The 127920-nt window shown below is 33.4% G+C and overlaps 5 protein-coding genes across 10 annotated transcripts; 2 read left to right on the forward strand and 3 right to left on the reverse strand.

The window, feature by feature from the left end:
• Positions 1 to 13565: 13565 nt before the first annotated feature.
• Positions 13566 to 41678, forward strand: LOC149415391 (UDP-glucosyltransferase 2-like). The gene is made up of 4 exons (XM_089642323.1): positions 13566 to 14555; positions 22937 to 23159; positions 32443 to 32659; positions 40297 to 41678. Exons 1-4 carry the CDS (start codon positions 13722 to 13724, stop codon positions 40571 to 40573), a joined length of 1551 nt encoding a protein of 516 aa, XP_089498449.1. The 5' UTR covers positions 13566 to 13721; the 3' UTR covers positions 40574 to 41678.
• A 1355-nt stretch (positions 41679 to 43033) lies between these two features.
• Positions 43034 to 54046, reverse strand: LOC149415392 (UDP-glycosyltransferase UGT5-like). Of its 3 annotated transcripts, none has more exons than XR_016303754.1 (12): positions 53357 to 54046; positions 52586 to 52808; positions 51625 to 51841; positions 49914 to 50000; positions 49695 to 49775; positions 49092 to 49172; positions 48440 to 48520; positions 47938 to 48017; positions 46847 to 46927; positions 45555 to 45680; positions 43788 to 43877; positions 43034 to 43594 (listed from the first exon to the last, which is right to left on the reverse strand). XR_016303754.1 is itself a non-coding variant. In XM_089642324.1 (4 exons), exons 1-4 carry the CDS (start codon positions 53579 to 53581, stop codon positions 49991 to 49993), a joined length of 699 nt encoding a protein of 232 aa, XP_089498450.1. In that variant the 5' UTR covers positions 53582 to 54046; the 3' UTR covers positions 49851 to 49990. The 3 variants fall into 3 exon arrangements, 1 of the variants encoding a protein (XP_089498450.1); XR_016303753.1 differs by having other exon boundaries at positions 52586 to 52832; XM_089642324.1 differs by lacking the exons at positions 43034 to 43594; positions 43788 to 43877; positions 45555 to 45680; ... (3 more) ...; positions 49092 to 49172; positions 49695 to 49775 and having other exon boundaries at positions 49851 to 50000; positions 52586 to 52832.
• A 2481-nt stretch (positions 54047 to 56527) lies between these two features.
• LOC149415393 (UDP-glycosyltransferase UGT5-like) lies at positions 56528 to 62129 on the forward strand. Its single transcript, XM_089642325.1, has 4 exons — positions 56528 to 57889; positions 59195 to 59417; positions 60112 to 60328; positions 61312 to 62129. Exons 1-4 carry the CDS (start codon positions 57047 to 57049, stop codon positions 61598 to 61600), a joined length of 1572 nt encoding a protein of 523 aa, XP_089498451.1. The 5' UTR covers positions 56528 to 57046; the 3' UTR covers positions 61601 to 62129.
• Positions 62130 to 62578: 449 nt separating this feature from the next.
• LOC149415394 (UDP-glucosyltransferase 2-like) lies at positions 62579 to 94732 on the reverse strand. The gene is made up of 5 exons (XM_089642209.1): positions 93742 to 94732; positions 71845 to 72711; positions 70186 to 70408; positions 69537 to 69753; positions 62579 to 63975 (listed from the first exon to the last, which is right to left on the reverse strand). Exons 1-5 carry the CDS (start codon positions 94579 to 94581, stop codon positions 63693 to 63695), a joined length of 2430 nt encoding a protein of 809 aa, XP_089498335.1. The 5' UTR covers positions 94582 to 94732; the 3' UTR covers positions 62579 to 63692.
• Positions 94733 to 111127: 16395 nt separating this feature from the next.
• Positions 111128 to 120274, reverse strand: LOC149415395 (UDP-glycosyltransferase UGT5-like). 4 transcript variants are annotated; one of them, XM_089642330.1, is made up of 5 exons: positions 119885 to 120274; positions 118722 to 119601; positions 114074 to 114296; positions 112428 to 112644; positions 111128 to 112055 (listed from the first exon to the last, which is right to left on the reverse strand). In XM_089642330.1, the coding sequence occupies exons 2-5, from the start codon at positions 119577 to 119579 to the stop codon at positions 111797 to 111799; spliced, it is 1557 nt and encodes a 518-aa protein (XP_089498456.1). In that variant the 5' UTR covers positions 119580 to 119601; positions 119885 to 120274; the 3' UTR covers positions 111128 to 111796. The 4 variants fall into 4 exon arrangements, with proteins under 4 accessions (XP_089498456.1, XP_089498455.1, XP_089498453.1 ...); XM_089642329.1 differs by having other exon boundaries at positions 118722 to 119661; XM_089642327.1 differs by having other exon boundaries at positions 118722 to 119721.
• Positions 120275 to 127920: the final 7646 nt, after the last annotated feature.

The raw sequence follows: 127920 nt of genomic DNA on the forward strand, positions 1-127920 counted from the left end.
TCTCATCACCAATTTCAGAATTGCCCCAATCTCAAACACCTCCAGGATAACCTACTTTACTGAGTGTAGAAGGGGAAAGCCATGACATCCCTTGTCACGAATTTAGTCGCGAAAGTGTGACACGTAAGGTCCTAAGTTACGAGCCACCTCTAGAAAACATTGTAACTCCCACGTCGTCGGGGATTTACATCCCTTTCTAGGTCAATACATATATAACACACGACGATCTTGTCGACATTTTGCCCGCTTATTAACGATAGGTTGTGTGCCTACCCATTCAGCCAATTATCATGTGAGATATATGTAAGGTCTACTCGATATGCCAAATTTGGGATGAGGACTGTCTGTATTTTAATATTTGGTTCCAGTATTTATTTTATGAGGTTACTAGCATCCTCGTGTATTAGGTATGGGTAACTCCTACTGAATACCTATCCTCTCAGGTAAGGTATAAACGGATAATTGGTTTGATTTTTGCATTTAATTTAAAGAGGCTGCCTACCTCTCGAAAGGTACCTGTTGAGAAAAGTTGTTCGGTTGGTAGTTTTATTTCGGAGATTACCATCTCCCTCTTCCGACTTTAGATTTGTTTTTGTGCATCCCAATTCGTAACTTAGAAAGTCAAACAATAGATGAAAAGTATTAAATTAGAAAAGTCAAATAACAGAAGAAAAGTTTTCATTTTGTTCCGTCTGGTTGCATCCGAACGCTTTCAATTTGGGACGGCATACGCTAGCAAAACTTCCCCTTTGACTGACTGTACTCCGCGCCTCTCGGCCTATATATGAAAAGTCATTGGCCTGTCTCTCACTCACAGCTGATTGACAATCCGTCTAGGGTATTCCTTTTAATGATAACATTATTTGGGCGGCAGGTGTCGTAAACTTAGTTGTATCCATCTTTTAAAGGGGGTCCTCTGGAATTTAATAAATAATATAAAAAACTCACCCAGTTAGGCACCTCTCATTCTCAGCGTGAAGCTTACCTGGTTACACTATATAGCTAAATCACTTTAATTTTCGACCTCCTCCCTACGCTTATAAAAGGGTAATTAAATATTCCTGTAAATAAAATTGTACCTCCCTAATCTGTTAGGATTCGAACCCACAGTTAATAATCTATTTGATTCTCTGGTTTTCGGTCTCCGTGGATAGAATGCCATCTCGCCAAATCAATAACTTAGCCCGATTAAACACTTCCTGCCTTTAAGTACATTCACTCTATTTTAAAACGCAATCAATATTTTTATTATTTTCATGTTTTTAAGACAAGCAATCTAGTTCGAACTGTATACGAAATCACGTTTAAATCAACACAACTTTATAACACAATCGCGATTGCACAACACCTGGCGCCCCTGAGGTGGGTTTTTACAAAACGGCGCTCTACAAATTATCCAATTATCATTATTGTCATTATTATTAATTGTTTTCTCACTGAGTCCAACCACTTTCACTTCGCACAAAACCGGTTCAATAATATTTCACTTTAGTTCAAAATTCCACAATACTATTAACACCATCTGAATCCACTAATTCACTGCAATTTCACACAACACTTCTCATTTGTATAGATTTCATGGAGCTGTCAACGCACTCAAGTTCCAAACCCGACTGTCGCTCCGGTCTCTCCTTTCCCGTGGGAATCTGTTTACTCAAGGCCTGTCTGTCAATAAATCTTCCGTCGTTGTTTAAACAAAAAATTTTTAGAGCACGTTATTTTATTATTTATCGTTTATTTTTGTGGATGTCCAAAACATCACAGCCTCCCTTTAGTTCTAAGCCCAACGGGTAATCTCGCTTCCTCGTGTTAGTCGATGGGATTAGAAATAACTATAGGTAATTTACGTTTCTCGAATACCTCTGTATTTATTTTTTATTTTTATTTTAAATTTTATTTTAATTCTTCCAAAATGTTGAGCGCCCCTGTTCTTCGTTTCTAACCTAGCATCTGTTTATTTTTTGGTTCCCGTGATTATCGGCTTGTTCTGCTGGTGAGTTTTTTCCCGCCCTCAGCTTTTTCAAGTGTTTCGTGTCGCTATGGGTAGAAATTCAATATGTCATGTCACACTTGTTTATTTTAGAATTTTAAACTCCGAGTTTTGTTTATTACATAACAGTACTTGACTTAACTTTGTGTTTTTTTCATCTCAATGCGTTATTTGTATTATGTTCGAGTGTTATTTATTTTCATGTTGATTTATTTTGTGTCCTCGGCTGTGATCCGATGGTTTTTTGTCCGTCTGTGTTATTTATGACTTAAACATTCTCTGCCTTTTAGATCTGGAATAAACAATAATTGTTTACAGTTATTCTAATATCAATGGTATAAAATATGCCATATACTTCACGATATCCGATGCAATGTTTATTTTAGATTTGTCCCAGCTATCTTATTCTTGTGTTATAATTAATCCGATTTCGATGTTTGTTTATCCTTTGGCTTCGTTGTTTATGAACATTTTAGATGTTTTTTGTCGTCACAATGAATTCAATGTTTTCCGGGTCTGTCTGTTTATTCTATTTTGCCTTTGAAGTACGATGTCTCTGTTATCATTTTTGACGATAGGTACCATTTCTTTTGCTGTTAATGTGAATTAATAAGGTTTATGAAATCCATTTTTTTTTCTCAACAACAGTAATGAACTCAAGCCAGCTTTTATATCTATCTCTCCTGGTTTGCGGCATCAGATGTGCCTACCTCTCGAAAGATACCTGTTGAGAAAAGTTGTTCGGTTGGTAGTTTTATTTCGGAGATTACCATCTCCCTCTTTCGACTTTAGATTTGTTTTCGTGCATCCCAATTCGTAACTTAGAAAGTCAAACAATAGATGAAAAGTATTAAATTAGAAAAGTCAAATAACAGAAGAAAAGTTTTCATTTTGTTCCGTCTGGTTGCATCCGAACGCTTTCAATTTGGGACGGCATACGCTAGCAAAACTTCCCCTTTGACTGACTGTACTCCGCGCCTCTCGGCCTATATATGAAAAGTCATTGGCCTGTCTCTCACTCACAGCTGATTGACAATCCGTCTAGGGTATTCCTTTTAATGATAACATTATTTGGGCGGCAGGTGTCGTAAACTTAGTTGTATCCATCTTTTAAAGGGGGTCCTCTGGAATTTAATAAATAATATAAAAAACTCACCCAGTTAGGCACCTCTCATTCTCAGCGTGAAGCTTACCTGGTTACACTATATAGCTAAATCACTTTAATTTTCGACCTCCTCCCTACGCTTATAAAAGGGTAATTAAATATTCCTGTAAATAAAATTGTACCTCCCTAATCTGTTAGGATTCGAACCCACAGTTAATAATCTATTTGATTCTCTGGTTTTCGGTCTCCGTGGATAGAATGCCATCTCGCCAAATCAATAACTTAGCCCGATTAAACACTTCCTGCCTTTAAGTACATTCACTCTATTTTAAAACGCAATCAATATTTTTATTATTTTCATGTTTTTAAGACAAGCAATCTAGTTCGAACTGTATACGAAATCACGTTTAAATCAACACAACTTTATAACACAATCGCGATTGCACAACACCTGGCGCCCCTGAGGTGGGTTTTTACAAAACGGCGCTCTACAAATTATCCAATTATCATTATTGTCATTATTATTAATTGTTTTCTCACTGAGTCCAACCACTTTCACTTCGCACAAAACCGGTTCAATAATATTTCACTTTAGTTCAAAATTCCACAATACTATTAACACCATCTGAATCCACTAATTCACTGCAATTTCACACAACACTTCTCATTTGTATAGATTTCATGGAGCTGTCAACGCACTCAAGTTCCAAACCCGACTGTCGCTCCGGTCTCTCCTTTCCCGTGGGAATCTGTTTACTCAAGGCCTGTCTGTCAATAAATCTTCCGTCGTTGTTTAAACAAAAAATTTTTAGAGCACGTTATTTTATTATTTATCGTTTATTTTTGTGGATGTCCAAAACATCACATGGTCGAAGGGTAAGGCTCCCGACTATCCTGGCTGAAGAATAGAGGTGGCTCCTATGAGTACCTTTCGTTACCGGGTACAATGAGTACAGGTACAAAGAAATACCTGGTAAAAATACCGGTGACAAAATACTCGAAAGTATTTTATACCGACCTGAGGATTGATTCAGAATAAGTAATTTCTAAACTGCACTCACATAAAGTCTACCCACATATTCCCCAAAAAATTTCTACGTTATCTTGATTCCCCCATTAAAATCTAAATCCATTGTGGGGGTTGTTTGGGTCCCATCAACAATAAAAAGTACCCGTCAAAAATACCCATGAAAAATAATAGCAAAAATACCCATGAATACCCATCGACAATACCCATCAAAAATACCCATAAAAATACCCATCAAAAATACCCATCAAAAATACCTAGTAAAAGTACCTATTAAAAAATTTTAGTCCCAGTATAAAATACTTACAGTATTTTGGAACCAGGTGTTTTCGAGATTTGTCACAAGTACAAAGTATCGCATGAAAATACCCGGTACCACAGACATAGGAATTAATAGACGAGAAGATAATGGCGAGGGGTAAAATCAACTGTTGAAGAACGAAGGGAGTGAAGCTGACTGTGATTCGTCAGTAAATCAATCTGACAGTAAATAGGCATCTCGCATTATAATATCACCATTTACTTCTTAAAAGTAAAATCTGCTTTTGAATGAATAGACATTTTTACATGGGAGCGCAAATTACTCGCCACGTTATGAACAAATTTGCGAAGTCCAAATTCGTCGAATATTTCGTTTAAGTATTTAGTTAAGACACTTTTATAAATGTTCATAATTTACTTCCCAGCAACCAACCAGCTTTGTGTTTCGCGTCCAGACGTTTCTCGATGTGATAGTAACAACTGATTCATATTATACGATGTGAATATGCTTAAAATAATGCTTATATATGGAATGTAATACGACAATTGGGTTTATTCTCTTTTTCACATCTATTTTTACAAGTTTTCATAGTACACGTCAACATTTTGCCGTGTTATTTCGTAAAATGAACCGATGATGCCTCGACCATAGTTCGCACAAGAATGATGACGTCACGTTTTCAAATTTCACTTGAGGCCATACGCGAGCACAGCCGGCTCCAATGGAACCGGTATGGGGAGTGGGGATAATACGCTTTTAATCACTTAGGGCAGGTCTACTAATATTCATATGTCTATGCCCGGTACTTTTACTGGTACGATAAATACGCCTCACCTCTAGTGCGCATGTGAATTTTATTTGATTAATTTCTGTCATTTCACAGTTTATTAATTTGAAAAATATACAGTATACTTGCGGCACGTTCCAGAGTGGAAGATACTCTCAGCATTGCCCTGTTAAGACCACCATTCAGAATTGGAACGTTGCTTAAAATGACTTTAGACGTGCTTGGTGACCGGATCTGAATATCCAGGTACCCCTCCACCTACCTCTTCCCCATCTCCTTCACCTCCCCACAACCTTTAGCCTCACAATATAACCCAATTGGCGTTGCCATAGTCTCAATGGCTCCAGACGGTTTGGAGCAGTTGGGACTCTTGTGCGGTAAAGAGTTACGCTTTATGATATTATTGAAAAAATTGAAATAAAAAAACACAAAATAAACTGTTGCGACCTGCTGTTTTCATTGTACCTAAGTTTATGTTTATTTTGCCGAATATAGATATTTTTTCCATAATTTTTAAAAAATTAATCAAAAAAAATTTAAACGTCGAAATTCTTTCTTGCACAGAAATAACTTTCATTGACATATCTGAAACCTAGGAGTAGAAAGGTTTTATTTTTTGGCGATATCGGTTTTCTTCAAATACAGATCACACTTCTAGGAATCATCTGTTCGGTGTTTTGTGCCCATCTACGAACTATGGAGAAAATAATTTAAAATTGGTCTTTGTTTGGCTAATCCAATCCAGTACAGTCCTGGCAGTGGGTAAAGGTATTCTTCGTGATTAGTGATTAATGATTATGAGAAAATCGTGATTCTTACGGAATATTAAAGCATTGTTCCAAGAGGCAAATAGCAGTCGCTTACCAATGATTTGCTATTTATTTAAGTATACCTAATGATTGTAAATCAGTTTATTATTTTGCGAACGATGCCGTGATAGCGATGGTAAATGGAATGGAATGAACATTTCAAACAATTATTAAATAGGTACGTAAACATAAATCTAACCCATTATTGATCTATTATTAACTAATATTGTCTTCAATAATTAAATATTACAATTTGAGGTATTACTCAATAAAGTTATTCCAAAAATTAAATATTCATCCAAGACTTGCCAATAGATGTCGCACATAAAAAATAAAAAATAAGATAGGTTTATCTAAAAAGACGCTGTCTAGATCGCATTTAGTTATGAATCTTGCGATCATACATAAAGATAGTTGCCAATAAAAAAATGTGCGGTGAAAAAATGAAGACAATGTTGGAAGTTCTTATTCGAAGTATGATACAGTTAAATGTGACCGAAGGGGATAGGGTCCCATTAGCTCAGTTGGTAGAGCGGTGCCCCGGCAAGGCAAGGGTCCTGGGTTCGAGTCCTAGATGTGACCGTATCCTTTTCTGATTTTTCTGTTTCAGATTTTCGTTTAAAAAATCGCTAATATTGTCTTTAATAATTAAATATTACAATTTGAGGTATTACTCAATAAAGTTATTACAAAAATTAAATATTATAAAGTACACTGAGAAAAATGAGTATTCCTAATTTCTTAAGAATCCTTTCAAATTATTCTTACTCCGACTAAAAACGGGATTGTAGCCCTTAAGGCGAAGCTTAATGGTAAATTACTATTTTGATTAATCTTTATAACAAATTGGTTAACATTATGAATACCAAAAAATATGCTTTAGATAAATTGAAAGTTTTCCCATCGCTTCGCTTGAGTAGAATACAAATAAAATAAAAAAGTTACTCAATAAAAAATACAAACGTAAAATTAAAAAAAAATATTCTTTCACTAGAAATGTATGTACGCGTAAAGGAAACAACTTTTAAAAAATACAGTAAGTATTATAGCTAAGTTTATCTGTGACAGTTTCACTTGATTAACTTTTTTGTTTTCTTATAAAATTATTTACATAATAAACAAAAATCAGTTTTGTTCCTCAGATCGAACGTTTCTAGTATCCGTTTGTCAAGCGATTTTAATGCCTATTACCTTCAATATTAGGTATACTAAGAATATTCACATGTTTGGCTTGTAGCTTCCTCTTAACGAATGAATTTATATGTTTCCTGATCAACTTTTAGTAAAATACGAATATATTGAACACATGTCCATAAAAATCCTAATATTTTTGCATTCCGTCATTATATATTATCAAGTCATGAACACGTATTAAATTAAATATTCATTATTATTATATTTATTGTGTAGCACAAAATATAACCGATTTTTGGAAGCCACAAAAAGATCATATAATCTTTGCGGGAGTCCCACAAGACTATGCTTTCCTGATGTAATTTCATCCTCAGCATGGGGTTAGTTCTAAAACGGCCGCTACACTACTCGCTTCGGCGCTTCGACGAAGTCCTCGACGAAGTTAGCCGAAGTCCGAAGTGCGTGCCCACACACTCGTGCAACTTCGCGAGTAGCTCAGTCTCTCGGAGTCCGTGCACTAGGCAACATGGACGTTCAAGTGGCAAATAAAGGATGAAAGTAGATTAAATGCTGTTGAAATGAGATCCCTGAGGCGTATAATAATAATAATTGGATAATTTGTAAAGCGCCGTTTTTGTGAAAAATCACCTCAAGGGCGTATGTGTGGTAAAACCATGTTTGATCGTGTGAGGAATGTGGAGATCCGCAAAGAGTGCAAGGCTGATGTAAGCGTAATGAGTAAGATTAAGTAAGGGACGCTTAGATGGTTTGGGCATGTAGAGCGAATGAGCGAAGATAGGAGTGTGACGGCCGGCATAGTCCAGTGGTAACGCATTGGACTGCCATTCCGAAGGTCGCGGGTTCGAACCCGGCGTGCGCAAATAAATTTTATTTGATTAATTTGTGTTATTTCACAATTAATTAATTTTTTTTTTATTTTTTTTTTTTTTTATTTAGTTACTATATATTACATTTTTTTAAACATTTTTATAAGAATTATATATATTTATATGATTAATTGATATAGATTTTTATAGTCCTCCTCACTAGGAGATCCTGTGCTGAGGGGGACTAGGTTTTGAATAATTTTTCAGCGACTTCTATGGTTCGACTTCATGTTTTGGGTAAGGGTTTCCAGAAACTTCTACGACGATGTTTTAAATATGCTAGTAAGTTCTTTTTCCGGTAATTCCTTAAGCCAAGATTTAATGTTCTTAATGCAGTTGTTTTTTGTTTTGATTTGTTTGATACTAAGTGGGAGTTTGTTATATACCTTTACTGCTAAAAATTCAGAGCTTCTTTGTCCAAAGGTAGAGTTACACTTTGGTATAGTTAGTATCTCTGTTTGTTTGGCTCTGGTATTATGAGTATGTGAGGTGTTTTCCTGAGAATTATTTTTGAGGTGTTGTACCAAAATGTTTTTGGCATAGATTTTCTGTATGCTTGGAACGTCAAATTGTTTAAAAATTTCTGTTGTTGATGTCCTTATGGGAACCTTTAGTATGGTCTTTATGATGCAATTCTGAGTTACCTTCAGCTGTTTTATATGTTTTGATACTGCTGAGCCCCATCCTATTATTCCATATTCCAATTTGGAGTGGCATAAAGCATAGTAAACTCTCTTTAAATCCCTAGCTGACAAAATGTTCCGTAATTTTTTGAAGAAGTAGATGAGTTTAGTTAACTTTTTTGAAGTACGATCAATGTGTGAATCCCAGTGTAGTTTATCGTCAATTTCAATACCAAGATATTTTATGCTTTTGGTTTGAGTTATAATCGAGCAGGAACATTGAGGAAATTTTTTTTGACATTCATGTAGTTTGAGTATATGCTCATTCATTGGTTGTCCTCTTTTGTTTTTGGAGAAAATTAAATATTTGGTTTTATTCACATTTAATGTAAGGGAGTTTGCTTTAAGCCAGTTTTGAAGAACAGTTAGGCCATGTTCAGCCTCCTTATATGTGCTTGTCCAATCTTGTTCATGGAATAAAATTACAGTGTCATCTGCAAAGCTCATTATGTTTCCTTTGATGGGAAGATTCATAAGGTCATTTATGTAAATTAGAAATAGTATAGGTCCTAATACGCTTCCCTGGGGGACACCGTACTTAATTGGTAGAGTTTTGCTCCTTCTTTTACCAATTTGTACAAATTGTTCTCTTCCCGTTAAGTAACTTCTAAGTAGGTTTAGGGTTGTTTCGGTTATTCCATTTTTTTTTAGTTTTAAATACAGTATTTCGTGGTCAATGGTATCGAAAGCTTTTTGAAGATCAATGAAAACTGCTAGGCATTTTTTGCCTTCATCCAATTTTCTAATAATTGTATTTGTTACATTAGCTATAGCGTCACCAGTACTCAGGTTTTCCCTAAAACCATACTGCGTAGATGATAATATTTTATTAGAATCCAAAAATGTAAGCATTTGTTTTTTTATAACTTTTTCTAATATTTTTGATAGTGTAGTTAAAATACTAATTGGTCGATAGTTTGATACATCATTTTTGGGACCGTTTTTATATATTGGAATGATCGTAGCAATTTTAAGACAAGCAGGAAAAATACCATTTGATATTGACAGATTTATAAGATACGTCAGTGGGTGGATTAACTCATTTTGTAGATATTTAATTGATTTGCTTGATATCAGTTCATTTCCCGATGAAGTATTTATATTTAGGGAGGCTATAATATTTCTTATTTCATCACTTGTTATCTTGACAATATTGAGGCTGTTTTCTTGATTTACATCGTCAATCCTCACTGTATTTTCGATAGTACTAATTGAATTTTGTTTAATTTTATTTGCTAAGTTTGAGCCTATATTGCAAAAATAGTTGTTTATAAAGTCAAGAAGTTTGTCCGGGTGTTCTGTGAAAGATGTGGGAATCTCATCAATGTTTAATTCCTTAATGCTATTGTCATTATGTGAGGCTTTAGCATTAGTTATTTCATTTATGATCTGCCAGAGTTTACGTGAATCATTATTACATTCATCAATCTTGTTTTTATAGAATGTTTCTTTAGCATAACGTATTACATTTTTACATGTATTACGATATCTTTTGTAGAATCGAAGTGTTAGGATATCATAAGGGTTGTTTTTGACTTTTTTGTGCAGTTCATCTCTTTTTCTGATTGAGTTTATAATATTCTGACTAATCCAAGGTTTAATGTGTAAATTTTTATGAGATAACTTTTTTTCTATGGTTTTGGTGTTTGATAGGATAATGTTCTGTAAAACTTCTATAAAATAACTCCAAGCAGTATCAGTATCATCTTTTTCCAGAAGGCTTGTCCAGTCATTCACTGTTAACTCGCATTTGACGTTTTCCCAATTTGTTTCAGATTTCGTTAGGAGTGATTTCTTTTTTTGGTTTACATATGTATTTTTTTTTGTAATTGATAGAATTATTGTATAATGGTCTGTCAGTGTGGTAGTACAAATAATGGCTTGAGTTTTTCTATTAGTTTTACAAAAGATATGATCAATGCAAGTTTTGCTTTCATTATATACACGTGTTGGTTCATCAATTAGGCTTTTATATCCATGGTATGCTAGTGTTTGCATATAATCAAATTTTTTTGGATGGCCATTTTCAAGAATATCAATATTTATATCACCGATGATAAATACATCTTTAGTTCTTTTTAGTAGACTTAGTTGATTAGATAAGGAGTTGAGGAATGGTTCTAGATTTTGTGTAGAAGGAGATCTATAAATTGCGAGTATTGTTGTGTCATTACCGATTGATATACTTAGACAGTTTGCATTATTGATACAGATCTCTCTGACATCAGCTTCTATATCTTCTTTAATATATACGATGACACCATCATTTTTTGTGTTGTTCATTATTGTAGAGTAAGGGACATAATTCCCAATTTGTAGGGGGTAGTATTTATCAGTTAGCCAACATTCAGTAAGAATAATAATATCCCATTTTAAATTTAAGCTTTTCATCAATATTTGTAGTTCATCAAAGTTTTTATTGATACTTCTAATATTCTGGTGCATTATGTTAAAATTATTGTTTATGGATGATATGTTTGGTATGTTTGTTGTTAGTGCGTTATTCATTTTCTCAATTTAAATTATTAAGTGGATTAAGTAATGTTGTTCATATTATTCACTAAATTATTTTCACCATATCATCAAGGTGCTTAATGTAGATAATTTTATCATCTTGTTTTTTGCGTATCATAACTTTACCCTGTTTGTACCATACATATTGGTAATTTTTTTCTTTTGATAATTGTTTTGTTTTCCATAGGATTTCTTTATGATACGGGCTTAATTCTTCCCCGATGAAGATTCGAGATGTCGCCAGATCCTTGATTTCATTATAATTTATTTCCTTTTTCTTATCAAGGAGGGAATCTCTTTTTCTTTTATCGGAAAAGGTCACAAGAAGTTTAGGAGGGGCTTCATTTCGTCTGTCTGAGACTCTCGTGACGTCAGTTATATCAGTGTGTAAGAGGTGGATTCCTGCTGCGGCAGCAACTTTTTTAACAATTTCCACAGGTTGTTCGCGGTTTTGTTGTGGAATTCCTGCTATTTCCAAACTATTAGATTTTGATAACGTTTCCAAATCAGAAAGTCGGATTTCAAGTTTTTTAATAATCATATTTTTTTCCATTTGGTCTTTTTTTATATTTTCAAAATCTGTTTGAATCGCTCGATTTAATTTATTTGAGACCTCAATTTTTTTTAACATCTCATCGTATTGAGCACTGATAAAATCAATACTTTTTGTAGTTTCTGTAGTTTGTAAATCAATTTTTGTAAATATATCTTTTTTCAGGGTTTCAAATTTTTTATCAATGTATTCAATAATCTTATCCATGTTCAATTTATCTTCCGAAATTATTGGGGTTTTGCTACGTGTGCTAGACATCACTATTTTAGTAAGTTCACAAATGCCCCTCTTTAATTATGCTTGATGAAAAATTGATGGTGGCAATCACTATTTAATATTTGTTTTATTGCATAGACAAAGTCACTCAACTTGACATTTAATATTTTTTTACTTTAATTAGTTTTTGCGCAAAAATCACTCACACTTTGAAATCTTAACTAAAACTTTTGATCCCACAAAACGTAGAAGGTTTAAACTTTAATTTAAATCTATTTATTGTGGCTTTAAACAACTCCTATTAATTTTTCGGCTAGTTTATAAGGGACGCGGAAATTTCAGATCTTAGCACTACAGTTAACCATAGACGACATTAATTAAAATAATATATAGTATATTTGCGGCACGTTCCAGAGTGGAAGATACTACCAGTATCGCCCTGGTGTAAGACCACCATTCAGAATTGAAACGTTGCCCCAAATGGCTTTAGCCGTGTTTAGTGACTAGATCTGAATAGCCAGGTACTTCCCCACCTTCCTCTTTCCCTTCCCCACTTACCTTCAGCCTCACAACATCCCCCAATTGGGGATGCCATAGTCTCACTGGCTCCAGACGGGAGCAGTTGGGACTCTTGTGAGGTATTCACTATAAAAAAAATATAAAAAAGGAGGATATATGATGCAAATGTGAATGGTAGCAGAAGTCGGGGACGCCCGAGGAAGACATGGCACGATCAAGTGAATCAGATACTCGAGTCGGGCCATGTCAAGAGTCAGAATAATAGAAGAGTATGTATGAGACGATGTATGAATGTGAATGAGGCAAGGAGTGTGTGCCAAGACCGAGTTGTTTGGCGGTCCGTCCTCTCTGCCTACCCCTGCGGGGAAACGGCGTGATGGTTAGTTAGTTATCTTTATAGTCCCTTTCAATTGGGTCCCAAATAACCGCCTCGGATTGGAGTGTTTCTAGAAACAAAAAAATTAGGTCCTGTGACCACAGTGTAGAAGCCATATTTTATTACGTATAGTCACTATGACTCTGCGCACGCACAACCACCAAACACGACGTCTCGAAGCGAACTGAAGTGAACCGAGTAGTGTGGGCAGACACTTCGTGTTCGAACTTCGAGTCCTTTGACTCGGGCGCATTTACCGACAACAATCGGAAGTCGGGCCAAGCGAAGCGAAGATGCCCGAAGCGAAGCGAAGTTCGTGCCCACACTATCGTATTAGGTCAACTTCGATCAACTTCGCGAGTAGTGTAGCTGGGCTTTAAACGTGTTCACATTACGTAACTTTTAATTAATATTATGTATTTCATGGTGCAAAAGAGTTCTCAACTTTCCGAAATCATTGGCCCAATATTTTAATTCGAAACAGTATTGATTCCTTAAGTGCCCATTATAACATTGATTGCATAACCACCAACCCGCAAAAACAATAATTTAATGACTCCGCTTTACAATACGTCCCAGCAATAATACTTCTGTTGGTAGGTACCTAATTGAGACTGACTGCGCCGAATGGTTGGTCGCTTATTCGTTACACAACCGCAAACTTGCGACCTCCAAACAGTCAGTCTTCCACTGATATCGAAGCGGTTTGCGTCTTCGCTAAAACCCCAACGGTAGTCGGTTGTTATATTTTTAGACCTAGGCGTGATAAGAATTGATTACTGATCATAAACAAACATCTCAAATTTATTCAGTGTGTTGATAACGCTCGGTGTGTGACAGTGTTCGCTACGCCGCGAAAATGATTACTAGAACGGCTATTTTTCTGGTCCTCTTTTGCGCGTGTGTCAATTCGTTGAAAATTCTAGCGTTGTTTCCCTACACAGGGAAAAGCCATCACTATGTTATCGATCCCTTGGTAAACGCGTTGGCCGAAAAGGGTCACGATGTCACAGTAGTCAGCCACTTTCCGCCAAAAACTCAAAACGGAACGCGGAAAGACATCATCCTCACTTCGGAAGCCGGACATTCCGAAGATGTAATAGATTTAAGAGATTTTGAAGCAATTCCTAAACTCTTGGCCATGGTGCAAGTCGCAGTTGAAAGTGAGTTCCTGTATCAGTTCGGAAAGGAAATCTGTGAAGTTTTATTAACCAACGAAGAAGTTATAAAGCTTGTTAAAAGTGGACAGAAGTTTGATGTTGCCCTGATCGAGCAGTTCAATTCTGATTGCTTGTTGGGTATTGTATATAAACTGGGTATTCCATCAATTGGCATTACTTCTGATATTCTGATGCCCTGGCATCATGACAGACTAGGAGCCAGCTCTAACCCAGCGTTTGTTCCTTGCCACAATTTGGGTTATGGAACTAAACCAGATTTCTTTGAAGTGATTACTTCATGGGCTATCTGCTCCTGTATGAAGCTGGGGTACTATTTCAGATCCACACTTCCAACTCAAAAGATAATAGCTAAATATCTTGGAGATGATGTTCCATCGCTGGATACCCTCACCAAAAGCGTCAGCATGATTATGACAAATGCTTACTTCCCTCTTCATGGGGCGTTTGCTCAAGCACCAAACATCAAGGAAGTTGGCGGGCTTTATTTAAAGAACAATAAAACACTTCCTGACGTAAGTGATACACCAAATATACACATCTACATTTTTGTTATTTTCCTAAATTAGCTAATCTTATCTTAATTGACTATTGAGGCCATGAAGGACAGACTCTCAGTCACCTAGATTTTAACTATAACTTTCACTTTTAGGCAGTCAGTCCGTCGGCGTACCTATTCATTCTTAATAACAATACCTACATTTTGTTACAACTAGCTAAGTTTGTCTTTGTAGCTTGTACGCCGATTGCCGGCTCTTAAAAATATATGCTCATATTTGTGAATCGTAAATCATAGCACTGTTTTTTTGTAAGGTTATGGTTTCAAACGCTAATCTTACGTTTCACATTCACATTTTAAGTTCACATGAAGGAACATAAAGAGCAATGGTAACAACCTCATGTGAATATAAAAACATTTATCATTAACGCGGTTTTCCATTTTTCAACAAACGTGAGATTGAAACTTGAAGCTGTCATTACTTACTTCAAACACTTTCCCATTTAGTAGAAATCATGTTTATTGAATTCAAAAGCATACACTGACAAAAAATGAGATTTTGCGTCGTGATAATTTCACTGATTTTTCATACTACAATATCAGGATAAACCTTATTGTATTAAGCTTGCACTGTGTTTTTCATCAAGAGCTACAGTGCTTCGAAACAAAGATACTGCCGAAAAATGTCGACGAAAAGCCTTTTTTAGTTTTTTCAATGATCTCTAGCGAAACCGAATTATTGAACTAATGAAATATAAAACTAACAGACTCTTGAATATAAATAATCTACCATCTAGATTTCTAGATAGTTATTAGATCACAGATGTAAAGCATTTTTTTAAATGACATTAAAATGTTTATATTCTCTCTATTTTATAGTGTATAACGTATCTCGAACTACATAATAATTATAATTACCACACTTGCCTGTAATTAAAATATTATAATCACTGCCGGCGATTCATTCGTGTTTTTTGGAACGCGGCCATTATAAATAATAACGGTAAACGCACCATGGAGAGCAAACACTAATAGTTAAAATGTAAAGCGGCCGCTACACTACTCGCTTCGGCGCTTCGACGAAGTCCTCGACGAAGTTAGCCGAAGTTCGAAGTGCGTGCCCACACACTCGTGCAACTTCGCGAGTAACTCAGTCCAACCAGTCAGTGATTGGTTTATTTATGCCGTGACGCTTCGAGTCCTTTGACTCGGGCGCATTTACCGACAACAATCGGAAGTCGGGCGAAGCGAAGCGAAGTTGCCCGAAGCGAAGCGAAGTTCGTGCCCACACTATCGTATTCGGTCAACTTCGATCAACTTCGCGAGTAGTGTAGCTGGGCTATTATTTTTGTGCTTCACTTAACAACACGTATTACGTGCAGATGGTATATCAGCTATTGAGCCACTTGGATGGTGATAGATTTTTTTTAAATGTGAAACCGCACAAGAGTCCCAACTTCTCCCAACCGTCTGGAGCCAGTGAGACTATAGCATCCCCAGTCGGATTATATTGGGAAGCTGAAGGTAGTGGGGTGGGGAAGAAGATGGGGAAGAGGAAAGAGGAGAAATACCTAGCTATTCAGATCTGGTCACCGAACACGGCTAAAGCCGTTTTAAGCAACGTTCCAATTCTGAATGGTGGTCTTACACTAGGGCGACACTGAGAGTATCTTCCACTATGGAATGTGCTGTAACTGGCCTATATATTATTTTGTAATGAGTTGATTGTAAAATAACACTTACAACTGCGAATTAATTTTAATTTGGATTCGCGACCTCCAGCTTGCTAGTCGAGAGGCTTACCCCTCGACGACGTAGGTCGTCATTTTTTAATAGATTTTTTAAAAAAAATTTGCCGTATTTTAAAAACCACAGCATTTGTTTGAGAATTTACAAGTACATGGTAATATTATATCTTCAAAAATGTTGTTAAAAAAAGTTTTAACACTATATTTTTTTTAAATAAAAATAAAGCCCGCTTGACCTATATTGTAGACAAGGTGGATTATTTTTAGCTACATCATCTTTATAGATTAATATTCAATATAATATGAATTTAACTAAAAAAAAAATTAACACACTTATCCCTAGATTCCCACCCAACCCTTATACCCTTTACCATCCCAAAACTTTCTCTCTTTCCTTTCCTTAAAAAAATACCCTCCACACAGCACCCCCAAAGATGACATAGGCCCTGAGCAAAATTGATTTCCTCGGGACCTCCTGTTTGGGGTTAAGGCGATGCCATACGTAGTAATGCAAAATCATGTGTTTTTGGTTTGAAAATTTGGTCGCCTAGAAATGTTTCAGATGCTTTAATTAAATACTGCGAGTAGAATACATCTTGGCCTTTGAAATAATCGAGTATTTTTTAGATGAGTCTTTTTATAAGCCCAGAAAAAAATAATGTAAAGGCCTATGAAAACTGCTTTAAAGTTTAAAAAAAATCTCCTATTTACGAACCCATTTTCATTTATGATTTTATTGTATAATGTGGCAAATTAAGTTATTTATAAAATGGTCGAAAAAAAAAAATATTTATGCCTGAACATGCACAAAATAAAATAAAAGGCACTTTTTGGCAATGTTTTTTTCTTTCATAAATCAAAACAGCAGATGGTGTTAAGCGGGAATTTAAACCTTATCGCCATCTACGTAAGGGTTGTTATTGATAGCGGCTCAATTAAAAATATTACACGACGTTGTGCATCGCCTTAATATGAAAAAAGATTACTGATTGCGAATAGTAAGAAGGTACTGCCTATTAAAGTTAATCACGATAAAATATGTAATTTCTCCCCTGCTACACTTTTCCATCTGTTCCCAAAGTAGATCCGGCCATCATAACATTAAATCCTAATTGCTTTTTTGAAGTATCAAGGATGGTGATTGGAATGACGAGTCATATTTTTGCACCATTATTTCCTGATTCGCAGTCTTAGGCCAAGCCTCCTAGTGAACCTTGTGGTTAAATAAACATAAAAACTCTACCAAATCCATTCTAATTCACTTACGAAAAGCACTTCAGATCATTCAATGATGATTGTGTTTGGAACCATGGGATAAACTCTTAACTGGTTATTTGACTACAGCGATTGAAAATCTAAAAGCCAGAAAGAAGTAATTAAAACAATGAAAAACATTTTTTTAATCAGCATGTAGTTGCGCTTCCGTTTCTCGGTCAAGGTGGTCGAAGCTGGATTCTGACACAATGAAGTTGGCCTTGAATTGTTTTGGCACAATAAGTTAGTGGTTTTTCTATCTAGGTTTTACAATATATGATAATCTACGGATCTTAAGAAGCGGCCGATCATAAATTGCTTGTTAAATAATGATGAATTATTTTCAAATATAATTATTGTATAACTAGTTATTTTGAGACAAAGGTGTTTAACGTTTTTTTAGCGAAAATACTGCATCATACGAAAATGTGCAGTATTTAGTATATAAAAGGTGGGATTTTATAATGCAAAAATTATGTTTTAAAAAACCTCCGCATAAAAAAAAACATGAACACAGATTAAATCTGATTAAACTGGACTACAGACCATTTCCAATTTTATTGGAAGACGTATTCATGTCCTGATATTATAATATGATGACGAAATGCGAAATATTAGAATTTTCATTAACTAGTTCAGACGTCGTTTTTTGACGTCGCGATAACACATTCGTGTTTTCCTGAAAGTTTATCAGCAAACCTGTAAATTCATTCGTTAAAGACCTGCAATCCTGTTTTTAACCGTACTACAAATAATTCTAAGAGATTCTTAATAAATTAACAATATTTTATAAGTATATATTATTAATTTTCTCGGGTTGGGCTAGAAACCAAAGGGTATTAATTCAGAGGTGATATTGGTTTCCATTAAAATCAATATGGAAGGCATTTCTGGTGTTTATCTCTTCAGTGACTACATACGCACATTATTACTAAAAATAAAAGCCATAACTTTGAAAAACAATTTACAACAGTCCGTTATTTCAATCAATGAAACAAGAACGACAAGACACTATCGTAAATAATAATATTTTAGTTTTGATAGCCTTTTCTGATTGATCGTTCTTTTCGATTGCAATTTTTTGCACAGGTTAAAAAACTGATAAAAGTGTAGTAATTCGCCGCTCAGGCCATATTATCCGCACTATCATTCTGTAATATTGACGGATGGGCTGTACGATGCCTACACAATACTATACACGTATTTTTTCCAAGAAGTTTTTTTGGATGTAAACAGGTATTTTTTCTGTTGTCTTTCAACTGTTTGTACATTGAAAGCACTTACTTATTTGCAAGATAGCGTAGTTAGTTATCTTGATCGTAACAAGTGTGTTTATTGCTAGTAATAGCTTGTATTTTTTTAATATTTGAATGGAAAGAATCTACATATAGCTTTGATCATAACTATAATAAAATTTCATTTGTATAGCACAGTTTTTTTTATTATCTAACATCAAGATCACTTGAACATAAATATTTTTTTAAAGAAAAGATTTGTAAAATAGCTAATTAGATTTTAAATTTAGAACTACACAAATATTTTTTTCCAATCGATAATTATTTTATATTTATTTCATTTACACTAACCCCAAATACCCTGAAGAAAATAATTTCGCTAAAGGTAAAGGGTATGACGGTTGGGTGGGAATCTAGGGATTAGTGTGTTCAGTAGTGAATATATCCCTCCCAATGCGGCGCAATGCGATGGGTCCTCTCCCTCTCTCGATCTGGCACGCCGCATCCCGAAAAAACCTCAACCCGATGAACCCGGGCAGCCCTGCTGAATCACCAAACGTTGCGAACCACTTGGGGTAACCTATGGCAGAACTGTTAGTCACCCAATAAATGGTTTCCATCAATCTTTTGTAATTGTTAACTATAAATTAAAGATTGCCCACTGATTCGGCAAAATTATTTCGCTACATAAGTATTCCGTGCAGTGAGAAATACATATGGTAGTTAGTCCCAGAACTTCTGCACTGAAATAAATCTTGACTTCTAGTATATATGGAGAGCATTATAAAAAGTAACCCATTAATTAAAAGGTTATTTTTAAGGCCATTTTTTCTATCCGCAGCATTAATCTACAATATTTCTGAGCCATAAAAAATTCCAGAAAAAAAACTCTCGTGCAAGCAATCCATCGTATGAACATAATTTAAAAATACGCACCATCAAAACGTCTATATTTAGTCCGAAGGTTTCTCTGTATTTTGTCACGTAATTCCAATCAGTATTGAAGCGAAACTTTACCGGAAAACCTATCCTCAATTTTCTCAGAATTCTTTTCCGCCAAAACTAAAGCCATGCCTGTAAGACCATTTAACCTTTGCACTGTGGGCCATCTTATTTTGTGGTTATTTGTTTTATTATATAAAGCTCATAAAGAAAATGTTAAAGGATATTCCAACGACCCAGGGGCGTGTATACTGTACTGTACATGGCGCCACCAATAGGTTAGCCGCAGTTTAGTCGTGCGCTACAAATCTTTATGGTTTTTGTTATTTTTAGTGGGTACTGATCAATTTAATAACAGTTCAACTGGGGTATTTTAATTCCGAGACATATATAATTAATGATTCTGAATTTTTATTATGGGATATTAATATTTAATAAAACAATTTTTTGGTGAATGTTTTAAAGTTTGGTTTATTAGTTATAACAGTCAGTCGCCCGGATAGCGAAAGATATCTTATTCTAGTCCCGGTGGTGCCACCTGTACTTTTTCCGGGTGTTTTTTTTCATACTTTTTAGTCCTAAAATTTTAGAAAATTGACGAAAATATCACAGAACGCCACTGCCACAAACGAATTTCGTTGGAATTATATGAAAGGATCTTCAAACGCACGGGTTTTCTTGAATCGTCATAATTTTTTTGGTATTCAAAACCACATTCGCACAATACCCTTTTTTTCAACTCAAGTTCTCTGAATATCTATAGAAATGATTAACACTACTCATAATAAAGACATTACGAGATAAAAGTTTTAATTTTACAATAATTTGGTAATAATTCTCCAACGTTTGACCTTTGCTGAACCCAAAATGATAGCACATCGATTAATTCAAAGTTTTTTCCTTACCAAGTTCTTCCCAGGAACAAATTTAATTAAAACACTGCATGTCGCTGATTTTTTTTTTCAATATAGCTTTAAACTAGTAGTTGGTTACTTTCCTCAAGTAAAAACGATACAGACTTGATTTAAATATTGTAAAACATTTTTGTTTGAAAGAATTTAGGTAAATGTAGAGAAATTTATTGTCTTACACTGGGAATTATCCATTTTTCTTTTCAATGGAAGACTAATATTCCCAGATTACGATTTCTGTCACTCGGCTGCCAATGTAATACAAATAGACAAAGTATTATCCACTTATGACTAATAGATAGCAACCACCGGTTCGTTGATCGCTAGTACAAAACTATATGAGCAATGCAATGCGTTAGAATGTACATCTACATATGAATTTAGACAACAAATGATAACCAATGTAATACAAAGCACGTTTGTATTGCAGGGTATTACAAAAGTTGCTCATAATTCTAAAAATATCCAATTTCATTCCAATATTTTTGCCCATTTTTCTGTCTGAATATTGAACGTCAATGTGAATATTTTTATCTCAAAAAGTAATTATTTCCAAAATGGAACCTTCAAATATTATCTTTCAATAAAAAATGAGGTAAGACACATGTTGGTTCGTTTAATTTTCCACAACAATGTGGAAACGAATAAACTTTTTGAAATTGTTGTATAAAATGCGCGAAGAAATACCTATAAAATTTAATGTTCAATTCGTTCCAAGAAGAAAATTGAATTTAATCGTAGGCAAAAAGAAAAAAAATCCGGCACGATTCCAGCACAACACAAAACTTAATTACGTTGACCTTGTGCGCAATCAAAGTGACAACACTGACCTCTATTCTTCAGATTATATAAATTAAGGTTTCAGGCAATTTGCTCATTCAAAGTAAGAGATCTAGGGGTCAGTAGAGGTACAAGATTGACGAACTTACCAATCCATCCCTCCGGTGCAAATCTGTGGGTCCAGAGAGTCTTGCTAGAGAGTTCAAAGGATCTCCCTCAACTAGTCTCTTCTGATCTGGCCCGCCACGCAGTAGGTGGGCCAAGACAAAAAAAACCTCACCCCATTAACCCGGGTACCCCTTCTAGACTTAGCAGGGGTAGCATGTGACTTCTAAACGTATCAAACTACTTGGATCAACCAACGGCAGAGATGGTGGTTATCCAATAAATGGTTTCCGGGGAGGCGGTACCCACACCCGATTCAATGATTAAATAAATTAATCGACAACAATAAAAACCCGTAAAATTTGGAGTACGTTTTTAATAATTATATCTATCCAATTTACAGCTGGTTTTCCGTTTTCGCACATTAAATTTATGTTTGCCTTTTGAATAAAACTGTATTATTTATGTATTCTAATTAAATTAACTATTATCAAAATACATACGGAGAACGATTGAACATATAATTTGTATGCATCACAAAACAATTAACTCGGTGAAGCCACTTTTTATATCTTTTGCAATACAAATCAAATCGTTTTACTGGATAACAATCTTTCATATAGTTCCATAACAAAACAGAAGAGTGACACAATATTAAAATGAAAAAAGTGATCAAATAAGGAAGAAAAAAAACCTAACCTAACCTAAATAGACCTATTATATTTTCATGTTACATTTTGTCACTGTTCTGTTTTATCCGGTAACCTTTTTTTACTAGGTGTACATTATTACACATATTTATACCAACCACAACTTTTGTTCTGTTTTGACGATGTAGAAGTGTTGTAAATAAAATGAAATGATGTAAATAAAAATAAATTTAATTCTTTTCACTTACCATCTCGGAGTGGTAGATATTCTTAATACCGCCCTGGTGACAGGTCACCATTCAGGATCTAAACGTTAGATGAAATGGATTTAGTCATGTTTGGTGACTAGATTAGAATATCCAGGTTCTTCCTCACCTTCCTCGTCCCCACTTCCTCTTTCCTGGACCACTCTATTCATCTTCAACACGTACTACAATTGGACATGCCATAGTTCTACAGGGTCCGGCAAGTAGTCTGGGAAGCAAGCGCGATATTCGCATACATATATTCTTACAAACATATGGGTATCTACATAAATCAATATGAATACATTATATTATCTTTCAGAGGCTTTGGCACGGTTTTACGATGCCTTCAGAAGGCGAAACACCCGTCATTATAATGATATCTGAAAAAGCAAACATGAATGATTTTTCCTTTACGCTTCTTATAAATATTCTGGTTTGTCATGGAACCTATAAAACATAACAAATTAAATAAAACATGTTTTAGCGTATATGCAACACAGATATATTTTGTACTTTTTTTCTAGGATCTTCAACAATACATTGAAGACTCGCCACACGGAGTCATCTACTTCAGCTTTGGCTCCATGATAAAAGCCAGCTCCCTTTCTGACCAGAAGCTAAAAGCCTTCCAGGATGCCTTTGCCTCGCTTCCCCAGAGAGTCCTGTGGAAGTGGGAAAATGATAGCATGCCAGGGAAACCAGACAATGTGGAAATCCGGAAGTGGCTTCCTCAGTTTGATGTACTAAGTAAGATTTTTTTTATGTGAAAAGATATCGCACAGTTACCCCAATAAGGAGATAGGGAATAGGAAGGTGGAAAATTACCTGGATATCAGATCTTGTCACTAAACACGGCGAAAGACATTTAAGTCACCAGGATGACATTGAGAATATCTTCCACCCTTGAACATGCAGCAAATTTACTGCATTATATTAAATTAGTTGTGAAATAACAAAAATAATAATTGAATAGGGAGTATAAGAACACGCTGGGACTTGAACCCGCTACTTTAGGATTCATACTCGAAGACGAAACTCTTGACCACGAAGGCCGATTAATTTTCAGGTCACCTTTTTTTAATATTTTTATAATTTAAGAAAAGAACGAAGCAACCGCAAATGGCGCGAAACGCCGCTTTCGGTTGCTTGGTTCCTTTCTCATAATTTGTGGTTTGGCTCGCAGTTTTTTCTCCGGTTCATTCGTGGCATTACATAACTGTTATATCTCTGCTTTACTTGTAGATTTTTGTGTTGGGAACTCTTTGATAAAGTAAAAGGTTCTTTTAATATAATTATGTTTATTTACATAATAATTAATAAGTCTGGATTTAGCTACACTGTTCATTACCCGAGGATTGGTAATTCTCTCTTTCTAGAAGCTTGTTGTCTGTCAATAATATCCCACAGCAATTGCTATACTCTAGCAACATCTGTCGGACTCTGGAGTAAGCTTTATGACTAGTGCCATCTATCGCTTGAATACCAAACTTATAACTGAGATCAGTTGCAAGGGTATATTTTAAATCGGCTTACTGCGTAGTAATATTTAATATTTGGCTAATTTATATAGCGCCGTTTTCGTGAGAAATCGCTTCAAGGGCGCCTACAATGAATGCACTTTAAAAAATTGTGTAAAATATTTTAAAACAAACAACATTTATTGAATAAAAGTTGTACAGTGAATCATAGATAGTAGATAGTACGTTCGTTTTAACATTGCAAAGCAACAAACGTATTTTATGAAAATAAATTAACTAACGCCATCTATTATACCTATATTCGCAAAAAAAATCGTACATTGAACGAAAAGCAGTCATTATTGTATTATCATATTGTTTCTGCTGATTTTGTGGGATAGCATACGATAAGATAAATATATAAGATTATATAATTATTCAGATGGGGGACACATAACAATACAACAAATCATGAATAATCAGATAAATATGCTCTAAATGTATGTACAGTTTGAAGAGAAAGGTTTAATCCCACATATTTCAATATCATTTGATATCTAAATTCATACGTAGATGTACATTCTAACGCATTGCATTGCTCATATAGTTTTGTATTAGCGAACAACCAACCGGTGGATGCTATATTTTAGCAATAAGTGGATAATAGTTTGTCTTAAGATAGATAATTGTAGAAATTAGTGGTATATTTGTACTGCGCCATTGAAGTGATTTTTCACAAAAACAGCGCTATAAAAATCATGAAAATATTATTATTATTGATGTCTCGTTAGTAATGAAGGCAACCTGGCAAGCATAATGGCAACTAGAATTCACACGTAACCCGTAAACTATATACCAACTTCTAAAATAGATAAGTTCGTTGTACCATATTCAAGTGGATAATGTTATTTTATTTTTAAATTAAATAAGTATATACATAAAATACATATTTATGGATGTGACGTGTTCTATTACACGTAAATTAACCGTAAATCAAATTCACAATAAAATCCAAAACTGTTTCCATACTAAAAAATAGAAAATAATATGATATTCTATATATCAATCTACTTAGCTATCAGACGAGTGTGGATGTGATTTTTTTAAATATAAATCTAGAGTTTTATTCCGATATTGATGAAGTTTTGCAAACCTCACCTTCAAAACAAGAGAAACGTAACTGTCTACCTAATATTTCGAAACGCACTACTCTTGTATAAGAATCAATCTGAATAATAATACAATGTGAATTTGACGATGGACATAAATATTAAGTCATTTATGATATATATATGAGATATACTTATATAAGAATCAATCTGAATAATAATACGATATGAATTTGACGATGGACATGAATATTAGGTTACTTACGATATATTGAGATAAACTTGAATAAGAATCAATCTGAATAATAATACAATATTTATTTGACGATGAACATAAATATTAGTTTCCTTATGATATACATGAAATACAAGTTTAAAAATACGACAAAATACGCCGGCTTGCTTTCTACAACATAGGTATCTTAAAGGTCCAGGTTCACTCATACCTTTCCCCAAAAAAACTCTCCTTAAGGCATCCTTAAAGATGACACAGGACCTGGGGAAAATGTTTTATCTCAAGGCCGCCGTTTTCAGGCTGGCGATCGGAGGTTAACAGTGTAGACCAGATAATAATGGCATATCGCGAGATAAGTTTTCACAGATTACTCGAATCACAGAGTAGTGGAGCCAGTATTAAAAAGCAAACTAATGTTTTAACTTAACCGTTTATTTCCTCTGTCTGTAAATTTGTTTGTACGTTCCGCTTCCGGTTCAAGATAGTGGCCGTGTTAACGGTTCTGAAAAGATCATTTCATCAAATATGAAATCGTCGTGCTTTTTTTTACCTTCTCATTTGCAGTTTTTTCAATATTATGATACCTACTTGGCTGAAGAAAATTTGAAAAAATACATAAAATGAAACATGGTTCTTAATTAAGTAGTAAGGTATTTAGGTTCGTAAGTACTACTTCAACGCCCTTTATTGATTGTTTTTCAAGTGATTTTTCTTTTTTTTTTAAATCAACCAAATATTTTACAAGAAATTTTGGAATCAAATAAGAGGAAATCAAGAACATACTTTTTTAAAGTATATTTTCTTTAGCTATAAAATTTTCCAATTATAATTTTATAATTATATCTATTCCAAAACAACTATTATAATATTCTTCACTTAATGTCTACTCTTCACAGAACTACTAATTTAGAAGCTGATGTTCCTGTATATATACGCTTCACAAATACCTAAGCGATGCAATCGATGGCCTAGCCCGCACAAGTGTTAAGTGCAGTTGGGAAAAACAATTACGTGTTTAGTGAAGTAACCCTTTATCGAGGTTACTTACTCCGTAAATAGATGTTTCGTGTGAAATTTACATTATCTACTTATTTAAACTAGAATGCATAAAAAGCGGATATTCACATTAATTATATTGCTTTACATCTTTATTTATTTATTCATTTTCCTGAAATCGACAGTTTACATTTAATCAGTTTCTACATATATAGTAAAATAAAACCAATTGTGGATTTCCTCCTTGTGACTTAAACTGAGACAGCATGATATGGAATAAGTTATTTAAATTTGTAAGAAAGGGTTATGAATTAAAAAATTTATACAAAACAAAAGATTATATAAAACGAAAAATTAACAAAACCAATACATTTATAGCCATGGAGAGAGGTTGTAGATATAAATCAAATGGTAATAGAGATATAAACAATAGAGACATAAACATTATTCACAAACCATCAGAGAAATATTATTTTATGGACCTCTTGTTCTAGTTCGCAACTGAAAATATCAACCTTGGAAAATACGCTATCGTAATTATTGCATAGTCTGTTCAGGCAAGAATTCTGCTTAGAATTCGTTTATAATTACACTCGTGTATCCTTATGCATTAATTTTTAAAGTGCACTTATCACATGTGTGCGCTAGGCCATCGAAATGGTATTTACGTTTTTGCCTTTGCCTTTTCAAATGAATCAATTTCTTTGGCAATTCTGAGCGAAGGCCACCCAAGCGCCTTCCGCTCCTTTCAGTCACATGCTTTGCTTTGGCACATGTTTTCACCAAGTTGTTTATCTCGTCAATAGGTAGCCTTGAACTCATCTGTTCCTGTTGGACGCTACCAACGGCATACCGTGTTCATCCTTTAAGCGACGTCCCGCAGATGGCAATATTTTATTTATCAAGCCAATTTATTTTTGCCGGTAACTTTTTATTAATAATGTTTAAAAATGTATATCTACATATTTGCGAGTGAGTTTTTCGAACAGTTTTATAGAACATTAAGCCATTATTATAATCTGAGATCCGTTCTAGAAAAATGGAACCTTTAACACGAGAATCTGATTGGGTATTTTCCATGTTATTTACATCGAAAAAAAGCATTTTATTTTATGCTAACGAATTTTAATTTTCTTTTACTATTTCAAAATGTTTGTTTTGTTTATACCAAAGATATTAGAAGAACGAGATGTGCTATGCGCAGTTCGTACTGAGTGGAATTGTTTTGCCTAGTGTCGCCGGTTTTGTTCACCAATACTACTGCACACCTTCGCTTGCGCTAAGGTATCCGCACTAATACATAGAACAGATTTCTGTGCGTACACGTCCCGATACCGTTCAAAGTACCCTAATTAGGTAGTACTCCGGCTACGGTCCGGCGGCCAACATAGCATATCTCGTTCTTCTAATATCTTTGGTTTATACGGATGGCGTTTGTGACATGACGCCGGCCAATCTTTGAATAACCATTCTTGGTGAGTAATTTGGTTAAGGAATGTGCGGTTTTAGATAATTTTATCTACGAATAAAATATTAAAAAATTCAATACGATAAATCAGAGAATCAGGCCTCCGTGGTTGAGGGGTAAGGCTCTCGATTAGCAAGCCGAAGGTCACGGGTTACAATCCAGGCTGCACAAGTAAATTTTATTTTATGAATTTCACAGTTTATTCATTTGAAAATAAATATATTGCGTCACGTTTCAGGGTGGAAGATACTCTCAGTGTCGCCCTGGTGTAAGAACACTATTCAGAATTGAAACGTTGCTTGAAATGGCTTTAGACATGTTGAGTGATCAGGTCTGAATAGCCAGGTACTTTCCCACCTTCCTATTTCCCGTCTCCTTTCCCTCCTCACTACCTTCAGCTTCAAAACATACCCCAATTGGGGATGCCATAGTGTCACTGGCTCAAGACGGTAGGGAGCTTGTTGCAGTTGGGACTTTACTTGTACAGGGTTTTCCAATAAGAGGTGTTATTTGGAATAGACCGCTATTTTGGTTGATGTTACTTTTGAAGCTGTCATTTTTTAACATTTGACAAATAAAAACTACGCTATTAATAAAAATGGAACGATACACGCTTCAACAACGCATTTAAATTATTAAAATTCACTTGAGTGAATCAAATGCAAATCATCTTGAGTGATGAGGCCCATTTCACCTCGGTGGCTTCGTCAACAAGCAAAATTGTCGCACCTGGGGCTCGGAAAACCCAAAAGTTATTGTTGAAAAGCCTCTTTACTCAACGTGTGATTTTTTGGTGCGGTTTATGGTCCGGCGGAGTCATTGGACCTTACTTTTTCGAAACTGAGGTTGGAGCAACAGTTACGGTGAATGGATTGCGTTATGATGCGAGATGATTAATGATTTTTTGTGGCCGAAATTGAATGGTATTGATTTAGACAACGTTTATTTTCAACAAGACGGCGCTACGTCTTGTTGAAAATGCAACACAAGCAACGAAACCATTAATCTTTTACGATTGAATATCAAAATAACACCTCTTATTGGAAAACCCTGTATATACGGTATCCTTACTTTGTGAAAATACCCTTTCGATGGTGAAACCATCGTAAAAATATAACATGTGTTCCAAAAAACTGTGATAGGCTGGCCACTTCTTCTTCTGGCCACAAATCCGGATGCCAGGATACCGACAATCATGACCAAATAGGTCCCCCCGTAGAAGCAAGCAAGAGACATTCCGATGAAGAAGTTGCCTGACTGTGGAAGATGATTGGAGCAGGATGAAAAGGCTCGATAAGGACAAGGGCGGAATGGCTAGAAACTACACATCGTGTTATAGAACATTTGCGCACGAGGCGAAAATCTATCTTAATTTACCATATATATCTATAAAAAAAATTAACACCCAATCCTTCATGACTCTCCATAACCAACATTGTTTTGATGTATACGCCGTTAGTTAAATCATACTAACAGATCACTAAGCAACTCTTCAAAACTTGCGCTTTTTATGTATTTGCTTGACTATAAACGATGATCAATCAAAATAATTGGGGTTAACCATAAAATTTATGATTCCGCTTCATGAAATTATCATGGCATTCAATAATGTTTAAGCACTGAAAATTTTTAAGTTAATAAAAAAAAACTTTTTATGTCGTTTTGGGTAACAATGAAAACTCGACAAAGTTTCAACATTACCTACGGCAAAAACAGTACAACTTACAGAATATATATTGCTATCGTATTCCTCACTCAATAATAAAATGATTTCATAACATAAAATTTATATAACACTTAACAGTATCTACGTACAATTCTGCAAACATTCCTTCTAGTAATTTTAAAACAACGCATCCAATTTTTATGATTATTTTTGTATAAAACCCTATTAAAAATCAACAGCCTTTTTTATGTCGGTATTCCACGCAATTTAAAAAAAAATAAATTTAATGATAAATTGCTTTATTTTCCCATTTTAAAACTGTAGATAAATGTAATTCCCGCTTGTAAATTTATTTAATATGCGCGCAGACCCATGAAAAATCACGGAATATTGTAGTTGTAATATTTGTGAAGCATAACTGTGATTTTATATAAATATAAAAAAAAATATAAATTATTATCACTTTTAAAAACATTTTTATAAGGGTACAAATGTTTGGCACAATTTTCCTTTCAAAAGAACAAAAAAATCTCATTAAATGTTTGTAAACTATAAAATAACAAAATATTTCCAATGACATTATAAAAATACAAGCCACGTTATACCCTAATCGAATAAAAAATGTAGCACCGCTTATGGTAACGATAACTATTCATTGAATATGTACATGAACGGCCCACAAAGTATGTCCACTGGACCCAATTCAGTGAACAACGCGCATGTTTTCAGTATCGTATATCTTCACTCTACTAATTCATACTAGCAGTTAAAACACCCGCTCCGCGGGTTTTTTTCTGCTAGGCCCTGCGGGCGGCACTTCCCTGGAATTCGCCCATTTTAAGTGATATTAACAACAGTTACATAATAGATAGATATCAGGTCATTCACAGAGAGAGGGTCAGTATATATGGTTAAAACACGGAACAGGAAGGAGTTAATGTATAATAACATACTAAATTTACGCATAATAAGAATGACAGTTGTTTAAATAAATGAAATTTTACGTATTTGTGATGGATTATTTCAAATGAAACACTATTATTGTCTACAACTGATATTAACTGTTACCGTACCTAATATAATTAGCTCATAGGAGACTTGCAGTGCTTAAATATGTGTTACAACCGTCAATGTCTATAAGTTGAATCAATATCGTATAGTTTGTCACAATTAAATATAGTTATAACAAAGTTGACTTAAATAATAGATTATTACATATTGGTTAATTGTACCCGTGTTTATGAATAAAAGGAAGGTAATTGTGCGATGAGTTTAGCAGTCGGTTTAATTAAAAGGTGTGAATTTTACTCCAACTGGTGGTAATTCTTTACCTAAAACTGTGACTGTATCTAATAAAGTTTAAAGTTAGATTATATATAGACCTTCATCAGGAGAGTAAAAATCTATATAAAAAGGTAGATTATTACAATATAGCGCCCCTGGGGTGATATCTCACAAAAGCGGCGCTATGCAAATTGTCCAATTAATAAATAAATATAATGTTTACATTTTATTATGTACGTATGCATTGATATACAACGGAAATAGATAAAATAATGTTATCCGATTAAACTTTATTTTATTAAAAAATAAATAACTTTTTTAAAATCACTTTATTATATACAACCAATACATGTTTCATGAACGAAGTATACACCGAAGTCAAAAATTAAATATAGATTACAATTGGAAAAAAGAAGTGGAAGGAGGGGGGGAGGGGTAAGAGTAGGCTGGGTTTATAAGAATTAGGAATTACAATATGAAAGACCAGTTAAGTGGGAAAATATTTAAAAGATAGTTAATTAAAATTCTTGTTAATTATATCTGCTTTTATAAACATGTTCTCTTATTTCTAAAATTTCTAAATTATTTATTTGCGTAAAAAAAAAATATCCTGTGTAAAGTATTTTAAGACCTGAAAAAAAAATAGCATGTAACCATAAAACAATATATTCATAAGACAAATAACATTTGATAACGGTTATTCTAATAAATTGATAGTTGAAATACTAAATAAAAAAATTAAACATATTCTCTTCAAATGGTATTTTTACCCTATTTCTTAAGATATAAATAAACAATCAGGATTAAAGCATCGCAAATAAATAATTTTGAAATTTTAGAAATTAGAAAACATGTCAATATAAAATCAGATATAATTAATAAGCAAAAAAAAATTATAAACAAAAATATAAAATGCCATTGCAAAGTTTAAATAAACTTCCAGAAGAAATCTTCTGATGAAACGCAATGGTCAAGTAATTTTGCATATTTAAATATTCGCGCCAGTTTTTTGGTTCGTTTTTACACCGCCAGAGGTGCGCTCTGTCGGGAGCTATTGCCGCGGTGCGTATCGGCCATTTTGAATGAACGCGTGCTTTTTTCGTCAAACGTCAAACGTAATCACGTAATTGTGGATAATTTTCACTGTAATGTAATTAATCCAATGGATTATGAACTTTCTAAAACATATTTTCTTCGATATTATCCAAAAATTGTATGAGCAGAAACGATATTTTTGAAGAAATATCGTATTACATGTGGCGATTCTTTTTCAGTATGAAATCGTGTCTTAATTTTTAATGTCTTATTTTTTTTTGTATCCAGTCGCCTGCAAACCGAAATGAACCTTACGGTTGCTTAAAATTGAGGGGCAGATTGGTATTTTTTGCCTGCAGACCCCCTATGCAGAATTTATCAGAATTACAGAATTTTAATTTGACCAATCAGAGGGCCTACATCGTCCAGACGCTGGGACAATAATACTATCAGATAAGCATCTGTCAAACATAAAAAAAATAAATTATTATGGTATGGGCCAGAGGAATTGATGTAGAGAATATATTTAGATGAGACATGAAGCAAAAAATTAGGTTTCACTTTTTTACCTCCAATTGCAAAACGTATATCGCGTCCTAATAATGGAACGTGTTATGATGAGATAGTATTAGAACGCATTAGCGCCTTTAATTGTGTAGCTCTATCAATAGAGGTAGACCTGGAGGAATGACCGCCACGCAATTCTATCTTGGCACATAGTCGTTGAATAGTTTACAATCATAAATATCTCATAATGCTCTTCTGTTGCTATTTTTTCAGATCACAAAAACGTGAAGGTGTTTATCACACACGCCGGAATGCTGAGCACGACAGAAGCAGTACATTGTGGCGTCCCTATTCTCTGCATTCCACTTTACGGAGATCAGTTTGCCAATGCCGCGGCAGCTGAAGAGAGCGGCCTTGGAACGGTATTGAACTTCAGGGAAATCACTAAGGAAAGCGTTCTGACTGCCTTGCACCGACTCTTAGATGCCAAGTGAGTAGAATATTATGATCTATTAAAATTACTCGTGTCACATAGTGCTTTATCTATCACTAAGTGACATGTCCTCATAAAACTAGTTCTATTTCCTTTTCTACTGTGGTCAGACATATATAGTAAAAACAAATTTAGAAAGAGAGAACACCTAGCTTTCTTTCTCTTTTCATTTAAAACTTTACTATAGATACTCCCGTGTAATCAAATCTAATATATATTATAAACCCGTGTTTCCCGACCCTCCCAATTCGTCAAACTGCACAACCAGCCACTGCCACCCTCCGGTGGTTATGGTGGTAGATATTCCTCAGTGTCACATCGAAAGTAAGAGAGTTTGGTGCGGATGGTTGAGCGTGGGTGGGAGTGGGTGACGAAAATGTGCTTTGTTATGGTAAGGCCGCAAATGCTTCGGATTATTTCAGAATGGGCCCGCCGACTATGTTGGTGAGTCTGGAAGGTTCCAGAAAGTTCGTGAAGGTTTGCGAATGCTCTAGAAGGTTCTGGAAGGAGAAAGTTCAAGAAGGTTTTATAAGGTTCCAAACTGAGTGGCGGAGTGTTTTGGTGAGTCTAGAAGGTTCCGGCGAGAATGCTCTTGATAGTTCTGGAAGGAGCCAAAACAACGCATGGCGGGTACAGCTAGTAGTTCTATAAAATAGTGGTCCGCAACCGGTGTGCCGTGGCACACTGGTGTGCCGTAATCCAGATACAGATGTGCCGCGGTCAAATTCAATGTATTTGACATTTTACAATATTTCATTATGTATTTAATACACAATGAAAAAATATTTTTCATAATATTGTCTCTTTTTCAAAATGTAGTATAGAATCTTTGGAATATTCTGTACTGAAATGGGAGCCGAATATGAATCCCTATTGGTTTATACTGAAAATCGTTGGCTATCCCGAGGCAAAGTTTTGGCTAGATTGTTTGAGCTTCGTCACGAGTTGCGTGAGTTTCTTTTAAATCAAAATATGCACAAACTTATATCAGCGCCTAGATGATGATTACTGATTTATTAAACTTGCATATATGGCTGATATATTCGAGCATTTGAATGAACTCAATAAAAAATGCAATGTCCAAATGAGAATATATTGACGAGCTCCGACAAATTACGAGGGCTGAAAAAAAAACTCGAACTTTCCCAGAAAGAGTTGCAAAAAGGATGTTTGGAAATGTACCGAAAGATCAACCAAAGTACAATTGAAAACAAACAATTAATTGTGGATCTGGCCCAACAACATTTAAGTATGCTTCAGCACAAATTTGATATTTATTTTTGTTCCATTAATACGGAACAATAAGATTGGATTCCAAATCCTTTTGAAACCAATGCAATAAATTTTACGGAAGCACTGCCTCTATATATAATTCGAGAGGAATTTACAGATTTATATAATGACACGATTTTAAAACTTCACTTCTCCGAAGTTCCATTAGATGTTTTCTGGATTTAAATTATTCTATACGAATATCCTCGCATTTTCGACACAGCAATCTTAGCACGACTTCCATTTTCAACGACATATTTAAGTGAGCAAAGTTTTTCAATATTTGTATTAATTAAAAATGATAAGCGGTCATGCTTAAAAGACGTGCTGTCAAAAATCGAGCCGAATATAAAACTTTTGTGTTCATTGAAACACGCGCAGGTATCACATTAATTTATTTTTATTTTATAATAATTATTAAATAATTAATGTTATAGTTATATGTATGTATTCTTTTCAAATAAAAAAACATGAAAATTGTGTACCAATTTAATACCTATATATTTTAGCTTTTGGTGTGCCGCGGAATTCCAGGAAGAATTTTAGTGTGTCTTAGGTGAGAAAAGGTTGCGGAGCACTGCTATAAAACGCAAAAATCGGTAAAGTGGTTATTAAAATTAAGTTAAAACAAGACATTGATCTCCGATTTTAAAAACTTTAGGTATATTTGCGTAGAAAAAAATTATTGCGTATTATAACCGTGCATAATACTAAAATGTGAAATAGACTTTCTTTAGCTTTCAACAGTATTAATTTTTGGCATACGTTAAATAACAGCGTATCTATTTGAAGTTGAATGTCAAGCGGAAATACTTTTTTGGATATTCTTATTATTACTGGCTTCTTTCGCCCAGCTGTTTTCAATAAATCCGGACAAACATACTATGCATCGTTTTGCCTTAAGGCGATGCACTACGTCGTGTAATATTTTAAATTAAGCCGCTTTCAATAAGAACCCTTACGTAGATGGCGATAAGGTTTAAATTCGCGCTTAACACCATCCGCCTGTTTTGATTTATGCAAGAAAAAAACATTGCCAAAAAGTGCCTTTTATTTTATTTTGTGGATGTTCATGCATAAATATTTAATTTTTTTTCTATCATTTTATAAATAACTTAAATTGACACATTATACAATAAAATCATAACCGAAAATGGGTTCTTAAGTAGGAGATTTTGAACTTTAAAGCAGTTTTCATAGGCCTTTACATTATTTTTTTCTGGGCTTATAAAAAACTTATCTAAAAAATACTCGATTATTTCAAAGGCCAAGATTTATTCTTCTCGCAGTATTTTATTAAAGCATCTGAAACATTTCTAGGCGACCAAATTTTCAAACTAAAAACACATGATTTTGCATTACTACGTATGGCATCGCCTTAAACCCGAGTAATAACCTAGTCTTAAGAAAACAACGAATGATAGGCATCCAATCAATAGTGTGGGTACTGTGTAGTACCTATTAATCATTTATTCGCAATGTGAATGATCCTTGCATAGATGGCATTATTAGTTAAATAGTGATGTATGCTGTAACATAATGGCTTTATTGTGTTTTTTTCCTGAACACTCTTTTAGTAAGTGTTTTGCCATCCCTGTAAAATAGATTTAAAACATTAATAAAACGCACGATATAAACCCACCACATAAATAAACGATTACGCAACATCGGGTTTTCTCATCCTAGTTTTTTTATAGTAAACATACCGGATGGGGCCGAAATCAACTATTAAAAAACAAACAAAGAGAATCAATAATTCCCAGTTTAACCAATATTACTAATTAATGTAATAATTTCATGCTATAAATATTACACAATCCATCATATTATATTAATTTGTTCTTCTGCATTTTCATAGAAGTTTTATGCCTGCCTGATAAGTTTTATCTTTAAGAAGTTTACTTAATCAAAAATCTTTGACCTTGCTGTACTATTTTTCCACTGTTGTAGATAACATTAATTGCTATGATAAGTATGTAATAGCCGTATTATTAAACCATGTACTTTTATAATAAGCTGGTGTCTGGATTTGGGTCGTATAAAGTACCAAAACTTCTTTTTTTTCTCTGCCATATTCGATTCGCATCTAGAAGACCGTGACGTCCTCTACTAGCTTCTTTCACCAAGCTGTTGCCATAATAAACCTAGACAAACAATTCATCGAGTTCGACAATTACTCCTATACTAAGCAATGTGTTTTAAATTTTACAAAAGTTATATACAACAAATTGCCGACAATTCATGGTTGTTTAAGGCTGATTTTAGTGTCACGCTCACCGTCAGCGCTCATAGATCAGCGCGTAGTTCGTCAGCGCTGAGGCTCAGCGTGGCTCGTTTCAGTATCGTACTGACCGCCTCAATGTACAGTCGAAGACCAAAATGCGGAGTGTATTAGTTATTGCTGCTTTGTACTACCTATCCCAAAAAATAAAACCGGCGACGACGAAGACTCAATGTTCATCCATTGATTGAGCAGAGAGCCGTTGCTGGAGACTTTGTCTTGTTATATGGCACTTTGAGGGCTGACGAAAGCTAATTCTTTAATTACTTTTGAATGTCAATAACTTCGCGATTCGCCATAACTGTACACGCGATGACATCTGTTCCGCTCGACACTAGAACGCTCGCTGAAAGCAGAGGCGCTCGTGCGATCGTCAGCGCCGACAGCTACGCGGCGCCGACGCGCGACGCGTACGGCCGCGTAGCCATCAGCGCTGACCACCTTGCGCGCTGATAGCTACGCGTCATTCAAAAACGCTTCCTAGAAGTTCATATATCTCGACCATCAGCGCCGACGGTGCGCGTGCGGTCGGCGTGACACTAAAATCAGCCTAAGAGTCGTGTAAAATTTAAAACATGTTTAATTAGTAAGGTCCTTAATAATTCTTTTCGTGTTGTATTTTGTCATGTTTTTTTCGCTCTCCTTTCCTATCCCATGTTTTTTATAATCGAGCATTATCATTTTTTACCAATGTATTAGTGGGTTTATCTTACCTTAATTACCTACTTGTAAATTTCAACCTTGGGTTTGTGCTTATGTGTATATCCCTGTCTGTTTTCTTTTTGTTTTTTTACTTAAGCTCGCTTTTTCTATATTTGTACTGTTCTGTTTATGAAACATATAATTTTGATTATCTTTCTATTTTTTCGTATATGAAACTTATAATTTTGATATCAAAATACCAATCTTAAATTTTACCCATTAACTCCCACGTAATTTTTGTAAGTTCGACCCGTCCTATAATGAGTTTTGCAACTCACCGGGATTGCTCTAGAAAGAAATAAAAATAAAAATTACACAACTCAATCGACTAAGTTTTTAATTTTCTAGAGAAAATGAAACACGAATTTAGAACAAGAAAATCGATAGAAAAATAATAGTTTTTTGACAGGATACAACAATATATTTAAAATTGAATATTTTCTCGCTTCGATCACAGAATTCGCAATCTTTTTACGAGAATTTGATGGTATTTTTGGATGTCTGTTTAATCCTTTATACCTTACAGCATTCAAATTATTTATTTGTTAATTATTTAAATATAATGGACAATTTACAAAATCACTAACACGAAATTAAATGGAAATGTAAATCATAATAGTAAGAGATGGTACAAAAGGCAGAGACAGACATAAGAAAGTGACTGACAAGTTAAGTCAAGACCTCCTTTTAAGTAAAAACATTTATAATGTATCTTCACTTATTCAGTGAACTACAAAAATCATTTAGAATCATACCAAAAAAATTAAGGTCTTGAGTTCACTTGTCTACACATTTTGGAAAATGGTGAATAATATTCATAATTAGTTGAGTGTTGATTGTCGAAGAGCATTTATTTTTTTCCGATTCTACTTTCTACGAAAAGGATGAGTTGTAGTAAAATACGTGAACCAATAATGAAATTAATCATTTTGAAGAAACATTGAGATTTTTTTTTCGTACGGTCTTCTAAAGGAGAATGATTAGATTAGATAAGATTTTAATTAGCCTGTATTTATAACCTTTTCAGTTCTACTCTAAAATTTAAAAGAATTTGCCTTAAATGGTTAAATTGTGAGATTTAGGGACTTGAAAAGCAAATATTAGGATCACAAAAACTGGAAGCGCACCGATTCAGTAAGAGATGGGGAAATGCTTTATTCAGGAACATTGCCTTGCCCCGGCAAGGCAAGGGTCCTGGGAGTCCTAGATGTGACCGTATCTTTTATTTGATTTTTCTGTTTCAGAGTTTCGTTTAGGAATCGCTAATATTGTCCTCAATACTTAAATATTACAATTTGAGGTTTTACTGGTTAAGTTTTCCAAAAAAAATAACAAATAAAAAAATGGTTTATGTTCTGGGATTTAAAATCAAACGATGCATAAATATAGTAGCTTATAATTATTATTTAAAGAATATCTAAAATAACGTCAAGAGTGATTGAAAATCGTTCTGGAAATTTGTATCCGAAAAGAGGAAAGATGGTGTCTAAAGCAATCCTCATGGAATGGACGTACTCACATTGGTGCCGGTATTCCGGAAGCATTTGTGTATTACTTTAAGTCAGCCTTCGGCGAACAAAGTGCTGGATTTGACTCATATGCTCCTGATGGTTACTCATCATTCACTCAAAATGTTGACATTTTAAGTGTAAATAAAAATGATTTCCTAGCCCCAATTAAAAAACTTTAACTAAATAAATCTGTTGGTCCAGATTTTATAAATAAAATTATTATGAAAGAATGTGCCGAGCCATTAATGTTACCTCTCTTAGATATTTAATATTTCTCTTAATTCTGGAAAATTCCCTGACCGATGGAATATCTCAAAGGTCATGCTCTTATACAAAAGCGGCGATAAATTGTATGCATCCAACTACATTTGAACTTATCATATAAAAACATATTTATTGTAAGGTTGATCCTTTTCTCATCAAAAAAGCAGCATGGATTTAGAGAGCGCAGATCTACAAGAAATAACTTAATGGTATTGACGGATTACGTCTCAAATATTTTTGAGAACAACGAACAAGTTGACGTTTCATATAATGACAAAGTAGATTACTTAATTTTACTAAAAAAACATATTTGATTTATCACACCGACTGCTTTTGCTCTTCCATAATTATTTGTCTAATAGAAAAGAATACGTAGTTTACTGCTTTATTGCTTCTAAACCTTACATCACATATTCTAGGGTCCCTCAAGGGTCTAATTTAGGACCGCTATTATTGTCTATACTTATTAGTGACATTTTTTTTTAAATTGCCGGCAACCCGGGTGTTTATTGAAATAACATGATCAAAATTACAAACATGAAAGTAACTCGCCTCACTAGAAGATTTCTGTTTTGAGGCGGAAACATCACGCTTTTCATAAAATTATTTAATTTTTTATTATTTGCTGACGATATTAAACTGTATATGAATAAATATGAGAGAGGATTCGTATATAATTCGATGTCAATGGCATAGTCGAGTGGAGTAATCGAAATAAACTTTACTTTGACAGCGGAAAGTGTACAATTATGTGATTTGCAAGGTCAAACATACGCTGTTCTTTAATTTTAAAATGTCTGGCGCCTCGTTAAAACATAATTCTTTAACGAAGGATTTAGGAATAACTTTTGACACACGCCTGACTTTTTTTTCATACCGATTCGGTGTGCAACACTGCCATGCGAATCCTAGGTTTTGTAATCTGCAACCCAAAATCTTTTTCTAATACGACAGTCATAAAAATGCTTTCTTTTACTCTGGTTCGTAGCATTCTCGAGATTGGATCGGTAATTTGAGGATCAGAATTGGCCATACCCTCAAACTACATAGAAAAGGTGCAAAAAAAAGTTTATGCAATACCTTAACGTGCGAAAGTTTGGTTACTACTCCTTGTTATATCCTTCTGACTTTCTCACTGGAATGCTAGGACTAGATAGTCTAGAACTTAGGAGAAAAATTGCAATAGTGGTAGTAGCACATAAGCTGCTCGATGGACACATTTGCAATCCTTGTGTTCTGGAGCGTATTAGGTTTCATGTCCCCGATAACTTAATCAGACAGGTTTTTTTCCAAGATGAAGAACCAACCTACCAATGCTCATGCTTCTGGGAAGAATGACTGTGTTTTTAAATATCCTTCAGACACGTTTCAGTCAAATGAATTCAAGATTATAATAAGTATTTTTTTGAACACGATGATGCATCGCAACTGATTTAATAAATGTATATACCTAATAGAATAATGTATTCGTAGATATACCTATGATTAATAGTAATTTTAAATTTTGTGAAATGTTATTGTTATCACTGTTTTTCACAAATAAACAATAAATAAAATCAGGGTCTTAAAAATGTATTGACTGCTTTTTTCCAACCTGTTCCCAGAACCCAGAAAGCAGCAAAGAAGTTATCCTCAGTGTGGAGAGACAGGCCCCTCCCTCCTCTGGACACAGCTGTGTATTGGGTGGAACACGTCGCCCGCCACGGGGGCGATCACCTGAGGCCAGCTTCGGCTGATCTCCCACTCTATCGATACCTTCTTCTGGATGTCATTTCTTTCCTCTTCATCATCTTCTCCATTTTGGCCTTCTTATATTATAAGATCTTGGTGTGTTTATATAGCATGGTTTGTGGGTCGAAGAAAAAATCTAAGAAAGATTAGATGATTAATGACCCCTGCACACGAGCAACTTTAGTTGCAGCGACAGTTGGCAATTATTTCAAAATCCACTCAAATTTTAATTTTCAGTATCATTTGTGTCGTGTCGTCTCGTGAGCGCGCCTACGTACACCGTAATTGATCTTGATGCACGCTACTATTGTGACGCAACTATTGACTCCAACTAAATGTGCACGTGTGCGCCTAGACTAACTGCTTTAATTGTTTAAATGGGTGGAATTACAGCTCTTGAAGAGTTGCATTAACTTTAAACTAGAAAAAACTCTGCAAATACGAGATGATATTTTTTTAGCCAAAAAGTCGTGAAGCAATTTTTCCTCGTTCTGCCAATGTTAAGCAGCCTTGTAGTGTTCATCATTACCAACAATTCATCCCCAAATATGACACAGGCCCTGAGGTGATTATTACCCTCAGGACGTCGTGTGTGGGGTAAAAAAAATGGCGGATGATATCTGTTGTTGTTATTTACTTACTCATTTTAATCATTTTTCTATGGTAATCTAAAATCATGTCCTTAATAAATGTAAACCCACTATTTCCCAATATCCAGACGTCAAAATTTCTTCACGTTCGTAAATATAATCATGCAGCGATATTACCATTTTTTTAACTCCGCTCCTCAAAGACAAAAAATTCACATAATTACTATTTTAAAATATTCGAGGAAATTGAGCGAGGCCTAAGTCCAAAGTAACACGCCAGAAAACTTCATATAAATAAATAAATCGCATTTTCTACATCTACTATACCACAAGGTATTGTTGGCCTTATTATAGCAGATGGTTTCACTACCAACCAATTAATAGAATAAGAAAAACTATAAGTGAAATAAACCGTAGTTTTTAAAATATGCATTATTCTTACTAGTTAACACGTTGAACGCCATGTAGTTCACCGGTGACCTCATAACGAAAATCTTCATTTTTCTCCCATAGCGCCACAACGGTCACCGGTGACCGCAGTTAATTTTCTTGATTTTCATGGAAAATTTTGGTAAAAAAAAAGGAATACGTTTTGATGGTCGCCGAAGCCATCTGAGTATTTTTTTTTTCAAATTAAAAGTGTTAATTTTTCTTCATTTCCACAATGGTGTGATTTAATAGGTACCTGCATTTATTTAAAACGATGTTTTCTAGTAATTTGTTTTTCTTCGTTTTGTTTAATCATTTATTTAAAAAATCACGAAAGCTTTTTAAAACAAACATGTTCTTCATTAAAAGAATCTCTGAAATCTAATACAAGTGTATTTTAATAATTGTACATCTGTGATAATGAACATTGTTTTTGGAAAACATAAAATAATGTTCGATGAAGTTGTTTCCTACAAATATCTATGCATTAGCGTTGAATATAAATATTGTTTTTTATAATTTGTCGTTTTTATTTGTACCTACTAATTACCATTCTTCGTACTAATCTTCTAGGCTCATTATACTGTCGTTATTCAGTTTTAATTAATATGTACTTACGGTGAAATTTACGAGAGATGAACGTTCATTGCTTATAAAACCGGATTTAAAGTTAGACTAAGTTTATTATTTGGTCGAGTTTACAGAATGGGAACATTGACTAAATTCACACTTTTTTTAGTGGGTTCCAAAACATAATGTTTGCGAGTAGGTACTTATCATTTAATTTAAAAATAATTAAAGATTAATTTACTGGTATTTTCGGTAATTTTAATCGTGCCTGCTACCATCATAATTACCTGATTTTTTAAATTGCGCCTGTGCTTAAAAATATTACGATCAAAACAAATCCAGAAGCGCCATCATATTGACATAGGGCTTTATCGATTGTCCGTGCTCGACCTCCTTGCATATAAATGTAAACAACAAATGATACTATAACGATGACGTCACGTACAATATTTCGTTGGGACTAGTATATTGTATTGATACATATTATGCAAAATATAATTTGCGGCAATCTTTAGACTGTCTTCAATATTTTGAATCAACCGCCCACAATTAAAAACTTTTAAAAATGTTTTTATAATAATATTAAAATTAAAATTCAGGATGACATAAACGGAGGTGTGTTTCATCGTGAGAGGAGAAAAAAGTTCAGGTCCTACGTTACCGACATAAAATTTAAAGATGTTCATTATAATAAGTCCTGTAGATATTTGGAAAATATGCATCTAATTACAATTATAAAAAAATAAATTAATCTATAGGTAGTACTTTTGGTCAACGGAGTTTTGGGTTATTTTCTACAAGAATTTTCAACATTCTTCCACAAAATATTCAACAAAGTGAATCCCTAAATTTTTAAACAATACTTAAAAATTTTGATAAATTTAATGATAAGCTGTTTTACTGGTGCACTCACCCAAACCCAACGTAACTGATACATAAGATTATTACATAAAATAACAAAACAAATTATAATTATACTATTTTTATTAATAATTTTACAAAAGTGGAAAAGAATGTGACCTTACTTGGTACCCCGTTCTAAGGTAACATTGTACATGGTTTTGTGAGTGTTATTGAAGTATGAATTAGTTCCTTTTTTTGTAAATATGTAAATCCTTTTTAGCGAGTTTTCTAACAATGTTAAAATATTCTAGAAGATTCTAGAAGAAAAACTTAACGTAAGCATTAATATTTGTCATTAAGGTCGCAATATTACATCTTTAACCGTCCTTCCGTGAAGATTGGGCGTTTCTAGCCCATTCCGGATCACAGAATTCAGCTGTTGGGAAATCCATGACAATGGATACGTTTTGAGCTTGTTGGCGTGTTCCAGCTAAGTTGAGCCATATTCTGGTTTTTGATTGGACACTGTAACGTTGTCCGAAACGTTGGCTAAAGAAGCAGTTAGCGCAACACGGCATAACACCCCAAAAATAAATAAAAAAAATACTTTTGGCCGTGAATTTTTTTTTTAATTATATTGGATATTTGATGGAATGATATTTTAAAGGCTTCATCTTCTGAAATACGAGTACCTTACTCGTAAACTTGCCAGTAGTCCTTTTGCAATCTGAAGTTTATCCTAGAAAAATATTTTGAAAAACATTATTTATTTATATTCTATTGTTTTCAGATAATTTCTATTTCTGATTTCTCTTTGAAAGAAGTTAAATTATATTATTTTCACTTCTTATTTAATATAAATTTATCTTGTCCCGGCTAAGTGGTAAGATTTAAAAACTTAAAATAATAATAATAATTTCCTGAAGACATACCAAAGGCACGTGATGAAAATCAGTCCCAGTAATAGATAGAAAGCAATTAGGTCCAATATTTGTTTTGCCTTGTTCAGTCCGCGCTTTATCCTAGAAATAAAACAAGGAAACTCATTATTTGGTCAGTTAGTGCCTGAGTTCGCAGATGCATCTAGTTCCTACACAGGCGTGCGTGGCGCATTGTGGGTTAAATACTTATTTTACTTTATTTAACTCCCTTGGGGCTTTTACATAAAATAAGTTATAACAATTTACCCCTATAATTTAATAAGAATTGTAAATTATAAAATATGGTTCGTTTTATTTCTTATTTAAATGAAGTTGTAACATTGAGAACAATAGGCTTTTTTAATAAAAATATTATTATTTTTTTCATTTTTTTATTGATGCATTAGAATAACTTTGATAGGGTAATATTGTGAGCCTCACTGGGTGCTCAACTCGTGCTTAGGACCCCAGATCATTATTTATATTATGTAGTTGTAAATTTTGTACAACCATTATTAGTAGATAATAAAGCTTTGAAATTGCTTCACGACATATGTTTTATACCTGATTAAATAAATTTATTTTTAACTGTCTTCTAAAAATTTTAATGCCAGTTACAGGTTTGTGCTAATGTGTCTCAAACAATGCAACATCAATACGTAGGGGGTTAAGTAGTCTGTTCGAAGGCCAGACTTGGTCGACCTTAGCGGAACGATTATCCCTCACACAGATATCAGCTTAGTATCGTTGCCAGTCAGTTCAGTGCTTTATTCTGTATTTTTAAGCTGAACTCTTTCTGTAACTCAAAAACAGTGTAGCAAATCATGTAGAAAGGTAGCACATATCCTGAACATCCCTTGGACACTATATATTAAGTTTTCAAATGTTAAATCTGAAGTGACCTACCAGGTAAGTATGGTACTATATATTATCTCCATGTTTAGTTAGTAGATCATTGTAAAAGTGTATTATATATTTGTACGGCGCCCTTGAGGTGATTTCGCACAAAAACGGCGCTATATAAATCATCCACATATTATTATTATGTTATTAGGCAGACCATCCCACAAAATTGCACTGGGTAATGTTGCGAAGACTTACAGAAGCTTTACAGAATATCGTTGGCATTTTTTGGATTTTTTTTACAGTATAAAACCATCCCTCGATTTACCGCAGGGGTAGGCAGAGAGGACTCGGTTTTAGCACACACTCATTGCCTCATTCACTCATTCACATTAATACATCCACAGTCCATAATAAAATTGGCCCGACTTAAGAATCTGGTTCACTTAATCGAAAATGTCAATCACATGAAGAAAGTTTATTAAATTATCGAAAAATATACATTTTTACAGTTGATAATAGTTTATGATACATTGGTCGACAAAAGGAACAAACTTGTGCCTCTTCCAATGTTTTTAACAGTTTTTTCATATTTTCAATCTCATGAAAGCAACGATATAAAAACGAATTTTGACAATATTATACATAGAAAAGATATCTAAACTTCTTCTCACAAAACATTCGACTTCTGAAATTTTAATCGTGGATTTTCTTTGCGTTATATGCCAAAATAGTCGAGTCGTTATCACCAGTAATAGGTTCTGTGTAGTACATACGTAGCCTATCAGATCGCAACTTTGACGTTTATTTATAATAATATTTGAACACGATGTCAACTCAGCCGCCGACCGTAAAATAAATTTCTCTTGTCTCAAAATTAGCTTTATAACTCACTGGGATTGATGGGTATGTAGCAAGATATAAAAAAGGACATACCAATAGCACAGAAAGAAAATCAGACCCAGCATTGCAAAGAAGGCACCGAGGCCAAGTGGGATGTATGGGAGTGGGAGACATCCATTATCTTCCGTATCATTATAATTACTATAATATCTGTGTAACCTAAAAAGAAAGAAAAATTAAACGAAAATTATCAACATTATTGTAGCGTATACTGTTTTGGATGAATAATTCTGCTCTTACTCTAAAATGGAACAAAGTTAGCATCATATCGCGGATTAATTACTACAACTAGGTAGCTCCGAAAATCTGCTTTTTCGAATTGCACACAAAAACCATATCTTTGTTCCCTCTCCTATGTACGCCACAAATAGTATTAAAGACACTAATTTCTGCTGTCGATGCATCGGTGAATCGGTGCACCCGCGTAATGCGTAAAATTATTCAATCAACTTTCCCACAATCAGTTCCAAATTTAAAATTGGAACTGACTGAAAGGTAAATTTCTAACGTTTTAAAAAAATTATTTATAATTTTTTTTTAAATGCAAGTATGTTCAGCTTCAAAAATCCTACAACTATAATATTCGGTGATGGTAACTATGCGGCATCGCTGGCCACTCTTAATACGATTTTTTCTAAATAAAACCTTTTGATTTACCTTAATTACTAAAAATGTAAACTGTCTGCATTTGGGAAATTTTTAATTTTAGCTTTTTAATTATTAATTGCGTTAAATGAACATTTGCTTTCGTTGTATGAGATGACCGCTAAAATAATTTCTGCTGACGACATTTTCTAATTCCTGATAACATTCAAGTGGCTAGGAGAGATATTATCAACATCTGATCTATGCAAATTAGGTAGGTACTATTTTGAAACTTTTTATAAGTAAAACTTTTTTTTTAAATGTTTAGGTAAGGTCAGTATAGATAGGTCAGGTTGACTGACTATAGGACCGCGCGATCACAGCTCAGCCTGGTCCAGAGGTGATTAGAATGACTGAGAGAGAGAGGGGGGAAAGGTTTATCGAGAACAAACACGCCTCTTGGACTGCGTATAAAATGGAAAAAATTTGCGCGAGCCGAACCAATTAACTAATTCGTGGTTCGCACAAACAAAAGTCAGTGACGAAACGCAAGGTAGAAATAAGGTTAAGGTACATTATTGTTAAGACCATAAATTTGGTTTTATTGTGATGAGAGCATCGTTTTAAGCTAAATCGGTAAATATGAAGGGTTTTAATTATGACATTGTTCCAAAACGAGTTTTATAACTCATCAGATTTGTTTGTAGCATGACATAATTATTTAAATTCTGTAGACGTACCAAAGAGAAGCGAGGAAAATCAGTAAGTGGGATAAAAACGATGCAATTATGTCCAATATTCGTTTTATGTTCAGCGCTATCCTAGAAATAAATATAACACACGGAAATCATTATTCATCTGTGGGTACTGTATACTAGAAGTCCATAATATAATACACGGAAATCATCATTCATCTGTGGGTACTGTATACTAGAAATACATAAAATACACGGAAATCATCATTCATCTGTGGGTACTGTATACCAGAAATACATAAAATACACGGAAATCATCATTCATCTGTGGGTACTGTATACTAGAAATACATAAAATACGCGGAAATCATCATTCATCTGTGGGTACTGTATACTAGAAATACATAATATAATGCACGGAAATCATCATTCATCTGTGGGTTCTGTATACTATAAATCCATATAATACGCGGAAATCATCATTCATCTGTGGCTACTGTATAAATATATCTGATATTGTATTAACCCCTCAGTCTAATTTGCTTACTTTTTGGGAACTGCTCATAAAATGGTCTCATAGAAAGCGTTATGTCTCCCTTAACGTGATGAGAAAAATGATCTAAACGATTTTAGGACGAGATTTTTTTTACATTAAAATCAAGAAGTTATCCACAGATCAAATTAAAATAAACACCTCTATGAAAATGAAAAGTTTGCGACCCCACTTTGAGAAAAAATGGCGATTTATACATTTGTCTAATAAATCCATTATTTTTTTATTATCAGCGATTTTAGTTCAGTGTTTAACATAAATTGAGCCATTTTAGAAACATTTTTTTAGTTTGCATAAAAAAAATTTATTTAAAAATAACATTTTAGTTCTAATCGTGAAATTTGAAAGCTTATTTCATAACTTTTCAAAAACAGTTTATATGTTTTGGATACAATCAGTAAAATTCTATTTCTTTGGTTTGTTTTTGCAAAGTGGAAATACTCTGAGTAGGCCTGAGAGGTTCATTATTATTGTTCGGGGTAGTTTAATCTTGTCAAAATGTTTGACTTATTTTATTTACTCATCAGTTAGAAAGATACAATTTTTTACAAAAAAAAATCAACATCAAAACCTGAAGACATACCATTCGCACGTGAAGAAAATCAGTATTAGTAATGCAATGAAACGATTATGTCCAGTAGTCGTTTAGCATTTCGCTGTATCCTGGAAAAAAAATTTATTTGTTAATTTTTAACCTGTAGATTATAATAGAATTTTTCGAACAAAATTTGATTTGTAAAAATTTGTGAATTTCTCTTGTCTCATAATGATATTTCAAACTCATCGGGATTGGGAATGCTTTACAGCAAGATATTTGCAAAAAAATTAACAATTTACAGAAAACATACGAAGGTACTATTTACATACCAATCGATAAACAATACAGAAAACATTCAATTGGTATGTACATTTTACATACCAATCGAATGTGATAAACAATACAGAAAACATACGTAGGTACTATGTACATAACAATCGAATGTGATAAACAATACAGAAAAAAATACGTAGGTACTATGTACATACCAATCGAATGTGATAAACAATACAGAAAACATACGTGGATACTATGTACTCGTACATACCAATCGAATGTGATGAAAAACAGTAACACGATTGTAATAATTATAATGACGTTCATTAGTCGTTTGGCATTATTCTCTATGCTGGAAAGAAATAAATAAATATATGAAATTATTTTATTTTTTTGTAGGTATAACTCGATGAGTAAAACCTTCAATGTAATATTTAATCATTGAAGATAATATAAGCGACTTTCAAACGAAAATTTGGAACCGAGAAGTCGCATAAATTCCGTTACGTATGACCGAAGGGGATAGGGTCGAAGTACATCAGTGGTAAAGCAATTACCTGGCAAGGCTGCGGTCCTGGGTACAATTCCTAGATAAATGAGAATCGCTTAAATTGCCTTCAGTGATTATAGATTATTTACATTATTCCACCTTACCAATAAAAGAGTTTTAAATTTTACGCAACTGATAAATAAAAATTTAGATACCATACATAAGTTTTTATTAAATTTAAAAGGCCTTTATTAGTAAGGATCATTATGTTTAATTTCTTATTGTATATTTGAAATGAAAAACTCAATTGATTATTACTTATAATGAAAATATATTTTGTTCCATTACTAATTTGATTAGATTTGGGACATCCGAATTGCTAGACAGCAACATATAAAAAAATATAAAAAACAACAATTTCTTGAAGACATACCATACGGCTGCGATTGTAATCAATCCCAGGAATATAAAGAAGGAAAAAAACTCCAGCACTAGTTTTCCATTCTGCACCATCCTTCATAAAAAATAAAAAATAAATATCTTTATACATTTGCACTGAATTATACATGAAATACATACTTCTGATTTCTATTTAAAATATGTAAAACTGTATATGTTTATCGTCACTTGTGTAATGTAAATTTCATTTTTTTACTTCAGCTCCACACAGGAGACCCAGAGGAAAAAAAATCCCGGTATATATTATCTTGAGGATACTGTGTTGAAAGTCTTGTTAGGGAAAGGAGGGATGAGAAGATGAAGATGGATAAGCAGGAGGTGGACAAACGCATCCGCCGCCAAAACCTAGACAAACCTCACCCTGTGAAACCGGGCACCCCTGCTAAGTCACAAAACGTAGCGAACCACTTGGGGTGACATATGGCAGGGATGTTGGTTAACCAATAACTGGTAACCATAATTATCTCTCAAATTTTGATTCCAATGTCCCGAAACTAGATTTACAACTCATATATAATAAGTAGCAGGATATGAAATATATAATATAATAAAACAAAACGAACAAAACCCGAAGTACCAATTGAAGGTGATGATAATAAGTCCTAGGAGTATGAAGGTCCCAATTATTTGCGGAAGCCGTCCTGTTTCCTCCTGAATACTAGAAAAAAAATTTAAAACGATAATCATTATTCATTTCAGGGAATTATATTTGAATTGTGCCAAGAGAAAAAAATATATATAGGTGTATTTATATGATTTCTGATTGCATTCTAATAACAATTTCCTGAAGACATACCAAATGCATACGATGATAATCAATGCCAGTAGAATAAAGTAGTAAATAATGTTCAGTAGGAGTGATAGTATTGCATTCTACTGTGTCCTAGAAAGAAATCGGTAAATGTCTACAAATATGGCATTTTTAACAACCTTTTCTGTGATTCGATTAAAAGTAATATAACTGGATTAATTTGTTTGGCCCACTAAACCTCAATAATTATTATTTTTGAAGAATGAAGGTCATCATTATAATATTATTTTATATACCGTATTCCACGCACACAACGCGAAACTTTGAGGGTGATTATTCATGACAAACAGATTTCATTAGTACCCAAATAAAAAAGTTATGGTAAATTTCTGTGTGGTTTACAAAGCGTTCGTATAAATACACCTTCATAATAATTATTTCTTCCCACTCGGTCAGCTGATCTATTTAAGGCGAGGCTTTACATGAAATCAATCGATCGTGTTGAGAGTGATGAAAGGAAGCCTTTACCTGGTGATGATGTTGGTTTCTTCTGGAGTCTTGTTGGTACCTTATACAATCACCATTAATGTTATATTTTCACAACATGACTCTGTTTATATTCACCACACAAAAATATAGAACTTGGGGATGAAATTTGCATCAGCAAAATAACATCCCCTTTCAAATACGAAGAAATATTGAACCATAAAACAAATGAGATATAACATATATGTGTCAATAACAAATGAATAACTTTCAAGGTCATTCAAGACTTTCAATACTTTTAAGAAGTGAAAGGAACAAAAGGAAACGAAAAATTGAATAGGACATTAGGATGAGGAATAATCACAAAATTGTTTCAATATGAAACAGTGAGGGTGGCCATTTTGCTATCCGAACACATGCACGACTCGCAATAGTAAAGCTACGATTAGACTGGACAATTTTTATTACAATTTTTTTTTCGTTTATTGGAATTGCTGTGATTAAGGAAACGTTGTTAGTTTATTTTTTATATTTTTTAGATTTTTTTTTTTTTTTACAGTGAATACCTCACAAGAGTCCCAACTGCTCCCGTCTGGAGCCAGTGAGACTATGGCATCCCCAATTGGGGGATGTTGTGAGGCTGAAGGTAAGTGGGGAAGGGAAAGAGGAAGGTGGGGAAGTACCTGGCTATTCAGATCTAGTCACTAAACACGGCTAAAGCCATTTGGAGCAACGTTTCAATTCTGAATGGTGGTCTTACACCAGGGCGATACTGGTAGTATCTTCCACTCTGGAACGTGCCGCAAATATACTATATATTATTTTAATTAATTAATTGTGAAATAACACAAATTAATCAAATAAAATTTATTTGCGCACGCCGGGTTCGAACCCGCGACCTTCGGAATGGCAGTCCAATGCGTTACCACTGGACTATGCCGGCCGTCATAAGATTATTATGAATGAACCCTTAAAACTTTGCGATATGAGCGTGGATCATATAGTAAATTATAGTTAATAATAATTGTATGTACAGCAAAAATTAATGTAAGAGAAGCAAGTTTTACTTAGCCGCTGGAACTACAATGGCATTTTGATATGGAAAATAAAAATCTTTAGTTAGTAAATAACTAACTATGACGCCGTTTCCCCGCAGGGGTAGGCAGAGAGGACGGACCGCCAAACAACTCGGTCTTGTCACACACTTCTTGCCTCATTCACTTTCATACATCGTCTCATATTTAGTAAGTATATTTTTAATGAGACTCACTTGGGTTCCAGAATATTTCTAAGACCCGTCAATAATTTTTCGGTTGTGATGTCATTATATTCCAGAACATCTACAATCGTGTGACTGGCGGTCCCTGCGCGATGTACCTGGTCTCCATAATATACACGTATGGTCAAGACTGGTACTTCGCAGTGAACTGCTTCTAATAGTTCTGGGTCACCAGCACGCGTTATGAGAGCCACGATGTTGGGGTGATCTATAGCAAACACCAAAAATTTAATTTAAGTTAAATTTGTTAAAGTTTTTGACTTGATTTAATAATTACATGCTTATTTTAACAACTTAACTTATATTTTTAAATAACATTGTTCAGCAATTATATGCTATATTTTTGATTAAAAAATAATATTCAGTTTGTTTTGTATTTTGACCACAATTTTCAAATTAAATTTGAATGAAAAGGGCCGCGCAGCCGTTTCTCTTAATGTTTCCATGATAACTCAACACATGACACTTTAAAAAACGATATAAAGTCATTATATCGTTTTTCAGCGATACAAAAAAGTAAATAAAACTAACTTACATTACCTAGTTTTGTTCTAAAACTTTATATCAGGTCACCTCCCTTAATGTACGGCGGACGCATAGTGTCAAAAATTTCATTTATGTTCTGGTCAAGTAAGGAATTTTCATGACGACAGAGCTTACCGTTGTAGGGAATGTACTGATTCAGAAACGGTGAAAAATTAGTTTGGCTAATCCATTTCCTAGTAAAATATTAGTCCATTCAGAATATATCAGAACTAATAAATAACCAGATGAGCTTTTCCTGATAAATATATGGATTAAATTCAATAATATAAGATTTTTTATGAACACGGATTCCGACATCCTAATAAGTTTGTTAGGAAACCTTTAGATTTTCTGTTTTACAATTAATATTGCTGTAATAGCGGTTGTTTATCTAAGATTTCCGGCAGTAAATACCATGGATGCTTACTAAGGAGATCATGTTGCGGAAGCCACTTGACGATTTTAACGTTTGCTGGTTTTCCGGGCATAGAGTCGTCTTCCCACTTCCACAGGATACTTTGAGGCAGACTTGAGAAGGCTTCTTGGAACGCTTTCAGTTTTGCACGAGGCCAAGACGTTGCTTTCAACTTCGATCCCATGCTGAACACAATGACTCCGTGTTCGGATGTATCCAAGTAATTCTGCAGATTCTGCAAATACTTAAACTTTGTAACCTGAAATATTAATCATCGATCACTCAAAAAAAATTGATTCTTTCGAGATGTTCCTGATTTTCCCATGACAGAAAGTACAGACAGTTTAAAGTCATAGGGTAGTTCCGGAAATTTGTGATGGCGAATTTCTGTGCAATGCATTACGTACCTTGTAGTTTTCTTTGCACATTCAAAACCTGATGCTCTAGAAAGAATGATAAATAAAATACAAATAAAAAAGCTTTCCCTTTCAAAAATTTTGAGTCTCCACTAAGCGAAGACACTATAACATAAAAAAAGCATCCACTGATCAAAAGCCGATAATAAAATATATTTTTTAAACATTGACAAAAAGGGCGGTCTTATCACATAGGAAAGTGATAATACATAATAGTACATTTGCTCGGATCTTTAGGTACAACTTAATTACATTTCGATAATGTATTATGGTGTGATTGGCTTAGTAAAAGTGTTGTTTAAAATATTTGGTCTCTTAGTCATCGATATTTTTAGCAAATTTGTATTGAATATTTTAAATTTCATACCTCATTGAGATTGACAGTGTCAAAATTGTTAAACTCCGCAAATACATTGTTCTCCAGGAGTCTTCCATTGTCCAGGCCTCCTGGGGATATCGCCGAGAGATAGCAGGATGCTATCACGAGCAGACCTCCAGCCAATAGAATCACAGGGCCTAGTTCTTTGCTTCCATTAACATAATACCATTTGGTCCGGCTCGAGGGTACAACGGATCCGGCGTACGTGCTCATCCTATTTTAAAATGAATAAAGGACTCCGATTGCAGAAGTTATAATGAACTGGTCAATAGAAGTAAATTTTGTTAAGTTAGGTTGTCCTCAAGTCAATAATACTGTTATCAAGTCAAACGTTCAATTTTCTTCATTTAATACTAAATTATAGGATTAAACAAAGCAAATTCTATTGATAAGTTCACTAAGCAAATCGATAATAACTCAAATTTTATGTCAAAAGTAACTCCTAGCCTCAAAAATTTGGGAAACATTGTCCTAAGGGACAAAATAATTATATACTACGCCCTGCTTGCATCAGATGAATAAAAATAGCATGTGAATCATCTTGGATTTTTTCATATCCGGCTTAATTTGTTGAACGACCTTGCGTGTTGATGGAAAATCAATATCCGAATTACCCATTTTACATAAATTAATAGGTATGTAATTAAATGAAATTAATAAACTTTGTTAAGACCACTATTTTAATAAAAATTATCAATACGTTTTAGAACCAGATGATCCTTCATAAGGATACAAAGTATACTGGTGAAATTTGACATAAACAGTGATGCCATATCCCAAAAACGAAAAATAAAAAACATGTTTCAGGGGTAAAAAAATATGTTTTAAGGATTTAAAAAAAAAACAAAGTTTTTCATAATTCTGTTATTAAGCATTTAAATAAGAAGAAAACGGTATCTAATTAAATTATTTAAAATGCTTTACAAAAAACAATCAATTTATAATTTTCCTATTCCTTTAGGGAAAGGCTTCCCAACTTGTTTTGAGGCTAGGAGATTGCGATCGACATCAAATAACATTCGAGTTTTTGTAGATTTTCTTAGAGAACTTATCCATAGTATTTGTTGTGCTTATTCTTATCAATAAGTTTTAATTCAATAAAATAGTATGCCTGACTTGATAACAGTATTATTGATTTGTTGATAACATGAATACATTATACTTAACATTTCATATTGACAATAATTATAGATGAAGATTATAATTAGATAAAGAAACATGGTGAACCCGTGCGGAAGTTCAAGAACTACATTCCTAAATTAGGGATTTCCCGCACACTAAAAATCTTGTCTCACACAAAGTACATATTTTTGGAGACCGGCAAAAAATCATGGAGGTATCAATGACCAAAAAACTATGATAAAAACCTTGCGTCTGGCAACACTGTATTATAAGCATAGACAAATAATAAGAATAGATGAATAAAATTCGTAGGCAAAAAATAAGCATAGACAAAGCAGCATAGAGAAAATTAATAATAAGCAATAAGCAATTGGAGAATGGAATTTTATATTTTTTTATTGCAAAAATAAACATGTAAAAAACCGAACGTATTTATAAACCTGACATAAACGTTTATAAATTTAAACAAAAATACCAAGGAGTAACCTAGATGCCTCAATAACAAAATATATTATGAATGTATTAGTATAAAATTAAATCAAAAAGATGGCTACAATTTTTTTCTTAATTTTCGTCAAATACTATTTAGTTGACCATCATACTTTTCACTAATGCAAAATATAATTTATATATTGAGTAAAATAACAGTTTTTTTTCGGTAACATTATTGTAAGTTTTGAATATAATATGCTGGTTGATTTATATTAAGGACAATAATTTATTTTTCTTTCAAATTTCATTATAAACAAACGTTTTTTTCACAATAATATATGTACTGAGGCAGGCCTGTTGCCAGGAGGCCAACCCATCAAGCCAAACAATAGTGTGTAGAAAGAAGAAGAGGATTCAAAGATTGTATCATTATTTGAGCCGTGTTCGGAATAAATTTTAAAGTAAATATGTAGGTAAGTTGACATTGATGAACATTTCAAAAGTGAATAGTACATTCACACGCATTGTAAATTCGGTAGATTCTGCACACAAATCACAGAGTCACAATGCAACAAACTGAATGATATGACCAAAAAGTGTGCACATACAGATAATCAAGTTTTCAATGTAGGAAAGATCCTTTGAATTTGATAATATTAACGAATATAATGATTGTAATTAACGGACTGAAGATCGAAACTTTTGTGGACTAAAAATACACGGTAGACTTTGGCGACATAAGATTCTAATAACGGGGTCTGCTCGGCGCTCACATTTTAATTATTTCTGATAAACACATTACTAAGAGTTAGAGAGATCCCTACGGATGAAAGTTATTTGTATTTAAGATTAATGAAAACAGGTTCTTGCTTTTAAAATATTTTATGTAAAACGGTTTGAAAAATTTATAAAATGTTTTTTAATTATAAAATTGGCAATAAGCACGATATTTTATTTTTTCAGACGATGACTTAGTAACTTCCCGAGAGATCCCTCTAGAAACATTTGAGAGAATCAGAAATAATTCAAATAAACCCCACGGAAAGATCAATTTTCTAGATCTGCTAGAGCAAAGTCGACCGTAGGTCCGTCTTTTACCCCGGGCCGCGCCGGAAATTGTTTTTCCACGAGATCATCACTTATGTCGTTTAGATTCTAACTTTATTTTATAGATTTTATTCGGCAATTTCAACCCCAGGTCTGTCCAATACACCAGGACTGTGCGTTATGCACGGCTGCTTCACTTACGTCGGTAAGATTCTGACTTTATTTCAGGGTATTGTCTCGTCTTTAACTAAAATGTCGACCATAGGGGTATAAGATCTCGAATATGATATTTGGACAACCGTACATTTATAAATCCGGGTGGTATGTTGCTCACAACCGACCGTACCAAGATATGTAATACGCATCGTTAATGATATATTGAATATTTTTGTTTACAGTGTTTATTGACAAATTCACATTTTTTAAAATCCGATAGCGCCATCTATCTCAGAACCATTGAAACTAATTTGGTGAACACACTGTACCTGCCAATGTTATACGAAATAACTGAAATGTTACTATCGCGTCCTTAGGTTCTAAAGTAGGTACCTTCGTAGGTATGCAAACTGCATTTTATCGGTGTGATTATATAAGGAAAGAAATTCGAACGTTCAGTTATTTCATGATACCCACATTCGTATTTTCTCACAAAAACTCTTGTGATAAGTAAACACGATAAGTTTTCGAGGTCGTTAAAATTTGTAAGATTCTGCAAATGAATTTAGTAAATAATGATCGCGGAGTGACCTACTAATTGAATATGCTTGGCTTAATCTTATCACTAAACTCAGTCGCACGTACCTCTTAACATGATAACAGTGTTGTTGAGCTGAGGACATACATAAGCATTCACACAAAATTGTTCCAATTTACCAGTCTTCTCTAATTTCCGTGATGCACAGCACTTTTTTCTGTAATAATGCGCGAGTGTTGATATTTTCAAATACAATTTTCGCAGTGAAGTTAAATTAAATATAGTGATATACACGACAGTTCAATGTCTAATTAAACAATTACTACGATATTCACGGTATGGAAGAAATTGTTTGTGAATTATAAGCAAATTGTGATATCAAAATGCGTGCAAACGTTTGTGTTTTAGTTGCGTTGGTTTTAGCCTTTTGCAATGTGGAGAGTTATAGGATTCTTGGAATTTTTCCCCATACGGCTAAAAGCCACGACTATGTCTTCAATGCACTCATGAAAGGACTGGCAGAAAAGGGACATGATGTCACAGTGATTTCTCATTTCCCAAATAAGAATCTGCAAGATAATTACACACACATTAGTCTGCGAGGATCATTGCCAATCTTGGAGGATATCTTCACTTTTGAAATGATGAGACAACCGCCCATGATATTCGGATTAGATCAAATAGAAATGCATTATGAAACTATCATGGTTCTCTCGGAGCTAGGTAAAGATACCTGTCATGCTCTGTTGCAGAATGAAGAAGTGAAGAAATTGAAGGAAGGACAATTCGACCTGGCCATCGTTGAGACTTTCAATAGTGATTGCAGTCTCGGATTAGTTGATCACTTGAAGGTTCCTTTTATTGGATTTTCATCCCATGCTTTCATGCCTTGGACAGCGAGAAGATTGGGTCTTAGTGAAAATCCATCGTTTAAACCTTTTCACTTCTTAGGATATGGCAGAAAACCTAACTTTATAGAAAGAATTAAATCATTCATAGCAAATCAGATATATACATTCATCTACTACAATACGTTGCAAAAGAATGACATCGCTTACTTGGAGAACTATTATAGCAAAGATTTTTCTAACATTGAAGAGCTAGCTAAAAGCATGAGTCTAGTTCTAGTGAGTACATATTTCCCACTTCACGGAGCATTCGAAGCACCACCAAGTGTTATTGAGGTTGGAGGAATTCACATACAACAAAACAAAACTTTACCGAAGGTAAGGGCTCTAATATACCTCTAAATAACACAGGTTTACGCAAGCAATTGCGCTATTCAAAGATTAAGAGTTTTATTTATCATTACGTACTTTAATATTTTAAAACACTTACATTGATAACAAAATCTTATCAAAAACATATTTATTGGAAGCCAACTAGTTTGTCAATGAATACACATTGCATATAACAATAATATGTTACATTCAATACTTAACTTGCACAAGTATAGTTTTTTGTTTCAAATCACTAGACACTTAAAAAACGTATTTTTCGTTGCATTCGTAATTTTGATAACATTTTTACCGTGCATTTATTATTTATTTACTATATACTTAAAAATACAATTATAGAATAATTAATCTTTGACTGTACAACTGGGAAGGTTTCCCGTTTCAGGACAATGAAATTGATAGGTTTACTTCATATGAAGTAGGTAATGTAACCCTATATAACAATAAATTCATATCATTTGTGAAATTATTTTTTACATTACATTTAATTCTTATCATTGTGGAAATAACTTTCATGTTTACAATATAATAGATAAGTTAGGTAAGCAACTTTTTTTTTTCATTTTCTCTATGATTTGTAATGAAATATGTGTAGGAATTATTATTTAACTGATTTAAGATTTGTTTGTGGTACATTTTATTTGAGTCTGGTGGCAATTTTAGGTCTAGAGGCCAAACATATTAAATAATTATATGAATATACTAAACATTCGTTATTTATCTGTAAGTTAGCATATGTTCGCTCTCAACTCTCCTAGAAGCCAATTTCATTGATTTTATTATAAAATATTCTGACTTAAGCACGAAATATATTTTAATTGGAATCTGTATAAAAAAAAGTTGCTCACAATAACAACAACAACAAAAAAATAACATCAATTATCGTATTCTACAACAATTTTTTTTTTAAATTTATCATAAAATTGTCTTCAATCGGAGAATTGAATCTTTTATTATGTAGTATTTAAAATTTTTGGGCTAATATTTATAGAAGTAATCTGATTTATATAAACTACGTCTACAATACCATAAATTGATTTTTGTTGTTGTCTGTTTTGATCCCAGCCCATCCCAATTGCTACTCATTGCATTTCACAGTAAGTCGTACCGAAATTTTCTCCAACTACACCAAAGATAATATACACTAAAAATAATTGAAGTATGACTTCTAAATAGCCAAATGTTCTTTCTGTCACCGAAAGAAGAACTCAAGAATACTTAGAATACCTGGGACCATAGAATTTTTTCTATATCATTGTAACATGAAACGAAATGAAATATTTGTTATTTCAGGATCTGCAAAAGTACATGAATGAAGCTAAGCATGGAGTTATCGTGTTCAGCATGGGATCGATGCTGAGAGCGACTTCTTGGCCTCCTGCAAGACTGAAAGCCTTTCAAGAAGCCTTTTCAAGCTTGCCGCAAAACATTCTGTGGAAGTGGGAAGATGACACCATGCCTGGAAAACCTGCAAACGTTAAGATCGTCAAATGGCTTCCACAATTTGATCTCCTCAGTAAGTATTATCTTTCTTGACAGCAACCTAAATACTATCACGTATGAAATTGTATGTTTAAGAAACAGCAGATTCTTGAACGTTGAACTCTTCCTTTGAAATACCTTTCTTGAACAGACATATTTCAAGTAAATTATGGCGTTTCTTAGAAATATTTCAAGAAAACCTGGTTGATCACTATTTGGACCTTTGGTTTGACGACATTAAGGTATGATGAACTATTTTAAGTGTTGTCAATAGAATCTCTAGAAAACTAATGCGTCTGACATCATGAAATTAGAACAAAATTATTTCGTACAGTATTTGAGATCGCAATATCATACCGATGATGATAAAAAGATGGGAATACGAAACTGGGTCAACCCATAAAATTCAACCGTTATATTTTAACTACACACACACATACATATCTGATACTATAATGCCAATGAAGAAGGTAGCGCAACACGGCATAATACCCCAAAAATAAATCACTAAAATACTTTTGGCCGTGAAAATCTCAAATAATATCTACATACTTATTGTGCATATTACGAAAATCCGTTTTGTGTGCGGATGTTTGCCGAAAACTGTTAGTTTATGTACACAAAGATATTAAGAAATGGTTTTTAAAAATTTTAGTTCAAATATGTACAAAATATCAAGAAAAACCTTTGAAGCCTACGTAACATTGACAAATGATACTTTGTTACAGATCATCCCAACATCAAGGCTCTCATAACGCATGCTGGCGGCCTAGGATTATCAGAAGCTGTTCACTCTGGAGTTCCAGTATTGGCCATACCTATTTATGGAGACCAGGCACATAACGCAGGGGCAGCTAGAGACAGTATGATTGGGGATGTTCTGGAATATGATGACATCACAACTGAGAACGTATTGAAGGGACTTAGGAATATTTTGGAACCCAGGTTAGTTTCTTTATCGATTAATTTATCAGATACATCAAAATCACGTTAAAATTTTAAATAATTTGTTCCGATTGTCCGTCAAATCTTTGCGTTGTTTTAAATAGTTTTCTTTCATAAAATTACTACGGAGGTGATCAAAAATATTATTATTTTTTTAAATTTTTTTATATTAACTCCACACAGGAGACCCTGAAGAAAATAATTTCCCTCAGGGCCTATGTCATCTTTGGGGATGCTGTGTGGAGGGTCTTTTTGTGGAGAGGAAGGAGTGAACATGGGTCTTGAAGAGTCCCATGTTGTGGGAGGGAGGAAACACAGAGGCCGACAGTTCGTTCCACAGCCGAGCTGTTGAACTTAAGAACGAATCGTAGAAGCGACCCGTTCTCATGTGACAAATGTCGACCGTGTACAAATGTTGGGCGCGCGTTTGGAGTGTATCCCGACTACGCACCGGTGCCGAAGGGATCAATGACGCTAGTTCCTCAGAGCATCTTCCATTGTAATACCGATAGAACAAGGACAGCATACCTACCCGACGCCTGTGCTCTAAAGATTGCAGTCCGTTTGTTAAGATTTGGGAATCTATCAGACGGACCGCCCATTTTTGCACAGAGTCAAGGGTTTTTTTCAGGTATTTTAATTAATTACAGACAGTCGCTAAATTTTCATCTCCCTCTTAGAAGGCCAATTCTAAACAGAATTCTTTTATTTACAGATCCACAAATTAATTTAACTTTAATTATTACCACGTTTACATTTTGAAATTTATTCACCTTCACCGGTCAAAAAACGAAAATTCACCATACAACACGACTCAAACTAGAATCTACTCGTAAAAAACTAGAATCTAAACTAGATCACTCAATCTACCTATCCCCATCTACTCCCATCCTTCGAACCTTTATCCAAATCCAATGTCGTCTACTATCCAAAGAAAAATAAGACTGCGATATATTATAATATTTTTATTTATTTATTTTTAGACTACAGCAGAATGCGAAACGATTATCTGCCATCTGGAAAGACAGACAAATCTCTCCTTTGGAAACAGGAATATATTGGGTGGAACACGTCATCAAGCATGGGGGAACGCATCTCCGACCAGCATCGGCAGATCTTCCTCTGTATCGTTACCTTTTACTAGACATTTTTGCCTTTTTCATATTTTTAGGACTACTTTTCGTCTTGTTTATTAGGTTTGTCTTCAGAAAATTGTTTACAAATGCAAAGAACGATAAAAGTGTTGGAAGTAAGTCAAAAAAGGTGGACTAAACTAAAATAAGATTTTTTTAAATTATATTTAAATACTACGCAGATATGAGTAGTATGTTGTTATAGTAGATTTGTTATTAAAAAATTTCAAAACTAAGAACTATGAACATATTTTTATTGACACCACCTAAAAAAATATTTTTTGTTAGAAATACTAAGAACCACACATGAAAATACAGGCAAAAAAAAATCAAAATATTTCGTTATAATTTCTTGATAGCTTCAATTATTGCATGGATCTGTGGTCGAGAGTTCTTCTCTGTTTTATCCCCAGCTGTGAGTGTTCGCAAGTTTATCGAGATTTGATGAAGAAGTTAATAATTTAACAGTTGTATATGTATATATTTTGTATGTGTAATTGTTTTTAAAAAGGTACACATTTCATAAGGCAATTTACAAGCTACGAATTCGTTTTTAACAATATTACCCGTCGCAGTGCAGAGCAGGCAACCTAATAGAAATCAAAGATAAATTAATGCCATCGATGAAGATATATTTCTAAAACTGATATTAATGTGTCATTAAAAGAACTGTCGTTTTTTTTTTATAGTGAATACCTCACAAGAGTCCCAACTGCTACCGTCTGGAGCCAGTGAGACTATGGCATCCCCAATTGGGGGATGTTGTGAGGCTGAAGGTAAGTGGGGAAGGGAAAGAGGAAGGTGGGGAAGTACCTGGCTATTCAGATCTAGTCACTAAACACGGCTAAAGCCATTTGGAGCAACGTTTCAATTCTGAATGGTGGTCTTACACCAGGGCGATAATGGTAGTATCTTCCACTCTGGAACGTGCCGCAAATATACTATATATTATTTTAATAAATTAATTGTGAAATAACACAAATTAATCAAATAAAATTTATTTGCGCACGCCGGGTTCGAACCCGCGACTTTCGGAATGGCAGTCCAATGCGTTACCACTGGACTATGCAAGCCGTCAAAATATTATATTTCCGGTACCTACCTACTTACCGAAGTTCTAAAATTTATTACAATGCGGTATATATGGATTGAAATTTATGCAAATGAAAATGAGTATCGAGCGAGGGGAGACCGTGTTTGTTAAAAATGTGTTTTGTACAATATTATGAATTATACTGGTGTTCGTAATGCCATTTTATTTGATTCTTTGGGATGATTTGGGAGAATAATTGGTAATAAAAGAGCACAGAAAGTTTGATTGCACAAAACAAATCAAATTATAAAATACATTGTGTCCGAGGGTAAAGTGCGCTAACTTCGCGAGATGATTCTACGTGATTTTAGAAGTCAAAAAGAAAATGAACTTTTTTCGAAAATCTAATGTTTCAATGTAGTTTTTAGGTAAAAAATATGAATTTTTTGCATGGGAAAATAAATATTCTTTGATGAAAAAATATGTTTCTATTTGAAAATAAATTATCTTTTTTACTTCTACGATCATGTAGAATCACCTCCCGAAATTAGCGCACTTTACCCCGGATACCCTGTATATTTGTTTTGTGTGATGTATGGTAAAAAGTTGGGTATTCAAGCGATAGATGGCACCAGTCAGAAAGCTTACTCCAGAGTCCGACAGATGTCGCTAGAGTGTAGCGATTGCCTGTGGGGTATCCTTGTCAGACTTGAAGCTTCTAGAAACAGAGAATTACCAACCCTCGGGTAATGAACAGTATAGTAAAATCCAGACTTATATTTACTGTAACGTAAATACACGAAATTATTGTAAAAGAACCTTTTACTCAATCAAGAGTTCCCAACACACTAAATCTGCAAGTAAAGGCAGAGACATAACAATAACAAACATTAAGTTTAAAAAATCCAAAATTTTATTAACTATGTAAGCAGTCATCTATAACATAACATGAACTTAGATTTTCTACGTATTTTTTGTGTTTTCGAACAAGATTTAGATCCTTTATAAACCGAAACAACTTACAGTATATGTATGCCAGCAGCTCAAAGAACGCCATGACATCTAGAAGTTACTTTATATTTGTCGTTTTCTATGTCCTTATCATAGTAAATATGCTATTTATAAACTGAAACAATAAGTAGTTGTTGTAGGCCAGAGTTGATGCCAGGAGCTTAAGGAACGCCATGGAATCTAGAACTTAGTTATTCTTTGTCTTTTTCTGTGTCTTCGGCTTAGAAAACAGGCTTTTAAAAAAATTAAATAATTTATAGTTGATGTATGCCAGGATTGATGCCAGGAGCGCAAGGAACGCCAGGACGTCTAGCAGGAGGTATCTATAGAGGGGGAGGTCAGCTGCAGCCGGCCTGAGGTGGCTACCACCGTGTCGGGCCACGTGCTCTGTCCAGTAGATGGCCGACTCTAGAGGGCTCTGTGGACGATCTTGCCATATCGCAGAGAGCTTCTTGGCTTTTTCTTGTACACTGAAAAGAAGAAAAAAACATGATTTAACAACTGGTGTTTTTAATGCGGCACATATAGTTTGTGATGAATCTTTCTAAACTAGGTTAGACCAATGGATAATAGAAACAATCAAACATCAAGAATTTACCAGATGGATGATAGGGCTTTTAATTTTTGTGTTTTGTGGTTTTGTGTTTGACCAGCTTTGTAGTTAAGTAGTTAGCTTAAGTATGGTAACTATACCATATTAAGGTGGGCGTTGGGTACGCCGGATTTATTCAAATTTAATTTGATGTTTGATTACTTATACAGCAATAATTATTATTAAAGGACGCTTTATTTTTATTTGATGTGTTAAATTAAAACAAAGATTTACAGTTTTTAACTTATTTTAAACCATCGATCGATGTTTGTATTCTAAATATTTGAGAGATAAATGAAATAAACACTGTTTTGTCCGATGACAGCAACTGACCTATCGCACGTGTTTTGATAATTATATGATAATATCAAAGAGTTCATAGAAAATAATTTTGCAACCGTTGTTTTATAACTAAATCAATAATATTTACAGTAGGTTTATTTTCCGGAATTCCTTTCGCAATTTATGAATCATCCTCAACGCAATATCATTTCCTATTATTGACAAGCAAAAAACAATGTTAATTTTATTCACTGAAGAATTGAACTGAAGGATGCGCGTTGTGGCGTATCCGGTTCATGTACCCGGAGGTAAGACCGAATTTTCTTTAATACTTTTTAATTAATCAAACGTTTTTATTTTATTTATTTATTTATTTATACGCCCATTGGGCTTTTACATACATAGTTAATAAAAAAATAATATTTTGAAGATTGCAAGTTCACAAAAGTAATAGTAAAAATACATATAACCATATCCATTTGACATATTATAACAGCAAGTAAATAGTACAAAAATAAGAATATTCCGACTCCTAAGTTATACAGACTTAAATTAGTTAATAAGAAATGTAAAGTTTATATGTAAATGCTAGGTAGTGGCAGCAGTAACATGATACAATACGACACATAGTGTATGAGGCCTTTGAGTAAGAAAGCTAACGAAATAATTATTATTGGCAGTATTGTTAGCAAATATAATGTGTTTGACTGGTTGTAGTGGCCTGCTAAATCGAAGGCAATTGGTCAGCCATTTTACATAGTTTATTGTGCAGATTATAAATATAGAATAGTAAAACAATAATATGACATTCACCATTAGACATATAAAGACAAGCAAAAAGCAAATATAGACATGATAGTTTGTAGGTATAAGCCTGTTTTGTCGATCTTGAGGAAAAAACGATTTGTTTTTAAATTGTTTATGCAAAAAATAAATAATTTCACTCGTCAGTCTGGGGCAAAGAAGACATACTGGTCTTGATCTACCCGTGGGCCCGAAGAAAGCTCTTTTTTCCATACTTCTTGTGAAATTTGGAGGTTTTGGATCACAGGGGCTCAACTACAAAAAACTGGTGTTTTGAGTGAATCTTGGTTTCGGCAATGCCCTTATCATATATATTAGTGACACGAAGCTCTATCTCGTATACACAGCCATTTAAGATATACCTACAGTTGGGCAGTTTCTTGTGTTTGTATGACTTGTTGCATAGCTTTTATCTAATGTAATTTTATTCTTATTTTTTATGTTTCAAAGTATCTGTCAAATTAAAATTATATTAACAACAATGTAAAAGCCCTCTGGGCGTTAAATAAATAAATAATAATAAATATCAGTCGGGCATACAGTTGGATGTATGAGCAATGAGCATGCCAATCTTTATTTGCGTTTATCTCAAAACTATGTTTTGTAGATAGACCCCTGTGATCCTTAACCCCCGAATTTATCAAATATTTTCAACCAACAAAATTTTTCTTGAACGGGTAATCAAAATCACTGTAACGTCTGCGATTATTATTAGAAAGGTCTTGTGTATATTGGCGACGTCAATTTTTTTCGAATTGGTTATAGATCATTCTTCTAGAGAGAATCTGTTCAGTGTTCGTAATCAATTAACACACTTTCTCAAGTTTTAGTCAAACTTGATAACTGATTGTCGATTCATCGGTAATATTGATTAATTACTATGATAATATATAATTCTTTTTAATATTCAATGTACCTACAATACACAAAATATATAAAAAATATTCAATACAACAATTTTTTAAAGAAAAGCAATTAATTTAAAGCGATCGGTCAATGGCTGAGTTGATATCGTGTTTGGGTCCAAGCCATTCGTAGTGTGTTCAATTCCTTGGCTGACTTAGTTCTCATTACAACACATGCAACATTTTCCGCTTACTGTGGTAGTAGTAAGATATTTTCAAATATTTTCAGGTTATTCGTAACCCGAGAATGTTTATCTTTCTTTATAAAAATTAATAATAATATAAATAAATAACATACAATTCAATGTATCAGCAAGATATTAGAACAATATTAAAATCCCAAAATGTAATACTAAACACATTCAAAATACCTATTTCTATCTAGGTATATCTTACTTTAACAACCTTCCTTTGAATCTAAAAATTATCGAAAATATTCATGAATTGTAGCTGCACTGAAAAATTTTCTTAGACTACTTAATCCACATATCTATTATTATTTTTTTTTAAATCTTAAAATCCATTATTAATCAACTTTTTTATTATTTACAATATTTCATTAATTACTTTATACATAATTGAGCTAGAATTCCCACCCCAAACACCGCCTTATCTTTTTATGGTGAGGAAAGGCTATTTTTTGTTTTACATTATAATACTTTATGACACATGAACAATGCATATTTATTATAAAAAATATTTTTTAAAAATGTAGTCGAGTAGTAGAGAATAAAAACTGACAAATATCAAATAATTATAAGCAATAATTAGTCGCCGGAAATATTAATACAAATTGAAAATATCTCCCGAGTAAAAATAAATACCGCCAACGGGAATTGAACCCGTGCCTTCTGATGTCCGGTCAGTTGCTCTGTAATCACTGAGCAATGTTGGCTTATTTCAATATTTTTTTTTTTTTGTTCAGAGGTTAGTAATTTTTTTTTTATTATATAAGTACATTTTTGTTTATTTGTTACAATATATGATCAAATATTTCAAGACCCCTCTTCCATAGAAGCATTAGCTTGTGGCTGGAAATGGAGTGTACATTGTTTTATTACAGTATGTAGGTAATTAAAAATAAAATGATTTTACTTATTTGAAGAATGGAATGTTACTTAAGGAAACTAATTGAGATGAGTTATTCTTAAGATTAATTCAATTGGAAACATTTTTATTTTTTGTAAGTTTGTCTTTAAAATATTTTTTCACAGTGTTTATTATTTGGATGTTATCATTAATGTTTCTAATTTCTTCAGGTGGTCGATTGAAAAAAATTCTTGCCCGGTAAGTGTAATAATTTTGTGCAAAGGAAGTCTTTAATTTTGGGCATGGAAAAATATATTTAAGTCGAGTACGGTTTTCAGTTAGAAATTGATACATGTCTTTTTCTTTTATGATTTGAATTAATGCATTTGTAGTATAAAGATCTTTAAATGAAGGCACTTGAAATTCTTCGAATAATCGATCCGTTGGGTAATCGGAAGGTTTTCTTAATATTAATTTAATTATTAACCTTTGTACAACTTCTATTGGAGTAAGGTTAGTTTTGTATGTGGATCCCCAACTAATGATACCATATTGATTGGACTAAGGCATAATATATTAAATAATAATAATAAGACAAAAAATTTCTGATTCTTAAAAATACATATATGTATCAGTTTTCTGATTTTTTTTACAATTTGACATATTTGTTCCTTCCAATTCAAATTTTTATCGATAATTACTCCTAGATATTTGATTGTGTTTGTGTTTTTTAGTATTGTGTTATTGATGATATGTACTAGTACCTCAATCAACAATTACTGCTTATTATATTTTTTCCACTTGTAAACAACCAAATTTATTTTTGTAGGAAAGGCTTTGTTAGTGCTAAATTTCTCACTAGATGGCGTCGAGACATATGATTTCTTAATTTCTGGTGAAATATTTTTGACTTGTCAAATATTACTATTTTTTTAATGATAAACTTATATAATTAAACTGATATTATTGCTTGTAATTATTTGTTATCTTTAATGCTATGCATAAAACCTTGTCTTATAAACATTAGTTTATCATTAAAAAATAACTGACGAATATGAATAAACAATGATGCCATACCACGACAATGAAAATCTGAAGATTTGAGTTCAAAAATTTGACAAATCTTTTTCAGTTTTATATTTTTATATATTAGAAAAACAGACATTTCAAAAATAAGTAATTTTATGAAAATCTGTCGATTTTTTTCTTTTTGCATCCGTCGCCAAGACCCGGATAAACATTACCCCATAAACCCGGATACCGCAGCTCAGTCACCACATATTGCGAACCATTTGGGGTGACCTATGGTAGAGGTGTTGGTTATCCAATAAATGGTTCCCGGGACGGCGGTACCCGTAAGCGTCTCCCAAATTAATTTATTAATAAGTTTATTTTCACTAATTTACGATAGTAGGGAGCAGTTGGGCCTCTTGTGTGGTATTCATATAAAAAAAATAAACATCAAGGAACGATTTGATTCATTACAATAATTTAGGGATTTACCAAACACTTTGAAGTTAATTTTAATAACCGGGTGATAACGAATGACCAATGGAATCTTTTCACGTCATTATAAAACAATTAAGACAAATCTGCTGTCATTAGAGAGTAGGAAAAATCGAAATGTTCACTGTTGGTACCTCACATGATATTTATTTATTTTCAAAGAAAATCGGGTTTTACCGAAAATATTAATAAAACACTTTATCGTACAGTTCAGGCCAAAGATATTAGAAGAACAAGATGTGCTATGAGCAGTTCATACTGTGTGGAATTGTTTTGCCCAGTGTCGCCGGTTTTGTTCACCAATACTACTGCACACCTTCGCTTACGCTAAGGTATCCGCACTAATACATAGAACAGATTTCTGTACGTACACGTCCCGATAGTATTCAAAGTACCCTAATTAGGTAGTACTCCGCCTACGGTCCGGCGGCCAACATAGCATATCTCGTTCTTCTAATATCTTTGGTTCAGGCGATTCACCATTTTCCACTCACTTTATCGTAAAAATAAAAAAAAAACTCGGTAACGGTTAATAAAAACATATAAAAAATTTAACGCAATCGCAGTTTGATAATGACCTTGACAATAATATAAACTAAAATACTCGCAGAACTTAATAATAAAAAAATGTTTATTTCGGTATGTGGGGAGGTTAGTGCAGTCCCACACATTCCATATCCATATAGAGATTCCATATAACATTCCTAAATTTGATTCACTTTAAATTTTAAGAATTATAATGTTTTAGAATGTTTTCAATGAATATTACATCATGCGGCTTCTGTTCAATACCTTTATTATAAAAATATCTTAATCACTCTTGCTGGCATCTAAAAGATCTCTTTAAAAAATGCTGTTATCATCTTAATGCGAAAACTTTAATTTTAAAGTCAAAAAGGTTTCAATTTCTTACCTCGGTTTGAGGACATCTCTCAACGCGTTGAGTACCAGATCCTTGGTGATGTATCTATATTCCAAGTAGGCCCCTACTCCACTGTCTCTTGCTGCAGCAGCATTACCGAACTGGTCTCCATATATTGGGATGGAGACAACTGGTACGCCACAGTGGACGGCTTCAGACAGACCAAGCATCCCAGCGTGTGTTATAAAAGCCTTCACGTTCTTGTGGTCTAAAAATGTTTATTTAAGTTAGTATTGAACATTTATATGTTTGTACCCTCGTATATTAAACAATTTTGAAAAGAACGCTTTTAAACCACGGACAAACCAATCCAATAATAATTGGATAATTTCTATAACGCCGCTTTGTGAATAATCACCTAAAGGAAAATGTTATCCTACCTGAATATTACTATTGTAATCCTACCTTTCAATTGTAAACAGACGATTAATCCGGTAACTTAATGCCAATATACTGATTATTGAATAAAGTCCGGCTCCTAGATGATGTTGCACGGTACTATATCGTTTCAAATATATCGAAAACCATGGAATAACCTATGTTTTATGATTGAGTTAACGCAGACTTTCATAGTTTAGATTCATTCCACCGTTTAATGGCATCCTGGTCAGGACGTAACCAAAATAATTTGTTAACTCACTCAACACTTCAATCTGCGGTACCCACTTCTGCAGCCTAACGTTTGAAGATTTTCCTTCCATGGTATCGTTCTCCCACTTCCACAGGACATCCTCTTTCAGCTCGGCGAAGGCCTCCTGAAAAGCTTTCAACTTCTCCTTGGGCCAGGATATTGCCCTCAGCATAGATCCCATGCTGAATAAGATGACCCCATGCTTCGAGTTGTTGAGGTACGTCTCCAGTTCCTTTGGAAATTAAAAAAAAATCAAAACATTTTTTTTTGCTAAAGAAAATCCTTATTTTTCTGCTTAGATGAATTAAAAGGGAACATGGGTTACTGATAAAATGTGCTTGGCTGCACTGAACTCAGTCCAGTGGTCAAACTGGTGATTTACTGCATTTAGTATCGCACATAAGCCCGTCGGTCAGACAAACTGTCGCTAGGCTCTTTTTGTGAAAAAATGCCATCCTGTGCTTTTGAGATGTGAAAAATTTATTCTCAACCAAAAACCAAATCTGATGGAGTTCTTTCCATTTGCGTGTACTCAAAAATCACTTATTGTTTCAATAAATACAGTTATTCAATGCTTTTCGAATAAAATAAAGTGAGACAGCGAACGCAGAAACACATAATAGTATGAAGGACAACCAGTATAAAGAACAGACATTTCGTCATATCTACTCTACTCGCTCGTTTTTTCACCAAGACAGAAGGTGATAGCAGCCCACTGACGGGCGAGCATGTGCGCGACGAGCAAAAATGTCGAAAAAATGCTTGTCGCTCGCCTATAACGGCATTTCATTCATTCACACAAATTCGTTGGGGCTATTCCATTCCCGTGCGTTTCGTTATTTGATTTCAATCTGGAAACAGGAACGTGCCATATTTTTTGTTCGATTAGTATGAACATAACGCGTTTTTGTAGTTATGTCAATGTTTTTCTGAGGTTTTATTGACGAAAACAAAGCAAAGTTGTGATTTAAGGTCAAAACATAAACTTATAGGTATCTCAGTTTGATATACTATTTGTGTTCGTATGTGTAGGATAGATTTATCAGGGTTAATTCAAATGAAAGCAGACACAAACACCTTGAAAAAATAAATAAGTTAATTATTATGTCAAGGTGTTACCCTAATTACGGGTATCTCACTATGGTTACGGTATTTTATTTCTCTTGGAAATTAAAATTAAAAATTTTGTTATCTGATTTAACTACATTACTATACCTGTTATAATTCTATTAGTTTGCATTATTTAAAGCAATAATATCAGATTTTGTTTCAAAATACTAATACAAAGGTGATCAGTTGCAAAGAATATGAGAGATATCACAATGATAATTCATCACATCTTTAAAAAGTTATATAAAGTCATGGAAAGTGATGAAACAAAAACTTTATTAACTGAGTTAAGTAGGTTAGGTAAGATTAGGTTAAAAAAAAAATTTCATCGTTTCTAATGACTTTATATCACTTTTTAAAAGTGTGTTGAATTGTCACCGTGTTGAGTTATCGTGGAACCAGCTACGTCAATGTTTTAATAAAAGATACAGACAGTTCAAACCAGTGTTTTGGGGAAAGAAAAATGTGCATTCTTGACGAGGAATTGGTTAAAGTATCTTAAACAGATAGATTTGTATGTGTGTTAATATGGGTCTAGTGAAACGTCCAATATCTTACCGGGTCTAGTTCTTTCTTATTTTGTAAATGTATCCCTCCGATTTCGACCGTATTTGGTGCGGTGGGAACTGCTCCCACGAGCGGAAAATACGTGTTGACCATGATTAAACTCATATTCTTGGCGATATCTTCTAGAGCTGGTAGATCCTCTCCATAATACTCCACCATCATCCTCCTCTCTGGTATTTGTGAGAAGATATAATAAACTGATTTGTACCAAGTTCCAAGCAGGAACGACTGTGCAGTTTGCAGCATGTTTGGATTTCTTCCGTAATTCAGATAATGGCTAGGGACAAATGATGGATTTTCAATGACACCTAATCTTCCAGTTGTCCAAGCCATCATAACGTGGGAGGTGACGCCAATGAAAGGAATTTTCAGTTTGTTGACAATGCCTAATCCGCAGTCACTGTTGAATTGTTCTATGATTGCAACGTCATAGTCGCCTTCTTTGATCGCTTGAACACCCGGGTCATCAAGCATGGCTTTGCAAGTAATACTTGCAATCAGGAATAAGTTCTTGGCTGAGTAGACATGTTTCATAAACCATTCTGTTCCATAAGGGTAGGCAAACTCTTCAAGGTTAAATGCATGAATCCAAATTTTCAACGACCCTTTTAAACTTATGTCTTTGAAGGTTGGCGGGGGATTCTCCAGGGGGAAGTGGCTAATCACTGTCACTTCGTGCCCTTTCTCTGCCAGACCTCTCATTAGAGGTTCAAATGCATAGCTGTGACTTTTCCCGACATGTGGAAAAATTCCAAGAATTCTGTAGCCGCACACTTGTTGATAGGTCAACAAGAATATTGCACTAAATAGGAATAGTTTTGAGACCACCATTTTACGCAGCCTTTGATTTTCACTTTGTTAAGAGTTATTTTTCAAATAAATTACCTTTGTTTTAAATCATGCTCAATTTACTTATTAAAACTTTTCTTTATATTTTGCCTATAAATAATAAATAATGTAAAAACAAAACATTTAATTTTAGGATAATCGAATCATCAATAAGTCTAGCGTGGTTTGTTTTATCTGTGCATTTTACATAGTCAAAACATACTGCGAAGTCAGTTCTTACCAATATAACTTCGATATGCAATAGGTAAATATTATGAAATAAGCTAAGATAAAAATATACTTCTGATTCCATAGCTCCTATTGTCATATATTGCCACACGGTGTATTGATTACAATTTAACACTTAAAATCATGTCGACATAACAAAAATTGAGGCTATAAACGGTTCAATGTGTTGTATTTCACGATTGCTTTAATACGATAAGAACACACTATCTTGTTAAGTGAATTAATTATAAATTGAATTTAATAAAATATGTATGTACGCAATGGGCAAAACATCATGCTTTAAACAGCGACATTATCGAAATTCTACAATACCCATGTTTATACATAGCTTTCAGCTTGTTACCAATACTAACCGAAATCGATACGATGTTAAATATGTTCATGGTGACTGACTCTTGATACAAAATGTTGAGGTAGGTAAATAGGTACATAATTATAAACGTTTTCTAAAATTTAATACCATACCCTAAAATCTTTTCTTCTGTAGCAATACGAGTGAATATTTCGCTATCTAGCTGATTCGGATTAAATTTAGCAATATTATTGCTATCAAATAAAAAATTTACACTACTTTCACAACAAAATATTCTTAAATATGTCTCCTTAATATTTTGCATTGTATACCAGTCACCTGTATAGTATACAGTGTATACGTACAAATAAATACAAATTTTATATTAGAGCTTCAATACCGATCGTGTAGAAATAAGCTATTATTTTGGCCCATTTACATATATCACATTGAACATACATTTTTAATATAATACTAGCTGTACCCCACAAACGCGTTGCTATGGCACAGTCTGTCTGTGCAGATACAGAAACAATAGCGCGTGTAGCTTTTACGTCCAACGGATGATGCTGTTTAAAAAAAAGTGTTTGTCCAACAGATGGCGCTATTTTTAACACGTTTTCGAACGCAACGTTGTGTCAAAATTTCAAAACGATCGGCGAAGAACTAAGATTATGAACCAACGAACAATTAACTCCACACGGGAGTACTTCAGAGAAATAATTACCCTAGCACCTTTAATGAATTGGACGACGCTGTGTGGAGTTCCTTTTTAGGGTAAGAAAGAATAAAGTTGGATCTTGAAAGAGACCCATATTCCAACTTCGGAAGCCGAGCTGTTGAACACAAGAACGAGTCATCATAGGTCTATGAAGCGTTCTACCGGTACTTCAATATATCAGCTATATTTGTACACTTTTTTGACTTTTCGTCGTACCTGGCGAGGCAATACCTGCATAAAATGATTCCGCGAAACTTAAGATGCGTTTTTTAAGGAATAGGGCTTGAGTCCCGATGGATTTGGGAAACGCTCATCAATTTGGGTGCTCCCAGGGCAACACGTATATATTTATTTTGGAAAGTTTGGAGCCTTTTCAAACGAGACTCTGATTTTTATGTATACAGGTAGGTCAGCTAGCTAACTATTACTTTAGGAATTAACAAATTACACAATTTTTCTTTTAACTTCACTTATGCAATATTTTTTTTCACCGAAATGAAACCGAGAACAATCAATTTCAGCAGACTCGATTGGCAATATCTGATCTATTTCAAGAATCAAGAAAAACTTGTTTTTGCATTGCAATGCTTTATTTTCACCGAAATGAAACAAGGCATAGTATTATAAAGATAATTTAATATTATGTCTTATAGCCGTTTGATTTTCATATTATTATTATTTCCTAGGGCACTGCACTCGCGAAAACCCACTATTTATAAAATTAAACTATTTGTTTCGTATTGTATGACTGTAAACCGCATACAGCAAATAATAAGAAACGTTCTATATATTCGTTTTGTTGTACTTGAATTACTGGAGCAAATCGTATGCCCGTTGTGAATGCTGCTAACACACTAATTATTATTAGCCCATGAAGCGATGAAGCTCATGAATTGAGTATCTGTGACCGCTGAGAAACCGCAACTATAGAGGATATGTCACGGCATCAACTATAAAATGGATTTGTAGGATATTTTTCAAATGGGGCTATTACTAGAAATTATTCGATTATTATTATTTCCAGCGTCTTTTCCCATTGGAACGATATGCTTAAAAAATCACGCCATAAAGAAAAAGAAAAAAAAATACTATAATAAACACATGTATTTTTTTTAATTGATTTTATCAATTCAAATTGGGAATTATTTAAGTATTTATAAATTTACGCCCGGTTGGGATTTTACATCTAATTTTCTTATTTTTTTCCAACGAACATCTAAATAAACACAGCAAAATAAAAACAAAATCAAAAAAAAAAAATCAAAAAGAAAATCGAAGACATAATAAAACACAACCTCTTAAACAAAAACAATGTCAAAACGAAATAAAGTAGAAACTAGACACTCCACCATGCAAGATGGAAAATATAAGACAAGGAAAATTACAAAACTTTGGTAAGATAAACAGAGCTACGTAGTTTCTATAGTTAAATTATATTATATTTGATTTTCTTCATTCTAAAATAAATTGCGTAATGACTTGTTTATATTTGGTGAATGATATGTTGATATATCAACAACATATTTATAGTCATACCCAAATTTTGTATACGGCGAACGAGGGTATAGAATTGAGATTCTGTGAAATGAAATATGTTTAAAGAAATTTCACAATTTCAATTTTTTTTTCCAAAACTTACATGCTCGTACCGTTGTATATATATATATATATATATATATATATATATATATATTTATATATATTTTATATATATATATATTAATATAATAAAATATATATATATTTTATATATATATATATATATATATATATATATATATATATATATTTTATTTTTATCGAATGTTTTGACACATAATATGAACATAATTAACAGTTATACAAATAAAATTACAGTGTTGAGTGCAGCAAAAAATTCCACAAAGGCAAAGCACATGTGTGGGTATTATAATAACTAAAATTGTAAAACAATAAAGTTGTAAAATGAGAAACAATAAATGCAATTAAAACAAAAAAATGAAATATCAGCGGAAGTTTTAAACAAGACATCAAAATAACGTACTTATTTATGTTTTATTTTTAAAAAGTAGTTTATTATAAGTATATTAATATTGTGCCATTGGTACAATAAAAAAAACTGATTCTTCAAAATCAAAATCTAAATCAAAATCAAAATCTTGATTTGAGAAATTTTGCAATAATGACTAAAAATATATTGTAAATGTTCAAAATATACATTTTTTATAAATTTGGTAGTAAATAAAATTAACAACAGAAAACACTAATAAAAACACAATGAGTAGTATTTAACAGATAGAACAAGTAAATCTGCTTTATACTTTCATATTCATTATTATGTTGTAATCAAAAATATGGAGATAAAATACTAGTACAGATGACTGATAACTTATAAGAAAAATATATTTTTCGTTTTATGCATTACATTGGTTATTATGGTTTGACAGCTCATAGTAAAGGCAATAATTATTTAAGATGTACAATGTGCTTAAATGGTTCCATTGCTGCATCCTATACAGTTTTGAGATTGGGGCCACGGCTTATATGTCAGCATAACAATACCACTACCGTTGTCGTAATTTCCAACACACACCACGTGAAATAAACTACAAGGCGAGGTTATTTTCACCAAAGGAAGGATACCAACGCAAAGTATGGCAGCTCCAAAATATACATTATTTTATTGACTTTCCGCTTTAAATTGAATGTTTTTTAGAACTTTAGACGATGTTTCTTATAATTAACACCGGACAAGACAAAAGTAAAAGAATATATTATGAAGAACGAGACTTTTCGTAAGGCAGGTGTTTTCGTTTTGCACATTTTTCTCTTTTCGTTTTGCACGGAGAAAAATGAGTACGAACGATTTATCAAAATACTGATAAAAATGTGACTGCATGCCCATTTCCTAATAAAATGTGAGTCATTCAGAATACATCTGAACACGTATTCACCCAGGTGGCCTTGTCCTAATAAATACAATGGATGAAATGCGAAAACATTACAATTTTTAAGAACGTGTGTTCCGACATCCTCATAGCATATTCGTGCTTTACTGATAATTTGTTATGAAATTTGTCAATTCATTGGTTAAAGACCTGCAGTCCCGTTTTTAACAGGAAAACGAATAATGTGACCAGATTGTGTCTGAATTAACAATATTTAAAAATATCTAACAATGTTAACAATATTATATCGCGCAGTTATTGCTTGAATTATTGTTGGTTTTTTGCCAGTAGGTACCTTTTTCGATAACGTCCCCAATACTGTAGTACCTCTCATTCCTAGAGTGGTAACTGTTTTTTTGTGTGAATAACGTACAAGATTACACCTGTCATTAGTCAGTGGAACAACGGTATCCTCTGTTAGGGTATGTTGTGAGGCTGAAGAGAGAAAGTGGTAAGAGGAAAAATGGGTAAGAGGAAGGTTGTGAAGTACCTGTCAATACATATCTGGTCACTTAGCCATTTCAAGCAATAACGTTCAGCTTATGAATGATTAGATTCACAAAGTAAGTACATACGAGTATACCATATTGGAATGTTCTTCATTAAACTGTATGTAATTTCACATAAATTTTATTTGAATCTTACAAACCCGTGAAAAATCACGGGATATTTTGACTCAAATTTTGAAATAATTATTTCAAACAATATTATATTATATACATTATCGCTTTTCCGAATTCGTCCTAAGAAATAGTTCCCATTCGGAAAATGATCACTAAATTCACAATATATAAGTTCACACACACAAGCCTAGCTTTATTACGGTGATACATCATATGTATAAACTTATGTGAAATGATTACTTTCCGTTCAGTAAATTATGAAACATTATTTTTTTTATAAAATAAAAAAAAAAACACAACAACAAGTATCCTAGTTCTAGAATTTATTGAGCCGGAATTACAGACACACAATCTAAAATTAGATGAATTAATTAATTCGTTCTTATAGTAACACAAATAAATAAATTTTATTTGTCCACTCTTGATTTCAAACCCGCGATATCTGGATTCAGGGTCAAGAATTTTAACCGATCGTCCTGTCGTGTAATTCTCGGTCAATATACATATACATGTATCATTTTCTTTTGTCATATCGCGTGTAAATGCTTATAACTTCGGCAAGATTATGAGGGACTATAATTAATAGTGATCAGTAGATATGTTAGTCTAGTTCAACCACCTCTACATACGTACTTAATGCCTCCACATACATTAGAGCTATTTTCCTTATTAGAAGTACTTCGTATACATATTGTATATATATAGCTAAATTATACCTACACATCAAATATATATATATATATATATATATATATATATTTGTATAAAGCATACTTTGAGCCACATTATATACACTTTTTTTTTAATGCCATTTTGTTTAATCAACCCTTAAAAACTACCCCCTCACAGCTATATACGTCTATGATGTACCGTTTAATATATATATCGATACATACATCTAGAGCATACTTTGAAGACATATTTTTATTCTGTACAGACGATAGTTTGAAGACAGTCCTCAATGTATGCGTTATATATAATTTCCCGTCGTGGTCTCAAACAATGCTTTTCACAGAGAGGTGTTTCGTGTACATAAAGCATACTTTCGACCTATGGTAAGTAGGAAACTTCCATTGGAATAATGTGTAATTATTAATATTTTTGACGCCAGATGGCACAAATAATAATATCAAATATGTAGATATTTACGCGCTGTGAATTTGGTACATTATGATAAAGTAATGTTTCGTCTTCAAGTCCAATCCTTTATGAAACTTTTTCGTTGAGTTTTTCGAAAGGTAAGAGTGAAAAATTTCATCCATCTCGAAAAAAAACATTTTTAATACTTATTGTTAATTTTAGCTTTTTTATAGGTACCAACAAACCTTTACCCATAGATAATAGAAACAAAGCGGATATGGCATGGAAGCGTGCCAACTGTCATCGAGCTTAGACCATACTGCACGGGTTGTACGTTTGGTGACTATGTAGGAGTGTAGATGCAGGGCATTGTTAGGTTATATGATGTTGGCGACACTACACACAAACTATCAACGATTAATGGCCTATCTTCCCTGTTCCGTTACACATTTTAACTTATGTGTTAGGTAGGTGCCTACATGGCTTTACCCATAGATAATAAAAACAAAGCAGATATGGCATGGAAGCTTGCCAACTGTCATCGAGCTTAGACCATACTGCACGGGTTGTACGTTTGGTGACTATGTAGGAGTGTAGATGCAGGGCATTGTAAGGTTATATGATGTTGGCGACACTACACACAAACTAAAAACAATTAATGGCCTATCTTCCCTGTTCCGGTACACATTTTAACTTATGTGTTAGGTAGGTACCTAGATGGTTTTACCCATAGATAATAGAAACAAAGCGGATATGGCATGGAAGTTTGCCAACTGTCATCGAGCTTAGACCATACTGCACGGGTTGTACGTTTGGTGACTATGTAGGAGTGTAGATGCAGGGCATTGTTAGGTTATATGATGTTGGCGACACTACACACAAACTATCAACGATTAATGGCCTATCTTCCCTGTTCCGTTACACATTTTAACTTATGTGTTAGGTAGGTGCCTACATGGCTTTACCCATAGATAATAGAAACAAAGCAGATATGGCATGGAAGCTTGCCAACTGTCATCGAGCTTAGACCATACTGCACGGGTTGTACGTTTGGTGACTATGTAGGAGTGTAGATGCAGGGCATTGTAAGGTTATATGATGTTGGCGACACTACACACAAACTAAAAACAATTAATGGCCTATCTTCCCTGTTCCGGTACACATTTAACTTATGTGTTAGGTAGGTACCTAGATGGTTTTACCCATAGATAATAGAAACAAAGCGGATATGGCATGGAAGTTTGCCAACTGCCATCGAGCTTAGACCATACTGCACGGGTTGTACGTTTGGTGACTATGTAGGAGTGTAGATGCAGGGCATTGTTAGGTTAAATGATGTTGGCGACACTACACACAAACTAACAACGATTAATGGCCTATCTTCCTTGTTCCGTTACAAATTTAAATTTTTGGGTTAGGTAGGCACCTACATGGTTTTACCCATAGATAATAGAAACAAAGCAGATATGGCATTGTATTATTTCACAATTTATCTTTAAAAATAATATAAGGTATATTTGCGATACGTTCCAGATTGGAGGGTACTCTCAGTATTGCCCTGGTGTAATACCATCATCCAGAATTGAAAATTTGATTGAAATGGCTTTAGCCGTGTTTGGTGACCAGGTACTTCCCCACCTCCTTCTTCCACATCTCCTTCCTCTCTCCAATACTTTTAGCTTATCAACGAGCAATTTTGAGCTACCGGCATCTGTTTTTCCTCCCTCCTATAATCCGAGCCTCTTCAAGGCCCGCATTAATAAATCCCTTCCTACAGCCCCTACCTTAATCCGCCTCACAACGCCGCCCAACCGGGTGGTGACATAGTTCCCCTGTCGGTACACTGCACAGGCAGGGACGCTCTTGTGAGGTGTCACATATATGTATATAAAAACATACCCCAATTATTTGGGATGCCATAGTCTCACTGGCTCCTGGCGGTTGGGAGCACTCGGGACTCTTGTGATGTATCCACATAAAAAAAATATTAATCGAGGAGTTATTTGTATTGTTTTCAGTTGATATTTGAATGCCGCACAAGAGTCTCAACTCCCAGCCATCTGGAGCCAGTGAGGCTATGGCGTCCACAATTGGGTTATGTTCTGCGGCTGAAGGTAGTGGGGATGGGAAGGATATGGGGAAGAGGAAAGTACCTGGCTATTCAGATCTGGTCAGGCAGCCCTGACCTAGTACGTACCCAATAAATACAATACTAGACCCCATGCTCCATTTAATGTAGTTGCTTCTCGCACTAATTTTCTACGCAATTCCTGTTCTCAGAGATTGCATCGTGTGGGGAGTAAAACTTGGTCTGTGATTGTGTGAGTTCTTTCGTATAACACTATTGGCCGAAGCCTTGAATGAGTGAGTGCATATTTGATGCAAAAGTATAATATATGGAGTTCGCAAAGTAATTTTTTTTGCGTAAATCTTTTTCATGATGAAACTTGTGCGTGGTAATCCTTCGCAAACCAAAAAAGGATTTACTAAAGAAGTGGAAACGTTTATGAATTGAAAATATATATTTTTATGATTTCGACAAAAAATGTGTAATTCGACTAAACATTCAGAAAAAATTAAGCATTTACCTTCAGCAACAAAAACACATTAAATTTTAAATCTGTAACATTTAGATGAATAATTTTTATCACAATTCTCCATTGGGAGATATAAAGTTTATTTCTCACTTCCTTTATTTCTCAAAATGTCCTTGCACACTTATTACGTTTATTAAATATTAAGTCAATACATTTGAAAATAAATATATCTACGGCCCTACTCATAAATATTCCCTAAAACTACGCTTCAACATCGTACTAGCTATTCTGGGGAGGGGACTGATCCTGCCGGATTGTAAATTTTTTACAAGAAGATTTGACGAATTATATTGGTGACGATTTTTTTAACGTGGCAATACTCATTAGCATTTAACATTTTCGGCGTGTTGTCAACTTCACGTTAGTTTATTTACGTCAATATTTAGACAAAAGTGGCCGTCATGTTATAGTAATCAGATTATACCTCAAATATGATTTAAGATTTTCACGGCCAAAAGTATTTTTGTTATTTGCTTTTGGGGTGTTATGCCGTGTTGCGCTAACTCCTTCTTTAGCCAACGTTTCGGACAGCATTGTAGTGTCCGTCATCAGGGCAGATGTGTTATTTATTGCCCTTGATTCTTTTTTTTTTTTTTACAGTAATACCGCACAAGAGTCCCAACTGCTCCCGTCTGGAGCCAGTGAGACTATGGCATCCCCAATTGGGGTATGTTGTGAGGCTGAGGGTATTGGGGAGGGGAGGGAGATGGGGAAGAGGAAGGTGGGGAAGTACCTGGCTATTCAGATCTGGTCACCAAACACGGCTAAAGCCATTTCAAGCAACGTTTCAATTCTGAATGGTGGTCTTACACCAGGGCGATACTGAGAGTATCTTCCACTCTGGAACGTGCCGCAAATATACTATATATTATTTTAAATTAATTAATTGTGAAATAACACAAATTAATCAAATAAAATTTATTTGCGCGAGCCGGGTTCGAACCCGCGACCTTCGGATCTGTAGTCAAAAGCGTATACCACTAGACCACGCCGGCCGTCTTGGTTCTGACCTGATGATGGACACTGCAATGCTGTCCGAAACGTTGGCTAAAGAATGAGTTAGCGCAACACGGCATAACACCCCAAAAACAAATAACAAAAAAGATTTTACCTCTATTCCCATAATTACTTTTTAATTTTGATAAATACCTATTTATACCAATTTTATTTTCTAAAAACTTAAGTTTTTTTACCGAGTTGCATCTCTTTACCTAACCTTAGTAACACCATTAAATAAAATAAAAACACTTTGTTTACCTTTTATAATAGAACTGCATATACTACATCTCATTTTCATAAATGACACAGAAATATTCTTGGTTTTAAATTAATAAAACAACATTTAGTATTCGATTAAAACTGATTTCTTTTATTGTTCCACAAAATGATACAATTAACGCAGTTTGCCAATAGTAACTGTCTTAATTAAAGCAGGAAACATCGAACGGAAGACATGCTTTCAGTATTTATCGATTAAGCTTACATTACTCCGACACACACTAGCTTAATTAACGATCTTAATTAATCACAGGCAAATAAAAAAAAAAAAAAATAATTGGATAATTTGTAGAGCGCCGTTTTTGTGAAAGATCACCTCAAGGGCGCTAAATGGTTCTAATAATGGGTTCAAGGAAGCAGTTTCCGAAAGAAATCCGAAATAGTAGTACCTAAATATTTTAATATTGTTGAGCGACGAAAATCCGAAATAGTAGTACCTAAATATTTTAATATTGTTGAGCGACGAACGAACTTTGAAACAGCCTGTAGGTAACATTCGATTCACGCGTGCCAAGTCCATGCGCGTTGACTACCATCGAGAACGATAAATGCGAAGCCTTTATTATATGCACTCACTTCTAATAATAATAACAAATTAAATAAAAACAAATCACTTTGTTTACACCACTTACACCGCTTTCTTAGTAATTTAAAAATCACCTAAAATAATAAAGTATTTTACCTTGAATTCACGGCAACAAGCTCGAAAAAAAAACTGTCCCGACGAAAAGTGAATGCTACGCCCAGACACTTGCCAAGCGTAGGCAAGCCAAACGTTGGCATCTACGCTCTTGGCGGACGTCGAGGCAACTACATCAGCTGTGACAGATGTCATTTTTCCTATTTCTATTTAAAAGCTAAACGAAGAAATTGCCCAAAAAAAAGACAAATTAATTTTATTGATAATTTGAGAAGAAATTTGAAAATAATGTAAAAAGATTGCTGCCAAAACTATGGGAAAAAATAGTTGAAGATAATATTGTTAATTTTGAAATTTGAAATCGTCAGAAACAACTTAAAAATAAGTGCTCTCGCTAGCAGAAAAGTTGCTTGAAATGGCTGTAGCCGTGATTAGTGATCAGATCTAAATAGCTATGTACTTCCCTACCTTCCTCTTCCCCATTTACTACCCCCCCTCCACTACCTCCAGCATCACAACATACCCCAATTGGGGATGCCATAGTCTCACTGGCTCCAGATGGCTTGGAGCTGTTGAGACTCTTGTGCGGTATTCACACACAAAAAGAGTGGTATAATGCATTCGTCCCGGATATACGAGAGACCCAGTTTCAACCGTTACTCTATTTATTTTTCTGTGACTTGTTCCTTTTCATATAAAAATTAACTAATTTACTTGAATTAATTATATATGTTTTTAAATTAATAAATCCATACATAGGACCCTGCTTGATATAATTTAAAAAAAATGATTATCGTTTGTCCAGTTATACATTTTTACGATATTTACTATAAACAGCTCGGAGTTGTACTCTTCTCAGGGTTAATTGCCATATACAAGGCGCAAGTTAGCAACGCTTGCCGCGCCTTGTGGACAGAATACCAACCGGACCCCGGCCTGATCGGCAGCAAGCTATCGCAAGCCTATTCAAGCCAAGCCAAACGCTTGCGGACGCTTGCCGAGCCGAGACAAGTATGTGGGCGCCCCTTAAAACACTTTTTATGGTTTGTAGAAATATCACAATATCATAAATATCGAAATGTTACAATCGATATGATATTATAAGAATGTTCGTATATTTCGGTAACAAAACCGAATTCCGAAACCGGAACTTTTCGTAGGGCAACATAATATATTTTTTAATGTAGAAACGGACTTCAAAATGTCCAAAACCCAATACAATGCTTTATTATATTATAGCTTAAAAGAAAATATATTTATTTGTGATAACTATTTGTGATTTTGATAACTCCATGCCACACCAATTTAATTTGTATGGAAGGTAAAAAACAGTTTCTCAAGAAAACTTTAAAAAAAATAACTGGCTATTCAGATCTTGTTACTAAATATAGCTAAAACTATTTAAAGCAACGTTTCAATTTTGAGCGGTGGTTTTACTCAGAGCGCCTTTCACTATGCGATGCGCCGCAAGTGCACAACAGATTATTTAAATGAATTGATTGTGAAATAAGACAAATTAATTGAATAAAATTTACTCGCAACTCCGGATTGCTAGTTGAGAGCCTTATCCCTCGACCAAACCTTACCACAAACATTATTAATTTTCTCCATCAGGAGTGTTTAAAATTTTGAAGTGGTGCATATAAATCGAACTCACATGGAATAGCACTATTATATATCCCTACGCGATAGTGTGACATAACACCACTAACCAATGATAGCTAAAATGTATCACGCCACAAGAAAGATACAGCGGCAAGGGATACACAAAACAAACAATTTAGTTTCATGCTTGATATCGATAGTTAAATCAAATCTTGATGTTTTAGACTTCGGTAGGCAGGTACCTACCTAGGTCACTACTTACTTGGACTTTACGATAATTTATGAAAAGATATGTACAAAGTAGGTAGGAATATAATTATGTTGCATTCTGTAAATTGATTCGAATTCGTAAGATCAAAGAAGATAGACCGCATACCTACCACAGTACTTACAATACTATTAGGTTCGCTATTTCGCCTTTCGGAAAAATCTCTGGTGTATTTTGTTTATCTAGGTACCTACCAAATCAGAATCCAGTCGGTGTCCCGAAACGAACGATTACTCGTACTAGGTACTGTAGGTACGAGGAGAAGGAAATGGAGCGGTAAAGGTTCCTGACTAGGTATTTATATCTGGTCACCAAGCAAGACTAAAGTTATTATAATGAACACGATAAAGAAGTGGACGCTTTATATGGATTAGGCATATTGCACGGATTAATGGAGAAAAGAGTGTAAAGAGAATACAATCGAATCCTAGCTGTTCAAACCTAGTTAATTACTGTGTAAACGTCCTAATTAAAACCTCTTCAAATCTAACAACTGAATAAATATTAACTATTTTATTCGATAAGGTGAGTTGGGGTAAGTGAATTTTTGGGGGAAGTTCATCCAGGCCTTCTAACTTCTTTGAATACAATATTCAAGCGCTGCCATCTATGAGAATGTAATATAATTAGCTAAATCCTCATTCTGACATATTGATGGAGCTGCTTCATAAACACAGAGAGTTGTTAGAGAGCTTCAAATTTTGGCAGTTGGTTTTAGTCTGCGTGCGAGTTGTGAGCGCTGCCTTCATTTATCTATAACTTGACAAAAACTTGTGCTAGGAAGTTACAAATTGGTGAGTACTCTATAATTGAATTGAGGTTTGATGTGTTTATATTTGCATTATGAATATCTTAAAGAATTGTGATTTATGAGACTAGATTCACTTCCCCCATAAATTATCAAGCTGGGGTAAGTGCTACTAAACTGTAGATCCACTTCCCCCTGATATTTTTGTATGGACGCAAATGTTACTAGTGATGTGCATACTACTTTAAAAAAACAAAACACAAGCTTAATTAGTACCATTGGAAATATGACAAAGATTAACAAAAATAACCCATGTTTGTAAGTACATTAATGTAGCTTTACTAAATTACTAAGGAAGTCAAACCTTTTAAAGAACAATTTGTATCACATGTTGGAAATGACCCAATTCAGTATTCCGAGTCTTCTACTTATACTAACAAAAATCACTCCCTTAACCCGTTGAAGAAGATTACAATTTTATAAGACCGAATAATTAAAACAGCTAATTCAGATTTTCTGTGTTCTGTAAAGGTCAAACAATCATATGAAGAGCTTATGCTGAGATCTATACAAAAAAACGAACCTGCTAAAGTAAAAAAGACGAAAGTTGCACATGGTGCGGAGGTCATAACATATGATGATGTCGTAGAGCGTTTAAAAAATAAACTAATTTTTTTTTATTTATTTTTTTTTTTTTTCATAGGAAGCAATCACTTTGTGGTTAGACATTATATATTAAATCAAATAAAACACTTTGTTTATTAACCACGACTTTTTTATTATTACATCTACCGGTTTCGCTACGGTCGAGCTTCATCAGGATGTGAAATATAAAGTTATATTTCACATCCTGATGAAGCTCGACCGTAGCGAAACCGGTAGATGTAATAATAAAAAAGTCGTGGTTAATAAACAAAGTGTTTTATTTGATTTAATAAATAAACTAAATGATTCGAAGAAGAAAATTTGTCCAAGCAAGAAGTCTAAAGTGATTAATAAAAAATTCAATAAAAAAAAATCTAAAAAAAAACGCCTAGCCTGGCGTCCAAAACATCTGTCAGCGAATCTGATTGGAAGTCTAGTTCTGAAGATGAAAGCGACTATTTCCAAAATCTATTAATGGAAGACGTGGAAGACAATAAAAATAACGTACCTTTAGATGATGTTCTGTCTATTGACATTAATGGCATTTTGCAAGAACTGGATGTACAACCAAATTTAAATGTTGAGACAAAAGTTGGTGATTGGATTCTTACTAAATTTATAGCGAAGAAGAGCCTCAAACATTACATAGGAAATATTATAAAAAATGATGAATATAAGAAGACAGTCAAATATGTACGAAGGGTTTCACATTTAACCAGAGAAAATCGTAACGTATTTTCATTCCCGAAAGTTGATGACGTATCCGATATTTATAACGCAGATATTATATCTGTTTTGCCAAACCCCTTAACTGGGAGAAGAGGAGAATTCGTTTTCAAAATGTCCTTTAATGGTTTTGATATTCAATAAGGGATTTTGTATGAGATAAACTCTTAGCTGTAAAAAAAATGTTAATTTTTTTTATTTTTTATCATTTTAATGTCGGAAACAAAAGGTTCCGCAAAGGCGTTATTATTTCCACATATTGTGTAATTTTTTTAAATCTAGTAACCAAAAATTAGTTCCTATAAAAACATATTAAGTTCAGTTATTAGTAGTAAATATATATTATTATAATAACATTGTTAGTAAATATTGTGAAAAATAATACTAATACATAAAAAAGGTTTGTTTTCGTTGCCCCATCACTAGTCATAAAATGTTGCACTTACCCCAATCTGCCAAATAATGTTTGATTTATGATATATATTCCAATATATTCAGTATTTTTAAATGGCAAAATTGTGTGTTTAGTGCGTTTGATTGGATTGGCAATTAAACATTTTTATTCATTTAGCCAAAAATCAAAATATTGAAGTTAGATCCACTTACCCCGCCTCCGGGGTAAGTGGATCTATCAAGACCTTTTTTTTTTAAATACTTAAAAATCTAATAAAAACAGCAGATTAACTTCTTGCGATAAAACAATTTGATTAAGGAATAGTTAATATTCCTTGTGTAAAAATTTGAATGCGATGGGATAATGCTGTGACGTGTGGGATTACTTTAAACTTCATCTATTCATTTTATACAGTGCTCTTACCCCAACTCACCTTACTTAAATAAGTGAGATAAGGAATTAATATGTATTTATTTGTAAGAAACAAACAGCTTACAGTATACATAATATATAATACAGAGATAAATACCTACAATACGACTGCAATCCATTCACACAAGTGAATTGCAGTCAAGCCAAAAAAGTTTCTTATGCTAATATTGGTTTGGAGATGGAGTTTTATTATATCTTAAAATTAATGTTTGGTTAGAGAAAAAGGAGAGGAATATAGGATAAGGATATAAGATGCTTCCGATACATTTCATACTTTCGTATTAATTTATCGTACGCGTTTCTTCTATTCGATATTTCTGAAGATTTTTTTAAAAATGTCTATGCTGTGAATTTTTTTGTTATATTGCGTACATATTCCAGGAATTGGGATTTTTTTTCTAATGTTTGTTCTACATGTGGGCAAATGGAATAAATTGGATTGGCGGGTTGATCTTGATGGAATTGGAATTTTTATTAAATTGGTAAGCTCTGGCGAGTCTCGGCCATTATTTAGAATTTTATAATACAAGATTTGATAAAAAATTAAACACTAGTAATTATTACGGTTTTGATAAGGATAACATTTTCATTTTAAAACTGGTTTATGCCTGTTGATTTCCGTAAAATACAACAAATAGAAATGATGGTTCACAGAATGATAATACCGATAATCTTATATGGCCACTAACTGAAAATAATATTAAAAATGTATTTTAATTATCATTGGTTGTGACAACCCTTTCCTAAAAGAAATATATTTGTTCAATGTAATCCGATAGCTGTCTGGGATATATCCGGTCGAGAATATGTGGAAAGGGTTCAATCAAATTACGGAACAAACTGTTGGGTAGCTGTCTCTTTTCTGCGCGGTGGCAGGAGCACGTCAGTAACACGTGTTAAAATGTTCACGTGATCGCGGAGTGAATTCGTAGCTAATCGTTTGAGAACTTTGTTATGAATTAAGTTTTGAACTTATTAACCACCTACCTATGATGTTTTTCAATTAAATTAAAATTAATCTTGTAACCGACCAATATTTAGCCCAGTTACCTAGGTACCTAGGTACATATCTATGAACAATAAGTTTTCTGAAAAATGTAATCAATTTATTTAGACAAAATTAATGAAATTAAAAGTTTTTCGATTTTAAAGAGGTCTTTAAAGGATTTTAATGTTCTGAGCCGGGTAGCAGTATCTACCATTACATCAACACCACTACCATCACTCAAGAGTCTGCTCCTAACCGTCTGGCGACAGTGAAAGTACACATTTACAAATGTTCCGAAAGTGCCAGTGCAAAGTGAAAGTGCCGAAAATATACTATAGTATAGGTACCAACGTATTAAGTAAACTTAATAAACTGTTAATTACACCTATTTATCAAATATTTTTTTTATTCTACAAGCAATAATTATTCGCCTGAAACACTCATCCACATTGAAAAATCTCCTGATAAAAGATACATGACGCAAGATATAAGATATACAAGATAGTTTACCAAAAAAATAATAAATATTTTTTTCTTGCGCACGCCGTAATTTGAACCCGCAACCTCCGAATTCATAGCCAAGGATCGTAATCTCAATCTCAACGGCGAAACAATGAACAACTATTTTCTAGTTATTTAAAATATTGCATTATTCACGTAACATGGCGATACTGAAAGTACCTATCTACCATTCTTGAACTTGCCGCAAATATACCATATAGGTACGAACGAATTATTTGGTATAATTTATCAAATAAAATTTACTTGCGCACGCCCTAATTTGAACCTGCGACCTCCTAATTCGTAGTCAAGGATCGTCATCTCAATCTCAACGGCGAAAAATTTAACAACTATTTTGTAGTTATTTAAAATATTGCATTTTTACTAACATGGCGATACTGAAAGTACCTATCTACCATTCTTGAAATTGCCGCAAATATACCATATAGGTAGTAACGTATTATTTAAACAAATAAATATTGTGAAATTATACAAATTTATCAAATAAAATTTACTTGCGCACGACGTAATTTGAACCCGCGACCTCCGAATTCATAGCCAAGGATCGTAATCTCAATCTCAACGGCGAAACAATGAACAACTATTTTGTAGTTATTTGTAGTTATTAACTATTTTCTAGTTATTAAAAATATTGCATTATTCAAGTAACAGGGCGATACTGAAAGTACCTATCCACCATTCTTGAAATTGCCGCAAATATACCATGTAGGTACTAACGTATTATTTAAACAAATAAATATTGTGAAATTATACAAATTTATCAGATAAAATTTACTTGCGCACAACGTAATTTGAACCCGCGACCTGCGAATTCGTAGCCAAGGATCGTAATCTCAATCTCAACGGCGAAAAATTTAACAACTATTTTGTAGTTATTTAAAATATTGCATTATTCACGTAACATGGCGATACTGAAAGTACCTATCTACCATTCTAGAACTTGCCGCAAATATACCATATAGGTACGAACGAATTATTTAAAACTAATAAGTATTGTGAAATTATAGAAATTTATCAAATAAAATTTACTTGCGCACGACGTAATATGAACCCGCGACCTCCGAATTCATAGCCAAGGATCGTAATCTCAATCTCAACGGCGAAACAATGAACAACTATTTTGTAGTTATTTAAAATATTGCATTATTCACGTAACATAGCGATACTGGAAGTACCTATCCACCATTCTTAAACTTGCCGCAAATATACCATATAGGTACGAACGAATTATTTAAAACTAATAAGTATTGTGAAATTATACAAATTCATCAAATAAAATTTACTTGCGCACAACGTAATTTGAACCCGCGACCTCCGAATTCGTAGCCAAGGATCGTAATCTCAATCTCAACGGCGAAACAATGAACAACTATTTTGTAGTTATTTGTAGTTATTAACTATTTTCTAGTTATTAAAAATATTGCATTATTCAAGTAACAGGGCGATACTGAAAGTACCTATCCACCATTCTTGAAATTGCCGCAAATATACCATGTAGGTACTAACGGATTATTTAAACAAATAAATATTGTGAAATTATACAAATTTATCAAATAAAATTTACTTGCGCACGACGTAATTTGAACCCGCGACCTCCGAATTCGTAGCCAAGGATCGTAATCTCAATCTCAACGGCGAAACAATGAACAACTATTTTGTAGTTATTTAAAATATTGCATTATTCAAGTAACATGGCGATACTGAAAGTACCTATCTACCATTCTTGAATTTGCCGCAAATACCTATACCATATAGGTAGGTACTAACGTATTATTTCAACAAATAAATATTGTGAAATTATGCAAATTGCACGCCGTAATTTGAACCCGCGATTTCTGAATTCTTTTTTTATAGTTATATTATTATTGCATTATTCACGTAACATGAGAGTAGGAAGTATGTACCTCTCATTATTATTTTACATACATTTATACTTTTGAATAGGTACCTAGAAAAAAAAAACTATAAAAATAAAAAGTATAAAACTCAGTACGGGTAGTGAAGCCCACATTGTCAAAGTATGAAAATAAATTTATTTTGAAAATACAGGTATCTGTAATATGATTAAAAATTATGGAAGTATTTTTTTTTTCACAAAGCACTCTTTTCAGAGTGGAATGCCTAAAACCAAAAAAAAAACTTTTTTTTTTAATGTTTGCACAAACGTAATATGTGTAATTATTTTTATTAGATTATTTTAAAATCAGTTTTTAATACACCATCATATTATGTACGAGCATATTAATTTTATTATTATCTAATGAGAAAAAATAATACCAACAATGCGGACACCGGGTTTAAAAATGCGACATTCTCCGACAAAAGCAAGCGAAAAAGAATACAAACATAAATTAGGTAAATAGGTACCGAGCCTTTGCTAATTCGAAAATTCACAATAGAAAATTTCAAAAATCTGAGAACGATACGATAGTGGCATCTATGGATATTTTAGTAATGTATGGCTCAAAGCATGCCTTCTGCATAATTTTGAAATTGGCTTCAATCTATGCGTTGCGTATATAATGCAAAGTGTTAGTTTGGGGACAGATACTTTGGGCCTGTCCCCAAACTATACAAATGTCCCCGAAGTATGGGCGCGCTCGAAAAACTGTCCTCATTCTATGCTTCCCACACATATATATATATATATATATATATATATATATATATGTAGCAAAGTGTATTCATTGGTTTATTGATCTTGAACCACTTTGTATTAAATCTGCTCAGTTTAATTTAAGCGTCTTTCATGAGTCTGTTTTGTTTTAGGCACGGTTACGGTACACAGGTGAGTAAAATGGCCACTTAGTTGGAATGTCATATCAACAGTAGTAATAAATTTATCAAGTTTGGTAATGAAACACTTCACCTTGCTGAGTTGCCATAATCAGGTTATTTGTATTGTGGAATAGGTTTATAAAAAAAAATTGTTAATTACAATTAAAAATTCTGTTCATTTGCTCTTGAATAATAATTTATTTTTCTAGCAAGATTAAAATATTAAGATTTCGTTAGTAGTCTTAACATAAAAATATTATAGCTTAGAGGAATAATATTGCATAAATCATTCATATTATATTTGAAATCGTCACGATGTTTTAATATTGTTTTAGTGCTATTTTCAAATAAGTATTTATTTACGCTTTAATATAAATTGTTACATTTTTTACCGCAGCCTTACTAAAAAACGTATTGAAAATTTGATAAATGACCGTGTATTTAAAAAAATTAATAATAATTTATTGAAACTGTATACATTATTTACACTCTTTTAAGAAAACCTGTACGTATAACTAGCATTATTCATAACTAGCATACTATGTTTAAATTGCATCCGTCAAAGAACACCAATATTTTTTTGTTTCCGTTTAGAGGCAATCCGTTTAATATCAAACATTCAAGGGTAAGCAAGACACACATGCTTATCTTTTATTGAACAATATGTATGTTAAATTAACATGGAATTTGGGAGACGGGTTTGGGTATCGCCACCCGGGATTGGGAGAACACCTTTGCCTTAGGTCACTCCAAGTGATTCGCTACGTTTGGTGATTTGGCAGGGGCATCGGGAGACGTGTGTTCAGGATGCGTTTGACCAACAGCTGCATGGAGTACCAGATCGGGAGAGGTTGGTTTCGGCAGACCCCTTAACCTCTCCAACTGGTCTCTTCACCCATCGCCTTGATCTGCAGTGGAAAGGGATATATTCATTCGTTCGTCACTCCTGAACACACTGATCCCTAGATTCCTACATACCCCTCATAGCTTTCCCAGAACTTCCTCTCCTCACGTTTCCTAAAAAATTCTTCCACACAGCATCCCCAAAGATGACATTTCCATTGAGGGAAAATATTTCCCTGTGCGAGGTTAATGTAAAAAAAAGTTTGTTTGTTCTCGTTCAATGCATGCACCAAATAATACTAATATGTACCACTTAACTACTTTGCTATCTATCACATTCTTGAACAGTCTCCGTTAATATTTTTATACAAACAGCTTAGACAAAATTTAATCTAGTTTTTGTTTTATATGCCCGTAGTTTGTTTATTTCTAGGTACAATAATATAATAACTTGTACACAGGCTGCGCCTTAGTGGGTTCCCATTATTCGTATTGATTTATATAAAATTGTATATAATAATATAATTAATGTAAAAATTGGGAAAAAATAAAGGGAAAAAAATGTCTTAGAGGTATTGTTAGTTAACTAATAAAAAATATTTTTTTATGTCCGGTAGTATATACATTGTTCAGTAGGTTCTTACTTCTGTTACCAATGATTTCGTATTGAATCGTAACCTTAAAAACACAAAATGTCATCTTACCGGATCCAATACTTTCATATTCTGCACGTGTATCCCTCCAATCTCCACTACATTGGGCGCTGTATGAACTGTTCCCGTTAGCGGAAAATAAGTGTTGACCATGAGTAGGCTCATATTCTTGGCAATATCTTCTAGAGCTGGCAGATCTTTACCGTAGTACTCCACCATCATCCTCCTCTTAGGTATTTGCAAGAAGTAATAATAGACGGTCTTGTACCACATGGCAATCAGGAGAGACTCTGTCGCTTGCAACAAGTTGGGCCATTTTCCATGCGCTAAATAATGGCTGGGGATAAACGCTGGATTTTCTATAACTCCCAACCTTCCGGTTGTCCAAGCCATCATCACATGTGTGGATAAACCGATGAAAGGGGTATTAAGTTTGTTGGCAATGCCAAGACCGCAGTCACTGTTGAATTGTTCTATGATTACAACGTCATAGTCGCCTTCTTTGATCGCTTGCACTCCCGGATTATCTAGCATGGCTTTGCAAGTAATGCTTGCAATCATGAATAAGGTCCTGGCATCATCGACGTGTTTCATAAACCTCTCTGTTCCGTAGGGCCAGGCAAACTCTTCAAGATCAAAAGCCCCGAGCCAAATGTCTAAAGACCCCTTCAAACTTATGTCTTTGTATGTTTTTGGAGGGTTCTCCAAGGGAAAATGACTAATCATAGTTACTTCATGTCCTTTCTCTGCCAGCCCTCTCATCACAGGTTCAATCGTATAACTGTGGCTTTTCCCGACATGTGGAAAAATTCCAAGAATTTTGAAGCCGTACACTTGGTGATAGGTTAACAGGAATATTGCACTAAACAGGAATAGTTTTGTGACTGACATTGTGTTTTAGTTGTGCTACTTTTTTGTTGACTGTATACTGTTTTTTCTATTCTTATTAGAAATACGATTTTTTATGGGGTTTTAAACTTGGTAGGGAAAATTTATGAAATAAAATACGTGGCGTACAAATTATACAACGAACCAATCAATACTGTGAATTATTATCTATTGTGAATTATGATTCTATTGTGAATTATTATCTTTCTGTAATGATAATCTACTTATAATTTTATCAGATAATTAAGCTTCATCGCACACCCGCAGTTATACTGCCAAAAATACAATTTAGTCAATATTATATATTTCATTTTGACGTTTTGCTACTTCACATTACGTGCGCGAATTAATCTTTGATTGAGAAATTGATGCATGTTTTACAATTTTAAAATATGAATTGTTTTGTTATCTAGCATTTAGAGCTCTAAGAATAGTAGCAGAATATAAATTATTATCAAAAAGCGTGTGTTTAAAAATCTCTGACTGGCATATTTAGACATTATTTCAGGCTAACGCCCGTTGAAGCCATGTATTGTTTCATGGTGCTTTCACACAAAGAAAGTAAACATTGAATTCCGTAAGTATAAACATTAACTTTAGGGTTACTTATACATAAGGTGGTTGAAAGTCTATACTTTCGCGTCTAGTCATTACTATTTGCGTTGTTTCCCTTCATAAGTGGGACTTCGACGTATCACAAATAAGCTAGAATAGTAAATTAAACATATAAAAAAGAAAAAAATTATCGGGGAAACTATCACAAATCATCTTGGCTATAAAAAACTTTTGTCTTAATGCGTTCAAAATGAAGTAACTTCTGTATCGTACAAGTGTGAGGCAGTAGAAACTCTGAGTAAGATTGGACGAAACGCTATTTTTTTTCGGGATTTTCTATTTTAACGCTACAATTTTCAGCTATGAATCTCACTTAAATCAATGGGACATGGAAATATTGATGTACATGTGGGAAAGTTACACGGGAAATAATATTTACTGTTTGTACAATATTTTAAAATCGTTTAATAAATTTTAAGAAAATACTCTTAAACTCCGGCAAAGCCGGGCAAAACATCTAGTTATTTGAAATATTTTTTTTTATAGTTTAAATTATTCCACGAACGTGGCTTAGGCCGCGGATACACATGCAAATGAAAAGCACGCTTTTTTCGAGTAGCAGGCACGCTAACGCTAGATACAGGAATGCTAGCTACACGCATATCTAGTTTCGAGCGTGCGACTGGCTGAAAAGAAGGTCCTGGAAGAAATAAGAAAGCGACGAACCTGAATTCCACAAGCACTTGTAGCTGCAATAGAGCAAAATGATGTTTAGAAACTTCATCGCCCCACCGACCCATTTTTATTGAGAAAACATCAACTTTCAAGAAAGGTAGAAAAGTAAAAACTAAAAAAGGTGAAAACTAGAAAAAATGCCAGAGCGCCTCCAACACTCCCCCCAACTCACACCACCAGCAAAATAAATCAAAAGCCGTGCGATTGAATGGTGTACGAGATACTAACAGGCCAGTTACTAACAGCAACACGACACCCAAGCCATTGGCACACTGAAGACCGCTACTGGCATGCTTTTGAGCGAGTTACTATCATATATATCGTGGTTCTAGTGATGTTGCAAGGCTGCTATACCCCACCGTCAAATCCGCGGACTCATGTTGAACCCGCAATCAAATCATATAAGCCAATACGGCCCAGAGCCGCATGTGGCTCTTTGGCCCCTTGAGTGCGGCTCTGGCACAAATGCAAAGATCGTTCTGCTGTTTTTTAAACTCCTGAAATAATTCCTATATTGACAAACACCATTTCAAAACAATTTTAAATATGAGGGAAGCATTTCTCAGCAGGTTTCAGGAGTTTAAAAACAGCAGAGCCACATTAGCATTCGTCAAAAATCAACGAAATATAATTGCAGGATTCAAAAAACAAGGAAATATGGAGCTCTAAATTTCAACGTCTTTGTATTCATTTGAAAAATATTTCAAAAGCACAAATGTGATCTTAGTTCACAACACAAGTGGCCTGTTTTGAAAGACCTGGAGAAGGAAGACATGATCATTTTCAACGTCTGGAATAGTATTCCTGACTTTTACGATCAGCTGAAAAAACTCGCGTTTGCTGTTCTTTCCCTTTTTTATTCTACATATTCATGCGAACAATGTTTTTCAAGCATGAACTTTATCAAGAGTAAACTGAGAAGTCGTCTTATTGATTAGAACCTGGAATCACGCTTAAAATTAAAAACAACAACAAAAACCTGACTTACTGAAATTTTCAAAGAAGATGCAAGGACATTGTTCGCATTAAGTGCTTGTCAATCATTGTCATGATTTAAATTTATGGATAACCTACCTTACTTTCATATTATTATTTACCAGCGAATAATTTTTTATGAACTGTTAAATCAAGTTTTATTCAGTGTACCCGTAATTTAATGAAGGTCTAAAATTATAATAAAGCTTTACTACATTTAAAAAAAAAAACAGATTTGGCTCTCAGATTTTTTTTGAATCGTTTTAATGTATATATTTGGCTCTTTAGCCAATAAGTTTGCCAAACACTGATATAAACTGTCCTCAAAAAATATTATTATTTACATGCTTCCCATATTTCTTACTTATATGCCGTTATTTGTTCTCCAAATAAATGATGGATCATATAATATAACCAACAAAAACTTATTATTGTAATTGTTTCTTCCTTTTAAAATCGACATCATTGGTCTCATTTTCGGTATTTTTTTGTATTTGTGTCGTAACCTTTAACCTCTGATTGCACGTTTATCATTACAATTACTAACGTTATATCCTTGACCTGCTCCTAGTGACCTATACATCTGAAATTTAAAAAAATAAATTCCTCAGTTCTTTCTTAAATATTATTCATTTGGAACTATATAACTGGTCTACACTCCGTCTGTTGACTAAAGTATGAACTAATATTTATTTTAACAGTTCATATCATTCACAGATGTCACTGACTACTGCGGCATGAACACGCGTTCCGATGTATTATGAAAGTACTTTTCATTTATCAGGAGATGGCGTGCTGTCAGATTTTTAATAGGATTTTAATATATAAGTAAAACTAATTTATATTTGTGTAATAATAGACCTAGTTCCAACCTTCCTTCTCGGGCCAAGCTTTCTATCAATATTATTCAAATTCTTTTCGGTTAGGTTAAGATTAGGAAATTATTTTATATACCTATTCTTACGAATCAGAAATTTCTTATCAATGAAAAATCAATACTCAATATATTATGCATTAGTACAGTCTGTTCTACAATATGCCATTATCAGTTGGGGAGCAGCTTACAAAACTAGCCTGACGCCCATAGAAATTGTTCTAAAAAAACTAAAATAATAATACTAAAAAAACTTCCCGATTGAACGTGTATTCGAAGAATTCAACGTTCCTACATTTAAACACTTATTTATGTAAAATTCAATTATTCAAATTATAAAAGAAAAAGATAAATACTCATTCATAGCTAAAATCGAACCAAACTTAAATATATATTTGCATGCCCTAAACTACACACTTCTTTTGCCCAGCACCATTATACCCACCAAGGGAAACATTTCTTTAATAAATTAACAGAAGAAATTGGAAGCATTAATGATAAAAAACAAATATTGAACTATATAAAAAAATTATTAGAGAAATCGTTAACAAAAAAACTGATTCCCCTAGTTTCACTTGAAAATCTCACAAATTTTCCTACTATACTCTATTTATCCTTCATAATATATATTTTTGCTTCCTACCAAATACAATAATTTGTATGGATTTAATTTTGTATTTTTTTTTACTTTGTAACCTAGTTATATTATTTTTTCGCAAATGTACACAGAGGCGGATTTGCTGTCTTGGCCGCCCTAGGCCCCAGACCATGTAGCCGCCCCTTTCTCAGTACCCATCATATTGACCAGGAGTATCCAAACTTTTCAGTAAGTTCCTAGGGTCAAAACCGTTTTAATTTACCTGCCATTATCATTCATGGTTCATGGGGTGAGATTTGTCCAGGTCTTGGCGGCGGATACGTCTGCCCACCTGCTGCGTGGCGGGCCGGATCGAGAGAGACTGGGTGAGGGAGGGCTTTTGACCTTTCCAGCCGGACTATCTTGACCCATCGCCTTGCACCGCAGTTGGAGGGATGTCTTCATACGTATGTCACTCCTGGACACACTAATCCCCAGATTCCTACCCACCCCTCATACATTTTCCTTTTCAGAACTTCCTATCCTTCCCTTCCTTAAAAAGACCCTCCACACAGCATCACCTTAGATGACATAGGTCGTGAGAGAAAATATTTTTCTCAAAGCCTCCTGTGTGGAATTAATGTAAAAAAATACAATAGTAATCACGCGTGAACTCGTCAATTGTCCATTTGGCTGGATCGTCGCTGATTTCGCACAGTTCCTGGTCCGGATAAGGCTGCACTCCTGGTACTAGTGGAACATCTTTGGCTTCTTCCTGTAATCCACTTGCCACATCGATAAAAATATCTGCACTTGAAGACACTAAAGAAACATCAGTTGACATAACACCGCTACCACTTGGAACGTCGCATGTTGGATCAATGACATATGGTTTTCCAAAGAAATAGTCTAATTTCCGCGTTTTTTTAATTACATCCTGTTGTTTATTATCTTTTTCTTAAGCTCGCTTGCGATACTCAGCCCCACTTAACCTTTTCTTTCCATCCATATCTAATTATGCGAAATAACACTTTTTACGTGAGGTATCGTCCACGTCCTGTAAAATATTTTGATTTTTGTTAATATTGCAGTACATACACGTCGCGTCGCGAATACTTTTAATAAATTAGAAAAACGCTCGTCAACTCGCTGCAATTGCTGTACGCACACTGGCATACTGACCACTGCCGGCACTGACTGCTGTCGCCTGTCGCGAGCGGGTGCGTATTTCCAATCCCTACGCGGGTTTGTTCCTCTGGAACGGTTTCGGTCGGAAAATGGACAACGGAACACTTTTATTTTTCTGCGATTGATTTTGGTCCAAAAATGGACCACATTTCCTAGCATTCGTAAAACATTTATTGTAATTATTTAAAACATTTTCTTGGCCAGCCGTTTATTTTAACACGGAGCTATTGCATATTGCAATGCTTTATCTATTTTGACCATAGATGTCACAAATCCGAACTCCGTAGGCTACTTTAGAACAATGCTAAAAAGAAAAAAAAATCCTTTGCCTCTTAATCCTATTCCTACGTTCCTCCACCCCCCACCCCCCCGCGTGGGGGCGCGCTGTGTGCTGTGTGTGAACACGCTCTTGCATATCGCTATTTCTTAAGTACAATATTTAGGTACTTAGGAAGTAATTTCTTGTTATCATCTGTGACTTTTTGTCACGATTGGCCGCCCCTAATATCTGGCCGCCCTAGGCCCGGGCCTACATAGGCCTAAGGGCAAATCCGCCTCTGAATGTACACTCCTCTTCCATCCACAAGCAAATGCTTTTAATGGATGTGTAGTATGAATTAAAACAGTATGACTTGTAAACATTGTATATTTGTTGTAAAAATCACAAATAATAAACAAATAAATGAAAATTTAAATCAATGTTTCTAATGCTATTTGGGAGCTGCGGAATTTTTATTTAAGTATTTCCGTCTATCTCGTTACTCTACCCACCTTTATAATTTTTCTGCTTCTTTGTCATCTGGTGGGCTTGAGATTATCAATGTTCGCCCTCATTTATATTCCCATATTACTGCGCTGTATCCCGCAAGCTTATAAATAATTGTAGTATGTATATTTCGAATGCGTCGAAATCAGCTAGGGTGTGTAAAAAGCCTCCAGCGTAGAGGCCTGCGCAATGATAACGTAAAACTAAATTACTTTTCGATTTGTTTCCTTTCCACTGCAACAAAAGTAATCTCCGCAGTGGGGGTAATTGGAAAAAGTAATTTCCTTCTGCGCCGGTGTGGGCGTCGGTAAAAAGAGAGCACCCGTACTATGAAGTCGACCAGACTATACCATAATACGGTGTGGCTAAAGATATTAGAAGAACGAACAATATCTTTGGGTGTGGCTTTTTTTGGAACGAATACAATAAATAAAACTTTTACATAGCTAATGTAACTAATGGTTAAATTTTTAATTTCTGTGACGTGACAGTATAATTATGGTTTTCAACAATTTAGACATCATAATTTAGAAAACGTACTTCCGAGTAAACAAAATATGTTATTCAAGTAATTTAAAGAGGTATGTAATTATGGTGTGTTTTTTGAAGATGGAAATTACAAGTATATTATATTTAAACTACTAGAGGTAAGACTGTCAAAATCGAAGAGGGAAACTAACACGTGGACCGGCATTTTATACCTCTGTTCGCATCGTACATTCATCAGGACCAGTGGCAGTTTTTTCTAAAGTGCGTTTGTACCCTAGTAAAAAGATGATAAAATTTATTGATTTAAGACAAATTTTCAATTTAATAATATAGCACATTATAAACAGCAAGCCGTTAAAATTCCACCTATAAAATCCACGCGGCCGAGAAATCCGGTTGATGTGCACCAATGTTGTGTTGCGTTATAGAATCAGCACAAAATACAAAAAATCAAAACAACACAATCGTCTTGACGGTATTATCACAAAGCTGAGCCAAATTAAGTGATTTTATGTGGTGATATAAATATAAATATTCTGGATATGAACAGCATAAAAAGTGAACAATATCTTTCACTTTTGATTTACCACGGTCTAAAACCATTAATTATTTCACCGACTAGAGTAACATCAAGTACTGAGAGTTGTATTGATCACATTATGGTTAAGTCAAAAGACGATCCTCAGAGTGCTGTATTCAGGACCAGTATTACAGACCATTTTGCTACATTATTGAAATATCCTAAGTCCAGAGTAACAAAATCAAAAAAAATAGACGTAAAGCCTAGACTAACTGTGGATAATGACCTACTAAATTCGACACTGAAAGAGGAAACATGGGATACAGTCTTATCCACCAGTGATGTCAATACTGCAGCTGATAATTTCATAAGACGTCTAAAATTACATATTGGAAATTGCTCATATACTAAGAGAATCCATTGTAATAAAAAGCACTTGAAACCATGGATAACTTCTGGAATTGTTAACTGCCTCTTTAAACGTGACAAATTACACAAGAGTTGTCGTAAAGAACCAAATAATATCGAACTGTTTGCACATTATAAAAGATACAGAAATTGGTGTTCTAAAATTATAAAAACGACCAAACAGACATATTATAAAGGGAAGCTTCACGAGGTAAAAGGAAACATAAAGCAAGAATGGAAAATAATAAAACAAGCATTGGATTTGCAAAAGGAATCAGTGCCCATAAATAAACTGAAAGTAAATAATAACATTGTATCCATAAATGATAATCCAACAGTCATTACTAACCATGTGAATAATTTTTTTAGTGATATAGGTCAAAATTTTGCTAATCTTTTGTGTAGTGCAAATAACACCAGTGAAGAATCTTTAGTAAAAAATTATAATCCAACACAATCTATGCAAAATGCCTGCTTTGAATTCAAACCAACGAATTGTAATGAAGTTTTAAATGTGATTAATGAGCTAAAATCAGGTTTTTCGAGTGGAAATGACAATATAAGTGCAATGGTCTACAAACAAAATGCTTCTGAACTAGTAATACCTATTACACACATTGTAAATGTTAGTTTTGAGAATGGCTTGTTCCCTAATCATTGCAAAAATTCTAAAGTTATTCCTTTATTTAAAGGAGGAGATAACAAAGATGTAAATAACTATCGACCTATCTCCTTGCTAAATACGTTATCAAAAATAATAGAGAAATTAGCTAAAATTAGGTTGATGTCTTATGTAAAAAGATATGAAATTCTCTCAGATAATCAATTTGGCTTCCGAGAGAACATGGGAACAAGTGATGCTGCATTAAAAATGATCACCACAGTCGTAGAAGCTCTTGATACTGGCAATAAAGCAATGGCCGTCTTTTTAGACTTGTCTAAGGCATTTGATACCGTATCCCACGGTTTACTCTTAAAAAAACTCAGTTCAATGGGTATTGTTAATAAATCTTTAGATTGGTTCAGATCATATCTTGAAAATAGAACACAGAGAGTAATAATTAATGATCACATTAGCTCAAATAAATCAATTGTATATGGTGTTCCTCAAGGTAGTGTTCTGGGTCCAATTCTATTTTTGTTATATATTAACGACCTCTGTAAACTGAAATTTTCTGGATCTTCAATTGTATTTGCAGATGACACTGTCTTGGTGTTTGCTGCTGACACGTGGAACGAAACGTATGCTAAGTGCGAGGCAGGATTAAGGGCAGTCAAACATTGGCTTGATCAAAACTTGTTAACCTTAAACATGAACAAAACTAAATATATTACTTTTAGCATTTCCTCTGTAAATCAACCATCTTTGGAACGTTCATTAAAAATACATTGTTGTGTGCAGGAGTGTAACTGTCAATCTTTGGAAAGAGTAGACAACATCAAATACCTGGGTTTAATTATTGATAAAAATTTAAAATGGAACAATCACATTACTACATTAAGAAACAAAATAAGAAGGCTAGCCTACATTTTCAAAAATCTAAGAAACATATTGGACAAAGTTACATTAAAAACTGTATATTATGCTCTAGTTCAATCAATGCTTTCATATAATGTTGTCTGTTGGGGTTCTTGTAACAAGACTACCTTAGAGCCTTTGAATGTTGCGCAAAAATTAATTTTAAAAATAATGTATAAGAGAAATTTTATGTATCCATCAAAGTTATTATATAGTGAAAGCAAAATTATGACAATAAGGCAGTTGTACATAATACAGGCTCTCTGTAAATTTTTCAACAACACTATTACTGCTAAAAGATCTCAACAAGTGCGCAGCACTAGAATGGGTTCTTCTTTAATGTATCAGCCGGTGTATACCAGAACATCCTTCGGACAAAGGAGTTTTTCATATAAAGCTCCGTTGCTATATAATATGCTTGGAGAAAATATAAAAACTATAGGTACGTTAAATTCATTCAAGAAAATGTTCAAAATCTCCGTACTAGCTGAGAATGATGATTTTGGATCACCCATGTTGTCGCTTATATCATAATTCCTTGTGGAAGCTCTGTTTCGATACAATCCTTATTTACTTACTGCGCATGCACTTATTTACTTCTAAAATAACTTTTGGTTATTTATTATTATGTTACTTATTATTATTATTATCTACTTAATTATCGTATTAATATTACTTTAATTATTGTCTAGCTAAAATACTTACTTTTTATTATAATATTATCTACTTACCTATCGGTTATTATTTACCTTTTTTATTTAGTTATTTTTATTTTTTCTTATAATCTATTATTCATACTATCCATGTTGTAATTGTTAGTATGGTTACCCTGTGCTTGTGTCTGATAAGCCAGCACAGGTACCTTGTACTTTAGTTAACAGAAGAATATTATTGTTGCCAACTTACTTAATAATGCTTCTTTTGTTGACTTTTTTTGTTTTTTGTTTTTATTTTTTTCATACATTTGTTACTAAAATTTTGTTTATTTTTGTCTACCGGTCTCGAAACGTCCGTGTCATAAACTTTTCTTTTTTTGTTTAAATTTAATTTAATGTTGTTATTATTTTAAATTTACATATATGTATTTTTTTAAATGATATTATTGTAAAGCTGCACATCTTGATACAGGAATGCCCTAGTGAGATGTGCAGAGTATGCTTTTTATGTAAAAACTGTTTTTTGAATTAAATAAATAAATAAATAAAAAAAATTAAGACTAGCCTTGTGCGCCGCGAATCGGCATCCGGAGATTGACGATGTTACCGAGATTGACCCAGGTCTTTCGCGGCGCGGCTGGCTGGTTTTTGGATACAATAGTATGTTATGTTATGGTATTTAACTTTCTATAGTAGTTTTAATAAAATTTTGTACATTTTTATTTTCTTTTTTGCTTATTGGCATCTGCAAATAGTAAAATGAACAGAATTTAATAAATCTCTACTTTTTTTTCGTATCTGAAATTAGTTACTTTAAGAAAGTTTCTGCAAATGCCATATTGTCTAAGTCGCTAGTTACGCAATATTGTGTTCAGCTTTCTCCAGTATTGTTTCGGATTGGAAATTGAAAGCAGTTGCATTTATTGATTGTCGCGAACATTCTTGTCATAACTGTGTTCACAATGGCGGAATATAGTGCTGTGCACTTAAAAATTAATTTCCCGACAGTATGTACCCCTCTCACCAACTTTACATAAATTATGTGACTGTCGTTGTATTCAACGATTCGATGCAGGACATTATCAGTACATTTAGTACCTTTTGATTAAATATAATATCTTCTCTTTAATTTCTGAACCCACAGTTAAAAATACCACGAACCGCCACTGAAGACATACGTTCAATATTATTCCATGGTTTGCGACGTATGTTCATTACAGTAATGCAATATCCAAAAATAATTCATTGTAAAATAAGCGTAAAGAACAAAATAAAGAAAGGTGGAAAAAAGAAAATGAATGCTAATAAAAAAAATTCCAAGCTCAATGGTATTTTTTTTTGTTCTTCTACCCTACTGACACACGCGCCCGATTTTAAGATAACAACAAAATATAAAAATACTATGCACAATTGGATATGATTTGAGATTTTCTTGGCCAAAAGTATTATAGTGATTTATTTTGGGGGTATTACAAAACGTTAGCTAAAGAAGGAGGTAGCGCAACACGGCATAATACCCCCAAAATAAATCACTTAAATTACGCAAAATCATTTACAGCTATCCCAAAACAACTTTAGCAGCTGATTTATTGAATTTGTCTGGCTTGCATTTAAAATGTCCATGGTGAAGATGAAATTTCGAAATAACATTTTATCAGTGTGATGTTAAGTAAGGGTTTTCCAATAAGAGGTGTTATTTTGATATAACTGTTGGTTTTCCAAATAAAATAAAATAAAAATAAAAAATATTCAACCGTAAAAAATCAATGGTTTTGTTGCTTGTGTGGCACGTAGAGCCGTTTTGTTGAAAGTAAACGTTGTTCAGATCAATACCATCCAATTTCGGCCATAAAAATCATTAATAATCTCTCGATAGCGCAATCCATTCACCGAAACTGTTGCGCCAGCCTCATTTTCGAAAAAGTTAATAGTACCGACCCCCACCTAATTCTTACAGATTCGGATTCCCCAGCCCTAAATTAGTCTAAATCAAGTTCAATTTCGGTTATTCGAGTGACTCCCATAAACCGAATTTTACCCAAAGTTAGGTCCAATGACTCCACCGGACAATAAACCGCACCATAAAGTCACACGTTAAGGATAGAGAGGCTTTTCAACAATAACTCTTGGGTTTTCCGAGCCTCAGATGCGACAATTTTGCATGTTGACGAAGCCACCGAGGTGGAAATGGGCCTCATCACTCAAAATGATTTGCATTTGATTCACTCAAGTGAATTTTAATGATTTTAATGCGTTGTTGAAGCGTGAATCGTTCCATCTTTATTAAAAGCGTTGTTTCTACTTGTTAAATGTAAAAAAATGACAGCTTTAAAAGTAATACCTACCGAAAAAACGGGCTATTCAAAATAACATCTCTTATTGGAAAACCCTGTATTTCAATGACGTAACAAATATATATTGTTTTGTTTTCAAATTTGACCAGTAGAACACAAATTATTTTTTTTAAATTATGATTGTTAGTTAATTTAAACAACTGTTTATTTATAAAGATTGTAAAGTACTTAGCTGAACAAAAAAAACGTACTAAATACATTTTGTGAGAGACCTTACAGAAAAAACCTGCGTTGAAGTAGCTATGTTATGTGTATTAAGTTGTTGTTTTGAAAAGGAAAATTGTAAAGCTATTTGTTATTCAATTTCGTGAATTTATTTTTTCATTGGCGTATTTATATTTTACGTGTTTGATTTAAAACACTCCAGTACTTGAAGCCATTGAAAATGCATATTCAGACCGCATCTGCATAAGAGCGGAATGGTACTTCGCATTAACCTATTCTGGGATCAATCGATTGGGATATGGCACTATTTTATGGGGCATTAGAGCTCGGGAAATCAAGAGGGATTTTCGTATGAATTTTATTTGAACAGAGCTATTTTTTTTATCATGGGTAGCAAGTAGCAAGTGGATTTGAGTCATAATTACCTGGAATCAGATAAACTACGACGGATGATGGTTCTCCCGATATTGGTGAATGTTGTTAATCAAATTTTGATACATTTCTATTGGTTGTAATACTGGCTATTAACGAATATGTTTTTGTTAGCCATTCTTTTCAAGTTGTCTGCGTCGTAGTCCTCTTGATTTTCATGAATCATTATTGTCATTTTATTGGTACTATCTCCGCTACGGTTTTAAAGACCATTGTCATGAATATTTGGAAAATTCAGATGAATTCAAGCTATTCCACAACCTTCCTGTTGATGTATTTTTTTAAAAATTTACTATATGCATTGTTAATTTACATAAAATGTTTTATAAACGTCATCACTCTTCTTGGAAAACACGTCAAGGAAGAGCTGAGAAAATATGGATACACATATAGCAGATTAGATATAAGAAAATTGACAGATACAGCTCTGGTTAAATATTCATAATGCTATTTAATCATTTCAAAAGGAAAATGCCAACTATCAATAGTTTTCTTCGTATATCAAAATGAGTAAGTAAAATATTACACTTGATTCATTTTACTAACATTAAAAATATTGTTTGAATAATTTCAACAAATTCAACCCAGTTCCCTGGGAGTACATCTTTACTGCTCGAAACCAGGCTTGCAGCCATTACTGACGTCTGTCAGCATCCCGATGTAAATTTAATTCACCCTAGAATGCTCTGATGATGAATCATGGTTATTAAATTACGAAAAAAACTTGAAAGACACAAATTATGAGTTTAGAACAAAAATATAATCAAATAATATCCTTTTTGCAGATCACCTTCTGGCTCTTAATTATATGCTCTTATACTCTTAGCTCGTATATTTCCCTTGCTTCTCACATTTTTATATAATAATGCCATTGTGGGAGGACTTACACAGTCCTGTATATATATATTTTTTATTATATATATTTTTGTTTATTATTTGTGTTTTTTTACAATAAATATACAATGTTTACAAGTCATGCTGTTTTAATTTATACTACACTTCCATTAAAAGCATTTGCTTGTGGATGGAAGAGGAGTGTACATTTGCGAAAAATAATATGACTAGGTTACAAAGTTAAAAAAAAACACAAAATTAAAATCCATTCAAATTATTGTATTTGGAAGGAAGAAAAAATATATTTATTATGGAGGATAAATAGAGTACCTATAGTAGGATAATTTGTGGGATTTTAAAGTGAAACTAGGAGAATCAGTTTTTATTTTTCATCCTGTGTATGCCTGTGCCTGTGGACTTGTCCATTTTTGTTTATGTTGAGATGAAGTATCAAAACATGCTCACACTTCAAAGTTTTTCTTGGTAATAATTGCATATTTTTAAAAGTAATTTAAAAATTAAATATCATTGAAGAAGATGAAGATCATCATAAATCTAAACGAAACATGAAACAGAAAAAGACACAGAAAAATAAAGAGATAAATGTCTCACACGGGAATCGAACCCAGGATCTCTGTCTTACCGAGACAACGTCTTTAACCGCTCGACCATTGTATTCTCCTCTAGTATTAACAGCGTCTGCAAACATTTTATTTCATTACTAGCTGTACCCTGACACGCGTTTTTCACAAAAAGTATGTTTTTCTCGTCACAGGCGACATATATTTAATTTAGGGTAACCGGATAAATCGTCACAACGATAATTCGTCACATCTTTAAAGATGTGACGAATATAAGTTGTATAAAGTCATGGAAAGTGATGAAACAAAAACTTTATTAACTGGGTTATGTAGGTTAGTTAGGTTAAAAAAAAAATCATCGTTTCTAATGACTTTATATCACTTTTTAAAAGTGTGTTGAATTGTCACTGTGTTGAGTGAGGTATCATGGAACCTTAATTTAGATATATAAAAACCCACGCGTATTCGAATGCAACGTTGGGTAAAAATTTCAAAGCAATCGATCAACTTTTCCAAAATTAAAGACTTAGAAAAAAACAACGTTTACCTTTTTATTTATATAGATTTAATTTAATCCTGAAAAACAAATTCAGAAGGCACAAACTATAACATTAAAAAGCGGAAGAAATAATTATACATCGGTTAAACATTGGGTTAGCTATCATGAAAATCTGACGTTCTGTACACTGGTTCTGCTTATAATTATTATTCTAATCAACTGTATATTGAACAGGAAGGATTTTTTTTTGGCACCTGATGCTAAACATAAAATTTCATAAATAACATTCACCTCGATATAAATTCCTTGCTCAACGTAAATACTACCAGCCAACTCAAACCCAACTCTAGGAATGTATAATGCTTCGGACTATTTGAAAGTGTATTGGCGAATCACATTCCACACACAAGAAAATAAATAACATTCACCTCGATATAAATTCCTTGCTCAACGTAAATACTACCAGCCAACTCAAACCCAACTCTAGGAATGTATAATGCTTCGGACTATTTGAAAGTGTATTGGCGGATCACATTCCACACACTAGAAAATAAATAACATTCACCTCGATATAAATTCCTTGCTCAACGTAAATACTACCAGCCAACTCAAACCCAACTCTAGGAATGTATAATGCTTCGGACTATTTGAAAGTGTATTGGCGGATCACATTCCACACACTAGAAAATAAATAACATTCACCTCGATATAAATTCCTTGCTCAACGTAAATACTACCAGCCAACTCAAACCCAACTCTAGGAATGTATAATGCTTCGGACTATTTGAAAGTGTATTGGCGGATCACATTCCACACACTAGAAAATAAATAACATTCACCTCGATATAAATTCCTTGCTCAACGTAAATACTACCAGCCAACTCAAACTCAAACTCAACTCAAGGAATGTATATTGTATAATGCTTTGGGCCATTTGAAAGTGTATTGGCGGATCAAATTCCATACACTACAAAACATTATACTAGTTTTTTTTATTTATTTTTTGTAATAACTTTATTGAGTAAAACCTCAAATTGTAATATTTAATTATTGAAGACAATATTAACGATTTCGAAACGAAAATCTGAAACAGAAAAATCAGAAAATTGTTGTCTTCAATAGTCAAATTTTTCATTATACTAGTCTCTTGTTATTTACCGCTTAACGTGAATAGTATTTATTACCTTGGTGAAGTAAAAATAAAAATAGGTAAAGTAGTATAGTAACAAAATAAAAAACAAATATTGTTTTCTTATTTTTATGAAAGCTATGTGATAAAAAACTTTTCAAATATCGAAAGAAGACAAGAGTTAATATAAATTTCTAAAAATTTAAATAGAAAAAACTACAATAAAAAATTCAGACACAACTTTTATTTAACTTCTTTTGAAGGTTATACATACCAATGTAATAATAATACATACACGACCAACTATCAGACACACTCACTGACCAATAGGATGCATGATCTGGGCAACAAGTATGGGGGTTCTATTGATTTATTTATTGACTCCATTTATAGAATTAAGTATAATCTATACCAACACTTTGTCGAACCCTACAAATTAGGGTATCGTTGGTAAATTAGTTTTAATGATTTATCTTATATGTAGTGTTGATGTAATTTCTTTTTTACGCTATGTTACTCTAACGTTTTACTAATATTGCTTCATATTTAGTTTTTTTTTATTCAGTTTTCTTTTTTTTTTAAATAATTTCTTAATATTTTCTCATTATACTTGTAATCACAATTTTACAACTGTGTATTTTGTACCTACTTTACAATGGATTACATCCATTTACTGTCAGTATCTCCTGTATAATACAGATATTCTGATATGTACACTGCATCATGTATCACTTTTATGTATATATAAATAAATATAATATATCATTGAAGAAGGAGAATAAATCTAAACGAAACTTGAAAAGAACAAGACACAAAAATATAAAGATAACGGTCCCAACTAGGAATCGAACCCAGGATCTCTTGTCTTACCAGGAAAGACGCCTTAAACCACTCGACCATTGGGACCTATTTATTAAACGTCATATTGGTTGATATCATATTTAAAATTCAGAATTAACAATTTCATGACACAAAAAATTTTTCCAAATTTTTTGGCAGCTACTTTTTCTTAAATGATTACAAGGTTTCCATTGAAATTGGTTTGTAACTTAGATAGTGTCTCGGATACGCATAACCGTAACACAGTCCACAACTTCTTGGATTTTGCTTTTCTTACAGCAACAAACACATGGGTCACGAAACTACGCTGGGATATCTGTGGTTCCAGCAAGATGGGGCTTACAGCACATCCAAATTGAGATAAATGTTCATGAAACATCCGCCATACTCAGAAATAGACTACATCAGTGTGTTGTTGCTGAAGACCGCCATCTTAATGAAAAAATGGGATTATACAGTATACACAGATCATAAGAAAAAAGTTTTAAGTTTCTAAGATTATTAGTTTTTTTTAATGCCTCCTCAATACCGGCTCATTGCTTCTGCCCCACCCTGTACTTAATCAGCCCCGTGTATCACGCAAGGGACGTGAAATCAGCGATATCAACAAAAAAACAATAATTAATATTATACATATGCATGTGTTCAGTCAGGTAGGAACCTAATGGTTTTAAATATTTGGAGGGTGGATTTGGGTACCGCCGCCCGGGAACCATTTATTTTATAACCAAAACCACTGCCATACGTCACCCAAAGGGGTCTCTACGTTTGGTGCCTAAGTAGGGTTGCACGGGTTCATCAAATGAGGAGTGTTCAGGACGCGCATACCCACCAGCTATGTGACGTGCAAGATCGGGAGAGGTTGGTTTGGGGAAATCTTTTGACCACTCTAGCTGATTTATATAGACCCATCGCCTTGCGCTGCAGCGGGAAGGATAGATCATACATCCGTCACTCCTGAAAATACTGATCCCTAGATTCCTAACCATCCCTCATTTCCAGAAAATCCTCTCCTTCCTTTCCTTAAAATAACAGCACCCAGCGTTCTCAAAGATGATATAGGCTCTGGAAGGAAATTATTTTCGCCAGGGCCTTCTGTGTGTGGTTAATGTATAAAAAAAGTCATTCTGTTTTTGATTTGGTTCTCGTCCTCCAAGTGAAAAACGTTTTGAAGCTATAAATAAATATGATCAAAACTAGTATCAGAAAGGCTAGAACGTCCAGTAGAAGGTAGCGGTATAGGGGAAGGTCTGCTGAAACTGGTCGTAAGTGAGTCCCTCCGTGTCTGGCGATGTGTTCTACCCAATACACTGCTGTATCCAATGGAGACAAAATACGATCTCTCCATATTGACGATATCCTTTTGGCGCTTTCTTGCTTTCTGGAAAACAAGAAAAAAATAATTAATCATCAAGCATCTTCCGCTTATCATCAATTACGGATCAAAGAAGCTGCTCACAAAAGGTCATGCTATTATGGTTTGCATTTAAGAAGAGCATAATATACTTTATATTTTATTAAATCAAATAAAACACTTTGTTTATTAACCACGACTTTATTATTATTACATCTACCGGTTTCGCTACGGTCGAGCTTCATCAGGATGTGAAATATAACTAAAATTCCAGTAAGTACAGGAAAGGTTCACAAATGTGCAGCAAACTCTTTGATTAAAACATGTATCATTTATTGAACGGAACTTTCAAGGGTTTTCTTTTTACTTGAACAGAGGTAGAGCCTTTTAGAAACTCACTTAGGATCGAGAAGGTCCTTCAGAACAGCAAGCACAGATTCCTTAGTGATATCTTCGTAAGGGAGAACACGGCCAAGTCCACTTTCTTCTGCAGCAGCCCCGTTAACGAACTGATCCCCGAAGAAAGGGATGACCAGAACTGGCACTCCTCTGTGAACTGCCTCCGTTAGTCCCAGGAGACCTCCATGACAGATAAAGGCCTTAACCTTTGGGTGACCTTGAAATAAATAAGCACATATTATTTATAAATTAAACTTTACTTTCCAGCGACTGGCGTCAACCGCGATAACAACTGAATTAATCAACAATCAGGCCTCCAAGAAGTTGGGCGTCTTGTACAGGGCTAGGAGATTCTTCAACAGTGACCAGCTACTGACACTGTACAAGTCTCAAGTCCGCCCAACTATTGAATTTGGGAGCCACCTTTGGGCTGGTGCCCCAAAATACTCAATAAACCTGCTTGAATCTGTGCAAAGGAGAGCGATCCGTCTGATTGACAATCCGTTGTTAACAGACCGATTGCCTTCTCTAATGCATAGACGCAATGTAGGTATGCTGTGTCTGTTCTACAGGTATTTTAATGGAGCCTGCTCCAAAGAGCTAGCAGCATTGATTCCTGATGCACCGGTGCACGTGCGCGAAACTCGACGGACACGAGCTGAACACCCGTTCACGGTTGGCGTTGGCTCCATGAGAACGGGCCGTTTTTACGACTCGTTTTTGTATAAGTCGGCGTTGTGAGGCGGAATAAGGTAGGGGCTGTAGGAAGGGATTTATTAATACAGGTCTTGAAGAGGCCCGGATTATATGAATGAAGAAACAGAATTTTTTACGAGTTTTGAATTATCGAATTTATTAAATAAATTGATATTCATAATTTTTTTTATATATTACTATTTTTAAATATAAAAGTATTTGATTTACCATTCAAGACACAATTAATAGCCGCTTTAATATTTTGTAAATGTGTGAGCAAAAAACAGTAAGGTCTTATGTGGGTTACCATTTTTTCGATTTCTATAATTTATTGACGTAAAATAAAGAATATAATTTCTCATAAAATCCATTAAAATGTATGAGAGAAAACCTAAGAACACAACTCATACCACTAGGGGGCGCTAGTGCAGGCTGCTGCCATCAGAATGTATGAGAAACGACAGAAATTTGAGGTATTATTAATATTATAGGGTATTTGCTATAATCAATCCTACTTCTAAAATTATATACCTTGGTGTGAAAACCTAAAGTGTAGTAGGGTGAATAAGGAAATGTACATTTTGTATGCTTTGTTAGTTTAAGAAATATTTTAAATGTGTCGTAATATGCCTTGTTCAGTTTTTGCTTATCTACGGTAGTATACTCATAAGTTTGGGGATGATCTTATAAATAAATTCTAAGCTCAGTAAAAGTTTAACAACGAATCGTCATAAAAGTGATAATTACTTGATAAACGGTTTCTAGTGCCAAATGTCGAAGATATTATTATTCTGAAGTGAGTATCTATTTCGAAAAGTTTAAAGTACAAAAACTCCAAGATGATAATTAGTAAGCAAAAGGCAAACATTACATAAAAAGATTTAAAAAAAAGGAGCTAGGCAAACATTAATCCAACTCTAATTATATCCAAACCGTGAAGATGAACTCACTGATAATTTCGTACTGCGGCATCCATGGTCTAATCAGAATGTTCTCTGACTTTCCGGGCATAGTGTCGTTTTCCCACTTCCAGAGCACCCGGTAGGGGAGCTCCTTAAAAGCCTCTTGGAAGGCTTTTAACTTATGGAGGGGGAGGGATTTCCCTCTGATCATAGAGCCCATGCTGAAATAGATGACTCCATTCCCAGATTCGTTGATGAAATTTTCGATACTCTGGAAAAAATAAGTTACATTAATTAAAAACTGAACTGTCTTGTTCATCTCTTGCTTGGTGATCCTTGGAGATTCTGTATGATTGGTAGGTTTGATTAAAGGATCAAGTGAACCAGGGTTTACAGTAATAGGAACCCATGTTGCAACAATCGGGAAACAAAAAAACGACAAGTACTCACACGAACGAGCTGTTGAACATAAGAATGAGTCATATAAAAGCCTTTTTCTCGTTCCTTGTGAAAAACACACGCGTTTTACACGGAGAAAACTTCCTGAAATATTGCTAATAAATTTTTAAAAACTTTTAAATTTATTCGTATTCCTGTTATAAACGGGATTGTAGATTGTTGATCCCCCTAAACTTTAAGTAATGTTTTGTCACGATGTCCGAGTAACGTGTTCATAAAAATCCTAATATTTTTGCATTTCGTCACGACATATTTTATTAAGATAATTTTTATCATTGTAACATTTTTTTACACAAGAAATCTAATTGCAGAACATTAAGTACTCACTTAAAAAGATAAATAAAAACTTGAATTTCAATAAAATTCTGCAACGCTTTAACGCAAATTAATGCACTGAATCTACATTAATAAGCTCGTCTAAATTTATTTAAGCTCGAATAAATATAATCTCCGCCGCCACTGTTCTCAGTGGTTGACGCTACAGTAATAATAAACTCCCTTATCATAATGCAAATTTATTTCTTATAATCTGCAAATAGTATCACTACAGTAAAAAGAGACGATATCGTTAAAAAAGTTCACCTTCACGTGAACTCACTCAATTAAAACATTAGCTATGTCATATTGTGTAAACTAGTCGCCATTAATAAAACATTTGCTTTAGGTTCGACGACCTCTTATCTTTTTGTGTTATAAAAATATTTCGTCATTTTTTCCAGTGCCAGACCTGCAAAATTTTGAGGCTGGAATACAAAAATATTTTTCCTCAAAGAAAGCTTAAAAAAAACTTTAACTTGCATTCTGTTAATTTCGCTCCTGCGGCAGAATACAAGTACAAGTAAAAGGTAACGATAACAGCTTACCATAGATTGACATTTTTGGCTCTATTGTATCATTACTAAATTAACCAATTTTTTTTTGGTTATTTTTCGTCAACCGAATTATTATACAACCTCATATATATGTATTTTTTTCTTTATTAATTTGATTAAATTTTGGAGGGCAAAGCATTCATAAAATAAATGGTATTGAAAATATATTACATTATTTTATGAATAAAAGTTATAAAAATTCTGTTTCTGGTCTGAAAATTTTACAAGAACTTTTATGATAATAAAGTGAGTTGTCAGACTAGCAAAATTACAGAAAAACGTGATTGCGCCGATGACAATTAATTTAACTAAGGGTTTTGCCCCGTATTACAAAGTTATTATGTTAAATTATTATAATTACATAAAAACGGCGATATACAAATCATCCAAATATAATTTTGTGTTACATAAATGATGTGTTAGGTGACGTTTACGGCTGTCACTGTTTTTCTGAACATATTATTTTATATTATTTGAAATAGTGAAATGAGTACAAATTGAATATTTTAAATAATTTAAAAGTTTCCTCGACATGAAAAAAATTACTTTAGCTTTCCAAATTTAGGGCTTTGCCTCTTTATGTGCCGTTCAAACTGTTAACAGTTTTTATTTGCCGGTCCTAGCTCCCTTCAACTATCGCGAAATGGCTTTATATCATGCCAGAAAAGGGAGATGACTTTATATCATGCCAGAAAAGGGAGATGGCTTTATATCATACCAGCCTGATATCAAAATGTACGTAAATTGACTCAACACTGAAGAATCAGTGATCCCCAATCGGTGATTAGTTTTCCAATTTTTTCGGCAACTGAAGGATTTAAAAAGCTTGGTGCAACACAGTTAACAAGTGACAGGGCCGGCAACCCCCAAGCGGACCATTTTTTTAAAATTTTTCTTAAAAAAATCCAACTACAGGCTAGATTTACTCGAAAACGAAAGCTCACATAATCAAAAAAAGTTATTCTACAAAATAGACCATAAGTGTAATGTAATCATCAGTCATCTTGAGAATTTATTTCAACGTTTTATTATTTGAAAACAAGATTCTAAATATAACATCGTCCGGTACTACATTTTGTTAGGTATATAAAATATTACTTATACAACACGTGTATTATAAGAAATGCTCTGTGAATAATAATGAAATGTAATGATTGTAGTATTGTTTATTTAGTATAACTTCTCGCGCGTGGAATCAGTAAACAACTACGGGCAACAGTAACAATGTTGCTCATACAAAGGCGTGGGTACGTTTGAATTGCAAACGCGTTTCTTATAAAGTGCTTTCGCTTTATAAAATCAAAACGCGGACCAGTTTCATCACCAAATTTTTTAATCAAACTCTACAGGTGTGTCAGCACGCTTCCGAAAAAATTATTATATGCATATTTGGAGTAAAAATTGTAGATGATTTTTTTCCATATAAAAACAAAATATGTTTAATTCCATTATCACACGTTGCCTCTGGGTACAACCTAGCGCATGAAGTGGAACGAGACGGATTTTGATACGCGCTCCATCTCGTTGCACCAACACCGTATGAGAGCGAGCGCGACAATATAATAACATCTAGTCTGTCGGGTATAAAATTTTATGTTCATACGACGCAATAATAAACTTAGGTAAAATAAATTAAAAAGAATACTGAATTCAGAATTTATTGATAACTCTAGTATTATTACTTGAAATAAAATTAGCTATAGTAAACTAAAATACATTTGCTAGTGTTTATATATATATATAAACAAAATATTATTCATTTTAAAGGGGAATTAAAATAGTATGTCCACTTCAAATATTTTAGCCTAATAATATTAACTTTTTTAAATATAATATATGCTTATAAAATGATTAGCTCAGACGACGATGTGAGCTAACTTAAGGCGATGCCATACGTAGTAATGCAAAATCATGTGTTTTTGATTTGAAAATTTGGTCGCCAAGAAATGTTTCAGATGCTTTAATTAAATACTGCGAGTAGAATACATCTTGGCCTTTGAAATTATCGAGTAATTTTTAGATAAGTCTTTTTATAAGCCCAGAAAAATAATGTATAAGGCCTATGAAAACTGCTTTAAAGTTCAAAATCTCCTACTTACGAACCCATTTTCGGCTATGATTTTATTTTATAATGTGGCAAATTAAGTTATTTATAAAATGATCGAAAGAAAAAAAAATATTTATGCCTGGCGGGAATTTAAACCTTATCGCCATCTACGTAAGGGTTGTTATTGGTAGCGGCTCAATTTAAAATATTACATGACGTAGTGCATCGCCTTGAGATCAATAAATAAATAATGAAAATACAGGTATTAACTACACTATTACATTTACAGCTAATATAGTCTAAAAATTTCGCTTAATCGGTAAGTTGTGCAAAAAATGTATATTTACAATAAAATATTAAGAAAAAACAAAACATATTATGAAAAGTAAAATTATTGCTACACGCACTTTTTGGAACCATAAACTGTAAATATCAAACGCCAAAAAACGGATCGGATAGCTTATGACGTCACATTAGTATATTGCATCCGTGAGAAGCCGGGGCAGATCACTAGTTAATAATTAATACACAACAATGTTTTTGTGCAGCGTACTGTGTTATTTCCAAGTAATTTCACTTCAAGTGCAAATGTTATTTAGATCGGTTAGAGGCTATGAAAAACCCAAGTCGGAAGCGTACTGCTGGTAGCTCACTTGTCTAGAGTATTTCTAACGAACTGATAATAAAACAGTGTATAAAGTCAACAATATTTGCTTTTAACTAAAGTAAGATATTAAAAGTTGTGTCATGATATTCCTCATTAGTCAGTACCATATTACGATATTTATAACAAATGTAGCAATTAGCAAAGTTACAGGATTCCAATGTGTACTAAATAAGTCACGCCATTTTACTAATAGATGCGCTTTGACATATTATTAGTCTGAATAAATTAATTTACATATTACAATGTAGGTATATATTTAGAAAAACATTGAAAAAATACCAGCGGTTTTTGAGTTATTAAAAATACCCTAAAGCCATTCATTTAAGCCAATTTTTACTTTACATAGTTTCTGGTAAACGAGCTTAGAACACATTGACGAAGAGTTGAAACTGACTGCGTGGAAGAATTTCATCTTGTTTTGTAAAAGTCCATCGTAACGAAAAAAATGGGATTGGACGGGAAGGACCGAGGACTGGATGAAAATGTTTGTGGACCGGAGCAGATGTACAAATGTTTGGAGACGCCTAAACTAAGTTCACGAAATAGACTTCGTAGATACTTGGGTGATGAAAGGTTTAAAAAAATCTGGTTTATTAACGTTAGTTATTGGAAAAAGAGAGTATGAGAGTCCCGCTCTGCCATTTAACTTACCGAATCTAACACATTCAGACGTTTTGGCAAATGAACACCTCCTATATCCACCACATTAGGACCTTGTAACAGTGCACCATGCAGAGGAAAGTACGTTGTCACGAACAGCATACTCATATTCCTAGCGATCTCATCCAGGTCTCGCCGAGATTCCAGAAATCCACCGCCCAAGAACCTGTATTCGAAAACATGTGTGTTTATGTAATACACCATCTTGTAGTAAGTGTTTACAAGCAAAGATTCGACCGTATCAAAAAATGTAGGCGACCTCAGATGCTTTAAAAAATGGCTGGGCATGTATGAAGGGTTATCTGGAATTCCAAATCTTTCTCTGGTCCAAGGCATCGGTACATGTGTGGCAATTCCAATCACAGGTGCTTTGAACTTCTTGATTAAGCCAAAACTGCAATCACTGTTGAATTGTTCCGTGATGATGACGTCGAATGTTTGGTTTCCATTCATAAGATCTTGAACATTTTTGTGACTGGTCATAGCATTGCAGTTGAGGTTTCCGAGGTCGAAGAGTTCGTAGGTTGCCATTATGTGGCGTAAAATGCTTCCTACTCCACTGAGGAATAAGAAGTCATCAAAATCACAGATGTGGACGTTCAGATGCATGGACCCAGCCACGCTAATATCTTTATAACTTGGTGGAGGGTTTTCTAGTGGGTAGTGACTGACGACACTTAATTCATGTCCCTTTTCTGCTAGCGTTCTTAGTAGGGGTTCAAACATGATGTGGTGACTTTTTCCAGTATGGGGAAATATTGCCAGAATCCTGTAACCTTCAGAACTCAAAAACAAACTCATCACTGTTAAAAGAACGAAGCGCATCTTCATAAAGTTATTTAGTGGCATTTTTTTCCAAAAATATTCTCTCCTAGATATAAACACAGTTGATTAAACACTTTTTCACAGTTGATTAACAACTTCTATGCGTCTAAAATATTGAAATAACATTTAATTTGAAATTAATTAGTACAAGATATAATTATTTACGCTGAGGAGATGGAACACACACATAAAATAGGTCACTAGGGTTATTTAAATAATGTGGACGTGTTTAGATAGAATTGATTGAGGATTGATTTTATGTCGTAAATATGTCGAAGCCAGAAAAATGTTATGTTTAAAATAAGCTATTCTGTATTCGGAAAATTTACCACTTAATTTAATTTATTGCAGCTCTCCACAAAGTCTAATTTTAACTACACCCATCACTAAACACTTGAAAACATTTGTAGTTACTTAATTTATTAAATTCACTTAATTAAATCACTCTTTTGGCACACGACGCAGTTCACCACAATTTAAAATAAAACTGTAAACCTTTTCACTTATTTTATGAGAGTGAAATTCAGCTCCTTATCTTCGTTATTTGAAACACAAATTATACAATAATTACATACTAAGTCAACAATGATAATGCGTGTCAACACTTGTTTAAGGCGCAATTATAGTTCAACCACCGGTCACTTTGAATGACTGCTTTAATTATTATTATTGCATTATTTATAAACTAATGTTTGCTTGAGTTTGACAGCGTTTAAAAGTATCACGATAAGAATGGAGAGAAGTAATGAGTGCCGTGATGAGATATAATAAATAAATGTCGGAAAAACGGCGCTAAATTTTCAAAGGTATTCAAACTGTTTGATAAACGATGTATATAGTTGTCCAACAAAAAAATGAAACTATTTTAAGATGTTACAAAATAGTACGCAAATAAGGACGACATGCAATTATGCAATAATTTATATTTGTTCTGCTGACCTTTAAACGTAACTGCAAAGGCGGCCAATAGAAAAACTAACGAACGGACATGGCGGTCAAAAGAGGAACTAACGATATTTTTTTTGCTCTTATATTAGGAAATATCTATCGTGGCGACTATTAAATATTTCGTTATGTATGTACGTAAAGGGTAAAAATCAAATGACACATAAATAGTTCTTGAATTAAAATAAATCGGGGATAAACGCGAGGTTCGTTTAAATCTACGTGTTCATAGATGGCGTTAATTTTATACTCTTTTTCCAAGTAATGCTTTACAAAATTAAGACGATTTTTTTTGTTTGCGCTCGTATATACGCAATATGAATATGAATAAATAATATTGTCCGTATAAAACCCCATTTTTTCAAAAGAGGCATACAAATACGATATTGGATTGAATATAATATAAATTATATTTTCAAGAGTCAGAATAATAGAAGAGTATGTATGAGACGATGTATGAATGTGAATGAGGCAAGGAGTGTGTGCTAAGACCGAGTTGTTTGGCGGTCCGTCCTCTCTGCCTACCCCTGCGTGGAAACGGCGTGATGGTTAGTTAGTTAGTTATATTGTCGGTATAAAAACCCATTTTGTTCAAAAGAGGCATACAAACACGAAAATGGATTTAATGGAATACATTTACAAATACACTAACGCAAGAAATAAATAATTACACTACAATAAAACATATAAAACTTACACACAAAGCAAAAAAAATTAAACTATGGATAACACAAGGAATATTAAACTGTATTCGTAAATGAGACAAAATTCACAAACAAATTAAATAAACACCGTATGACATGGAACAACTTAATTACTATAAAAGATATAGAAACATATGCACGAAAATTATTAGAGTAGCTAAGGAGATGTACTACAAAGAAAAACTTAAAAAAGCAAACAATTACCCAAAGGAAATATGGAAAATATTAAAGGAAGTTACATACACACAAAAATACAAACAAAAAAATACTATCGAACATCTAAATATTAACTCGAAAAAAATAGATGCCAAAACAAATATAGAAATGATGGCAAACCACGCAAATAACTTTTTTGCAACTATAGGGAAAGTTTTAGCGAATCGTAAAAAACACAGCACAAACACACTAACACAAACAAACAGATCAAACATCGATACCCAACCAACACAACACAGATTTATATTAAAAACAAGTTCGGAAATGGAAATTAACAAAATAATAAATACATTAAAAAACCAGATTGCTCCTGGATTAGATGAGATAACAACGGATTGCATTAAAATAGTAAAAAATGAAATATTAAAACCTATAACACACCTAATCAACCTCAGCATAACACATGCCTGCTTTCCTAATACTCTTAAAAAAGGACTGGTAATCCCTATGTATAAATCCGGAGATAAAATGGAAATAACTAACTATAGACCAATTACTTTGTTAAACTCTCTATCAAAGATTTTCGAAAGACTATTAAAAAACCAAATAATAAAATACCTGGAAGAAAACAAATTAATCTCGGACAAACAATATGGATTTAGAGAAAAAAGAAGCACAAAAGAAGCTTTAGCAAGTACAATAGATTATATACATAGCAACTTAGATCAAGGTTTTAAATGCATAGCGATATATTTAGATTTGGCTAAAGCCTTTGATTCAATATGCCACAAAACACTTTTTAAAAAATTAGAAAATATGGGTATCAAAGACAAAGAACTACAACTATTAAAAAGCTACATGAGCGACAGAACACAACAAGTCAAAATTAATAACTATACTAGCAAACCACTGCCGATTACACACGGAGTTCCACAAGGAAGCATACTAGGGCCCGTTCTTTTCATAATTTACATAAATGAACTTTGCAGCATGGAAATAGATGGAGAAATAATTAGTTACGCAGACGACACAGTTTTATTATTTAAATCTAAGGATTGGAATAAGGTTTATAACATAGCGAATCTAGGAATCACGCAAGTGAAAAAATGGTTGGACTCAAATACACTCACACTAAACATATCGAAAACAAAATTCACAACGTACAGCATAACTAACACAGGACAGCCAAAAAACAATACAAACACCATAAAAATACACGAATGCATAAACACCAACATCTGCGATTGCCCCCCTCTAGAAAAAACAGAACAAATAAAGTATCTAGGAATCCTAATTGACCATAATCTTAGATGGACACATCACATCAAACAAATCACAAATAGACTCCTCAGAACAATACACATTTTCCTAAACATAAGAAACATATATAAAATAAAACAATTGAAAACAATATATTATGCACTATGCCAATCAATAATAGAATATGGAATAATTGCTTAGGGAGGAGCAACAAACGCAGCTATCGCTCAAATAGAAATCGCACAGAAAACGATATTAAAGGTAATACTCAAAAAACATAAACTAACCGACACAGACCAAATATTTAAAAGCTGTGACGTACTTGATATACGCCAATTATATGTTAAAACACTACTAAACTACATTTTCGACCAAAAAAACAAACCCCAACAAACACAAAATATCACTAATAGACCGGTCAGACAAGCGTACAAAGAAAACATAAAAACTCCGACGGTAAACACTACCTTTGGACAAAGTCACCATAAATACCACGCTATTAAAGCATTCAACAGTCTTCCACTTGAAACAAAAATTGAGGAAAATAAAAATAAATTCAAACACAAAATAAAAAAATGGATTAAAGAACAAAAAGACAATATTACCAAAATACTATAACATAAAAGAATAAAACATATACACGCAACACAAAAAAAAATATAAAACACGCAACACGCACAAACACATATATCATTATAAATGCCGATTTACATTCGCTTTTGATATTTTTCTTTTAGTGTTATAATTATATTTTAATTTTTAATCTTTATTTTTTATTTTAAATTTATCTTTATTTTAATGTTGTTTTTCTTTGATTTTTTTTTAAATGTATAAATTCTTAAATTATAAAATGGGGGCCTCAGCACGGGTAAACAACCCAGTGAGGCCAACATTACTAAATTGAAATATGAAATATTGTAAAAAAAATGTATCAACAATAATAAAAAAATAAATAAATAATCACGACGGACAAAATACTATTTTTGTATGCCTTTTTTGGAGTAATTTTTTATGTATACATAACCATTTATTCATATTCATATTGCGTATTTACGCAAACCAATAATTCTATATTGTAAAAGTAACTTGCAAAATGCGTATTTTATTAAGATAATTAAATTAATGCCATCTATGAATAGGTACGTATATTCTGACGAACCTCGCGTTTAACATTAAGTAAATTTTATTAGTCAACATGCCTATCCTTGGTGTCGCTCACACATCTGAAGCCGATAGTTTTTTTTTTTCAGATCGTCGCGTCGGTACATCCAATTCACAGACGACCTTTTTTTCTTGAAGACTCTTTCGTGTGAAATTGTACCTATTTATAGGTACTAAACGTGCTGGAGATGTAGACAAATACCAATTAATATATATTTCTTCTTCAAATTTTGCAAATTCACTTTGTGGCACCATTTTATCTTTATTTTTAAAAAATCAACATACTTCGAGAACGAAGCTCTCTTCCTCAGGACATTTGACACATGTAGTAAAAACTAAATGATCAGGTATAGAAACACAGGCGTGGGTAGAAATGGAAGTAGTGGGGGAGAGAGGAGGAAAGGGGAGGTTCTTAGAAGATCAAAGACAAAAATTACAATGGAAATATGTTTTAGATACGGTTATTCACAAAATTAATTTGATTATTAATAATATTTAAATTTCTATTGACATTTTTCCTAATTTCTAATATTCCTAAAAGATCTAAGTGAAAACCACTCACGTTAGTGTGTAAAAGTTTTAAGCCAGTATTTATATCAAATAAATGGTTAAATGCAATCAGATGGTTAGAAAATTCCGAATAATTATTGCTATTTAGACATTTCAGATGTTCCTTAAGCCTCGTTTCAAAATTTCTGCAAGTTTTACATACGTAAAAATGGTTACAATCATTAAAATTCAATTGATAAACTCTGGATTTTTTCATTTTTTAGGTCTTTGTCCTTGTTATTTAAAATATGATTTTTTTTTCATTTTTACATTGGAGGTTTGACGATTTATAAACAATATTATTCTCGATTGTTTTTTTTTTAATATTATCACTAAGCAATGGGTAAATGTAGGACAAATGAATTTTTTTCTTATATTTTTTGTTATAGATGTCGTTTATTTTTAAATTTGGAGTTATAACCATTATTAGATGGAATTATTTTAATGGTGTTAAGTTCAGCTTTAAAATTATTTGGAGATAACGGGATATTAATTTATCCATTGATCAAATAATGGAAAGCTGAGTTTTTTTGAAAATGGATGGTTAGATGAGTTGTGTATAATTATATCAGCGTATGTTTCTTTTCGGAAAATATTAAATTCAATATTTATTATCTTTCCTCCTCTCTTCCCTTTCCCCCCCCTCACTACTTCCATTTGTACCCATGACTGTCTTTCTATACTTGATAATTTAGTTTTTAGTACATTTAATGTCCTGATGAAGAGAACAACGTTCTCGAAACATGTTTATTTTTTGTAAATAAATATTATCGTGCTAAAAAGTGTTTTTAATTATTTCATTAATAGATATATATATATATATATATATATATATATATATATATATATATATATATATATATATATTACTACATATCTGTAAAAAATAAAATAAACAAAGAAGAAAAGACTGGTGATGTGTGGTGAGGTTGTTAACTTTAAGAATAATTTGACCTTTTTCTTGAATGATACCAAACATGTTATTTTTTTATTATTTTATTCTTCGGGAAGGCTATTAAAATGTCTTTGTACCTTTGAAAGTGATGCGAAGTAAGAGCTTCATAGATGCATGCACAGATGGCAGTGCATAGAGCTTGCGTGGAAGTCCGCAAGATGGAACCAGTAGCCAGTAGTCGCCAGGGCCAGTTGAAAGGCTCTCAGAGAAACTAACTGTTTAAAATTCCAATTAGCCAACTTCTAGTTAGGTCGACTGTCAAGTTACCATTATAACACGCGGAGTAATAATAAATCCCTGATTAATCTAAATGAACCAATTATTTATAAACTCCTTTCAAGACGACTTTGGAGACCTGTTTGTATGAACACAACAGAAAATAAGTATTTCTTTATATATAAATATAAATGGATTTATATTGAGGTAGAACCTGTAGTCAAGTAGCCATGTGGCAGCTTCGCGGGACTACCTATCTATTGTCTAAAAATATGTATAATGCCAAATGTGTTTTGTTACAAATAAATAAAAAAGGAGTATTTTTGGTGAGATTTTAACTGAAAAATGCGTGCAAGGAAAAAGTACTCCTATTATAATATCAGACAATACAGGAAACAGATTAATACATTTTTGACGTCTCCTAAGAAATGAGTCTGGCCAAACGAACTTTTCTCAGGATTGGTGGAATACAATTAAATTGATTTTAAAATATGTTATTTCTTGCGATGTGCGGTTGGCTGCACATTTAAATATGGCCGTCATACTTTGGAATATAAAAAAATATTTCTAATTTACATTCGGAAAGAAAATTTTGATAATCCAAATTTTAATCTCCATATCATTATTGAATATCACCAATACATTCCTATCCTTGTTCTATATTCCTCTCTCCTTTATCTACTTATTAATTTTAAGGCAAAATAATACTCAAAAGATCCATGCAACTTTAGCTTTGGAATCTTTTTTAGCTCATCCTTATTTAACCTCATGCACGGAGAAAACTGATATAAAATATTTGTAATTTATTCAAAATCAAATTATTCGCATTATTGTTAAAACGGGACTGCCGACCTTTAACGAAAAAAATGACAGGTTTCCGATCAAACTGTCGGTAAAACTCTAATATGTTATGGGGACGTCAGAACACGTGTTCATAAAAATTCTGATATTTTCGTCTTTATATTTATTAGGATAAGTGCAGCTGCGTAAACACGTGTTCAGATACATTCTGAATGTACTCATAGTTTATTAGGAAACGGTGTGCCATTACTTTTTATAACAGGGTTTTAATAAATCAACCATACTCATTTTCTCCGCGTATGTATATATACATAAATTTATTTTTTCTTTCAAAACAATTTTTTTTTTAAATTAATGTTTTTTTTATGAAACTTGTAAAACTCATAACTTTAAATAAAGTTTGGGAATCTGCACAGCATCATCTAAATAAACACATCTCATTATCTCCACCGAGTGAAGATAACCATTAGACCATATTATTAATAAAATCAAATAATCTCTAGAGAATAATGCAGCGTTATACTCGCCTACATATTTACATATGCAGAGATATAATTCTCTGAGAAAAGAATATAGATAAAATATAATTTTAGTATTTTCCCAAATTAACAAAACCAATATTAAGCAAGCAAGTAAATATTATAGTAATTTACATTACAACTTTTAGAAATATTCAAAAAATTTCAACAAAAACAAAATTTATAAACGTGAAAAAAAAATTATAATCATAAAAATATTAATTTGGGTTGTATGCCTATCTGTAAGTCTGGTTCAATGAACTCCAGAGCACGGATTTATTTTGAATTTAAGTGTCATTTTAAAAATTGTAACGAATTGTGTGAAGAATTCAGACAAGCGACAAAGTAGGTACATACCTACCTATAAAATAATATTTTAATTACCTTCATTAAATCGTCATCCAATGAGTTTTCACATGTATGTGCTGGTTGATAAATACAATTTAGATTTCATCACGATAACTGTTATTAATGCTGTAATTATGATATTGAAATAATTTAAAAGTTCGCAATTTATTAGTGTTTTTAAATTAAAAACATTTATTTTAGTTCAATTTTAGCAAACGGGCAATGACTGCACCAGTCACGATTTAATGTGACTATTTAACACTCAATTGTTTAGCTAAATCGGAACCTTATACAGGTTTTTGTTTTATGTTATCTTACGCATGTACATTTTGTCGTAAGTATTTGTCTTTGTTTTCACATAATGTAATTATCTCATTGTAATTTCTTTTTTTTTTCATTCAGTATAAAGCGGTTGAATTTCACGATTAACAAGGCTGCTTAAACAAGGACTTTTGAATCTTTTCAAATTACCTAGGAATTTTCTTTGTAAAAAATCAATTTAACTTTACGAAAATATGGTTTTGATACGATAATAATATTATATTAATTCCCGGAGCTGATTCCTTTGAAGTGATATTCCTGAATCCAATATCTGGAACGAATTCTTCAGTTGCCGGATATTAAGTTTTGTTTCATTAGTTCGTAAAATTTGACTACATTTTCCGTTTTTTTTTCATAATATTAAAGTTATTAAACGATATCTAGGAAATAAGATCAAGCGGAAATTTAATTTTGGTAGAAATTGGTATCTA

This window comes from Hesperophylax consimilis, chromosome 18 (assembly GCF_061612785.1).
Source record: "Hesperophylax consimilis isolate HC1 chromosome 18, BYU_Hcon_1.0, whole genome shotgun sequence".
Taxonomy (NCBI): Eukaryota; Metazoa; Arthropoda; class Insecta; order Trichoptera; family Limnephilidae; genus Hesperophylax; species Hesperophylax consimilis.

Bases quoted from the DNA above. Each gene is read 5' to 3' on its own strand.
- LOC149415395 (XM_089642330.1), bottom strand. From the start codon at position 119,579: ATGCCACTAAATAACTTTATGAAGATGCGCTTCGTTCTTTTAACAGTG. The intron at 114,297-118,721 runs GTAAGTTAAATG...TATTTTTTCCAG, and splicing joins GTCTGAATGTGTTAGATTCG to AGTATCGAAAATTTCATCAA. The intron at 112,056-112,427 runs GTGAGTTTCTAA...CTTGTTTTCCAG, and splicing joins AAGGACCTTCTCGATCCTAA to AAAGCAAGAAAGCGCCAAAA.
- LOC149415392 (XM_089642324.1), bottom strand. From the start codon at position 53,581: ATGAGCACGTACGCCGGATCCGTTGTACCCTCGAGCCGGACCAAATGG. The intron at 52,833-53,356 runs GTATGAAATTTA...TTAATATTTCAG, and splicing joins ACACTGTCAATCTCAATGAG to GTTACAAAGTTTAAGTATTT. The intron at 51,842-52,585 runs GTAAGCATCCAT...TGTTTGCTATAG, and splicing joins TCCGCAACATGATCTCCTTA to ATCACCCCAACATCGTGGCT.
- LOC149415394 (XM_089642209.1), bottom strand. From the start codon at position 94,581: ATGTCAGTCACAAAACTATTCCTGTTTAGTGCAATATTCCTGTTAACC. The intron at 72,712-93,741 runs GTAAGATGACAT...AATAACTCTTAA, and splicing joins ATATGAAAGTATTGGATCCG to CAAAGTGAAAATCAAAGGCT. The intron at 63,976-69,536 runs GTAAGAAATTGA...TCTTCTTTTCAG, and splicing joins AGAGATGTCCTCAAACCGAG to TGTACAAGAAAAAGCCAAGA.
- LOC149415391 (XM_089642323.1), top strand. From the start codon at position 13,722: ATGATTACTAGAACGGCTATTTTTCTGGTCCTCTTTTGCGCGTGTGTC. The intron at 14,556-22,936 runs GTAAGTGATACA...CTTTTTTTCTAG, and splicing joins ACAATAAAACACTTCCTGAC to GATCTTCAACAATACATTGA. The intron at 32,660-40,296 runs GTGAGTAGAATA...ACCTGTTCCCAG, and splicing joins CACCGACTCTTAGATGCCAA to AACCCAGAAAGCAGCAAAGA.
- LOC149415393 (XM_089642325.1), top strand. From the start codon at position 57,047: ATGCGTGCAAACGTTTGTGTTTTAGTTGCGTTGGTTTTAGCCTTTTGC. The intron at 57,890-59,194 runs GTAAGGGCTCTA...TTGTTATTTCAG, and splicing joins AAAACAAAACTTTACCGAAG to GATCTGCAAAAGTACATGAA. The intron at 59,418-60,111 runs GTAAGTATTATC...ACTTTGTTACAG, and splicing joins TCCACAATTTGATCTCCTCA to ATCATCCCAACATCAAGGCT.